General features: G+C 39.4%; 7 protein-coding genes across 18 annotated transcripts; 5 read left to right on the top strand and 2 right to left on the bottom strand.

Annotated features, from left to right (window-relative positions):
• The first annotated feature begins 7,044 nt into the window (after positions 1-7,044).
• LOC118215111 (glyoxylate/hydroxypyruvate reductase B-like) lies at positions 7,045-11,659 on the top strand. Its single transcript, XM_035395559.1, has 6 exons — positions 7,045-7,177; positions 8,188-8,557; positions 9,028-9,199; positions 10,068-10,246; positions 10,788-10,884; positions 11,318-11,659. The coding sequence occupies exons 1-6, from the start codon at positions 7,175-7,177 to the stop codon at positions 11,469-11,471; spliced, it is 975 nt and encodes a 324-aa protein (XP_035251450.1). The 5' UTR covers positions 7,045-7,174; the 3' UTR covers positions 11,472-11,659.
• Positions 7,049-25,524, top strand: zgc:136493 (uncharacterized protein LOC692276 homolog). 4 transcript variants are annotated; one of them, XM_035395533.1, is made up of 7 exons: positions 7,049-7,073; positions 19,563-19,666; positions 20,698-21,073; positions 21,544-21,715; positions 24,140-24,318; positions 24,860-24,956; positions 25,183-25,524. In XM_035395533.1, the coding sequence occupies exons 2-7, from the start codon at positions 19,664-19,666 to the stop codon at positions 25,334-25,336; spliced, it is 981 nt and encodes a 326-aa protein (XP_035251424.1). In that variant the 5' UTR covers positions 7,049-7,073; positions 19,563-19,663; the 3' UTR covers positions 25,337-25,524. The 4 variants fall into 4 exon arrangements, with proteins under 4 accessions (XP_035251424.1, XP_035251440.1, XP_035251431.1 ...); XM_035395549.1 differs by lacking the exon at positions 7,049-7,073 and adding an exon at positions 17,586-17,687; XM_035395540.1 differs by lacking the exon at positions 7,049-7,073 and adding an exon at positions 18,470-18,569.
• A 3,296-nt stretch (positions 25,525-28,820) lies between these two features.
• On the top strand, positions 28,821-50,745 carry LOC118220104 (partitioning defective 6 homolog gamma-like). Of its 2 annotated transcripts, none has more exons than XM_035403734.1 (3): positions 28,821-29,108; positions 34,406-34,628; positions 47,313-50,745. In XM_035403734.1, exons 1-3 carry the CDS (start codon positions 29,037-29,039, stop codon positions 48,263-48,265), a joined length of 1,248 nt encoding a protein of 415 aa, XP_035259625.1. In that variant the 5' UTR covers positions 28,821-29,036; the 3' UTR covers positions 48,266-50,745. The 2 variants fall into 2 exon arrangements, with proteins under 2 accessions (XP_035259625.1, XP_035259615.1); XM_035403724.1 differs by having other exon boundaries at positions 47,310-50,745.
• A 4,505-nt stretch (positions 50,746-55,250) lies between these two features.
• Positions 55,251-64,451, top strand: LOC118212670 (activity-dependent neuroprotector homeobox protein 2-like). 2 transcript variants are annotated; one of them, XM_035390826.1, is made up of 4 exons: positions 55,251-55,525; positions 59,319-59,436; positions 60,616-60,708; positions 61,020-64,451. In XM_035390826.1, exons 2-4 carry the CDS (start codon positions 59,329-59,331, stop codon positions 63,765-63,767), a joined length of 2,949 nt encoding a protein of 982 aa, XP_035246717.1. In that variant the 5' UTR covers positions 55,251-55,525; positions 59,319-59,328; the 3' UTR covers positions 63,768-64,451. The 2 variants fall into 2 exon arrangements, with proteins under 2 accessions (XP_035246717.1, XP_035246725.1); XM_035390834.1 differs by lacking the exon at positions 55,251-55,525 and having other exon boundaries at positions 59,421-59,436; positions 60,616-60,707; positions 61,018-64,451.
• A 1,075-nt stretch (positions 64,452-65,526) lies between these two features.
• Positions 65,527-70,493, top strand: rbfa (ribosome binding factor A). Its single transcript, XM_035425658.1, has 7 exons — positions 65,527-65,883; positions 66,221-66,263; positions 66,367-66,543; positions 67,373-67,485; positions 69,002-69,086; positions 69,257-69,336; positions 70,012-70,493. Exons 1-7 carry the CDS (start codon positions 65,630-65,632, stop codon positions 70,385-70,387), a joined length of 1,128 nt encoding a protein of 375 aa, XP_035281549.1. The 5' UTR covers positions 65,527-65,629; the 3' UTR covers positions 70,388-70,493.
• A 243-nt stretch (positions 70,494-70,736) lies between these two features.
• On the bottom strand, positions 70,737-88,969 carry LOC118231611 (zinc finger protein ZFAT-like). 7 transcript variants are annotated; one of them, XM_035425652.1, is made up of 16 exons: positions 88,607-88,969; positions 81,278-81,445; positions 80,303-80,569; positions 79,758-79,937; positions 79,176-79,329; positions 77,613-79,015; positions 76,338-76,570; positions 75,898-75,985; positions 75,269-75,418; positions 74,557-74,730; positions 74,133-74,221; positions 73,398-73,536; positions 72,944-73,068; positions 72,447-72,567; positions 72,161-72,312; positions 70,737-71,959 (listed from the first exon to the last, which is right to left on the bottom strand). In XM_035425652.1, the coding sequence occupies exons 2-16, from the start codon at positions 81,426-81,428 to the stop codon at positions 71,735-71,737; spliced, it is 3,651 nt and encodes a 1,216-aa protein (XP_035281543.1). In that variant the 5' UTR covers positions 81,429-81,445; positions 88,607-88,969; the 3' UTR covers positions 70,737-71,734. The 7 variants fall into 7 exon arrangements, with proteins under 7 accessions (XP_035281543.1, XP_035281506.1, XP_035281487.1 ...); XM_035425615.1 differs by lacking the exon at positions 88,607-88,969 and adding an exon at positions 83,039-83,567 and having other exon boundaries at positions 73,398-73,482; positions 79,758-79,940; XM_035425596.1 differs by lacking the exon at positions 88,607-88,969 and adding an exon at positions 83,039-83,063 and having other exon boundaries at positions 79,758-79,940.
• Positions 88,970-90,521: 1,552 nt separating this feature from the next.
• Positions 90,522-102,168, bottom strand: LOC118216015 (serum paraoxonase/arylesterase 2-like). The gene is made up of 9 exons (XM_035397049.1): positions 102,013-102,168; positions 101,168-101,238; positions 96,720-96,775; positions 95,087-95,252; positions 93,582-93,708; positions 92,549-92,749; positions 92,314-92,395; positions 91,752-91,880; positions 90,522-91,138 (listed from the first exon to the last, which is right to left on the bottom strand). The coding sequence occupies exons 1-9, from the start codon at positions 102,087-102,089 to the stop codon at positions 90,977-90,979; spliced, it is 1,071 nt and encodes a 356-aa protein (XP_035252940.1). The 5' UTR covers positions 102,090-102,168; the 3' UTR covers positions 90,522-90,976.
• Between the last annotated feature and the right edge of the window lie 2,684 nt (positions 102,169-104,852).

The raw sequence follows: 104,852 nt of genomic DNA, 5'->3' as shown, positions 1-104,852 counted from the left end.
AGTCTTTCTGAGGTTAGAATCACTATTTCCACACTTCCCCACACATAAACACCTAAACCCAGGTTTTCTGTGAAACAAGTTTGTTATATTTGTGTATAACTGCACATTCTAACTCATATTAACCAGAAACCTAAATCCAGCTTGGAATTATAACAACACACTGCATTTTAGTTGCACTGTTTAAAAGCACATAGGTGCAAAGTAGATACATTTAGGCATGGCAAATTGCTGCTGCCTTGAAATAATAATATGAAATAATTGCATATAAAAACTTTTTCCCCAAAGATGAAAACATCACAATCACATATAATGACACGTGAAACATGACATGCAGGTGTCCTGGAACAAATGGGAATTGATTAATCTCATCCACATTTCCGAGGACCCATACTTAATAATGGGCTACAATGATTGGTTTAGTTGGAGATTGCCTTGTGGGTACATTTTCTAAGCTTTCATGCCAAATCTTAAATGAATTAAATGCTAATGTGGATTAATGTGGCTATATACAAAGAACTAAATGGATTGCTGGATAATAAATGAATCAACTATAGACAACTGCTTATAAATAAAAAAATATAATATGTATATTTTAGCAATAAAAGTAGATCTTACAGTGCACATGTAGTTAACTCTGATGATTTTACAGTTTTTTAACTTTTTACAACTGGGTACTTGTTGTACATCCATCCTTATGACAAATTGCCCAGGGTATGTCTTTTGTTAATGCATCTGTGAGTTGCGGTTCAGTGTTTGGCCATAGGTCATTGTTTCTGTACTGGATTTCAATGTCAATCCTCAAGGTGCTTTTTACCTACCACAGCTCATTCACTCTGTTAATTCATGCCAAATCCAGGCAGTGCAACTACGCCTGTTTGGAATCATGTGTGATTACAGCAAGGAAATAAATATCAAAATAAATAGCTTGGGAATTCTGTTGATGAAACTATGTTTGAACTTACAGTTGAACTTAGTGGGTGAAATGTGGATTATGGTTCATTCTTCATAACAAATGTGCCCTCCAGAAAACTGAACTTTGTTAACTTCATGCTTCTGAGAATGATTTAGTAGCTTTTTTCTGATTTGTCTAATCAAAGGAAAGTGCAGACAACAATGTCAATGACATAAAATGCATTTTATGATCAGTAATTGATCATAAAATGTAAGAGCTTTAGAGACATGTTTAAACGTGTTTCCATGTTGGTAGTAAGTACTGTAGCATGTACTCATAATAAAGTTATAAAGAATTTATAGTTGAACTGCTTTAATAAGGGCTCATTTTATATTACATTCCAAATGATTACAATTGGGTTGGGTGAGCTGTGGCTGGCCACTGTTTGAGACTGAATAAAGGTGGAACAGGAGAGGGGGAACAGCAAAGGTGAGTGCTTTTCAGTCTGCTTGGTGCAGGATTCTGAGGCTGTCAAAGTCTCTGGCTGGGGAAAGGGAAACATGACTTACAGTGCAGTCCGATTCCTCCAAGGATCACAGGATAGGGACCCAAAAACATGTGACAGTCAGTACTTTAACCCCATATTCTTTATTTCATTTCAAATCCAATGTGCTGGAGTACAGAGCCAGAACAATAAAAAATAGTGCCACTGTCCAAATGCTTACAGACTGCACTGCATCTCTGCAGTTTGGGGAAAAGTAGGATCTCTCATCCCTGTAGAACAGGCTGGATGTGCTATAGGGGAAGTGGGAAGACAGGCAGTCAACTCCCTCTTCAAGGGAAAAGTCAAGGTGTCTTGAATTATTGTCAAGAAAATAGGAAGTGATGAAATTTCAACAGACAGCACACGATCAGTGTTTCATACAAACACACCCTTGCACGATTAGGAATTCTAAAAGTAAATCCGAACAACACTTTCATGCCATGATGTAATTTGATTCTGTGATGCCTTATCTTGACTGTAATATGTTTATATACTTTAGTATGTCTCATAAATTAAAAGGGATAAATCAAAAGAAATAAATAAATATTACGGATATGAAAATGTTAACAAGGAATATTGCACACTAAAGGGTCAGGTCCAATTGTGTGCATGGTTTCTGGATATAATGGAACCATGTTGTATCCTTTTGTGGTAACAACCTTTTCAATAGCAAAGAGGCCCGGCCTGATTCCAGAGGCTCCTGCACAAATAAATCCCTCTCTGAAGAAAGTCTGCACAACCTACATCTGGAGCCCATTTGACCCAATCACCCTTCTTAAACCTCCTGCAATGTCCATTCAGACCCCATATCACTAAGCCCCTGAAAGCAGAGCTATTTCACCACTACTGCAAAGAGCCACTGCCTATTGGCTTAAATTGGAGCAGGGAGGAGGGGCTTGTGGTGGCTAATGACAAGTTATAAAAAAAAACTGTTCCTGGACTATTGAATTAGTTAGGGGCCTGGTGCAGGGGAGGCTGAGATGCAATCACTGATGGCCGGAGGGCAGGCGCAGAGCGAGCTGCTGAGGGGCGGGGCCTGCTGACAGCTATTGAACTTGGTGACCACTAAGCAGGGTGACAAGCCTGAGCTAGGGGGGATGGGAGGCTGGAGAACGGGAGTGGGGAACCATGTAATACTGAGGGCCCAAGATTAAGCACCAAGCCCCACCTGCAGGTTAATAATAATAATAATAATAATAATAATAATAATAATAATAATAATAATAATAATAACAATAATAGCCGTAAGCAGCAATTATAGGGTTCCAAGCACACATTGCAAAAATTGAAAGATTTACTTAGACACACATAATCCTTTTGTTACTGTCAGATGGAAAGAACCGGCTTGAAAATGTATGGAATCTGGGAAACCCCTGGTCCTTGTGATAACTGGCACGAGATTTTTAAACACAAAATAAATAATTTTTTTAAACTTTAATCTGGATGCCCCGTGCTGCTCGCTCAGTTAACAAACAAGATTACTGTATACAATGAAACTCATGGAGCCACATCATTATAAATAAATAAATAAATAAATAAATAAAATTAAAATAAATAAAATTAAAATAAATAAATAAATAAATAAATAAATAAATAAATAAATAAATAAATAAAGTTTAAAACATATACCATTCATATTGCCAGGAGATTGTTTGGATTGGTTTCTCAGGGTCACTAATATGTAGTGACAAAATGAAAGTTTCAGACCAAGCAACGTTATACAATGAATCCAAAATTCCACATGGAATCATGCCCCCTGTCTGTGATAAATGGCATTATATGTATGGCAGAGTCAGCCCAAGATTCAGTGCTTGCTAATCATTGATTTTTTATTAACAGGCATGACAGTTATAATTTACCAATTTACATTTCCCTGATTGCATCTAATGCAGCAGTCCTTGCTTTGTATGTTCTACATGAAATCATTTTAGCTTTGAGAAATAGTTGAAAACTAATGTGTAATTGCTTTGGTTGTAATACAAATGACTGATTGTGATGAAGGATGAGGACAGAGCTGCTTTTTGTAACAAGATCTCTTTGTGGTAATGTGCTTCATGCGAAGTACAAAAATAGCAATGCTACCACATTAGTCACAATATCATAATAATTATTTGAGTAGTATAAAAATAATTATGTTAGTAGACCACGCTGCTGCCTTGTCTATTTGTGGCTATAAGGTGACCAATATAGTTACAAGCATGTAATAGCCTTGCAAAGTGTGTGCTATCTCAAGGCTGTGGAAAATGTTTGATCCATATTAATTCATTAAATCATTTAATTATTTCAGTTTTATGCATGCAATAAACAAGTGATATGTTCTGATTTATACAGACAGGGAAAAAAGGATGCTTATTGTTAGGATGCTAGTTTAATGGCAGTTTCTGCTACTGAGCGAGGCACAGACTGTTATCACCTTCACTCCCTTTTCATATCATCAGAAAGACTGAGGGAGACGTCAAGAGGAAGGTAGGATTTTCACTAGTGCACACATTTGAAAGCTACAAATTTGAACAGAATGTTATAGCGGCATCTTAGCAAAGTAAACAGCCCTACATCTAGAGCCGTTTCTTTATGTAAAGTTCTGTTTTCTATAAAGAAATGCCCACATAACTGTACATTCAAACCCTCAGAACTTCCTCATAGTCTATAAGTCCAGACTCAACTGAACAAAAGCATTGAAAATATCAAGCTGCATTTCCATGATTAGCAGTAAGCAAGCACAGAACGCTACAACAGCGCACCTGACAAGACTAGCCAGTCACAGCTCGAAAATGTGGAAACACACAACCACTGCCCTTGCTGGCCAACTGGGTGTCAGCTGTAACTCATTCAGTCAGACCTGACACGGCTGGTAAGCGAAGCTCTACAGCCAATGGCACACACTCCACACAAATGTGGTATTAATCAGACATCTGAGTACAGACCCATTTGTGTTGTGGAATCCCTGTTCATTCAACCTAAGAACAAACTTACATTTCTTCACTAACACTTCCAAATCAGTACCCCGTCTAAAGTTTACTGACATATCAACTTGACCACAAATTAGTTGTATTGTTTGGCATACCACAAAACCAGCCCTATAGGCTTGAAAGAAAGAAAAGAAAGCAGATTAGTGCTGCAAGACAATCCGATGACAGAAAAATACCACAGGTTGGATCATACTGTCCCAAACCCTCATATCCAATTAACCATCCACCATGTGACATTTTTAATGCATCAGGTAATTAATTATATTTCAGTTGTCCCATTATTTTTTATTTTATGTACTGAAAATGGCAAGATAATCCACAATACAATTTATAAGCAAAAACACTCCTCCTCAGTAGTAACTACGAATTCATTTTTCACTGGAAGCCTTCATAACACATTTGAAAACTACAGTATTGCTTATGGGTTATGCTCTGTATGGTGTGAAGTACCTGCCCTCTGCTGGCAATAATGTGGTAATTAAAAAATTGACTCAAAAAATCAACGAATACTACAGACCCGGTTTATCAACATTCACTGTCCGAGTCTGGATACAGAGGATATGTATAACCAGGATTGAGTTGGCCAGCTCATTAGAATATTTAACTTGAAATCCAACACTGACCTTTTGAGGTAATATTTTGTGTACTGCAGCTATTTTACATGCCTTTCTATTAATAGTACTGCCCATTCTATACTTGTGCTGCAAGCCTTTATGAGCATATTTCTCCTTAAGTTTGGCATCAGTTATTAAACTCACTATGCTTTCATGAATAAATGCTGCATTGATTTAATATTATTTATTATTTGCTTGTATTAACAAAATGTATATGTGTACTTAAAATACTGAATATTTGTATATGTTAGTCTTACTATTGTCATTCCTTGATATATTGTTCCTATTTCACTTTGCAATTATGTTTTGTTTTAAACATATTGTATCTGCTTAGGCCTGCTGTTTCTGCATTTGGTTGGCTAGCAACAATTTTTGAAACGGTTGATAGCCATTATAACTAACTAGATTTATAGTTTCAGAAGAAACTCTGAGTTTGCATAATTGCACTCTGAGTTTGCACTGTATAATGTTGTTTATATTTATTCGTTATCACGTGTGGTACTGCATGAATGGTACAGAACAGGTCTTCTCTACAAAAAGACAAATAATACACTATGATGACCGTGGTGACCGGCGTGTAGGTCTAAGTAGCCTACTGCAAGGGTTAGCTGGCAAGCAATAACATGAGTATGTAGGATAAATCAGGTAGGTTTACTATCATTATTGTTGATGTTGTTATATTTATTATTGCTGTTAGTAGCGGTACGTAGCCTATTGCATCATTAATGTACTGTTACATCATTATTGTTCTAGTCTCACTGCCAGATTGCATTGGCTGCGTTTAGAAGTAACCATAGCAAGAGGTTATAACGGTTGATTCGCAAAACCAATAGCTAAGATTAATTGTTGATAACTCATAATCGATCATTAGTATCGAACAGCAACCATATGCACAGGAAGAAAAATATTTTTCTTACCATTAGACAAAGATATGATTTATTTACATATTTATTTCGGCTGCGTCATATTTTTGGGCCCAAGTTGGAAAGTACGCATGTCTGAGTTGACCGACGACATAATGCGATTCTGAAGGTATGACTTAATCAATTACACGATTAGGGCAGAGAGAAGACGAAAGTTTGTGCGTTTCTCATGTGCGTTTATGGCATAAAGTTGAGAGAACATGTATAGATTACTATGGCCTTTAAAGGAAAAATCTAAAAATAAAATGAAATGAAATGTCGTTGCATTATTGACGACCGTTTATGTATATCCATGTTTTGATTTGCATTATGTAAATTGCATGAATAACACAATCGAATGATTCCTCAGTTTTAAATCAGTTAGGCTACATAAGCATCCCATTGAAGACAGATTAATTCTGCGTCCAAAAATATGAAAACAGTTATTAGGCAGATGATGGAATATATCGGTCAGTTATTGTATTTTATTTGTCTATCTGCGTCAGCTACGTGCGATAGGCTATTATTAATTATGGCGTTCGTTATTATCCTTGGAATGAAGCAGCAAGAAAAACTGCATTCGACCATTTGCCTTAGTTGCACGAGGTCGCGATTGTCAGGTTTTGTATGATTAGGCTACAGTTTTCATCTGCGAATATAAGATGTAGTCGGCTGTGTAAGTCGGCCTCTGTCTTATTTTAGTTGTCAGATGGTGTTGAAAAGTTTAGCAGATCGCTAATCTTAGTTTTAAAGAGACAAATCATTTGATGCGGTCCAAAATGCTTTTGTCGATATCTTTTGTAGTCTGTGAATGCAGGTGTTTTTTTGCTTATGTCAATCGTTGTCACTCTCGCCAATATGAAAACTTTATCACCCGTGGAGAAGGGAAAAGTTATGTAAATTGCTCTGGATAAGAGCATCTGCCAAATGTCTGTAACGTAATGGTCAATGAACTACATAAGAACTGTGCATTCTTATACAGTTCATTGGTAATGGCTCACTTGCCTTTGGCGTCACTGCTCTGCGCAGTCGTCATTGTACACGTGATTGAGAATGTGACCAAGGCTATAAATCAGCATGTCTGGTGAGTGCACTTCTTATGTAGGCTAGTTAATTGGTTGAGTGAAAAGCGAGTCTTGGTGGCCCCCGTAGGTTTCTATTCGCGTCACTGTCTCCGCGTACTACATACTCTACGGGGTAAAGGAGTCCCAGTTCTGTTACGAAGAGGAGTGAAGCACATCACGAACATAAAAATGGTAAGTGGAGTGGTAGGCTACTGATGCTGTCCAAATTATTGCACATCTTGAAATTTGACCACTTTGTTCGTCATATGTAGCATTATCCGTAATCGGACATCCTTTACTGAATGAGGCTGGTAGAACTATAACTTTATCGATATACACCGATCAGCCACAACATTAAAACCAACTGCACAGCTTTTTTTTCTGATTTCATATATATATTTTTAAATATAATATTTTACATTTGTTGGCTAAATGGCTTCAAGTCATCAATGGTCCAAGTATCAAATGAGCCTCAAACCACCGTGCTGCTGCCAGATATGCAGTAGATACTGCATTGTTTCTACTGATTAATTTTCCTGTTGAACTCAATGAACAAAAATATTCAGAAGAAACAATGCTTGTAGTATCTACTGCATATCTGGCAGCACGGTGGTTTGAGGCTCATTTGATACCTTGGACCCTTGATGACTTAAAGCAATTTAGCCAACAAATGTGTAACATACTATATCAGCATAATTTACAGCTGAATCTAGTACCACCCCCCAGTTCCCATAGAGATCCATTAAAATGCAAAGAGTTTTTGTATCGCTTGTAGGACAACCTGACAATAAGATATCCAGACTGATGATGTTGACAGGTCACAGGCATCAGGAAGTCATGGCATGCACAGGATATGTGAAATGGGGGACTACGTATAAAAAGTTCTGTAATTACTACACGGCGAAACCAAAATGTATAAGAATACTCTTTAATAAAAGCTCTGAGTCTGCGCTTTGACCACATGTGAATTGTTTGATTACAAACAGAGAAAATAAAATATTAAATCAGAAAAATGCAGATGGTTTTAATATTGTGGCTGATCGGTGTATGCCCATATCGAGCTAGGCTAATGTACCGATATTTATACGAATTGAAGTTGACTATACATTTATGGTCAGGGACTGCTTCGTATGTAAATCGTTCGTAATGAACAGGACAGTATTGTGAATAAAATTATCATGTGTACTTTCATTCCTCTTCAGACTACGGAAAAGCCGTGCATATTAACCCCTGCATCTGTATCAGGTGGAATATACCGGCTTTTAGGCCCTACCATTGAGAAGTACTTCACCGTTATTTCTACTGAGGAATTCTTAAGCAACAGCGAGCGCTTTGTTGACCAAATTCGAGCCGTGTTCGTATGGGAAGGCCCCGAGATAGACTGCGGTTTGCTGCAGCTTTTGCCTAACCTGAAGGTGGTCGTCAGTGGCGGTGTGGGAGTGGACCACCTGGATATACCCATGATCAACAACTTCGGCGTGAAAGTGTGCAACACGCCGCACGTTGTGGACAACGCCACTGCAGATATTGGAATGGCTCTGATGTTGGCATCAGCGCGGAAACTCATCTATGGTTAGAGAAATCGGCATGTTGTATTTTAAACAATTTTTATTTCACAAAATTAAGAAAGAAAGAAAATTGTATTTAAACGAAAAATGCTAGTACTAGTAGCTATCTATATACTGCAGAAATGTCAGAAATGGCCCTGCAACAAGTTCAGGGGATTCTTCTGCACTATTACAAATGTAGCTACGTTGCAGTAGGCTACGTGAACCATGAGTAGTCCAATTAGAGAATACCTAGCCATTATTCATCTGTCATTTCATTCATAGGAAGAAGTGAAAATGCTGATTCATTCTAACAATATTAGACCTTTTGTATAAATGCATGGTAAATGCATAGTAAATAGACTAGTTTATTTATGCTGAGTCTAGCCCCAATGAGACATCAGCTAGCCATCCACCATCTCATTGGAACCATACTGAGTCAGTCAATGTGTCACCAATGTGATAGTCCTTCTACTTTTCCCCCATCTTTTTCAGGTCACAATTTTTCCCTTTTTCATGAAGATGAGGATTTGCCTGAGAGTTGTTTGGGCACTGATGTCAGTGGTGCCACGCTGGGCATCATTGGGATGGGCCGGATAGGGTACAAGATTGCCAAACGGGCCCAGGCATTTGAAATGAAGATCCTATACCATAATAGAAACCGTAGGTATGGTATTATGATTTTCATTTTTTATCATTTATTGCAGATATTACTATGTAGTGACTTTAATGGGTATCATGTCAAGATGGGGTAGTGGTTGCCAAACTATCGGTTGTGGGAATGGCTGAATGGGTATCATGATGATACATGAAATATAATTTACACTTCCAGTCAAACTTAACACCAGTCAGATTGACTGCTGCTCTTGTTATGTGAACAAAGCTAGTCACCAGTGTACCTTACAGCTGTTAAATTTATATTTGATTGTGGAAGTGATATATTTTGAATTAGAAAAAAATGAAACGTCTAAAGTAAAATGTTTCAAAACATTATGTTACCCCATTCTTCAGAATGTCCCCATTTTTCCACTCATGTATATCTGCTTTAACTGGCGGAATCACAGAAGAGCTTGCTCACACTCAGGTACTAGGTAGCAATGTGGCTGAAAGCTTGGAAGAACCAAATGCCTCATAGAAAGAAAGAGTAAATCACTCCAGTCACTTGGCTCATAAAGTGGGTTATTGGCTCAGAATGTATGGTCTTCGTATCTCCCACTCTGCAAAGAGCTGCAAAAAGAGGTTATAGGTACTGTATAGAATAGAGAGTAAATATGCCAGTGACAATGCTTCAGGAAAAATAAGCAGTACTAAGATGTTTTCTTTGGCTGAAGTAGAGGTTTTGGTTTAAAAAAACCTCCCGCAGACTAAAACGTATGCCAAAAAATGCTGAAACCAAGATATAGTCGTTGCATTAGAATAGGGGGGCAGAACCACCTTCATGGGGCTTGCACTTTAAGTTGGTATCATTTTGAGGGTACTGACATACTTGGGAGAGCTGAATTGTGGTACTCATCTGGCTGTCTTCATGTGCAAAGGCAGGAGGAAGATGAAAGAGCAGTAGGTGCACGGTATTGTGAAAAGTTGGAAGAGCTGCTGCAACAGTCAGACTTTGTCATGGTGGTGGTAAACCTGTCACCTCAAACGCACAAGCTGATTGGTGCCAAGGAGCTGGCGATGATGAAGCCTACAGGCACGCTCATCAACATCAGCAGAGGTACCATGGTGAAATCGCTTGAACAAAACATCAGAGAGTATAAGTGCCATAGCAAATGTTGACAATTAACTTTTAGTGATGTGAGGCTAAGAGTTCATGACCTCCAAAATTGGTGGAATGTTTTATAACTGACTGATTTGAACCAATTGAAGTGTTTTGCTGATGAGAGCGAAGTCTTTTGATTCCAAAAAATAATTAATAACACATGAGTGCTTTATGCAAAATAGTCTTGTTCTACTGTTGAAACTAAGGTTAACTGCCTCCTATATATTCTTCTCCTGTACATTCAGTGCTATTTCATGTTACTACTAATTGTGGTAGTTACCTTACATAACAGGATTAAATTGCTTAGCTTTTAAATAAGAAAACTACTTTGGTTCCTCAGACTGTAACTAAGGTCAACAGAACAAAGATCAGGGGAAGTTAAACATTTCAAATACCTTTCAAAGTCCAACAAGAGATTGTAAATGATCATTCTACAGTAGATTTGGTATTGAGGCAAAGTTTGTGGGAAAATGACAAACAACTGTTCTCATTAAAGGTCTGGTGGTAGACCAAGATGCTCTCGTTGACTCCCTTCAGAGGGGGGTGATCCGAGCTGCAGCCCTGGATGTGACATACCCTGAACCCTTGCCAAGGTCAGTTCTGTAGAAATGTGCTGTGCTTGACAGTATTCCCCTGTCAATTCATTTGGTTTCATAAACTTGGTCCTGTGCTGTGATAGGAGAGTAAACCTTCATGAACTACAAAAAGCATGGACCTCTCATGTAAATGGTAAATGGTAAATGGACTGCATTTATATAGCGCTTTTATCCAAAGCGCTTTACAATTGATGCCTCTCATTCGCCAGAGCAGTTAGGGGTTAGGTGTCTTGCTCAAGGACACTTCGACATGCCCAGGGCGGGGTTTGAACCGGCAACCCTCCGACTGCCAGACAATCGGTCTTACCTCCTGAGCTATGTCGCCCCACTCATGTGATGTCAGGGTGATTTTTTTTACACTCTAGATGAGGCCATTATGTCAGCCTGTCTCTCTGTTTGATGATGTGTGCTGTTACTTTTTCCTGGACAGGGGACACTCCCTGCTTTCCCTTCCAAATGTCATTGTTCTGCCCCACATGGGCACTCACACTGTGGAGACCATTCAGCTGATGGTGGACAGGATGATGACCAACGCCTTGGCAGCTCTCAGTGGAGCACAGCCTCCCGATGAGGTGAAGGTGTAGGACACAGCAGCACTAATATGGTCCTCTGAGGCCACCATCCAGGTGGTTTTAACATTGACTGCATTTTTAGCATTTGTTTTTGTAGAATCTAGATGGGGTTTTTTTCTTTGTAATTTGCATTATTTGCAGACCTGCCAACCTGCACGCATTTTGTGTACCAACCACGCAATTCTTGGTCAAAATACGCAGGTACGAAATGCTAGCTGAAACTACGCAAAAAACTAAAAAAAAAATATGTATATATATTATTGTAATTTAATTACGTAAAACAATCATTTAATACAAAACAATACCGTGCATTTATTCGGTATTTAAACTACACCCCTCGGATTGAACCAGATGCTACGACCTTGTGCTTGTGGTTCTGTAACCCCTCCCCTGAGAGTATAAGCTTTCTAATGATGTATAACATGGCTAATTCTGCTTTTGTAATAGCGTTTTATAGGTCAGCGTAACCGAAAATGTTCTTATCATCGCATTCAATTACGCATTCTCTGTTGTAGCAGTAAAACAAAGACGCTGCTAACAAAACGTTGTCAACGATTTTTCGTAAATTCCTGGAAAATACTGTTATTATTGAAGACTTCTGAGCATAGCTAAGCCATATGTTTGCTGATAGACCTAGCTGACATCGTTTTCTGGAGCAAAACAGAAGCGAATAGAACAGTATCATTTATTTACTGTCTCTGTCTCCATCTACTGAACATGGATAAGATTTAATTCATTGCTATGTAAGTATTACTTCTCAAAATACTTCGGTTATATACGTTATTTTTGAAATTGAGAGTCTTTAAATAGGTGGTATTATATAATGTGGATATTTCACACTGTAGTGTAAGCGTTAGTTAGGGCTGTAATGTTTGTGAAGCATGCAACAGTGATGACGTAAGAGTTGGAACATTGCCAAAACGTGGTGGACGGTTGAAAATTGTTTTCATGTTGTCCCATCCCCATACAAGAGAACATACGAGAGCACAGAGTATAGAAATACATACAATAGTTAATTATTGCACATTTAGGTACTGTACCGCATTGTGTGACAATTATTTTTTAATCTGATAGCAATGTTTCATCTTACACCTTCATAAGGGGCTCATGTATATGCTTTATAATGAACAAAAAGCATTTTATTCAATTTTGGAGAGATTTTGGATATGTTTCTGGACCCCTAGATATTTTAGACAACTGTACTGACTGAAAGCTTGTAATTCCCACTTGAAAATTATGCAACAGTGATTTTTCTTGAGTCAAAACAATTGATTTGTAGTGAAATACGTGAATATGTTGTGATTTACAACAATGCATAATTTAGACATTTTGGATAGATTTGGAGACGCTGGGTACACTGCTTAGTTTTTGCTTCATACATCTATAGTCTATAGTTCTACATATCCACCCTTAGATTTTATGAACTTGTGGTCAAGAAGTTTTTGATCTAGCACATGTATAGTTTAACCTCCTGTATATATGCAATCTCTCAGTATTTCATTGCAAACTTAAAAAGTGAAAATTTATTTTAGATTTTTTGTTAAAACAATTGCATTTGTGGCACTTTATTTCTTACAAAATTATGACTATAAACTAATCTGCGTTAGTATTGTAAATTGAACAAATGTCCTGCTTCATTTAAGCCAATTTTTCAAGTCTCTGTGGTGTTCACATCTGGAGTTATAAGGCTTTAAATAGGGTACCCCCTAAATGGGCAAGGATTGGCAAGATTTGGCTTGTGCTCTAAGGGGTTAACCCCATATTCTTTATTTCATTTCAAATCCAATGTGCTGGAGTACAGAGCCAGAACAATAAAAAATAGTGCCACTGTCCAAATGCTTACAGACTGCACTGCATCTCTGCAGTTTGGGGAAAAGTAGGATCTCTCATCCCTGTAGAACAGGCTGGATGTGCTATAGGGGAGTGGGAAGACAGGCAGTCAACTCCCTCTTCAAGGGAAAAGTCATAGCTCAGGAGGTAAGACCGATTGTCTGGCAGTCGGAGGGTTGCCGGTTCAAACCCCACCCTGGGCATGTCGAAGTGTCCTTGAGCAAGACACCTAATCCCTAACTGCTCTGGCGAATGAGAGGCATCAATTGTAAAGCGCTTTGGATAAAAGCGCTATATAAATGCAGTCCATTTACCAAGTCAAGGTGTCTTGAATTATTGTCAAGAAAATAGGAAGTGATGAAATTTCAACAGACAGCACATGATCAGTGTTTCATACAAACACACCCTTGCATGATTAGGAATTCTAAAAGTAAATCTGAACAACACTTTCATGCCATGATGTAATTAGATTCTGTGATGCCTTATCTTGACTGTAATATGTTTATATACTTTAGTATGTCTCATAAATTAAAAGGGATAAATCAAAAGAAATAAATAAATATTACGGACATGAAAATGTTAACAAGGAATATTGCACACTAAAGGGTCAGGTCCAATTGTGTGCATGGTTTCTGGATATAATGGAACCATGTTGTATCCTTTTGTGGTAACAACCTTTTCAATAGCAAAGAGGCCCGGTCTGATTCCAGAGGCTTTTTTCCTGCACAAATAAATCCATCTCTGAAGAAAGTCTACACAACCTACATCTGGAGCCCATTTGACCCAATCACCCTTCTTAAACCTCCTGCAATGTCCATTCAGACCCCATATCACTAAGCCCCTTAAAGCAGAGCTATTTCACCACTACTGCAAAGAGCCACTGCCTATTGGCTTAAATTGGAGCAGGGAGGAGGGGCTTGTGGTGGCTAATGACAAGTTATAAAAAAAAACTGTTCCTGGACTATTGAATTAGTTAGGGGCCTGGTGCAGGGGAGGCTGAGATGCAATCACTGATGGCCGGAGGGCAGGCGCAGAGCGAGCTGCTGAGGGGCGGGGCCTGCTGACAGCTATTGAACTTGGTGACCACTAAGCAGGGTGACAAGCCTGAGCTAGGGGGGATGGGAGGCTGGAGAACGGGAGTGGGGAACCATGTAATACTGAGGGCCCAAGATTAAGCACCAAGCCCCACCTGCAGATTATTATTATTATTATTATTAATAATAATAATAATAATAATAATAATAATAATAATAATAATAATAATAACAATAATAACAATAATAGCCGTAAGCAGCAATTATAGGGTTCCAAGCACACATTGCAAAAATTGAAAGATTTACTTAGACACACATAATCCTTTTGTTACTGTCAGATGGAAAGAACCGGCTTGAAAATGTATGGAATCTGGGAAACCCCTGGTCCTTGTGATAACTGGCACGAGATTTTTAAATACAAAATAAATAATTTTTTTAAACTTTAATCTGGATGCCCCGTGCTGCTCGCTCAGTTAACAAACAAGATTACTGTATACAATGAAACTCATGGAGCCACATCATTATAAATAAATAAATAAATAAATAAATAAAATTAAAATAAATAAATAGTTTAAAACATATACCATTTATATTGCCAGGAGATTGTTTGGATTGGTTTCTCAGGGTCACTAATATGTAGTGACAAAATGAAAGTTTCAGACCAAGCAACGTTATACAATGAATCCAAAATTCCACATGGAATCATGCCCCCTGTCTGTGATAAATGGCATTATATGTATGGCAGAGTCAGCCCAAGATTCAGTGCTTGCTAATCATTGATTTTTTATTAACAGGCATGACAGTTATAATTTACCAATTTACATTTCCCTGATTGCATCTAATGCAGCAGTCCTTGCTTTGTATGTTCTACATGAAATCATTTTAGCTTTGAGAAATAGTTGAAAACTAATGTGTAATTGCTTTGGTTGTAATACAAATGACTGATTGTGATGAAGGATGAGGACAGAGCTGCTTTTTGTAACAAGATCTCTTTGTGGTAATGTGCTTCATGCGAAGTACAAAAATAGCAATGCTACCACATTAGTCACAATATCATAATAATTATTTGAGTAGTATAAAAATAATTATGTTAGTAGACCACGCTGCTGCCTTGTCTATTTGTGGCTATAAGGTGACCAATATAGTTACAAGCATGTAATAGCCTTGCAAAGTGTGTGCTATCTCAAGGCTGTGGAAAATGTTTGATCCATATTAATTCATTAAATCATTTAATTATTTCAGTTTTATGCATGCAATAAACAAGTGATATGTTCTGATTTATACAGACAGGGAAAAAAGGATGCTTATTGTTAGGATGCTAGTTTAATGGCAGTTTCTGCTACTGAGCGAGGCACAGACTGTTATCACCTTCACTCCCTTTTCATATCATCAGAAAGACTGAGGGAGACGTCAAGAGGAAGGTAGGATTTTCACTAGTGCACACATTTGAAAGCTACAAATTTGAACAGAATGTTATAGCGGCATCTTAGCAAAGTAAACAGCCCTACATCTAGAGCCGTTTCTTTATGTAAAGTTCTGTTTTCTATAAAGAAATGCCCACATAACTGTACATTCAAACCCTCAGAACTTCCTCATAGTCTATAAGTCCAGACTCAACTGAACAAAAGCATTGAAAATATCAAGCTGCATTTCCATGATTAGCAGTAAGCAAGCACAGAACGCTACAACAGCGCACCTGACAAGACTAGCCAGTCACAGCTCGAAAATGTGGAAACACACAACCACTGCCCTTGCTGGCCAACTGGGTGTCAGCTGTAACTCATTCAGTCAGACCTGACACGGCTGGTAAGCGAAGCTCTACAGCCAATGGCACACACTCCACACAAATGTGGTATTAATCAGACATCTGAGTACAGACCCATTTGTGTTGTGGAATCCCTGTTCATTCAACCTAAGAACAAACTTACATTTCTTCACTAACACTTCCAAATCAGTACCCCGTCTAAAGTTTACTGACCTATCAACTTGACCACAAATTAGTTGTATTGTTTGGCATACCACAAAACCAGCCCTATAGGCTTGAAAGAAAGAAAAAAAAAGCAGATTAGTGCTGAAAGACAATCCGATGACAGAAAAATACCACAAACCCTCATATCCAATTAACCATCCACCATGTGACATTTTTAATGCATCAGGTAATTAATTATATTTCAGTTGTCCCATTATTTTTTATTTTATGTACTGAAAATGGCAAGATAATCCACAATACAATTTATAAGCAAAAACACTCCTCCTCAGTAGTAACTACGAATTCATTTTTCACTGGAAGCCTTCATAACACATTTGAAAACTACAGTATTGCTTATGGGTTATGCTCTGTATGGTGTGAAGTACCTGCCCTCTGCTGGCAATAATGTGGTAATTAAAAAATTGACTCAAGAAATCAACAACGAATATTACAGACCCGGGTTATCAACATTCACTGTCCAAGTCTGGATACAGAGGATATGTATAACCAGGGTTGAGTTGGCCAGTTCATTAGAATATTTAACTTGAAATCCAACACTTACCTTTTGAGGTAATATTTTGTGTACTGCAGCTATTTTACATGCCTTTCTATTAATAGTACTGCCCATTCTATACTTGTGCTGCAAGCCTTTATGAGCATATTTCTCCTTAAGTTTGGCATCAGTTATTAAACTGATGGGGCGACATAGCTCAGGAGGTAAGACCGATTGTCTGGCAGTCGGAGGGTTGCCGGTTCAAACCCCACCCTGGGTGTGTCGAAGTGTCCCTGAGCAAGACACCTTACCCCTAACCCCTAACTGCTCTGGCGAATGAGAGGCATCAATTGTAAAGCGCTTTGGATAAAAGCGCTATATAAATGCAGTCCATTTAAACTCACTATGCTTTCATGAATAAATGCTGCATTGATTTAATATTTATTATTTGCTTGTATTAACAAAATGTATATGTGTACTTAAAATACTGAATATTTGTATATGTTAGTCTTACTATTGTCATTCCTTGATATATTGTTCCTATTTCACTTTGCAATTATGTTTTGTTTTAAACATATTGTATCTGCTTAGGCCTGCTGTTTCTGCATTTGGTTGGCTAGCAACAATTTTTGAAACGGTTGATAGCCATTATAACTAACTAGATTTATAGTTTCAGAAGAAACTCTGAGTTTGCATAATTGCACTCTGAGTTTGCACTGTATAATGTTGTTTATATTTATTCGTTATCACGTGTGGTACTGCATGAATGGTACAGAACAGGTCTTCTCTACAAAAAGACAAATAATACACTATGATGACCGTGGTGACCGGCGTGTAGGTCTAAGTAGCCTACTGCAAGGGTTAGCTGGCAAGCAATAACATGAGTATGTAGGATAAATCAGGTAGGTTTACTATCATTATTGTTGATGTTGTTATATTTATTATTGCTGTTAGTAGCGGTACGTAGCCTATTGCATCATTAATGTACTGTTACATCATTATTGTTCTAGTCTCACTGCCAGATTGCATTGGCTGCGTTTAGAAGTAACCATAGCAAGAGGTTACAACGGTTGATTCGCAAAACCAATAGCTAAGATTAATTGTTGATAACTCATAATCTATCATTAGTATCGAACAGCAACCATATGCACAGGAAGAATAATAGGCCATATGTAGCTATTTTGTGTGGATAGTATACAATCTGTATGACTAGAAGCGTTTACAATAATGTAAAGAAAGAAAAGAAAAAAAAATGGTTCACATCCAAAAGAATAAGAAAGATTTTGAAGAAGAACAGTACTTTGCACGTTCCACATGCAAACTGGACATGGGCACCATTCGTCTCGGGGACGCCAAACGAACGGGATCGAAAATAAAAATAATCGAAAATAAAAATCTGCCCGTAGCTGGTCTATGATCTCGCCCTGTATTCACTTACCTAGATTTAATTTTAATCCTATGACAGTTTTCTCGTTCACAAATTCACCTATAGCATGATGTGTTATCTAGTACTCTCGCCTTCAAGTACTGATTTCCATAACAGCCCTGCGGAATGAATATACGTAGCTACTTTCGCAATACTTCCACACAAATATCGCCGTTAACTCCATGCATGATCTTAGAAAGAAAAATCACTAACTATTTTCCATTGCAAAATATTTTTCTTACCATTAAGACAAAGATATGATTTATTTACATATTTATTTCGGCTGCGTCATATTTTTGCGCCCAAGTTGGAAAGTACGCATGTCTGAGTTGGTCGACGACATAATGCGATTCTGAAGGTATGACTTAATCAATTATATGATTAGGGCAGAGAGAAGACGAAAGTTTGTGCGTTTCTCAGGTGCGTTTATGGCATAAAGTTGAGCGAACATAGATTACTATGGCCTTTAAAGGAAAAATCTAAAAATGAAATGAAATGTCGTTGCATTATTGACGACCGTTTATGTAGCCTATATCCATGTTTTGATTTGCATTATGTAAATTGCATGAATAACACAATTGAATGATTCCTCAGTTTTAAATCAGCTATAGGCTACATAAGCATCCCAAAACAGTTATTAGGCAGATGATGGAATATATCGGTCGGTAATTGTATTTTATTTGTCTATCTGCGTCAGCTACGTGCGATAGGCTATTAATAATTATTGGGTTCGTTATTATCCTTGGAATGAAGCAGCAAGAAAAACTGCATTCGACCATTTGCCTTAGTTGCACGAGGTCGCGATTGTCAGGTTTTGTATGATTAGGCTACAGTTTTCATCTGTGAATATAAGATGTAGTCGGCTGTGTAAGTCGGCCTCTGTCTTATTTTAGTTGTCAGATGGTGCTGAAAAGTTTAGCAGAGCGCTAATCTTAGTTTTAAAGAGACAAATCATTTGATGCGGTCCAAAATGCTTTTGTCGATATCTTTTGTAGTCTGTGAATGCAGGTGTTTTTTTGCTTATGTCAATCGTTGTCACTCTCGCCAATATGAAAACTTTATCACCCGTGGAGAAGGGAAAAGTTATGTAAATTGCTCTGGATAAGAGCATCTGCCAAATGTCTGTAACGTAATGGTCAATGAACTACATAAGAACTGTGCATTCTTATACAGTTCATTGGTAATGGCTCACTAGCCTTTGGCGTCACTGCTCTGCGCAGTCGTCATTGTACACGTGATTAGGAATGTGACCAAGGATATAAATCAGCATGTCTGCTGAGTGCACTTCTTATGTAAGCTAGTTCATTGGTTGAGTGAAAAGCCAGTCTTGGTTCTAATATGCTCCCCGTAGGTTTCTATTCGCGTCGCTGTCTCCGCGTACTACATACTCTACGGGGTAAAGGAGTCCCAGTTCTGTTACGAAGAGGAGTGAAGCACATCACGAACATAAAAATGGTAAGTGGAGTGGTAGGCTACTGATGCTGTCCAAATTATTGCACAACTTGAAATTTGACCACCTTGCTCGTCATATGTAGCATTATCCGTAAGCTATTTTTAAATCGGACATACTTTACTGAATGAGGCTGGTAGAACTATAACATTAGCGATATACACCGATCAGCCACAACATTAAAACCAACTGCTCTTTTCAGATTATTGTCTGATTTCATATTTTATTTTTTTTAAATATAATATTTTACATTGGTTGGCTAAATGGCTTCAAGTCATCAAGGGTCCAAGTATCAAATGAGCCTCAAACCACCGTGCTGCTGCCAGATATGCAGTAGATACTGCATTGTTTCTCCTGATTAATTTTCCTGTTGAACTCAATGAACAAAAATATTCAGAAGAAACAATGCTTGTAGTATCTACTGCATATCTGGCAGCACGGTGGTTTGAGGCTCATTTGATACCTTGGACCCTTGATGACTTACAGCCATTTAGCCAACAAATGTGTAACATACTATATCAGCATAATTTACAGCTGAATCCCAGTTCCCATAGAGATCCATTAAAATGCAAAGAGTTTTTGTATCGCTTGTAGGACAACCTGACAATAAGATATCCAGACTCTGATGATGTTGACAGGTCACAGGCATCAGGAAGTCATGGCATGCAAGGGATATGTGAAATGGGGGACTACGTATAAAAAGTTCTGTAATTACTACACGGTGAAACCAAAATGTATAAGAATACTCTTTAATAAAAGCTCTGAGTCTGCGCTTTGACCACGTGTGAATGGTTTGATTACAAATAGAGAAAATAAAATATTAAATCAGAAAAAAAGCAGAAAAATTCAGATGGTTTTAATATTGTGGCTGATCGGTGTATGCCCATATCGAGCTAGGCTAATGTACCGATATTTATACGAATTGAAGTTGACTATATACATTTATGGTCAGGGACTGCTTCGTATGTGAATCGTTCGTAATGAACAGGACAGTATTGTGAATAAAATTATCATGTGTACTTTCATTCCTCTTCAGACTACGGAGAAGCCGTGCATATTAACCCCTGCATCTGCGGTACCAAGTGGAATATACCGTCTTTTAGGCCCTATCATTGAGAAGTACTTCACCGTTATTTCTACTGAGGAATTCTTAAGCAACAGACAGCGCTTCGTTGACCAAATTCGAGCCGTGTTCGTATGGGCAGGTATCCCCGAGATAGACTGCGGTTTGCTGCAGCTTTTGCCGAACCTGAAGGTGGTCGTCAATGGCGGTGTGGGAGTGGACCACCTGGATATACCCATGATCAACAACTTCGGCGTGAAAGTGTGCAACACGCCGCACGTTGTGGACAACGCCACTGCAGATATTGGAATGGCTCTGATGTTGGCATCAGCGCGGAAACTCATCTATGGTTAGAGAAATCGGCAAGTTGTATTTTAAACAATTTTTATTTCACAAAATTAAGAAAGAAAGAAAATTGTATTTAAACGAAAAATGCTAGTACTAGTAGCTATCTATATACTGCAGAAATTTCAGAAATGGCCCTGCAACAAGTTCAGGGGATTCTTCTGCACTATTACAAATGTAGCTACGTTGCAGTAGGCTACGTGAACCATGAGTAGTCCAATTAGAGAATACCTAGCCATTATTCATCTGTCATTTCATTCATAGGAAAAAGTGAAAATGCTGATTCATTCTAACAATATTAGACCTTTTGTATAAATGCATGGTAAATGCATAGTAAATAGACTAGTTTATTTATGCTGAGTCTAGCCCCAATGAGACATCAGCTAGCCATCCACCATCTCATTGGAACCATACTGAGTCAGTCAATGTGTCACCAATGTGATAGTCCTTCTACTTTTCCCCCATCTTTTTCAGGTCACAATTTTTCCCTTTTTCATGAAGATGAGGATTTGCCTGAGAGTTGTTTGGGCACTGATGTCAGTGGTGCCACGCTGGGCATCATTGGGATGGGCCGGATAGGGTACAAGATTGCCAAACGGGCCCAGGCATTTGAAATGAAGATCCTATACCATAATAGAAACCGTAGGTATGGTATTATGATTTTCATTTTTTATCATTTATTGCAGATATTACTATGTAGTGACTTTAATGGGTATCATGTCAAGATGGGGTAGTGGTTGCCAAACTATCGGTTGTGGGAATGGCTGAATGGGTATCATGATGATACATGAAATATAATTTACACTTCCAGTCAAACTTAACACCAGTCAGATTGACTGCTGCTCTTGTTATGTGAACAAAGCTAGTCACCAGTGTACCTTACAGCTGTTAAATTTATATTTGATTGTGGAAGTAATATATTTTGAATTAGAAAAAATGAAACGTCTAAAGTAAAATGTTTCAAAACATTGTTACCCCATTCTTCAGAATGTCCCCATTTTCCCACTCATGTAGGCTATATCTGCTTTAACTGGCCAACCACAGAAGAGCTTGCTCACACTCAGGTACTAGGTAGCAATGTGGCTGAAAGCTTGGAAGAACCAAATGCCTCAAAGAAAGAAAGAGTAAATCACTCCAGTCACTTGGCTCATAAAGTGGGTTATTGGCTCAATGTATGGTCTTTGTATCTCCCACTCTGCAAAGAGCTGCAAAAAGAGGTTATAGGTACTGTATAGAATAGAGAGTAAATATGCCAGTGACAATGCTTCAGGAAAAATAAGCAGTACTAAAGCCGCGTTTCCACCAAAAGTACCCAGAACTTTTAGTCCCAGGAACTACTTTTCAAGGAACTAAAATTTTCCTTCAGCCCATGGTTGTCTGCGTTTCCACCATGGTCTAAAGTCCCGCGAAGATTAGGCAAATTAGCCCACTGACGTATGAAAAAGCGACGTTGTCGTCGGTCCATCTGTCCTATGATTTCTTCTGTAACCCCATACTACCACCGAAGTAGCCTACATTATTTTCTAATAACCGGGACAGTCCGGAGGGGTTTATTCCACTTATATACAACGGGCTACCAACAATGACTGTATATGGTTACTTTTGTATTTATTTTTATCGATTTAATCACCTGGAATTGAAATATTCTTCTGCAGCCGTTTGGGCATATTTTACCGTTGTCAAGCAAAACTGTCGTTGGTAGTTGAACTTGGACCGTTGTTATGCAACAAATAGGATATAACAGGCCAATAGTCAGATTGTAACTGTTTTATATCCTCTCAAACACATTCATTATGTTTTTATGCAAACATTCACCTTGATGTCTTGACATCCGAGGCGACAGAATGCATTCACATTTCCAATATAACTGGCAACAACAGCAGAAAACATGCACACGTTGTAAACAATTTGCTGTTTGATTACTTTCTCATCGTCAATTCCATATAGGCTAATCGCAAAATGACAAGAATAGAACGAAAACTCGGACTTGCGTGAAAATTTTAATTAGCAGTGGTACAACCACCGTTTGCTTTCCTTCGAAGTTACTGCTAGCCGAGCAGCGAAGTGTGCCCTCCAGATGCGAACCATGCATGAATTAGTCCATAGTCTTCCTGGTTTTTTGTGGAATTGAAGAATGGCAGAGTAAAATTACGGCAGTCTGAAAAAGCTAAAGGGACGATTACTAGAATTAACCTGTTATTTTACCCTGACAAAAAGTGTGGAAGGTGATTTCCAATTTGCTTTTACTGTAGGCTATCACCAATGTGAATTACGCAGAACTACCGCATACCTCACGTAACTGTATCAAACGTTTTGAGTCAATTACAACGGGCTAACAAAGAAAATCCGGAAGAAAATATTCAGCAACCGAATTAATCCGTTTGAATGTTTTGGTACGTAATATGCTGTCCCAGCACGAATGCTTAGCATTTTATAAAACAAATACTAAAGCAAGAAAAGAACAGAAGAGCACACGTTATAATTCCAAGACGTTGGCAGGCTATAACCAAAACTAGGCTACTGCGCCGCATAACATACAAGTTTGATTTGAAGTTATTATGAAAATAAATCAGTTTGCGGCTGGAGATTTTTAAACATGGCGGCTGAAAGTAAAAAAAATAACACTGCAAGTAGTCGACCAATCAGAAATTTTCAGTGCTTGTGCCCCACCCCAAAGGTTCCTGTACTTTTGGAAAGTACTACCCCCCGAGCAGGAACCTTTTTGGGGGTAAAATAAAGCCCCCGGAACTAAATTTAGACCCTAGTTCCTGCGGTGGAAACGCACTGAGTTCCTCAAAAGGTTCCTAGTTCCGGGGTAAAGTTCCTGCGGTGGAAACGCGGCTTAAGATGTTTTCTTTGGCTGAAGTAGAGGTTTTGGTTTATAAAAACCTCCAGCAGACTAAAACGTATGCCAAAAAATGCTGAAACCAAGATATAGTCGTTGCATTAGAATAGGGGGGCAGAACCACCTTCGTGGGGCTTGCACTTTAAGTTGGTATCATTTTGAGGGTACTGACATACTTGGGAGAGCTGAATTGTGGTACTCATCTGGCTGTCTTCATGTGCAAAGGCAGGAGGAAGATGAAAGGGCAGTAGGTGCACGGTATTGTGAAAAGTTGGAAGAGCTGCTGCAACAGTCAGACTTTGTCATGGTGGTGGTAAACCTGTCACCTCAAACGCACAAGCTGATTGGTGCCAAGGAGCTGGCGATGATGAAGCCTACAGGCACGCTCATCAACATCAGCAGAGGTACCATGGTGAAATCGCTTGAACAAAACATCAGAGAGTATAAGTGCCATAGCAAATGTTGACAATTAACTTTTAGTGATGTGAGGCTAAGAGTTCATGACCTCCAAAATTGGTGGAATGTTTTATAACTGACTGATTTGAACCAATTGAAGTGTTTTGCTGATGAGAGCGAAGTCTTTTGATTCCAAAAAATAATTAATAACACATGAGTGCTTTATGCAAAATAGTCTTGTTCTACTGTTGAAACTAAGGTTAACTGCCTCCTATATATTCTTCTCCTGTACATTCAGCGCTATTTCATGTTACTACTAATTGTGGTAGTTACCTTACATAACAGGATTAAATTGCTTAGCTTTTAAATAAGAAAACTACTTTGGTTCCTCAGACTGTAACTAAGGTCAACAGAGCAAAGATCGGGGGAAGTTAAACATTTCAAATACCTTTCAAAGTCCAAAAAGAGATTGTAAATGATCATTCTACAGTAGATTTGGTATTGAGGCAAAGTTTTTGGGAAAATGACAAACAACTGTTCTCATTAAAGGTCTGGTGGTAGACCAAGATGCTCTCGTTGACTCCCTTCAGAGGGGGGTGATCCGAGCTGCAGCCCTGGATGTGACCTACCCTGAACCCTTGCCAAGGTCAGTTCTGTAGAAATGTGCTGTGCTTGACAGTATTCCCCTGTCAATTAATTTGATTTCATAAACTTGGTCCTGTGCTGTGATAGGAGAGTAAACCTTCATGAACTACAAGAAGCATGGACCTCTCATGTGATGTCAGGGTGATTTTTTTTACACTCTAGATGAGGCCATTATGTCAGCCTGTCTCTCTGTTTGATGATGTGTGCTGTTACTTTTTCCTGGACAGGGGACACTCCCTGCTTTCCCTTCCAAATGTCATTGTTCTGCCCCACATGGGCACTCACACTGTGGAGACCATTCAGCTGATGGTGGACAGGATGATGACCAACGCCTTGGCAGCTCTCAGTGGAGCACAGCCTCCCGATGAGGTGAAGGTGTAGGACACAGCAGCACTAATATGGTCCTCTGAGGCCACCATCCAGGTGGTTTTAACATTGACTGCATTTTTAGCATTTGTTTTTGTAGAATCTAGATGGGGTTTTTTTCTTTGTAATTTGCATTATTTGCAGACCTGCCAACCTGCACGCATTTTGTGTACCAACCACGCAATTCTTGGTCAAAATACGCAGGTACGAAATGCTAGCTGAAACTACGCAAAAAACTAAAAAAAAAATATGTATATATATTATTGTAATTTAATTACGTAAAACAATCATTTAATACAAAACAATACCGTGCATTTATTCGGTATTTAAACTACACCCCTCGGATTGAACCAGATGCTACGACCTTGTGCTTGTGGTTCTGTAACCCCTCCCCGACCCACTCAACATCCACTGATACGCAGCGGTACTTTATTATCCACCGAGGCGTAACGCTGCATTGCTGAGGTAAAATGGGAAGTGGGGAGTAATAATCAAGCACAAAAATGTGACCGTAATGTTAACATATAAAACGTTAAAACATGTTCGGTAACTTTACGAGATGATGCATTTCAAGGGGTATATCCTAATGAGATAAATTTGTGTATATATTTAGCCGTAGTAGTAGCTCGCATACGATATACGATATAGCCTCGTTAGGAGACGTGCGAATAACTGATGGAGTAATTTAGCTGCAGTGACTCCCTGTTCGAACTTTGAATCGCGCACGCTCTGTTGGAGCAAAGTGACCATCGCAAAGGTGTTTGACTATAGACTGCTAACGTAGCAAATAATTCCCATTATTGCAGCCAGTCACCCGACCAGCCTTGCAGTTAGAAAATAATCATGACGTCAGATGACGAGGATACTAACAAGAAGAGAGAGAGAGAGCAGCAGACCTACTAAAAAGAAGCAAGTCCATGCCCCCCAGAAGTTCCTCGCAAAATATCAGGAACAATGGCCGTGCCTCCGCCCCTCAAAACGTCCGTTTTGCACATTCTGCAATTATGATTTTGACATTAGCCACCAAGGAGCTTCAGGTAATAATTTAGCTAAACCTCTAGTTACAAAGGCCTAGATTCATAGATAATTTTTCAATTGAATACTTTTTTTTCATTAGGCCTATATGCTGATTCAATTATTTAATTATTAAATAAAAATGGAAATCATGAACAGAAACTTGGTTTTATTCATAATTGACAGTGTTTTACATCGCAACATAAGTTTGTTTTTTGTTTTTTACATTACAACATAAGTTTCTGTAAATACTTGAAAATTAAAACATGTTACAATATACAAAATAAATTATTTCCATTTTATTAAATAATTGAATGCAATTCACTTAACTGATGGTTATCAGTTTGTATAAGCACACATATCATATAATGAAATATTAATCATGAAAAAATTGTTTTAAGCAGGCGTACTCAGACTTTTGACTTGCAATTGTATCATAATATAGCCCAGTGCAGTGCAAGTGATATTTTAGAATCAGGTCAAATTATACAATTTTTCCTGATCACTTCAACAGTCAAAACTAGAATTATGAAGAAAGGCTTGTGTGTGCGTGCAAAGCAAAGTGGTGCGAAAGCATGTGAACTAAGCGTTACACTGACTATTGTGGTACTCAAAATATTTTCCTAAGGTTGGCAGGTCTGATTATTTGATTTGCCTGAACACTGAAATCACTAAATATCACATTATAAAAAAATATGAGGAGTAAATCATGCAACGCTTTCTATTTAAAGGCATACTATGCAGGCATACTTTCCGTATAAGTTAGTTATTTTTTCTGGATATGTCTGCAGTTCGACTACTACAGGCCAATGTCCTTGGTCAGAGAGGCACATTGCATTTTTCACTGAATTAATATCTTGTGGGAATGTGAGGTTGTGTGCCGTTGTTAGAGCTCTTCTAGGCCACTTCCCCGGTCTACTGGGGTGGGAAGGTGGTCTCCCATTGAGCTATGCAGGGGGAGAGACATACCACTCTGCTGCAATCGATATGCAAAGCTATCGTAAAGATGTGAAAACATAAAAATAAAAGTGACAGTGAGTTGATGTGTTTGTGCATATGCGTGCCATTGTTACATGCTTCCAGGCAGCCTAGAGCACACTGAAACCTGCTGGAGCTGTGCTGACAGTGGCTAGTGTAGGTCTATTCCATCACCACTAAGCTAAAGCTAGCTATCCTGTTACTTTGCTGCATATGACGGCGATGTGGGAGTTTTTGCTGTCGCATTTATTGGTTGAGAATTTTGGCATACTTGTGACTGCCTGACCGTATGAATGCAGCTATTTCTGTATTTTTGAAAGAGACGTGATTCTAGCAGTCTACAATACGATGTTACAAAGCTACTGACTAATCTTCTACAGTGGCTGAGTCAGAGTCCTGATCTCAGTACCATTGAGAATGTGTGGCACTGTTTGAAAATTGTGGCCCACAAGTGTGATCCAAACAACCTGAGCAACCTGGACAAATCTTTCAAGAATGAGCAAAAAACACTCCCAAACAGTGCACAAAGCTAGTAGATGCTAAGCCCAGAACAATTGAAGCTGTCATTGCTGCAAATGGTGGCTCCGCTACCAAGTATGAACCTAACGAGTTTGATTATTTACGCAAACAGCACAGTTCAGTTTTTTCCTTAAAATATCTGTTGACATAAGTTATTTTGGCTTTTAAAATTTACTATTGGCATTTGAGTTTCCTGTAAAAAACCTGATAGTAGAAACAGGTTTTCTTCCCCCCTGCTATTGTCTGCACCCTCTACATTTAAGAGCACTTCATTCCTCATTATTTAGTTATGTTTGTATCAATGTATCAGAGCAGGCATTTATAACTGTCATAAGATGTTTAACCTGTTGTTTGTTTAAGGATGCCTTTAATAAAAAATAAAAAAATGATTTTAATAAAACATTTACATTTTCTCTCTGTGAATCTTTGTATAACTTTTTTTTTTTTTTTTACCAACTTGTTAAAATACTGTTTAATGAGTAAGAAGTTTGCATATTGTTATCTTTAGTTCCTGTTTTGTATTTGCGTGTGGAATGACCAGTTGGAGCCAACCAAATTTGTAGGCTGATCTTCCCTTTTCCCGAAAGTTGGTGTTAACACTACTTCTGTAACACAAAAGATTGATTATTATAATAGCCCTATCACATCTTATACATTGATCGTATATTAGGATGTTTCAAATTAATTTGATCTTCAGTATCAATGGCACTATTTCCAGGATGTTTTTTTAACTGTAGGCATAGGCTACTGTAAAGATTGTTACAAAAATGTAATAAGATATTATCTATGAACGCAACATTGTAAGGTTATTTTGAAGAAAACGACTGTATGAATAGCTATTTTTAGCCAGCTGACAAAAAATACAACATTGACTTCCGCGCAATTAATGAAAGTTCTTTGATAATGCGTCCTCTGGTGTAGCGGAGGACTGCGGAGAGAGTGGATCTCAGTTACGGTTACGGTGATGTCATCGTAAAATTAAATTTCAGTCCTCCATTCAGAGGCGAGGGGTAGGCTAGGAGACAGCGCTTCAGTTTTCAGGCAAAGTGGAGCGCAGCGCACTGCAACAGACTGGAGCGCATTCATCCAAGGAATACCGTTAGCTAACTCCGTAGAAACGGAGAAATATTTTGGAATCGTGCAGGACAAAGGAATTTACGAGACGAATTATAAAGTCCCTGTCTTTCTGGAGAGTGAGAAGAAAATGAATCGGAGTTTTAGTAAAACACGGTCCTTGCGGTACTTGACTTGTACTGCTGTCGAAGTTAAGAGCAAGGTAAGCGTGTCAGTCATTGTTTGGATATATGGGTTATTTTCGAAGTGGCAACGTGAATAAGTTTTTTTAAAAACTTTCTGTCGAAAGCAGGATACATACTTCTTCCAAAGTTTCTGCTACACAGCTGTGGACGGGCTATTTGAAAAAGTTTAAAAAGTACTTCTGTTCTCATAACCAGTGCTTTCAATACGACACCTCGGTTTGGCTAGTTTCAGATTGTACCAAATGTTTTTTTTTCAGTGACTACGGGTATGCCAAGCAGAGCATACGGTGAAAATGGTGTGAACGTGCACACAAATTCGAGACTGGTGGGCAGCTACTTCAGTTTGGGCTCTCGACAAATTTCAGTTAACTATATTTAAAGTTTAAAGTGTTTAAAAACGGAAGCCTTGCTATGCCCATTCATATGTCTAGAGCACAGAATGCATTTCCAATAACTGGCAGATGTTTTGATTTGATAAGTTGTTTCATTCAGTGATAACGCACAACAGTAATTCACCACCTTTGACTAGCATGTTTTTTTTTTTGGAAAGGTTTTCCTAAATTCTGCAGCACAAGTCCGTGTTCTAGAACTCCATTGCCTTCAGATTACAAGTAATTGTTAGTAGAATGTTCAGTTAAGAACATTCTAATCACGTAGCCTATTTGTGACATTATATCTTGAGGGTTGGTAATGTTCTCGAATTCCCTCTAATTATGAAATACACGATTGTAAGTAGAATTTGATTGGTTAGAGCTCATGTTTCTAATCTGTAATTAAATGGCCTCATTATTGATAACAAAGTTGTGCAAATATTCTCACCTCGTCCATTACGGACAGTTTCTGTTTTTGTAGTGGGCCGTTGTATGCATGTGACTGAAATTCACATTGTTGCTGGGCTGTACAGAGATTTTTTGAAAACTCTTCAGGCTTTTTCTGTTCTGCAATCAGCCTAATGTCGGAAAGCTGTTTGTTTTTTGGGACTTGACCATGCGGTGGTTGTGGTTGTTCCAGCATCTCAGTAACAGCTGCCCTCCTGGAATTCTCACACATTACATTCTCTAGAGTTTACTGGGAATGGTGCAGTAAACAAACAAAAAAAAAAACTTCCAGTGTGTGCCAGTTCTCTGGGTGGAAACACCTTCTCACCTTCTTAATGAGACAGGTCAGAGGAGAATGGGTAGACTTATTCAAGCTAACAGAAAGGCCACAAATGCTTAAATAGCAGCTGTTTACCACAGTGGTGTGCAGAAGTGCATCTCTGAGCACACAACACTTTGAAGCAAATGTGCTACAACAGTGGAACACCACACTGGGTTCTACTTCTGTCAGCTAAGAACAGTAAGATGAGGCTACACTGGGCCCAGTCAGCTAAACTGGATAACTGAATATGTTGCCTAGTCTGACATATCTCAATTTCTGCTGTGACATGCAGATGGTACAGTCAGAATTTGGCATAAACCCCCCTGAATCCAAGGGTCCATCCTACCTTGTGTCAATGGTGCAGGCTGGTGGTAGTGTTTGTGTAATGTTGTGGGGAATGTTTTCTTGGCAGACATTACACCGCTTAATAACAAGGGAAAATTGTTTGGAAGCCACAGCATGCCTAAGCCTCATGACTGACAATGTGCATCCCTTTATGGCTGCAGTGAGTCTACCCTTTTTTTCAAATGGAGACTTCCAGCAGGAAGATGTCATGTTGCTAAGCACGCATCATCTCAAGCTGGTTCCACAAACATGACAGTGACTCCGATGGCCTGCAGTCAGCAGATCTCAATTCACTAGAGCACCTTTGGGATGAAGTGGAATGGGTTCGCAGCATGTGTGGCCAGAAAATCTGTTGGGACTATGTGATGCCATCTGATCAGCATGGACCAAAATCCCTAAGGAATGTTTCTAGGACCTTGCCACAAAGAATTCAGGCTGTTCTGGACACAAAAGGAGTCTAGATTAGGTGTATTTAATATATATACGTATCTAATATATATTCCTATGCGTGTGTGTGTGTGTGTGTGTGTGTGTGTATGTATGTACACTGAAATCTGGAAGTACAGAATCTAGGAGTATATTCGGAGGGCACACTGATTTTTAAAATGGGTCAAGTGCTTGCCAATCAGGATCAGGTTACAGAGCTGCATCGTTGCACAAGATCTAAATTATCTATTCTAAAATGGCATGTAGGCTATGTCTAATTGCAGAATATAGAAATATATTACTAATAATTTAAGCCAAAGTCTCTCATAGCTGATATAGTGTAAGATATGGTTTGTTCATAGTTTATTTGTATTTAGAAACAGGTCTTTCTTACTGTTTAGAAAGCTTAGTCAATCTAAGTTATAATGTCAAAGGTTTTGTATCCACTGTATCCACCAAACTGTCCAAGTAGTTTAATGGGACGCACACTGACAGGAAGCATTGCTCTAAAGACATGTCTAACTGCGGTTTACTGTTCCATCCCTGACTAATGCTTGCCTCAGCTTGCAGGCTACTTTGGCTGAAGAAACACACGTGTGAGCACGTGAACGAATACTCACACGTACTCTTGCTGTCATTGTTAGGTGATATGTATTTTCACAAATGAAGATGGAGAAAGAGCTCTGACACAATCTTGTTCACACTTGTTTGAAAATTTGTGAAGTGGGACTGGAAATTCCTGTTACTGGCAGCTGCGAGGAGGGACAGAATATTGATGTATCTTGGAGATATTAAATGATATCCGCATAAGAACAAAACTAATGGCAGCATGTGAAAAAGTTTTGCTTATTCACTTACGTTTATTTTTCTTCTTTTGGAAAAGCAAAGCATTTTTATTATTTTTAAAAATACTTTGTTAATTTATGCTGTTCTGTTTAAAATGCTGCAATCCAAGGCAGTGTTTTTTGTATAGAAAATTATTTACACAAATAGGAAGGTGTGAGCTTAAATTGAAGTGGTAAAATGCTAGCATATCAGTGTTCATCCATAGAGGGATACCCATAGTCTTGTAGACTTGTTCAGCACAAGCCAGGTGTACGTAAGATATAAATCATGAAGGTATAATTACTATATAACCACAAGCAAACCTAGATTGAGTTAATATGACAAGGTATGATATGATCACATTCGATGAAAATGTAGGCTATGTGGAGCTTTAGCAGAAAACAGGGTATATTAAATTTAAAATAAAATGTTAGGTCTTATATCCACCAAAAATGCATTTTCAGACCTGATAAGATGATTAATTGTGGGTTTGCTGAAGATATATAATTTATAATAAAGTTAACTTAAATAATTTCTAGTCACAGATTCTTGAAAAATGTTGCTTGTAAATTGTGCAGAAATCTGTACAGATAGCATACAGAATAAGGCTGATCAACAATTTGTTGATATATTTGTAGCTGAGAAAATCTTGGCCACATTTTGTGAAACATGGTAGATAATTTGTGTTTTGGGGCTTTCAACTATTGCCAAAGTGTGCATTAGAAGGCAATATAGGGAATGGTGGGTGAGGTAATGTGTTCACTTAAGTAGAGGAATTATTATTGTGTACTGATATTACTTAATATAGTCATAATTACTGCAATTTTTAGATTTAATTTTTTAGCACGGGAAACACATTATCTCTTGTCTTCGAGGTCCCTGTACAATTTTAGTTGGAAGTAGTCTTTTATGCGTGATAAACAGACTTTGCAATGGAAGATTTTTAAGTGAGTTCAGTTTGTAATTTGCTGAATCACCAAACTTGTGTCTAGGTAGCACTTTTAAAATCTAGTAGGAAAAGATATTTTGCCCTGGGGTGAAAATGGAGTGCTATGTTCTTCTATAGTGGAATCATGTGTGTGTACACAAACACATGTCTGGGTGCAGGTTGTATATCGCATCTGCCAACCTGTTTTCTGAGCTTTGGAATTCGCTACTGGTGTTCAATATTTGATATTTGAAGTCCCTTTGCTATGAAATGGGGCACATTTTGAAGCATGAAACAGCTGAACACAGCTAACTCAATCAAGGCCTCAAAGCACATTTTTAAATGGTAAATGGTATAATCAGAAAATATACCTGCAAAGCAGTGATTCTGGAGTCCAAGCAGCTAGTTCAACATGACACTGCAATCAGCCATGTCCACGCTTGTTGAACAAATAATTTGTGTTCCACATGTCATGTGATCAGACTTATGGAACAATGGCCGAAAATGCTGAATATTCAATTTTTATATCGCCCATGATTTTCAACCAATCAACACCATTCAGGTTTTGACTTGTTGCAAGACAACCATGTCCATCTAACAACACCATACAATGTCATAGATTTAGGCTATACTTTAAAGCCCGGCAAGCCACAAACCCGAACACCCCACAGCATCAATGAATGTCGAAAATGAAAACCCTACTGGCGACCATGTTGTTCATGCTATTGACACCATTCAGATTTGGCCTTGTTCAGAAGAGAACATGTTTCAAGACCAACGACCAAGCCTCAGATTGCACCACTACTGTTCTTTCAATTGCTGCCGTGTTCTAAGAGATTTCAATTTCACACATCCCTAACATGCCTACCAAGTTTCAAGAGTTTTCACAGTACCATCTGGGCGATATAGCCTAAGCGTTTTCCTTGGAGAAGAAATAAAAATAAAAAACTGAACAAATGCAATAGAGTTTCAGCAGCTTTACTGCTTGGGCCCCTAATAAGACCACATTCACTCAGGCTGTTCATGAGCTGTGCATGTTCAAGGAGCAGCAATCGCTACTTTGTTGCTGTGAACATTATTTGTGTGTATGCATTTGTGTCTGCCTCTGCACGTTTCTCTGCTTCTGTCTGTATATGCATGACAAAAAAACCTTCAGAACAAGGGCTGCCTGTCTGGCTGTATTTGACTTGGATCAAAGGTTTGCAGCACGGATGCCATCTCTTAATTACTTTCAGTTGTGTCTGTGGTTCCTTCTGTTGTCTCGTTTTTTCACAGTGAAGCACACGTTTCCTCATTTAAATGACCAAAAGTAAGACCAGGATTTGTTGCTACTGTTTTACCTACAGTAGCACTGTTTCTGGAGGTACAGTTTACTGATGATAAAATATAGGGCTGCTCTAAAATATCACGTAATAAAAATGAGCTGTAAGAGCTGTTCAAAATATTAAGTCAATAATAAGTTAATATATGAGGAATGGTACCCAATGCTGTACCCTTGTGCTAAGGTACTTTGAAGTAAATATCCTGCTTTTTAAATGCTTACTTTGTAACCCTCTATGTGGCAAGAGGCTTATGGTAAGCAGGTACATATAATTTATTTGTTAGTTTTTTTTTGTATTGTATTTTTTACCTTCTCCCCCTCTATTTTAGTATGGGGCGGAATTCCGGCGGTTTTCTGTGGACCGATCAAGACCTGGGAAATTTGAGGAGTTTTACACTCTTGTCCTGACCTTGCACCAGCTGACCAACATGGAAATGATGATTGGCTATGCGGATGTCCATGGTGACCTACTTCCCATTAATAATGATGATAATTTCTGCAAGGCTGTGACCAGTGCCCATCCTCTGCTCAGAGTGTTCATACAGAGACAAGGTAAGTCTGTGGTCAGACCTAATGGTGGCTGTGTGTTTGCATGTCTCTTTCAGTGTTGTTTCTATCTGATAACAATCATGTGCTTAAGTAACGTAAGTATGGACAGAAAGCAGAGAGTGACACCCACCTATCCCTCATATAATGAGGATCACAGAAACCATGTGTACTAAGTGAGTGCATTAATGAGTCACTATGCTGGAGTCTTCGCACTGGGATGTTTTTTTCTTCCCACTGTGTTTAAAGTAAAAAATAAAAAATTTACCTCACTTGCTGGATTTTTGGGAGTTCAGTCTCAGGCTTGGCTCATGGTATAAGTGCTATTTATAGGCATTTAAGCCTCCTGATGGGTAATGTTAGCTTGCTAGTTTGCATTCTTAGTTGAATTTTGGTGCACTGTGATTAGTAGCTTGACTTGCGAGTTTAATTTAACTGTAAGGTCATGATACATTGGACAAGTTTTCTGCAATATTGTCAGGCAACATTGCGAAAATACAAAATGTCATATTGGGTTGCATTAAAAGAGCAGACATACTGTAGACTGGTCTGTGGAAACAGACTTTTGTCTCACCACATTTAGCAAGGCATTGGGCGGCAGTGTAGTATAATGGTAAGGAACTGGTCTTGTAACCTGAAGGTCACAAGTTTGATTCCTGGGTAGGACACTGCCGTTGTACCCTTGAGCAAGGTACTTAACATGCATTGCTTCAGTATATATCCAGCTGTATAAATGTATACAATGTAAATGCAATGTAGAATGTTGTGTAAGTTCCTCTGGATAAGAGCGTCTGCTAAATGCCTGTAACGTAGTGTTATTTTTCACATGCTGCCAGTTGAACTTGACCACTGCTGTGCTGTCAGAGCATATTTGTAACTGATTGTTGCATGAATGTACGGATGAGCCGTTTTGTGTAATACTGTGCTTGTCTTTTTCCCCCAAATACAACTACAGAAAACATACCTTTGCTCTGTACACTATGGTGATATTTTTGCATTGTTTTGAATAGTTAAATTGTGTCTGTATTTTTCAATGAATTAAAAGCCTTTTTCAAATTTCATCTTGACAAAAGCAGCAATGAAAATAAATTGAGGACATTATGTTAACATTAAAAAGTGTCTTCAAGCCAATTGCGTGACTTACATTCTACAAGGATCCAGGGCACTCCAAGTGAAAAAGGCCTGCATTTACATGCCCTTTTCCTATTATAAAACGGACGCATTTCAAAAAGCATGAACTCTGCCTACATCTGACTATTGTTCTGCACTAGTTCATCTGGAAGTGGCGGAGTCGGGTTCACCGCAGGTCTGAGCTGTCTGCTACACATCCTGTTTTTGGTATAGGTAAATTGTTTTTTAAAAAATATATAATTTATTGCTGTGAAGGAATAATGCTAATATTTTCCAAGACAACACCATAACCAGATACAGGCAGATATCTTAAACAGATAGGAAGAAAGGTGCTTCCCAGAAAATTAAGTTAAATAAATACGGACAACAGGGTGAGATTTGGGGCACCTCTAGAAACAGGAGCAAAGGGCATACTGTCCTGGAACTCTCACAGGGAAACGTGCCTTCAACTACACGTACATTTGTAGAAAACTTTTCTCTTTCAGCAGTGGTAATGGAATAAATACTGAATATTTTGTGAGACAAAAATAATGCAAAGTACACAGTGGGGAACTAAATTCCTGAAAGAAACTTCAGTGCTTGGCACTTGAATAATAAAAGAAAACTCATTCTAGTTAACTGAATTGTTGGAGGCGTTTTTAATAGACGGTCTGGCCTGCTCTGAGTTCTAGAGGAAGATGTCTTTGCAATTTGCGCTGTAGCCACTGTCTTGTGGATGCTTGCAGCCTCATATTTATTACCCACTGAACTCCTTGGAATGTGATTGCATGTTATCTGACCTTTGTCAGCTTTACATCCAAGGTCATGACCTGCTATCCTGACTATGCAAAACTACACTATATATTTTTATAAATTAAAATTTAGAGGTTGCATTTGGCAAATAATGTTTTGTTGCTCTGTATATTTTATTTATTTTTTTGTTTTGTATTTTTGTTTGTTCTTTTTGTGACCTATTTATTTCAAATTTTATAATTTTTTATTTCAACTTAGCAGACACAACTATCCAAATATTTAAATATTATGCATCCCACATCCAGTACAAACTCTTAAAAGATATTACACTGATACTTAAGTAAGCTGAATATTTGGAACCACAGCGTTTTCCAGTTACCTGCAATGTATTATGATCACTGCAGCAGGCATTTAAGTGCTTTGGATGGACAGTCTTTTTCATATTTTTTTGCTTCATTGAGACTTTTATTAGAGATGGTAACGGATAGAGAAGGAATCACAGCCCGAAGATGTCAGTGGCTGGCATCAAACTCCCTCCCACAGAGGGAGACTCCTGCATGGCTACAGAGTCAGCTGCCCTATGTCCCGTGTCTGGTAATCTGCATCTGTTAAACAAAAGAAAATCAAAGAAAAATGACAGAATAATAACAGCTGTGGACCAGAAAGCAGGGACATACCAATGTCTTCATTTCTGTAAGTCCCACATCTCTGTGTTGCACAGCAACATATTCAGAAATTCCAGTTTTGGCAGGTGGTTAATTTCTTGCATCAATACTGTGTTTGAAGGAGCTAGATGGCCATTGCACTGAGCAAAGGCCTTTGCTAAAATTACTGAAAGAGAAATGATCTAGCTGATAGAATCTTCCCCCTGGTTATGGGAAAGGGGAGAATTGAATGTTGCATAGCATTGGTGTTGAGAGAAGAGTGAATCGATAAAGAGGAAAGTTTAGAGGTTAATTGCTGTTACTCTCTTTTTTATCTACATGGCAAACTACTCCAGGACATTTCCTGCTTTGCGTGGTGCATAGAGAAATATGTTTCAGGAATTTTAGAGGAAAGTGGTGACTGGCAGATTTTTGCAGTCTGAGAAATTCAAAAATTTCCTGGCTTGCTAATTTACTAAATTATACTATTGGGAAAAACCACATCTCCACATGTCCTGACTGAGTTTACCCATTGAGCTGGAATTCTCCCATCCTACAATTCCCATGCATATTCAGGGATAAGTACAAATAAGACTGTGGTCAAAGCATTCTTTCCATTTTACTGACCATTTTGTCATGTTATCATGAGTGAAGGTCTGTCCTATTTCAAGTAATGAGTCCAATTCTCATTTTGCCTTGAAGGCCCCAGCAGCTGGAATGATTGCTGTACAGGAGGTTTATTAATGTGGAAAGTTGGTGGAACACCAGAGGATCTCTTCATTCAGAGAAGGACAACCTCTTCATTTTACTCCCTCAGAGAAGACTCCCAGTTTCTCCAGTAAGAAAGGCATACTCAAATAGCAAAGGAGTGGAGGAGACTTTAATGGAATTTTAGTTTGTTTTTGAGGTTGTATGGGAATAAAAGTTCTTTGAAGGGGACTTATCAGGGTGTGCTTCAGTGAAATAGTTTGTACAATTACGCGTCCCCTGAGAGTGTGTTGTGCAATTCCGGAATAGGAAGCAATTTGACTGTTGTTTAGGATTTGCTCATTTTCATGTAGTTGCTCTGTGGAGATATTTTCTATTCTTGTGAGCATGACATGATACCTACATTTTCAGCTCTGCCCAAAATCATTTTTTTGCCTTTAAATCCCGTTTGACATGGAACAATCGCCAGAAAGGCACATTTACCCTGGGATTGTCAAAGGCTCAGTATGTACTTATGAAAGGGCAAATATGCAAAGCACATTTTTCTTTGGAAAGTGCTTGGTTGGATATACAGTGATATGCAAAAGATTGGGAAAATTGCACGTGCAATTGAATCTCAAAGTGAAACTCTCTGCCGGGTCAGACTTAAACATGAAACATTTCTGAAAATCCTAGAGGGAAATTGCTTTTTTTGCTTTAACTGTTAAAAAAAGGTAACTGTATATTTCCCCTTGTTAAAGCAAATGTAAACGGAAAAATAAAACTCCGTAATGGGGCAGACTTCAAGTGAATATGCTCAGAATACCAAATTCCATAAATGTAACTTGAGGCATAAGCTGTGGTCAGAATTCTAATCTCTTAAACAGCGCAACAAGAACTACTCTTATTTTGGTAGAAAAAGTTTATAACTACAAAATGGCGACCTAAAACTGGAAGCCCTATTGTGGCTTATTGAGACTGGCTTCACAGAGCTTTAAGTAGAAGGCCTGTAAGTTCAGGCTCCGATTGTCCATGGTTAAATGGTTATCCATTGTTGTTAAAAAGTTGCCCCCACAAAATCTCTTGACTGCCCCCCCCCAATCAGAGAAGTCGAGATCTGGGACTGGTGCCATGTAGAATTATATGTCATTACTGCAAGCCACAAAGTCAGGAAGGAGGCACTGTAAACCAAGCAATCGATCTCAGGCCTCCTTCTGTCAAGGTCATAATGCTAAACCCAGTGTTAACTGACACCCAACATAGAGCAGAGGGACAGAAGAAACGATGAGAGCTAGGACGGAACAGAAAGTGAATGCAGTGAGTTGGCAAGGTCATTTCCTCTGTGGAAATGCGTGAACATTCCAGGGTTTGGGAGCAGAGTCTGAAAACCCAATTTTTATTGGCTGGGAATGTTTATAGGAGGAAGTCATCTACAACTAACTGGATAAAGAAATAAAAATATATGTACAGTATTTCAAAAGTATTTACCCTCCTCCTGATTTTCTCTATTATTATTTTAGCTCAGTTTAGTATTCATAACTCCACAATAAGAAAGAGACTGGGCAAAAATGTGATTCATGGGAGAGTAGCAAGGCAGAAACCACTGCTAATCAAGATACATTTTAATGTTCATCTCACATGTGGAAAAAAGCACCAGGACTCGTTTTGGACGCACTGGTTTCACACATTACATCTGGTGTAAAAAAAAAAAAGTAAGAACTTTACAGAATTTTACAGTAAGAACATCATGCCAACAGTCACACCTGGTGGTGGTGGTGTGGGGATGCTTTGCTGCCTCTGGACCTGGATTATTTGTCATTACTGAAGGAACCATGAATTCTTAACAATTTTCTGCTCTGTCTGAAGCTTAATTGGGTTATGCAGCAAGACAATGATTTGAAACACAGAAGTCCACATCTGAATGGCTGAAAAGAAACTAAATTAAAGTTTTGAACTAGCCCAGACAAAGTCCTGACTTGAGCCAAATGGAGATGCTGTGGCAGGACCTGAAACAAGCGGTTTATGCTCAAAATCCTGCAGTCCTGCAAAGAAGAGTGGGCTGAAATTCCTCCACAGTCACGTGAAAGACTGATATCAAACTATAGGAAGCATTTGGTTATGATTATTGCTATTAAAGGTGGTGCAACCAGTTAAGTTTAAGGGGGCAATTACTTTTTCATATGTGAGTTTGAACTTTTTTCGTTGAATAAATGAAATCATTTTTAAAATGTGTTTACCCAGATTTTCTTTGTCTAATATTACTATAGCAGTCGGTCCGCCGGAGAGGCGGATTAGTCTCGGCTGCACCGGCTGGTGGAGAGAGCACATGCACCTGGGCTGCGTTAGCTAATCAGCCCAGGTGTTTAAAGGTGTGCTGCTCTCCACAGTTTGGGGCCGAGACCGGGAGCTAACAGCGAGAGCGAGTTCTTTATTTGAATTAAGTTTCATTTCAGTTTTGTTTCTTTTAAAAAGACAGATAAAAGTAATCCACTACTGAAAAGTTGGAGGAGCTGGTCTGCTGGAAAGCAGTCCAGCTACAGAGCGGCGAACTGAAATAGTTGTCGCTCTGTTTTACTTTCTTTTGTCTTTGTTATTTTAGCTTGCTTTAGTTTATTGTTTTTGCCCAGAACCCGTGAGGGGGAAGGGTGAAGTAGTCCGTTTATTTTATTTCATGTTTGTGTGTGTGTGCACTATCTCTCCATGCGACAGAAACGGTGTTCCCCGGTACTGCCGCATCTCTCCCCCCAGGGGTGTCAGTCTAGTGTGTGTGACAGTTACATTTTGTCTAAAGATCTGAAACCACTCATTGTGACAAATATGCAGTAATAAAGAAAATTACATTTTTCACAGCACTGTAACAGTGTAGTTCTGGCTCAAAATAATATGGCCAGACTTCACCGAATGCTTACTTTTACAGTACACATATGGAACAATGGACTGTGAACACACTGACTGAAGAATTTGGCCTTAGGCCTGGAATAGATTTCTGATGATGACCTAGATGGGAAATTAATTAATTAATTAATTTTTGTCATGCATTTTCACGTATCACACACATTTGCTTTTGAAAGACTTTACACATTGAAGTGACTGTTGTGTTTCTGTTTAGTTGCTTTGTGGTTTTGCTTATGTATTTAGAGGCACTCTGCTTTTCAGTCCCACGCTGTTATTATTGAAACTTTGTGTATTTTAGAAAAGAGCTGAAGTGCCAGTTGTTAATGTACTGTGTATCTCATGACCAATGAAATGATTGTGGTAGTAAGAAAATTGGCCATTCCATGCAAAATCACACCGTTCAAAGCCCACATGGAGACAAAAGCATTACTCAAATTTTAGGCTTGTATCTAAGGTTCTGGCACCAATAACAGTATTTTTGCTCTCAGGGTCTAGAGATGGGCTTCACTTTGGGGGACAACAGGGTAGCTTGCCAAGAATGATCTGAAGGTTTTAAGCATTTTTCCTTCAAAGTCTTTTCATTAAGAGCCAAGCAAGGTGCTATATTGATTGAAGTCTCTAAGCTGAGCCCAGGGTGATTCTCCTGGATAAGGTCCCTTTCTCGCCTGCAGACTGTCCTTTGCCAGATCACCAGTCCAATAGGGAGTTTTAAAATGAACAAACAGAATTTCTTAACTCTGCAAACCTAAAGATGCGAGAATTTTTCATTTTAAAAGCACATGTTCAGTTGAGCAGCGATGGAAAGACCCACATGCAACTGCACAGAGATGCTTTACATCAGCAAATAAACATTATCATGCAGTGGTAATAAATAATCCTTACCCTAGATGGTCATTTACAAAATGTATGTTAATCATATTTGTTACTAGTAAATATGGCCTTGAGTTACTCTGTGGTGTGAAATCTTCCCTGCAGTTTTTATGGAAAATGTAGTCAGAACCTGGGAGGTGCTCCAGATTCCCATGGAAGGCTCCCATCTCTTTTCTGCTTGTCATTAACTCCAGGTGTGTGAATTTAAAGACTGGATCTGGTTTTTGAGCTCACTGACAGCCTGTAGAGTGGGTGGGACTTTGGGTGCCATTCAGCATAATCACCATCCTTTGCGTTTATAATACTGGTCATCTGAGCTTGGAATTGAATAATAACAGGACCTGTTTCAGACAGGTTTTTTAAAAATAACTTTGTATCCCCATCTTAATATGCTTCCAATTTGGAATGCCCATCATAGCTGTGGGCTGTTCCATTCATGCAGTGTCCTGTCAGTTTTTAAAGGGTGCGTTCTAGCAGACAAATTCTCAGGAATCATGCAGCCAGGTACTGCTTCTTTTCACTCTGCATTTCACCCGCTGAACTGCAGTTTTCATCCCAGAGGGCTGCATAACTGCTTTGTTTCCTGGCACAGCTGTGTTGAGTCTTATTCAAAAATCATAACCCACGTCTGGACCAGTCGCTCAGTAGCCATGTTGGATTAAACTAAATTTGACTAAAGGTCCTTTTCCACATAAGCTATCTCTGAAATGATTTAGCTACCTACCACTTCAGTCCCTACTACTCTGGGAATTGCACAATTTTATTTTTGGTTTCTGCTGTCTACTGTGAGAAGTTCAATGCTATGTTGCTGCTAGTTTTATGAAGAATATAAAAAAATCACAATATATTTTAAATGAATTTTCGCCTATTCCAAAATCTTGGGGGGAGGGGTCCAAGGGGGGCCCTGCAGAAATTGTGCCGTTATTTTACAGGGATTGGGTGGCCTGCAGTGGTGGGACCCAATGTGAGATGTTTTCATGGGGTGGTATCTTTTCATCCAAAAATCTCTGGCAGTGCCCCTGTGAATGCATAACTAAGTTTAAATTCAAATCATAGAATATGCTATCAAAACAGAAGGTAAAAAATGCCCAACAGATTGAGTGGGAAATTATAGAGCACATTTATACACAGAATTCAGTTTTATGAAATCTATTCAGACTGTAGTGCTATTCAGAAATTTGACTTCTGGTTTTTGTTTCATAATTGTTTTGAAGGAGCAATTTCCGACCAGACTGTGACCTGCTGACTTGTTCGCAGTGCCTAAGGCCTGAAATGGAATATTAAACCAAGGCTACACTACATCAACCACCACAAAAACTACTGTTCACCCTAGCACTTGAGTCACAAAGAGAACTATGGCAGAAAGTGAATGGGGATGGGTCTTAATTCTTTATCGAGATCACTATCCAGCCCGTAACGTGCCATATGTGCAGCGTAGTAAATTGCAGTAATTACTCTGGGGTTGGAACAGGGGGACGGGGGATGTGGTTGAGGAGACATGCTGAGTGTACAGAGTCAGGGATATATGAGCAGTTGGAGTCTTGGACTGCTTCCTTTTTTAATTTTCCCTTACAGTTAGAAAGCAGAGGAGGATCAATTGAGGGGTTTTAAATGAGGTACTTTCACCTTTCTTTTTCAGATTCTGCAGAACTGACTATTCCTTATTTGTGCATTGTTTCTGAGGGTAAAGTAGGCAACTCCTTGGTTTCCTCAAGCTTATTGCATATCATTCAAAAATGGCTCTCCTGCCAGTCATTTGTCTGCAGATCATTAGTAATCACCTGGCTGCCTGTTTTGCTGTTGCCCCTGAGGCATTTCAGGAGCTGTTTAACACTTGAAAATTTACACATTTTATACTTTGTGTGTGCATGCATACATGTATGAATGTATGCATGGCCTAGTCTTTCACTTTTTCTGTGCAAACCGAATGCCCAGTATTTGCGTGCCTATAGCATTGCACGCTCAGTAAATTGAGGAGGGCGCAGTAATTGTTGAGCACACTCGAAGCAGCCAGCCTCTGACCTGTACAGTCATTGTCCTGGAGAACTGCACTTCATGCACAGCTAGTGCAGGTAGATAATCTCTACTGGGCAAAGAGGCAGAGGAAATGATCATTTCCTGGATGACACCATAACACCACGGTGCATTTGGCAGTGATGCATTCGGGATTTCATTATGGCTGTTGGGTACATCACTACTCCAAAGTGGATTAGCTGAACAGCCAGGCTTTGTGGAGCGTTTTGAACGAATGAATAAAAGGCTTGACTGTCACACAGTTTGCATATATTCACACTCTAAGATCTGGACTTTGTCCATTGAAGGTTTACTCTTCACTCTGTGCCTCTGATTGTTTGCTGTGATCAGTTATGGTGGCATGGTCCTTTTTCTCCTCTTGTATTTTATGTATGTCCTTTTAGTTTGGTTTTAGTACCAGCACTTGTAGTCGTTCAGTTGTTTAACCCAACCACATCTCATCTGTAAGCTAGCACCAATAATGCTCATGGGCTCAGCTGACCTGCATCAACACAACAAGGAAGATTAGGGGAAACCACTGAGAACTATTTGGTATTACTGTCAGGGTTTGGTAATGTGAGCTGTGACATCTGGTTGTATCCGAGGCTGAAAATGAAGACATTAATGATCACTGATATACTTGCACAAAAAAACTTTACAGCTGACCGGGCCCCTCACATGGTTATCAGTAAGACTACATACAATTCACAAATAACACATTTGTCTATAGATTATGCACAAAGTTAATGGCCTGTAGAAGGCTGGTGTGTAAATTTTACATCTACCCAACACAGTTTTATTTTCTCATAGTGCAACCCTAGGGCCATTCATCAAATGAAATGTGGCAGTGTTTGAAATCACAGTTGAGTTGAAGAAAACTAGGTTTTTATTGTTGGTGTTCTTCAATGTGAGTTGTGTTGTTTAATTAGTCAAGAGATTCATGTTTATAATCCATTTGTGAGTGAAATTAATATGGGCTTTTCATCAAGGATCTGTACCTTTTCCAAAATTCCAAAATAAAGGTCTCTGCCATGGCATGAACATTTTGGCATTTTCTTTTATATATTGGTTTTAAACATTTGAATTGGAGTCATTTCTTTGACAGCCTACTTTAGGCTATGAACAAAATTTCCATAATTTGCTTCATGTAAATTTAAACAGTGGCTATGGGTTCATCCATATGAAAAACGCCTAGAGTGCATTAACTTGAAAATGCTGTGTCTTGTGAGTAGTATTATTAGTGTTGTAGGCTGATATTTGTTGGGAAATCAGCTTGTCATTTAAAAAAGATTCTTTGTGTATTTATGATTTTATTCCCCAAAAAACATCAAAGTAAATAGGCTAATCCTGTTAATTATCATGCTGACCAAACACAGCATGGGAATGTACAGCATGGGAAGTGAAATGTTTATTTTATCTTTGTTTTGTGAAGTTAGATACATAAACAAGTTGATGTTACATGCATTTGACTTGGTTGTGCAAATCTACCATAATACCAAGGATTTGCCAACATAGTCCAAGGTTAGTCCATAGTCCATAGTCAGTTTTCTTTTGAAATACCTCCTGTTTGAGGTATAGCTGGTCTTCAGTTAAGGTAGGGCAGGGGAAATTTGACTGTTGAGTCACTGCATTCAAGACTTCCTCTGCTGCATACTTTTGGCAGCATAACAGAGTGTTTGACAAAAACATGAGAATCAATGCAAGGCACATTTAAACAAGATTCTGTGGCCAGCTGTTAAATAATAATAAACTTTTGCATTTTGAATTCAGTTTCATTTGAAAGAACAATACATATAGAGAGGTTCCAGGAAACCTTTTAAGCCTTTGAACATTGCAGGGACTCTAGCACTGTTATTATGGGGTTTTTTTGTCTCATAGCTGACCGAAGGTCTGTTAAATCCAGGTGTTGTGGTGGGTGATGGTCATCAGTGGCTGTTGGCGAGCTGCAAATTGGTGGGGTGGAAAATTTTCCTTTAAACTGATCATTGGTCTCAACAGTATTTGCTCTACTGATATGGAAAAGGACAGATAACAGGTCAAGAAGTTTTCCACCTGACCAATGTTCAGCTCACCAACCGACTCTGGTCATCATGGCACTTTGCATCCACCTGTTATACAGAATTTTTGCTTTATAGGAGTGAGAAGACGTATAGTAGTGTGTTGTTCATGGCTGTGTGCACTATGCTCTTTTAGAAACTTTATAAGTGTAGGTTTACCATAATTTTGAGTGTGTGGTTTGGCCCTGTGGCTCAGTATGAAATCTGGAGTGTGCCAGTGCCTACTGGGGCTGGCTGCCTTATAAGATGAGACAACTGGCATTGCCCAAAGACTGGAGGGTTTCGTTTGGCAAGGAGGTTGCAGCAACGAGTGCTGATATTCACACGTTTGTGCCCTGAGAAGGGCAGTTCCTCTAATGGATTTACATTCAGACTCAAGTTATCATCCTGAAAATGTCTGCAAAGCAAAAGCGTATAGGAACTGGCAGGTGCAGTAATACATTTGGTCCTGAAATGACAGGAAGGAAGGACATGGGTTTTTCGTGTAAGGAAATGTGAGCCAAATTATTATTCAAAAAGGTTTATTTAAAGTCAGGAGTTAAAGCCCATCATTACAATATTTTGAATTGGAAAATATATTCTGTGGCTGAAGCAATGTTTGCAGTAATGGTCACAGTTATGGACAAACCTTTATGCTATCAGAATGATTTGGAGGATAATATAATCACATACAAATTCTAACTGTAAGTTAAGGGCTTTAAAGTCATTGGTGCCTGATATCCAAAATGCGCTCATTTCTAAACACAAAGATTTGCATCAGTTTTAATTAAAGTAAGTAGGCCTAACTGTTAACCACAGTAAACAGTGTTAACAGTAATGTTATGGCAATCTATCTGTGGTGCAGTTTCTCCCTCCTCCTCTTTTTTTAAAGAAGAAATTCAAATTAAAGAATCTTTCTATACTCATCTCTGTCAAAAGTGAAAAGTTAATGTTTTCATTAGCTATCTAAGCTAATGTTAGCTGAGTGAATGCCAATGCTTGCTAAATGCTCGCTAACATTATTTCAAGTAATGTTGATAACTTTGCAGTCTTGGTTAGAGCAGAGGACGTGCTTTTGAATGAATGTTGAATAACAACAGCTAAACTGCAGATTTTAGAAAACTTAAAATATTTAGCTACCTGGTACTGATACGGTGGCACAACTGTCCTCATAATTATGTTCGCGTTCAGGCACTCTCCTCCCTGCTCTGCTTTGCTTACTCCGGCTACGAGAGGGAGGGGGGAGGGGCCAGCTCACACAGCAAAACGAGAGTCGGCTGTATATCACTTTGACATTTAAAAGAAAAAATAATGAAAAATAATAGTGTGATGCTTATAGAAATAAGCAACTAAATACAGAAAAACCTTTTTGGGTGGGGGAAATCTCGCCCAAATAAATTCACTGTCTTGAATGACAATAAAAGACTGTTCTTGTGTCCCTATATGAAACATTTTACTGTGATCTAATGTACAAGTGAACTAGTATTGAAGTATACAGCCAATTAGTCTTGGTAATTGGTGGAAAGGAAAACAACGGCATGCACACCGCCTCTCGAGAACCGGAATTTCCCACCCCAATGTTGATTTGTTGGCATTGATATCTTAAGCCTTGAAAATGATTGTATTTTAATATTCGGGGAGTAAAAAAGCAAAGTAATTTTCTGTGTCCTGTCTTGCAGAAGAAGTGGACTACAGTGACTTTGGTGGGAACACCCTGGCGCGGCGGAAGAAGGCGGCGGGGATGCTGCGCAGCGATGTGGCCCGCAAGCAGCCGCAGCTCCGCATCGGCGTGCCCCAGGACTTCCGGCCCGTGTCGTCCATCATCGACGTGGACATCCTGCCCAAGTCCCACCGCCGGGTGCGGCTGTACCGCCACGGCTCGGACAAGCCCCTGGGCTTCTACATCCGGGACGGGACTAGCGTGCGGGTCACGCCCCACGGCCTGGAGAAGGTTCCGGGCATCTTCATCTCGCGCATGGTGCCCGGCGGGCTGGCGGAGAGCACGGGCCTTCTGGCCGTCAACGACGAGGTGCTGGAGGTCAATGGCATCGAGGTGATGGGCAAGTCACTGGACCAGGTGACGGACATGATGATCGCCAACAGCCACAACCTGATCATCACGGTTAAGCCGGTCAACCAGCGGAACAACATCATGCGAGGCAGCCGCATGTCGGGCAGTTCAGGCCGGTCCACGGACAGCAGCGGCTCCGCTGGTCACCCGGGCCTGGGGGCGGGATCTGGCAGGCTAGCGGTGGACGAGCTGGAGAGCGAGGAGGAGTCTGACATCGTTATCGAAAGAAGCCTCAAACAATCGGCCCGGCGCTCTAGTGCATCTACAGCCTCCAGCGTCTCCCGTGGCCAGAACCAAGCCCAGCGCAGCTCCCTCCACCGCCCGGCCTCAGCCGTCATCAGCCGCAGCGCTTCCATCCACTCCCAGTCTAGCCTCAACGGGACAGCCGATGGCAGCCTGAGCTTTAAATCGCACAGAGACCCTGCTTACAAAAGCAGCCCTGCCCTCAGAGAGAGCAACAATAGCCTGCACCAGATCCTCCACACGCTGCGGACAGACCCGCGACATAGCCTGGCACTGCCTAGCGGGGGGGTGGAGGAGGATGGCACTGTCATCACGCTCTAGAACCCCCCCTCCCCAACCCCCAACCCCCAACACTCATGACTGACTTTCCACAGACTGCTGTGTGAATCTGGGGGAAAACATCTGCACTTTTCTAAATAACAGAAACACTTTTACAAACTTTGGCTAATACAGGCTTTTTGTATGTGTAAATATTTTGGTGTTCTATGAATTATCTTTTTTAAACAAGTGGATATATTTTTAACAGCGTTATATGCATCTAGTATGCATCATTTTAGTGCATTGTAATGTGAAAGGTATTTTCACTCATGTAAAATGGGACCAACAATCAGGGCCTGTTAAAGCATTTACTTTTATTCATATTTCTCAAAAGTTCTGTCATTACTCTTGGTGGGTTCCTTTATTAGGGCATTTAAACATAACATTGGAAGTTATGTATGAACATTTCATATCATAAGTGTATTTTAGTATAATGAGTAGTAGTCAGTGTTCCAGTGCTGTCAAATACACTGGGCTGAAAAATTTAGTCTTGTGGTGTGCGGCCCATTACTGAAATAAGGTTTCATTCTCTGTTCCAGACTTAAAAGATTCATCTTTTTAAATGATAAAACATACAGGAATTCTGCTTTTGGATCATGCTTGTTTTTAAATCAGACAGAAAAGCAAACTGTTTTCTCAGTATTATGGGGAAAGGGGGCCTCTTAACTCCTGACAGTTACCTGCAGTGTGTACCTTTGGGCTTCCTTAGCTGTGAATTTACCAGGAGCCTAATGAGATTCAGGAGAAATATGTTTCTGTTGTAAGTTTCTGACTACAAGTGAAACTGAAACAATCTCATACAAGCTGTATGGTGTAGGTACAAATCCAGTCCTACATATTTGCATGGCTTATTGAGATAATGTCACTTTTTATTGCTGTAGTTTTTAATGAGCACAATTTGACTCAGATTGGTGGCCTGTCCAGGGTATATTTCTGTCTTTTGCCCAATGCATGCTGGGATATGCTCCAGCACCCCCAGCAACCCTGCCCTGGATAAGCGGGTATAGATAATGGATGGATGGATAATTTGACTCAAACAAAGGGATAAACTTCCAGTTTGAGGCAAATATTGTGTCCTTTTAAAAACTCATTAATTCACAGCAAGATGGCAATGTTCAATTTAATTAACCACAGACCAGAGTTGTATTCAGTAATGTGGATAGTGGTCTTAAATGATATTCAAAAAGCCATACAGTGTTTGGAGGTATTGTCTGTGTTTTAAAGGAGCAATTTCCAGATATGCAGAAATGCAGAAAGTTCCTTTAAATGTCTTTTTTAAAAGCAAATAAAAATGTTCCAGTTCCAGCACTCAATATTATTGTATTGATAACCACTGTTTTATTTGTAAATGCCCCAAATTGATTGTATGTCAGTCCATGATCTTTTCAGGTATCGATTCCATGGGTTAACGAAACTCAAGATGTTCAAAGGTCAAGAGCAAATGTTAATTTCAAACTAAACAATGTCACGTCCTCGTGGACAGAAGTGTCAGAGACTACCACCTGCTGGTAGGAGGGATATCAACTCTGCTTCAGCTCCACACAACCTTCCCATGGCAAAATATTACATATTTTTATTTATAACAAAAGTATCTGAGAATTTAGCTGGAAAAATTATTTTTATATGTATGTCTAAATTCTCCAGTGTCGTTTCATTATCCATTGTGTCTGTTTTTATTCACAATGTTTAATGTCTTGCGGAAAAGTTATAGTGATCCTGAAATTACATAAATTTAATTATGCATTGTTGGTACGACAAGGTTTTTTTGTCTTGGTTAAATAAGGCCTTCTTCTGATTCAGTTTAATCGACTTCACATTACGTTTAAAAATGATTAGGTCTTTCATTTGGACATTTGACTTGAATTACGGATGCATTGTTATTCTACTACATGTAAAGGAGAAAGAATATGTCAATATTCATATAATCCACATGGTCATAGATGGAATTCCTGACACATTAAGTACGTGTGATGCAACTATGAACCTTATACAATGAACCATATAACACAATAATACATTTTTCACACACATCTGAACCACTCATATTTGTTCAAGTAACTTTTCTTTTGAATCTCTTTTTCATTACAAGTTTTGATTGACTTTTTTAAATACAGATGTGGGCACACAAATAGAAAAAAGGGTATAGCCACATACATAATTAAGGATTACCCCATGCCCCCCTTTCCCCCTCAGATGACTACCCCCTTTCCCGTTTGAATCTCTGAAAACGGTTTTCTCTGTTTTAATTCTTTATAAATGTCACTTTCTTGCTTAGCATTGACATTATTTTGTTTCACTAGTTAAAAAAACCATGATTTTTTCCAATTTGTTTCCATAGACAACATTGGATAGAGTAATCAGTCACTATTGGAGATGAGCTAAACCTTTCGTCAATTTTAATTGTTTACTGAAAGCGATGTACATAAGTCCATACCACTTTTTATTGAATGTATTTTGAATATTTTGTAAAGAGGAGTTTTAATAAAGACATTTAAACATGAATCTGCTTAAATGTTTTAACTTTCAAGTCATAATTTCCTGTCTTATTCTACTGTGAATTGAGACGATTCTGTATGGTGATACTCTTAAACATAGGCAGTTAAATATTAAAACATGAATCACAAAGCATTCTGTGGAAAAGTGTGGTGACTATGAACATCTGAACAACTCTAGCCATGGTTGAGAACAGTGTTTCTCTTATTCGGAACCACTGATTTAGGCTATTAGTGAGGTCACAGGTCTCCTATGAAGCTTGCAATACCAAACGCCACTTCTCACAGCATGCAAGTTGGGCTTGCAGAGATGAGTCGGAGGAAGACACTAACGTGTGACCTTTCAGATCCCCAGTTGTACAAGAGTCACTGGAAAACAACAAGATGCAGATCTCTGTCGACTGAGAACTCCCTAACCTTTGCAACCACAATGCAATCATGTATCATTCTGCAAGGGCTTCTGGTACAGTAGCCCTTGCAGAACACACACTGCCATGCACCAGAATGGAAATCGCGCCACCAAGCAGTCCCGCAAACCCTGAAAAAGTTTGCAAGAGTTCTCAGCTTTAATTTGAGGGTGTTTACATCCATAAGGAGAGAGTATCATATCAGCGTAGGAATTGCAGTCTTTTCGTACATAGCCCCCACCCCAGCCAGCTGGGGTTTTTTTTCTTCATCATTCTTTCATGCACAACACAACTAGCAAAAGGTCTAGAGTTGATTCTAGGTGTGGCATTTAGAATCTGTTGCTGTTGTATCTCAACATAAAGACCAAAGAAGTCCAGTAAAACAGGCTATCGTGAGGCTGAAAAAATCTGAATAAATTGATCAGAAATGTAGCCAAATCATCAGTTGTGTCAAAATAAACTGTTTGGGTCAGATAATAATTAAGAATTTACCTGTACCAAAGTGATGGAAAGAGGAAAGTGTGTAGAAAGGAAATGCCTATGATCCAGACCATACCTCATTTGTGAAAAATGGTAGAGGTAGTGTTATGGCCTGAGCATGTATGGCTGCCACTGGAACTGGCTCACTTGTCCTTATTGATGATGTGATCGCTGACACCAGCATCGCCATGGAACGCTGAAGTGTACAGACACTTCTTACCTCATATTCATTGTTTCATTTAAAATCTAATGTGCTGGAGAATATAGCCAAAAAAACAAAAATTGTATAACTTTTCAAATACTAACAGACTGGACTATACATTATTTTATGAAAACATGTAAGTTCTGATAGTAGTGGAATTTAGAAAATTTGCATTATTCATTAGTGTTTATTCACTGTTTAAAACTCAAATTTGTTTTTGATCGTGCCCTTCTTTCCGTGAGCTCATCAGTCTTTGTTGTCTGTGCCATAGGAAACAGTTAAAATTGAAAATAATATTAAACATATAATTTTAAAAATGCAACTAATAAATAATATAAATAATCAGGTAAAATATACACATACACCTTCTGAGACATAACACTACTGTACAAGATGCTTTGGTGTTAACCTGAAGTGTGTTTTCTTGTTTTAAATCACAAATGTCAGAATGCCCCATGTACCAGCCATTATAAAGCTGACATCCAAAACATCTGAAAGTATCTAAAATATCATCATTACAAACAAAAAGCTGAAAGTATGCGCAGAAACAGATATGATATATTTAAAAAACTCCAGAAAGTAAGCATTTTCTAAAAGGCATCTCTTCAGAGTTGTCTTTCATGGTGACATTGCCCCCAGCCCCAAAGCATGAGTAGCTTCCCAGTGGTTTGAGGACCATGACACTGATGTTAATCATGTGTCATGGTCATCTCAGTGATCCGATCTGAACTAAGCCAAGCACTAATGGGACATCCTGGAACAAAGCATGAAACAGCATTTCTATCAAGCATGTGCAAGTTGATTGATGTAGAAGAGTGGTGTTGTATTGTTCCTGTAGAATTCCAGACACTATTAGACAATATTCCACAACATATACAAGCTGTAAGGCCACACATGGTCGCCCAACAACTTATAACTTACATTGATGCGTTTATGTTGTTGTTTTTTTTACAATATAAATATATTTTGTTTTTATCATAAAACAACACGTAAGACAAACTATTATTAACACATTGGCAACCATTGGTATACATTTCACAATACACAATATATTATTCCATTTTTATATATACAATTTTCATTTTGCCATTTCAATCTACCTGTATACATTTTACATCTATTACTTATAAATAGGAATTCCAGAGGGCCGTTATCCACCACTTTACAAAGTCATTAGTACGTAAACCTTAAGGTTTTCTCTTACCATGTTGACATACCAAAATAAGAAATTACAGGAGACCATCGGGATAGAAAAATATCATTTTAAAAATGTAACTTTGCTGCTATTTTCAAATACAAGTGTTTGACCTTCTCCTGCCATTGATAAATAGCTGGCATTTGTGGTTTGAGCTAGGATAAAGTAATAGTCTTTCTTGCCACCAATAAGAGAATGTTTAGGATATAGGCTACTTTTTTGTCCAGAACCCCTTCAATAATTACTCCCATTATATACACCAGTGGACCTAGTGGTAGCTCAATATTTAAGATGGCAGGTAGTTCTTCAAGAACGCCTTCCCAGTATGGTCTCAATTTAGGACAATCCCAGAAAATATGAGTGTGGCCCCCAACATGTCCACAGTCCCTTCAACACAAATCTAAAGCATTTTTATCATATCTAGATAGAACTGAAGGCGTTATAAAATATCTCTCATTTTTATTTTCCAACCAAACCCCTTCCATATTGGGCATATTCCATTTTTTAGTTCATCACCGTACATTCAAGTGAAGTGTATATTGTAAAAGCATCATCATGCTACACTAACAGCATTTTCCACTTGAAAGTGTTTTTAGCTTGTACACAAGGATACTCCACTTTTCAAGAGGGAAAAAGATATTTGGTCAGTAATAATTAGCCATAAATTGTTGAAAAGAAATACTTTAAAACTTATAAATATGTCCAAGCATTAAAATTATGCTCACTGGATTTAAATGAAATTGTACGAAAGTACAATTGAAGTAAAAAAATATATAAAATTCAAATATCTGGTGAAATATGGAGTGGCACAGTTGTGCAGCGGGGAGCATTGTCACCTCACAGCAAGAAGGTCCAAATCCTGGCCTGGGCCTTTCTTTGTGGAGTTTGCATGTTCGCCCCATGTCCGCGTGGGTTTCCTCCAGGTACTGCAGCTTTCTCCCACAGCCCAGGGTGTATTCCTGCCTCTCACCCAATGCATACTGGGATATGCTCCAGTACCCCTCGTGGAGATGGTGGTGACGGATGGTGAAATATGTGAAGTTCTAAATGAATGAGAATTATATATGATATATTTATATATCATAAAAACATGCAATACACATTAATAGCTTTATCTATCTCTGAGTTTTGTTGTATTTTATTGATCATGAAAATTATGTCAATTGACCATTTGGATTAATGTCCGAGTTGTAGTTAAAAATGGGAAAAGGACACAACATTTTCTCAAAACTCATACTGCATAGATACCAGGGTCTCTCTAACTCAGGTCATCCCTTGGCTCAGGTGTGTACCATAGTTCAACAGCACTTCTGTAAACAAACCACTGTTTGACTTTCTATTTGCACAAAGTCTATGATATTAAAATTATTTGACAAACATGGCTATTGTGAAATGCTAATAGTTGTGATTGGCATTAGTAATGCTGTACATGTGCATTGTATATGAAGCCGACAGTAACTCAGCCCTCTATGAATTCCCTATGACATACAAAATACTTGTGAAATGAAAATGTGAAACAAGACAAGGATGTCGGATGCGGCAGTTGATGTAATTAAACCCCATCAACACATTGCAAGGCCTATGTAAACCACTTGTTAATATAACCAATTAATATAAATTCATCTTAGGTTTTGTTGTATGCGCTCCCGTTCAGTTAAATGACAGCATGCAAATCAATGTGGTCCTGTTATATGGCCGTGGCAACCTTATGTTATAGAGTTTTCCATTCAGATGAACATCATCAATTACATGATCTTTGAATTTGGATATGGTAAACTCAGAGTTGAAATGGCAAATTTCCCATCATCATGTTTCCCCATATTTTAATCAACTTGTCCATGCTATCATTTCCTTGTGTATTATTGGCTGTCAATGGATGGTAAGGTATGATGTCATGCCAAAGTCTATTAGACCCTCCCACTTAGTCTAGTCATTCAATACCACGTGACTTTTCTTGAATAAGATTTATTGGACACGCCCACGAATTCTAACACAGGAAATGACGTTAAATTTCACCCAACCTTTCACCTATATCAATTAACAGCACAAACAATAAAGAATGGCAGTTGGGGGACTAATCAAATTCACGATAAACATAATTGTAAACATAATTCTAACTTAGTTGTGAACGTTCAATACTCTGGCTGCTCCTGTTTTATTGGTGAACCTGAACCATGCAATATGCTAATTAGGGAAGTCTACGTCATTTCCTGGTTTCTCGGGCGCCATGTTTCCTTTCAAGAGTAGGGTGAGGATGATGATGTAGTACAAACAAAAGAAGTTGCCGCCGAATAAGATACATAATTCAGTAACACTTTGTCATTTCTTAGAACTGAATATTTGTTCAGAAGAGTCCGTAGGTTTCACGTTCGGTCCAAGTGCATCGAATTGCGCGTGTGCTGCAGTGACAGTGAACAGCGCGCGCCTCTGGATTGGTGAAAGTAGACAGACACCGAAGCGCGAGCTCCCTCCTCCAGTACGCGAAAGGTAGCTATACGTAAACCTATCACAGAGGACAACTAGACCTCATCTTAGATAATTACGACATGATTGTTAGCTAGCTATCTCGCTGACATTTGTTTTATGGTCAGTAACTTCCACTTGAGTGGAACATTGTGCATGCGTACATACAATATTTTGTTAGAGCTGAGGCAACTTTCCGTGTAGTTAGCTTGCTTAATGAACATAATTCTATACAGCATTAACAGTTCGCATAGATTTCGCCTAGTTTACGAGCGAAATCGTTCGGTGCATACTTCGTACATGATTGACTAGATAGCCAGCAAGCTATTTTAATGCACACCCACTACTGAAATTAAAGTATTGGTGATTTCCTCAAGTGGGTTAATTCTGGCTGCAACTGTGTACTTAGCTTGCTAGCTATCAAGCTTAACGTCCAGCTTGCTACCAATTTATACTGGGCGAATTTATTCAGCTAGGTTTATGTACCTGATGACCTACCAGGCAATTAAGGTATACTTTACTTGCTTTAAAACCACCTGCCCAATATTGTGTAGGTCCCCCTCGTGCCGCCAAAACAGCTCTGACCCGTCGAGAGTTTTTAAAATCATGTGAAAATAATTCACCTTCTAATAATATCTTAGCTTTTTATAGCCCTGTAGCAACTAATAATGTAATAAACTACCAATAGTGTAATAACTCCCAATAATGTAATCCATTTCAATTTTTTTATGTAATAAAAACCAATAATGTAATATGTAGTAGTAGTAATAGTAATAGCGGTGTACTTTATTGATCCCCAGGGGAATATGCACTGTTGCAGCATCAAAGACAATAAAGTAACACAATCAGATACAAATGTACAGTATATACAAAAGATAAGATACAAATATACAGTAGATACAAATATATACAGAAATACAAATATACCAGAGGACACCTTCAGAGGTGGAGTCCATGCCTCGACAGGTCAGAGCTGTTTTGGCGGCACGAGGACTGTGGTAAGACTATCCATACACTAAGTTGATTGACAGTGATTTTTAGACTAGATATCTGAACATGCTGCCTGATTCAGAGATTTTCAAATTGGTGCCTACTGATCACATGCGTTGTGCGTTCATGTGCTTGTTACTAGCTGTAACAAGCAATTGTAATGATGTTGTTGCGAAAACATCCACCTGTCACATAGGGTTGATCCAGGATTGTTAAACAATGTACGTGAAACAGGAAGCAGTATTAGTGAACTAGCTGGATAACTTCACTGAGTAAAACCTGGAACCCTCCCAAATCTGGAACATGGACTGTGGTAAAGAAAAGAGCCGTTCCATGTTTTACTCAACACAGTTATCCAGCTAACTCAATAATCCTGCTTTGTGAAATACCCCCCTGCTTTGTTACACAAGCCCCAGTTCATTCTCTATCACTTGTTTAACTTGTTTCATTGCAAAGTAGCTTGTAGTTAAGGGGTAAAGCTCTGCAGCACTGGAATTTGGAAATAAATGAGTAAATAAAAAGTTTAAGTCAAAATACCAGGTTTTTTTTCTGGCAAGAAAATGGTATTTGGTGCTTTGGAGCCACATTGACCCAGAAACACATTTTGGGTTTTATATATGGCCGTGGTATTAATAATATCTTTCTACTCAAAATCTTCTGTGAGAGATGCTCATTTAAATCAAAACTGTCACCAAGCTGTCTTTTTGAGAAGAAAGTTCCAACTGTCAAACAAGCCGTTGCGACCTCTGAAACTCGAAATGATAGAACACGTTTCCTAAGTATAAGGATTAAAATATAAATGCTGGCGTAATTGCTTAAAGCCTAACTAGGGACAGGAGTTGGAAACTAGCAATAGCTATAATCTCTGTATGCGGAACATCAGTTACATCAACTTGTGATACTATGTTAACTTGCATTGTCCCTACTAAATAAACTATATGAATGAATGAACACAATGGGATTGAATCTGCCTTTGCATTCTCTTGGTACATACTTTCAGAGCTCTGAGAGGCGGGTGGCAATACTCACAAGCCAAGCATCTCTGCATGTGATAGCCCGGCCCACAGAGCCCATGAGTGCACTGTCTTGCTTCCCTCTTTCTCAGTTTACGTTTTTCAGATTATCTGCATTGTGCCACAGAATAATATTCTAATTAGATTTCATTCTTTTGTTTTCTTCTTTTTTTCCCGCTTTGGTGCTTGCAACTTTTACTTTGGCACATGCCAAAGATTTTCCTGTACCAGAAAAACCCTGAATACACCCTTGTGAATTTAAATAATTTATTGTAATCATTAGCCTACTTCATTACTAGCTTTATTTTTTAACCAGTCTCTCATTTTGTAGCTATAGGTAGTGGTCAAAAAGGTGGAAAAGTTGGAAACGGCAATACGATATATTCTACCTGCATAGGGTATTCTGCTTGAGGGATGTGGCCCCATTCTTCCAATAGAAAGATGGTGAACTTCCAATTTTCCCATTTTCAAAAGATACATTTATCATGGTCTTTGAAGGCTGCTAAATTTTCTCCCTGTGTATTACAATGTGAGCAATGTCTGAGGATGCAACAAAATGGTATAAAACTTTAAAACATTTTAAACAATGAGCAAAATATTGGTCTCCACATCACATTTATTCAAGATTATCTGAAAACAGGGCCTGCGTTCAAAAATACCAAACCTATCCTTTAACAGCAGTGAAAACTCCTTAAAATGACATTTTTCAGCATGAAATTCGATGACTTTTCCTGGTGTGACCCTACCATTAGAAAAAGTTAAACAGCGCCTTTTAAAAATATTTTAGGAAAGCAGTACACCACCAGAGTATAATGATTACCTTATAAGTCTTTTTCAACCGCGCAGTTATGAAATTGTAGCTAGTTTTGATTAAAAATGGTGTTTAAAGCTTGTGATTTTGTTCAAAATCAGCTTTAAATGAGAATATTTTGATTTGAATTAGATTTGGATTAAAAATGGCAAGTCATAGCTTGTTAGTGTTAGGGTCGGTGTATTGCGATCTGTCTCTTTAGGGATCACTAAAGTAATTAGTATTACACTGTAATCCAAGATCCTCATATATAGTGCACAAAAAGTCCCAAATTTTCATGTGGAGTATCCCAAGCTTTTCTTGAGTTGTCAGGGGTTTGAAAAGTTTACTTTTGGCCAATCCCTGTTGACTGCAGAAATAGTCAAGTAGTATTTTATTGGATGGTGCTAATAATCAGCTGATGTGGAGTGCGTGTATGTTTTGTGCACGTGTAGTGCAATTCACCAAATGACCTCAGACTTTTCATGGTAAACTGACAATAGGTTGTGTCAGCAAAGGTATGCTCTCTTTATTGTGTATACTGCAAATGATGATTGTTTTGGATATGTATTCATTCAGTGGGTACATTTCAAATTGAAGTTGATTGCACTGTTATCTCAGGCCTTTAAGTCAAAAACAACTGTGGATAGGTCTCAGGAATTCAGTGACTACATTCAGGAGGGCTCCATATTTAATGTTTATAGTTAAGATAGACTAAAAGATTAAACCATTTTAGCATTTACATGATATATACCTGACTCAAAATCATCAGTAAAAACATCAGTAAAATGGTGTTATGTGCATCTGCTTTGATCAGTGCACCTCTGCATTATATTTTTGTTTAAAATGTTTACATTATTTTATGGATTTTCTGTTATAAGTACTGGAATATGGAGGGTCCGGTTGGTACTTCCTTTCTGATTTGCTTGCATATCTGTTGACACTTGTTGAGTACAAATGTTTGAAGGTATCATTTTGGATTACTATTCTGTTCTTGATATTGACACCTGTTTTCCTCTTGCAGGCAAGGAAAAATGTTGCAACTTCCTGTGGGCAATTTGGAAAAAATCAGAAAATCAAGAAAACGAGTAAAAGATGTTCTCTGTGATGTTGGACTTGAGAATTGCAAAGACTTGTTGAATGTAAGTTATTTTGTGATGTAGTGTAAGCTGAAAATGCCCCTTTTCTCTTAGTAACAATGGCACTAGCCCCAGTTGACGAGCATTGGGGCTGGTAAATTGATGAACATGATTTAAGAAGTTTTAAACTGAATCCAGAATTGAGCAGATTAAGAGACGAATGAAATGTATCTTACCAAAATGGTATATTCATATATTCATATTCTTACAGCAGCTGGATTATATTATGGGAGGGACTAAATTTGGATGTGCATAGTGTGAAAGACATTGATATATGTATTTGTGATATGATGGTGATATGAGTTGTTGGTGAGTATTGTATTATAATGCCAGATCGGAAACCCAGTTTTGCAGAGCATAATATAATGATTAAAAGTTGTGATCAATAACTTGTAAATAATTTTAGTTATTTAATTATGTTAAGTTATAATGAATCTGCCCATATTTGTATAGATTACTAGAACAATATGCATACGTCACATACAGCTTGAACCAAATGCAGTGAAATATGTCCTTTAAAAATAATGAAGACACAAGACACACAATCTCTTCAGGCATAGTGAAAGGGATTTGATTGAGGTTTTTAACAATTTGAAAATTGTTAAAGTACATTCATTATTTTACGTTTTTCAGGTTTAGTAGCAGTTTAGTAGCAGTCATAAGTGACAGTAGTCAAAGGTAAATTCTGCACTGATTATAGTAATGAGTCCCACAGCAGCCTCATAGTAATGTTCTTTCAAAAAAAGTTGGTAATGCATAAAATGCCAGGAATTGTAGTAGAAGTCGCTCATAAAACGTATGTTCTTGTCATTTTTCTAAATTAAAAACAGGATGTGTGCTGTTGAAATGGCCTACTAGTCCAGTACAAATTCTTGATTCTTAAAAAGTTTACCATCCTATGTCTGTTTAACCCTTGTGTTGTCTATATATTATGTATGCACCCAATGTCCACAGGGTCAAAATGACTTGCCCTCACGGGAGCCCCTGTGACAAAGCCTTTTTAAAATTTTTAAACCCTAAATCAGTATTTTTCATGCAGAAACAAACCCTCCTCAATAAATCATGTCAACTACGGACTTATATGAACAAATCAAAAAGTTTGCTGTCCATACGGAAAACCTCATTGGTACTTGGGTTCTTGGGTGTTCCTGTAGTTTAACTTGGTCCCCTTTTCTCCATCAGGAGCTCCAGAGGTTTGATGTGGGAGATGAAGCCTTTGATAACACAGACTGGTTTGACTTCACTGAAGGGTACCATGGAAAAAGGAGAAAAAAGGTATGCTGACTTAGTTGAATTTTGATGATAAAATACGCTATGGAAGGTTTTTGACAGGGCGGTACACATGATCTGTGGCCACAGTATTTTATATTTTTTATGTATTGAAGCTAGCACATGGTCTTTTTGGCACATGATCATTTAAAGAAATACTTACACTGTACAATATATTTTTAATTGATATTGTTACTTGCTTCTGCTTTCTTAGGTATCCATTGACCTGTGGACCATGTTATAGGAAGCGGAGTACATGGATAGAATGCACCTGTGTTTATTTGTGAGGGTTGATTGCCTCTGTTTTGTCTCTTTAGTGGCGGTACCGTACCCGGGGACTCTGCTGCACCCTGTGTAGGTTTTCAGCACGCTCCTGGAATGGCTACAGGTCCCACATGCGACGTTATCATGAAGAAGAGCAGGACATTGGAGCGCTGTCGATTTGCTCTTGCTGCTCATTTGTCGCCCATCCCAAGGTGGTCATCGAGCACTTTAGGATCTTCCATCCTGATTCAATGAAGAGCCCAAGCGCTCCCGTTCCTCCCACAGGGGTGACAACCACAAAAGGACTCCCGGTCATGGTCGACACCACTGTGACTGGAGACAGGTACTCATGTCGAAGGTGTGGGTACCAGGATTCATTGATTTACTGCATAAAGAAACATGTCTTTGTGAATCACTACTCCAATCTTATGAATCGCTATTTTGGGCAGCGGACAGATACCGAGATGAAAATTACTAATGGTGCTCGCACCTCCAAATTTTACTGCAAGGTGTGCAGCGTGCCGGCTGAAAGCTCGGACCATTTGATCTACCACATCTTGACCTCAGAAAAACACAAAGAATTGGAGGTGCATATCAAAGCCTTGATATATGAACACAGTAAATTTGGCAAGAAGTACTTGCAGCAGAAGCTCCCAAGCCTCGCTCCCAAGGTCACCCAGCAAAATGTTTACAATGTTCCGCTGGTCCATGGGGCCAGTGCCACGCAGCTCGGAGGCACGGTGGCTAGACCCCCCTTTTCAGGCACTGTGCTGCGGGGCACCCCTAGCAACACAACCACTGTGGTGTGTACCCCAGCGACTGGTCAGGCATTCCTCCCAGGACAGACTTCTACTGTAGTACGACTGGCTAATGTAGAAGCCCAGAGTTTGCTAAGAACCGGTCAGGCAGTAGCTGCCCTGAAAAATGCCCCACTCCCTAAGGGAATTCCTGCCGGAGGTGTGGCTACTACCCTTGTTCGGGCACCGGTTGGCACATTGCTGCCAACTGTATCTCAAAATGGTCCAAAACCAATGCCAATCACTGTGGGGGTACCCACACAGACACAGCAGCCACGACAGGTCCTGCTTCCCCCTGGTGTTCAGGTCAGTGTCCAAGGTAAGCTGGCCCTGCGAGGCCCTGGACCACAGCCCCTGCTGGTGACACAGAGGCTCCCAGTGACTCAGTCCACCTCACGCGGCACTGTGCTCACCACCCAGTCGCTTTTCAGCCATCTGATCCCCACTGGAAACAAAGTCAATGGCCTTCCCACCTACACTCTTGCACCTGTCCAGGTCACAGTACCGGTCCAGTCCAGCAGTGCCCAAGGGACTGGTAAAGGACCTGTGACAGTAGTTCAAGGCAGTACTACAACCATTACACCCCAACAAAACAAGCCACCGACAGGAGCTGCTCCTAGCACCACTGTTCTTTCTAGTACCACTGTGTCCAAACAGATGCAGAAGTGGGTATCCTGTCCTGTTTGTAAGGAGCTCTTCCCTGCTGATGTACACAAAGTCCATATGGAGACTGCTCATGGGCAGGTTCCAGTGATGAAAAAGGCTAAAGTGCATGGACTAGCTGCTCGGGCTCCCTTTTTGAAAAAAGTGAACAGTAAAATTTTAAGGTGTTTGACTTGTAACATTTCTCTGTCTGGAAAAGGACTCTTTGAACACCTGTTGCATGGTCTGAAGTGCTTGCATTGCCCTGGAATGTTCTATTCGATTAAGCAGCTCCTGGATCACACAGCCAAGGAGCACAGCACTTCGCAGTTGGCCAATCGGAATTTCATGAAACAGGAGTATCAGCTTCACATTAACGATCACGGCGACCTTCTGGTTCCACACTTTGACATAAACACAACTGCTCCCAAAGAGCTGCTGGGAGACAAGGAATTGAACCTAGCGCTGGTCACTGTCTCTCTTGACCTCATATATGTGAAGTTGCTACCTGGTTCTGCTCAACCTGTGTGTCGAACACCCATAAAAAGTGTCCGTGCTGATTGCCCCTTCTGCCCTGAGAAGCCACAGACTGTGGAAGATTATGAACTCCACCTGAAGACAAAACACCACATTGTGCCCACCATTCACGCCATCTTGAAATCCCCTGCTTTTAAGTGCGCATACTGCTCTGGGGTGTATACTGGGAAGACCACACCCCAGGCCATCTCTACTCATGTGCAGCGTTGCCGCTGTGCACCCAAGACTGCCAAGGATGTGGAGAGATTGATTAACCCTGACTCCAAAAGACAAGTAGTTGCTGTGAATGGAGGCGTCTCACATCCTGCTACCTCAAAAGTTGTCACTCTGGTGCCTGCCTCCAAAACCTCTGACACAGAGGCCCAGATTCAGAGCAGGTTTGAGGCAGCAATGAAGGCAGCATTGGAGGCTAACAAGCAGGAGAGGGATGCCAGAGCAGCCAAGCGCAGCCAGTTCAGAAATTTTCAAGACAGCGTGGTAGGAAGTGAGGGGACTTCTGAAACATCAGTCACCCTGCTCCTTGATACCACTGGGAAGGAAATGCTGTCCTTTGATGAACGAAAGAAATTTCTCACTGACTACTTTAACAAGAAGCCCTACCTGACCAAGATGGAGATGGAAACATTAGCAGCCCGCCTGTGGTTTAACAAGACCGATGTGGCCTGTCACTTTGGCACTAGGCGCTCCAAATGCATGCGGGCGATCCAGAAGCGCAGAACTGTGGTTCTGCTAGGGTTCAACATGACAGAGCTGAAGAAGGTGAAGCATAACATTCAGATCCCTGTTAAAGAAAAGGAAAAGCCTGCTGAAAGGCCATGTGTGTAGAGGGTCAATCACGGAAAGTCAGTGCGCTTGGGTCATGCCATTTTGTTGAAGCACTTTTGACTAGATCTCAAGAACTTTTACCGAGGAGAGACTATATTTGATTTTAAATTATATTTTGTAGAATTTAAGGCAATACTTCCTTGCCACTAAAATGTATAACATGAGCATCTTATTCAGTTCCCTAAGTAATGTAGACCAATAGGAATGCATTTATTAACAGAAATATATATATATATATATATATACTGTTGAAAATTGTTATTGAACTTGTGTAAATTTGGATATGCATAATTGCTCTGGCTGTGGGCTTTATTTCCTTTTCACATTGAACTTTAAAGGAACGAATAGCTGAAAAGTTACATAATAGACGGTTTTAAAGAATGAAGGGTCCTTGACCATCACATTTGGTTGGCTTATTTTGTCATTCAGTTAAATTTTGTGTATATATCCAGTTTTATACATGGATTTGTGTTCCTTTTGTGTTATTTTCATAAATGCAAACTACTTCAATATGTTTCAGATGTGTACATTTATTCTTTGTTTCAAGTGTCTGTTCAGTTTGAATGTCCTTAAAGTACTTGTTCTGTCATTTTTATTTCAGATGATACTGTATTCTAAACTGAGGCATCATTGATCGTATAATTGAGTTTATAAAGTAAATGAATTAAAAAGTTTTGAAATATGGCCTGATTTTCTGCCAGTCTGTAAACATCCTGTGTCTACTATTCACTTTGTATGCATAGTTATTCTTGAAATCTTTCAAGTCAAACATATTCAATGGTAATACTCACAAACATGTTCAATGGTAATACACAAACATTTTCATAAAAATGTCCCGGTGAAACTGGTTTATCTGTAAACACAAATGGACACAGACCTTGCAATGCCCAGGTCAGGCATCTCAAATGCCTGTAGGATCAGCATTCACATGTTCTTCATCAATACTGCTTATTTGTGCTGTAATTACATGTACTAGTGTGATGCAATGCAAAGATTTTACGTGTAAATGATTTAATAGTTTTTGACGTCTGAATTAAACTCATGGCATTGATCAAATTTAAATATACAATTGTTAAATTGATAAGGTCTAGAAATAGTTTGATACATTTTTAGTCTGCATTTATATAATGCACTGCACCACACTGAAAAAATATGCATAGCATTGTAGTATAATGACCCCAAAGCTTGCCATTTATATTTAAGGTTACACAAAACAAGTGGCCCAGGGTCAGAACTGAGATGGGTGAATTGCCACACAAAGCAGCAATGGCAGCTAGACTATAGACAGACTTGGGTTAAATACATATTTGGTTAGGATTCAAATAATTTTCTGTGCTCTACTGATCTTGCCTCATGTAATTGAGCCTGCCAATATGACCAGAAGGTTGGGTCTGCAATTTTTCAGAGTATTTCATTGGTTCCAATACACCGGACAAGATCAATAAAGCATAGAAAAATATTTGAATCCAAAACAAATACATATTTGACCCAGGTCTGACTATAGATACAGTAGGCCACACTGCAACACTGGAAGGGACATGTTCTGATGGGTACATGCTCAAAGAACATTAATTTTATCATAATTATGATAAATTCAACATTTTCCATTGATGAAACTCCTTATATACTTTTCATAATAATGAAAGTGATTGCATGAAATACACGGAAAAAAAACAAGGCAGCTGTCTTGGTAAAAATATGGGGGTGGGGCTCCAGCAGGTCGAATACATCTGGTATCATTTGCTTCTCCCTTTGTAGAAGACTCAATGTGTCGAGCACAGATGTGTCGATCATTTCCCGTGATTGGCGTCAGGTTATGGGGTACTGAGACTTCAGTACATACCACACATTAACAGACAGTCATGTTCACTTCAATAAAATCGAGCTATTTCAGAAAATGCCTTGCTCACCATCAGCGCAGTATGCATTTTGGAAACAAATTTATCGGAGAATCCGCGAAAACGCAGTACCACCAGATTCTACATAGAAGGCGAGAGCACCCCTCGACAGAAAACGGAAAGCTTGTTTTAGGTTGCTGGAGCAGAGTGGACATCCACACGTCTTGCCTTCAGTATGGCAGCAAAAATTTATTCAAGAAGTTCGCAAATAAATCGAAGTAAGTTGGCTTTATGGCTGGTGGCACCCGTACACGGATCTCGCTGGTTTTACCTTCGTGGTTGATTGCTAGCGAGGTGTGGCTAGCTAGAGCTATATACGTTTCGCTCCGTTTTTAAACTGCTATGTTGTTAAATTGATAGTAATGTAATCTGAAAAAGGAAGCGACAACTTGCCACAAATCAAATGGTTGCATTCCAAACGTCCTTCCAGCAGTTGAACTTCTGATTTTGAATGTATAGTCTGTGACCAATTCCTACGTAGACTAATTCAACTTGAAATTCAGTTGGATGTGTCCTTTTGAACACTGTACTAAATGAATAATATGTACATTACAGAAAGAAACTGTGGTATGAATCCCCTATCCTCGGTCCTAAACAAGTAAGTTGATGGCTGGTAGTTTGAGCGATCTGGCTAATACAACCCTTCCTGTTGTTGCTTTTCATGCTGTAAGCATCCCTTAATATCAGTTGATGTGTGATAGATTTCGCCGTCCAGTCAGACTGGTCCCTTGCAGCTCACCAAATCGAAGAAACAAAAGCAAGAAAGCAGCTTGCGAGCGAGAATCCTCAACACGATTTTGTTCAAGGCTATCAACGATTTTCTCAGTTCACATGAAGTCAGTGCGGAAGTCTACAACCTAAATGTAGAGATTTCTAAGGTAAGATTATATCTCTCTTTTATTTTACGCGCCATTAAACGTACAAAATTTTATTTTAAACCATCCATTTTATGCGCACGTTATTAAATGATGGCCACAAATATCGCATTTTTTAATATTGATAGATTTGAGGACAAGGCACGATAATTACAAAATACAAATGTCTTGAAATAGCACTGCCTTTGTGTTCACACAACAATTCCAATGATATTGTCACTGAAGTGAGCTAGTTTGTTTGTCCAGCCATATTGAACATTCAGTTGTAGTAGTGTGAAAAAGAAAACATTCCCCTGATTAGATTTGCATTGCATTTCGGCGTAAGACGTGCTTATCCAGAGCAACTAGCAAATTACTTCTCACATGCAATACATTTGTACAGCGGGATATTTTATTGAAACAATTCGGTTTAAGTACCATATTCAGTCGTATCAACTGAACCCCTGCTGGGACGCTTACAACCTTGATATGTATATATTGTCTGCCCTTTGATTGCAACAGAATTGGAATAGAGAATGTTTTTTGGGTTTTATTTATTTTTTATCAGTGTTAAGACATGCACACATTTCCATTTGTGAGTTTGTGTGAATGGATTTTGTGCCCCTTGTGTACCCTAAAAATGTAACAAACCAGGCATTGTTTTTGTTGGTTTATTTGTTGATCCTGAATACCTGCTAAAAAGTAATTTAAAATAAACCTTTTCCAAGAAATAAAACATTCTTAAAATTTTGAATTTTGGTTGTACTATGATTTTTATAAAATATTATTCTTTACTTTATGCAGTTTTCTCTGAATCGTCATTTAAAATAGTGTTTCCTTGTATTCCTGCAAGGTCTCATTGCCGGCTGATTTTTCCAACTGCCGTGTTTATTGGAAGACAAGTGGGACATCTGAAAGGGACAGTCTGATTCAGCAAGTATTGGACAAAAGTGCCCCTCGTCTACGGTAATGCCTGTTTGAGCAAGTAACATATGGAAAATATATTATGTAATTACTGTTAGTTCAAGTAATTCACATGGATGGTTAAGCAGAGTAAGTGAATAATTATGCTTGTTTATGTAGTACATAGGTTAGATAACATGAAAAGATGGCTCCATCTTGTGATTTATGGAGTGTGATTTAATGAAGCTAATGCATTTCAGCATTATCTAAGCCAATATGACCCATTTTGAGCTCTTGTTACATTCCTATTCATTATATAAGCATTCACAGGAAGTACACCCACTAAGACATGTTTGTGTATCATAGGACATTGGCAAATATACACTCCTGGGCAAAAAAATGGGCCAAGCCCAAAATGGCAAAATATTAAGCTTTTAATGGTCTTAACAACAAATCATTGGTCAGAAAATTAGCAAGAATCAACAAGCATTGTTTCTCCTTAATATTTTTTCCATTGAGTTCAACAGGAAAATTAATCAGGAGAAACAACGCTTGTAGGATCTACTGCATATCTGGCAGCAGCACGGTGGTTTGAGGCTCATTTGATACCTTGGACCCTTGATGGCTTAAAGCCATTTAGCCAACAAATGTGTTCCATACTGTATCAGCATAATTTACAGCTGAATCTAGTCCCACCCCCCAATTCCCATAGAGATCCATTCAAACGCTAAGAGTTTTTGTATCGCTTGTAGGACAACCTGAAAATAAGATATCCAGACTCCGATGATGTTGATAGGTCACAGACATCAGGAAGTCATGGCATGCAAATGATATGCAACCAAATACAAAACATGACTCTTTTATTTGACGTTATGTTAATTTGTCTACTGTATAAGTGAATTTCCCTGTTTCTAGCTTTTCCCCAAACAGTTCACTGTAGCAAAAGTAAACGAGCAAATGGTGACCCAGGAGGTCTCAGGAGTCCATTTGTTTAATTCTTGCTAATTTTATGACCAATTATTTGTTGTTAAGACCATTAAAAGCTTAATATTTTGCCATTTTGGGCTTGGCCCATTTTTTTGCCTGGGAGTGTACAACTTTAAAAAGGCCAACAATTTTTGGAAACAAACTTGATTTTTTACTTAGGGCATCTCTAGTGACAAACATTAACAACCTATTAACGTCATTAGTACTGATATAGTAACATTGCCAGAGTGGGAATTAAAAATGTATCACATGCACAGGAAAAAAATATTTTAAAAATAAAATCTATCTAGCGTGTGACATCGTTATAGACTTCATTTAAATTAAGAACTTTCTCTTTGAATCTTGCAATGCTACAATGGCTTTGTACACATTATAATCTATAAACAACACAAATGTTGTTCACCAAAAATTATTGGCTCAAAGAAACGAGTAAATGTTTTGTTGTGCTTCAAGTCTGGGTCATCCTCTGTTGCAGTCTAAAAAAAAAAAGGCCTTGTAATGTCTGTGTTTATAGAACGCAGTATATATCAATCATACCAGATCTGTGTCATGCACTGAAATTCTAACATTCAGGCGTATAACTGTGTTGTAGGCACCTTCTCATTTCACACCAGGTTCTGGGAAGTGTTCCTCCCGTGGTATTCCTGAGAGACAAACAGTATGCTGCCCTTACTGAGGTGCAGTATAGCTTTTCTCATCTTTTATCCTTTATTTTATGCCTGAATTAAATTCTTTCTATAATTTCTTTGTGTGGTCCCTCAGCCTGTTTAGAGACTTTTTGAAGTAAGCTTTGTTTAGTTCAGGACTAAAACTAAAAGCATTTCATTATAATTCACCCCATTACCAGGTAGAACATCTTCTCAAGATAGCTGACTTTGGTGAGAAAGAAAATACTGACGAGATCAAGAATAATGTGAAAGATGGAGGGTGAGCATCTTTTGTATTTTTTCCCCATGGAGCATTTAAAAATAATGTTTGTTCTTTTTAAGTTTATTGATGAGGTTAATGGTTGAAATTGAGCTGCAAGTATAACTGGCATTGGAAGGGTACCATCTCCCATCCTATAGTGGGGCATAAGTCAAAAATATACAGCATATATTGCATGCTTTATGCCATTTAAAAATAGACATCAATAATAGTTCCTTCTCTTCACATGCATACTGTGAAGAACAATAGCAGGTAGACCAATCTTAAGACCAGTGCGAAGGTTAAGTGATCAAACAGGTCTCTTACTCAAATGCTCGCACACCTTTTCTTTTTGGCGTGTTACAACACCATGCCATAACACACAGGCACTTTCCTACCAAAATGAAGTGATAATTTGGATGCATCGTTTTGATAAACCTTTTCTGGATGCTGGAATCGGACTTCACTTGCCATACCCACCTGTAAAAGTGACGGTCAAGCGACCTCCTGTTTTCCTTTTTTCGGCAGAAAGTCCCTTCAAAGTGCCACAAAGACATGAGATTTTTATATATTAAAAAAAAAAACACCTACTCATACTTTGTGCAAATTTGAAAGTTGTTGAGATACAAAGATTACTGGGATTTCTTCAGCCTCACACCTGTTAAGCTCTGACGTCGCCTGTTAACATTTCTTCAGGGAATCTGCCCAGCTGTCCGATACTTCAGAACAGCCTGTCACTACAAAAAGAGCTCTTCCGTTTGGCATTGATCATGAGGCCCTGAACAAACAGATCCTGGAGTACAAGAGGGGGTCACAAGAGTCCTTATGCAAGAACCCTGCACCCTCAATCACTCAGCAGCAGCTAGACGTGCTGCTGGAACGGAGGAAGCAGAAACTGATTGAGAAGAAGAAAAAATCCAGACGGCCTGTGGATAAGGACGTCACCCCCCAGGCCTACCTGCAGGCCAGGTACGACCAGGAGACGGACGCTGAGGAGGTAGAGCATCCAGAATACGACAACGAAGAATCGGAGGTGCCGGAAGTCACAGCAAGAGATGATCATCGATCATGACTTCAAAGGATTGCACAGGCGATGGTAACTTAAAGGCTTTTTTATTTAGTAAATGCCCATCCTTTGTAATGTATAAATATCATTAAAAGGAGTCATTTAAGTGTAACTGCCTTTGAAGCTGTAATTTTTCTCTATAGATGATGCAGTAGTGAATGCTGGCCAGCCTACACACAAAATAACAACTAATTAAACACCGTGAGGTCTGAAAATAGAGGTAAAAGCACCACAAGATAGTGGCACATTTCTCAGGCAGACCCCTCTGCTGCTTGTGATGATGGACAGTATTTCAGAAAGAAGAAATGATACAACAAATTCATTTGAATAACAGCAGACTGGACAAAAAAAAAACTATGATATGTATAAATATTTATACAGATAAAAGTATATAGATGTTTTTTCTAACCCTGTACAAATAAATACAATTACTTCTTGGGGCCATGGTAAAATATTCTGGTGTTTGTTATCTAAAAATCATAAGATAGTTGTGGCATCCGATCCAGCGAGAGAGTTGGAGTAGTCTCTGCCATGTATACTGGTGCAGAGAGCACATGCACCTGGATTGTGTTCATAAATCAGCCCAGGTGTTTAAAACGTGTGCTCCGGCCTGCACCACCACACACGCTCGGGACAGTCAAAGTGGACGTAACAGCTGAGGTAGCTGAAAAGTTGGCCAGCTGAGACAACTGAAAGCTGAAAAGCTTTCACTGTGTTGTACATTGCCCAGAACCCGTGAGGCGGACAGGTGAAGATTTTCATTTATTTGATTTCATGTCTATGTGGGTGTGGAATGGACTCTATTTGACAAATTGTTGTGAAAACCTGGAATTGCCTTCCCTTCCAGGGGTGTCACACTGTGTGTGACGATAATTATCTCAGGATTTCAACAATATCAAGGTTGTTACTTGAAAGGTAACAAATTCCAAAAATACTTTATCATGGCTTACAGTGTAACAAAAAAATCTCACTGTGATCACGTTTATTAAAAAGTATAAAATACATTGTGATTTTTTCAAGAATTAAGCCCTTTATAAAAGCCAAACAAGGAAATGACACATTTCAAATCAAGTCCTTTTAATTTGTGTGTGAATATCTACAACCTGACATGGATGTCAGTTTCAGTCATATTGGCGCGATGTAGATGCAGAAATTGTAAAACTGGCAACCTTCATTTGACAGAGGACCTACCTACCATTGTTTCAATATGAACACATGATAATAACACAAACTGTGCTCTTATTTTGACCACGTACCACAGCTGCAGTATGTGATTGGGAAGAGCGGAGGTTGTGATGCCAGCCCAATTCAAGTCAATCTGGTTCTTCCGTTTCGTGTTAGCGGTTGGACAGTTTAGACGGTCTCCACTGTCTGCTCTTCCGCTTGCACTGCTTCCTGGACGTAGACAATGAACTGCGAGGCGTCCTCACCCTGAGTGTACACTGTGACCGTCTCGATGCCTTCCACATCGTCAGAGGACACGACGAGGTGGTGCTCCTCCCCCAGCCCCATGGAGGCCTGCTGAAAGGCGTCCTGGATCATCACTGTGTGGTTGGCCTGCTGCTCCTCTTCTGCCACCTGTGTGATGGTACAGGGTACTCAGATTGCTTTTATTGCTCAAGGGAACACACAACAACAGTTATTATTATTACTACTTGCTTTACTTAGTCAGTTAGTTAGAGCAGCCATGTGCTAAAGGCCTGAGTTCTCCAGTTCAAGAAAAGATCAAGTATCAGAAGTACTGAAGTTTCTGTTACAAATAAGAGTGACAGTTCTCACCTGTTCCACTACGGTCACTGTGCCAGGAGCCATGGCAACCACTGAGGCAACGGTGGCATCACGATTCTCTGATCCAAGTTCAATGATCTGCTGGAGAATATTGACCGCTGCGGCAGGATCCAGTCTTTCCCCTGAGGCGGTGGACACCACACCTGAACAAATCCCAATGAAAACCGAGGGAAAGGGATCAGGCATTGCACTAACATGCCGTATCCAAAAATAAGAGATGCACTGAGGACTGGGATATAACCACAGTGACGTTTGTGTGTCTGGCCCGTTTGCGCACCATTTTCTGTGTTGTATCGTAAGTCCTGGAGGGCAGATACTGCAGCCTCAGTGCCCTGCAGGTCCTTCGTCTCTGTGATGTGGAGGTACTGGGTTGAGGGCTCCTCTAACGATTCCATCATCTGGGAGAGAACAGACATGCACAGAAAAAACAGATGTAGCCAGATTTATTCGACAACCAATATCCTTGTAGGGTCCCAATGGCACAGGATCACCCGTCTAATCATACAATTAGTGGCTAATTGTGACTCATTAAGGCAATTCATTTTCTTAACACATGGAGAAGAAAAAGTAAGCATGGATGGAATGTCACAAAATACACACAAAAAAAGACACAAGGATGGATAAAATAAGCAATTGGAATGAACCCACGGTTCCACTGACCTCATTCTGACAGATGAAATACAGGTGAGAAAACTACATTGGAAAACATGGTGACCCCTATTACAAGAAAAACCTTAAAACAATGACCATGTAAGACAATCTTAGTTCTTATACCTCCCACTGGTTGATCCCGATGCTATCGTTTTCCACCAGTTTGAGGCCATGCTTGTTCTTGAGGTGTCTGTTCATCTCCCACTTGGTGCCATACACATTGTTGCACACTGGACATTTTACACCACCTGGAAACAGAGTTTTTCCTTTTCATTGTTTTCCTACTCCAGTTCTTAAGTGAAACAAATGCGTTATACTAACACTGTCTGCATTCTTAAGACAAGTCTTCTTTCTGCTATTAAACTGATAGCTTGAAAGTTACAACCAGATTGTGGGAACCCTAGAACAAACACCCTAGAATCCACTTTGCTGCTATTAAAAAATAAGGATCAGCAAGGTCATTTGCTTTCTCAGTAATCAATGGTGTTCCAATACCAAGACAGCCATAAACCAGGCACATTAGTACCATAATCATGACCCATGAAAACAGACTAAGCTCGGAAGGTGAGAGACCCACCTTGCTGTTGGACGGCCACTGCAGCAGGTGGCCCGGGCCCAGCGTTACACAACTGTTCATTGGGGTGCTTCCTGTTGTAGTGCCTCTTCAGAGAGCAGGTCATGTTGCAGGAGTAGAGACAGTGTCCACAACGGATAGGCTAATTTGGCATACAGATCAAGACAATGAGACCTATCCCAATTCCTTTCCATTAAGATGGGCTTGTCACAACAGAGGATATTATCAGCAGGCTATAAAACCAAAGTAGCACATTTTTGCAAGGATCCTCAACTTTAAGCCAGGCCACGTGCATTTCGTTTTCTAGGATGTCCTTGCTTTTACTATTGTAATATATTAGGGCTTTCACATTTCACAATATCACATTTCATAAAAAATGTCATGATAATGATATCATGTCTATGCTAATATATTGCAATCATTAAAAAAAGTTATTACTCAAAATTCATCATTTACTTTTTTATTGTGTTCAAACACATAACTATCAACAGCTACATAATTTGAACTTAATTTATGTATTCAGCTGAGTGTCTGCAGTTGTTCGATGAAGTATAATTCAGGCTTTAGGCAAACATACGAGTAATACCTTGTACAACCTGCAACTGACCCTAACCGCTAATGCAAAGTGGAGACAGAACCCCCACATCCAAAACCACAATCTTAAATTCCTAAATCCAATTAAGAAAATTCAAGAAAGATGAATTCTTTCAACCGATGGACCACTTCTACTGCCTCTACCTTGAAGGAGGCATGTTGTTCCATGTGCCGCACCAGCTGGGGTTTCTGAGCTGCTGTGAAGTCACACTTAGTGCATTTAAACTGCCTGCCTGAGAGACAAAAACAAAGGCATGGCTATCATGAGCAGTTCCACATGCCACCGTCATGTTATTACATGCATTTCCCCTTTTGCACTTTCAGTGTAATGGAAAGGTGAACACGTGCATGCAAGTAAAAGACAGTCAGAATTGAGAGAATTGATTTCCTATATGCTTTGAAATATCCTAAAACATTCAACCATTATGAGCTCAAGCTCAAAGCTCCAACTACAAGCATCAGCTAAATTTAAAAATCCCCAACTATATCTGATATTTTTTTTTACAATAAAATGTATTTTTAAATAATGATAATAATGAAAAAAGTAGAAGACCATCGGCCATCTTACCATCGGCCGTGTGTATCAGTTTGTGGCTCTTCAGACTGCACTTGGACTTTAACTTCTTGCCGCAGAGATCACAGAGGTGGGTCTTCTCAGAGTTGTGCCGGTTCATGTGGACCTTTAGGTTGCTCTTACTGCGAGTAGCATACTCACACAGTGAACACTTGTAGGGCTTCACTCCTGAGATGACAGATAGGAAATTTAATACGTTAACAATGAAAACCAAAGGGAAATGGAAAAATGCATACCTACGTAATTACACGACTGTTAGGAATATCATGATAGGTAACTCCACAAAACAAATCTGAGACTTGTAGCGTAAGATCTCATTTTCCTATCCCTTCACTCACACATACCCCTAATCCTAACCCTAAATCTGGTGACCATAACACCAACTGTGCAGCAATAATGTGAAGCATTTAACACTGCCATTCTTCATTACTAACCCCAAACTCGACATACAAACTAAAAAAAATTCGACTCAGAAGACGTCTACACAACATATTTACTTTAGTTTACACACCATTTATTTCCATGTTTGAAGCTTTACTGAAGCAAAACTGCCTTGGCTCACATGCATGATGCCAGCATCTCGCCTGATTTTTCACATGGCAACATTTCATTTTGCAGTGGAGTCCCCGAAACACTGCTGATAAAATGGCACCTGGGCCTGGATTTCTTATAGAAGGGCTGCCTGTGATGCAGCATTAAGGCCTACCCTCATGAGCCCATACATGCTGCTTCAGCTCTGTGCTGTTCCTCAGGAAGTAGCAGTCACAGTAAGGGCACTTTGTCGCTCGCTTCCCGATCAGTCCCTTCAGCTGCGCCCGTCTCCCCAGGACCTCTGAGATGGTGTCCATGGACAAATCTGCAGAGGGGATTGCCACATGGATCAGTTAAATAAAGGCCTTACAGTATATCTTTCATTCCACATTCATGCATGCATGTAGATTAAATTTCATATCCTTGGTCCACACATGCATCTTTATGACATCACTATTGTTTGTTGGCCCGTCCAGTGAGAATATCAGTTTGGGATTTTGTTAGCAAATCCACATCCTTAACACATTCCCTCACTGCAGGCAATACATACATAATGTGGAAATTAAATATTTGTAGTTCAACCAATTATATCACTTTATAAACACATTCAACAGCCAACATTTTCCTAAAAGACTAAGGATTAAACATAAGCAAGTTGAAAAATCACTGATTAGTTCAAATTAGTCTCAAAGGGTTTTCTACCCTCAACTGCAATTTTCAATTTATAAATACTTTCCACGAATCCAGAGTGCCTCTGCATTGACAGATACATAGACTTTGTCTGTTTTTTTTCCTGTTTCTCACCTGGATGGAAGATCTTGATATGGAATTTAATGAGTTTGTCCTCAGAAAATGACTCGTCGCACACAGGACAGTCATACATTCTCTTGTCCTGGAAAAAGCAGGCATTTGAACACACATGCAGGCACACTCACAAGGATTAGAAACAGGCAATACATAAAAAATACATGCCCTGATAAAGATCTACCAACACTTCGAGATTTAAAGTTAACTACAGCTGTGGGGATGGCCAATGACTTGTAACATTTTCATAGAAAAGTAAGAAATAAAAACAGGCTACTCAAGTTAGTTTGGTAATTTTGCCAAATGGATATCAACAAGGACTTTCCTTTCATGGCCCTAATGACTGTACTGTAAAACAGAAATATGACAGTGTATTGCTAATCTTTCATACTATATATTTGCAAGATGACGCATGTGTAGAGGAGGGTCTTGTGACTCACTACTTCAGAGTGGATCCTGAGGTGGGTCTTCAGCTTGTACTTATCAGGCGTGCAGTACTCACATCCCTCACAGGGACACTTCAGCAGGATGTCACTGTGTTTCTGGATCACGTGCCGCTTCAGGCAGTTCTTTGTGATGGACGAATAGCTGCACTGGGAGCAGTAGTGTAGGTGCTCTCGTGTATGCGTGCGCACGTGCATGTCGTAGTGCACCTGATACCAGAAAAGTTTACCTGCCAAGGGTAAAATAAGGTGGGGACTTCAGCTGAAGTGCTAACGCTGATTTCTGTCGCAAAGCCTCTGAAATCAAACTCAAGACAGAATGGTCGTGGATTGTCTGTGCTTTACAGCAGTTAGATCACAATGACACAAAATGGTAAAGCAGCATCTCTGAACTGAACTTTATTCTCCTTGCTCTCTCTGCTGCACTTGTTACAACTGACCATCAGGTCCTTGAATCAGGTCTTACAGAAACTGTTCTTTCCCTATCTTTCAGACTGCTCCGTTCAGGCAGCCCGGCACTTCATGCATTCAAGTCGTGTCTGATTCTCATAAAAAGCAGTTTCTGAAAAAACGCTTTAACAACCCTCCTAGGCAAATAAGCTCATGATTTAACACATCGTGTAATGTTTCTCCTTCTCTGTGGTAAATGGCTGACCATGATGACAGAAAATAAATATGATATTGATAAATAAATAGCATTTTCACAATTTCTGCAGTTTTAACATGGTCAATTGTTGATAATCACATACGTCCCACAGCCTTGCCATAGGAGTCCCTCACGGATTTGTTTTTGGCCCCCTCCTATCTGGTCCCTGCCTATGGTGCAGTAAGTGCAACTGCACCCTCTCATCTTCAATCTATTATCAAACCCTACCCTCCTGCTGGACCACTTCTCACCCTCTGTTCACCTTTTTGACCCCTCCCTAAAGAGTCCCTCTCTCTGTTACATTTATTTTCTATTCCCATTCCACGGTGCTGGAATGAGCTCCTCACCACAGTCAGGACAGCCAGGTCACTGTCTTCTACCGCAAACTGAAAACACACCTGTTTACACTGCATCAGAGCTCAACTAACCGAGCTCTGAGCATTTATTATCGGGTTAACAGCCCTACATCTAGCACTATGCAGCAACAAATCCATTTGCTATTCAATAATAGTATTAACAAAAAATAGCAGCACAGACCAGTGTACATTTTTATCAGCCTGAATGTTTTCAGTACATCTGGATCAATTCAGAATATTGCCTAATAAATGTGGGTTCCATATCATTACCGCAGTATTCACACTCGAGATCTCCGTAGACTTTCCTTATCCTTTCGAAGACTTCCATGTTGAGCTGCCGTTTCTGCATGCTGTCTATGATCTGCCTGAACGCTGTCCTTCCCTCTGAGGGAACTAAGGCCGTGCCGCCATTCTCTCCAGGATCACCACTGGGCTGCGGCTCGGCTGTCATCACCAGCCTCATGTTCTCGCTCAGGTGGGAGGGGGATGAGGAGCTGGTGTCTTTCTCAGTCTCTAGGAGCTGATTGCATGACGATTCCTCTGGGTTAGTCAGGGGACTCTTCTCCAGAGGCACCTCAGGAGGTTCTTCAATGGGCTGCAAGACCATGGCAGGGTCACTCTCAGTCTGAGGGTCTCCTCCATCCTGTGACAGCCTCTCATTGTTGGCCTCAGGGGTTTTGTCCTGGATCAGAGTCTCCTCAGTTGTGTGGGCTTCGCCGGCTGGAGGGACGCACACTTCTTGAGGGAGCCCTTCAATCGTGTCAGTGAACATGGCGTCCTGTTCCAGCAGCTGTGCCTCCACTGCCAAGCTGCTGGAGCCCTGGTCTAAGGCCACTTCCCCAGATGAGCCCAAGTCGTCCTCGCACTCCGCCTTCATGTTCAGGAGGGACAGCTCTTCTGTCATCTGTAACTCCTCCTGCTTCAGCGTGTCCCGCTGGAGGTCCCCACCCGGCTCCAGCAGACAGAAACTGTGGTTGATGGATTTGGCGAATGCAGCCGCCTCCTCCACCTCTGGATGGGCTGCCCGGAGGTGTGCCTTCAGCCGGATGGAGCTGACCACTTCCTGCAGGCAGAAGGCGCAGACGTACACAAAGGGGTGCTTGCGTATGTGCACCTGCAGAGCCTGGAACTTTGCGGAGCCGTGATCGCAGAGCTCGCAGCCAAACGGCCGCTCGCCGCCATGCACCACCATGTGGCGGTCGCGCTCCAGCTCGTTCTTGAACTTGCGGTCGCAGACAGGGCAGTCGAAGAGCAGCTGCCTCTTGCCCTCCCGGGTCTGGAGGTTGAGCTCTTCGTAGGTGTCCCTGACCTTCTTGTCCTCCATTTCGTGGCTCTCCCGCATGTGCTTCAGCAGGCTCTTGACGTCGGAGTACTTCTTCTTGCAGAAGCGGCAGTGCTGCTTGATCTTCTTGTGGACGCGCTCCACGTGCACCCTCAGGTGCCCTCTGCTGAGAGAGTTGAAGGAGCAGTGCTCGCAGCTGAACTTCTCGCCCGTGTGCTTGCGCATGTGCACGATGAGGTTGGCCTTGATTGCGCTGGCATATTCACACTGGTGGCACTTGTAGGGCTTCTCGTTGGTGTGGATCCTTAGGTGGGCGTGCAGGGAGTGCTTGAACTTGAAGAGTTTGTTGCAGTACTCGCAGGTGAAGATCTTCAGCTGCGTCTGGCCCAACCTGTTTTGATGGTGGACAGAAATGTGTATTTGACACAGAGACTAAAATGGAAGACAATGTGTTTTGCCACTATTTCTGTTCAGAGACAAAAAAGATGCTATTATTTTAAGACTGTAAAATGCCATTCTGGTGTATGAGACATACTGCTGTACAGAATTACCTGTTTGACTTCAGTGGCATTTCATAAGCAGCTTGTTGGATGGCATATTCCTGGTAGCCCCTTTTGATCCCTGCAGCTGGGTCACTGGAGTCAGGTTCTGTGGAGGGAGTGGGGTCTGCAGGGAAGGCCTCAATAGGAACAATCTTCGTGGCACCTGAATATTTGGACAAAAATATACACCTTTTCTGTAGCAGTTGTCACGTTATTTCCCAAATTCCATATCTCCCCTCTGAAGACCACAATCAGTAGTGCAAATAAAACATTACTGAATGAGCTCTATGTTGTAGTAACAAAGTAACATACCATAGAACCAATTAAATGTGCTTACAATCAGTTAAATGTTTTTGCTGATCTGCTTATATACACTTTCAGGGACATGAAGGCCTACACAAGGCACTCTGCTTCATCCACAAGGCAAAACAGTGTTAGCAAAACAGCCTTCAACTGATGTCAGGTTCTTTCTTTTGGGCTGTGTGGTGACTAAAAACAGAAAAGTAAACAGAAAACTAAGCATTTTATTTTAAAGACAGCAACCCCATACCCTGAATGGCCTCGTGCTGTGAGAAGTCTGATCTTCCTTACCTGGAATGGCCTCATGGGCTGTCAATACCACGCTGATTATGGGATTTTTAGCGCCGCCCCCGTGTTCCATGTCTTTAATGCCAGAGATCTTTTCAGAGCGCAGGGCTCGTGCTCTCTTCGCATTCCTCTCCCTGCCCTCCTCCCTGCCATGTGCTGCCAGTTTACCATCACGCGCAGGGTCTCCAGCACACAGAAACAAGAGCAATTAGATGACCACCTTTAAGACTCAGACATCATGGTAACAAAGCTTTCACTCTTCAATGTCACAGAGACCAGAGATCACATAACTCATTACATTACAGGCATTTAGCAGAGCGACGTACACAACTTTTTCCATGGTATTTACATTGCATGTATACAGCTGGACATATACTGAAGCAATGCAGGTTAAGTTGCACAACGGCAGTGTCCTACCCGGGAATCAAACCTGTAACCTTCAGGTTACAAGAGTAGCTCCTTACCATTATACTACACTGCTGCCCTAACTCCTAAGTACACAGCAATTCACACAATCAGCAATGAGTAGACAGGCCACCCCATAATACCATTGTCTTCCTCTTCGTCGCCCTCTTCTCCGAGCGTGATGAAGCAGATATGCTTCATAATCTGGCGTCTATTGCAGAACTTGCGCTTGCATTTCTTGCAGTCCAGTGAGTCACTGCTTTCATCCTGCGGCTCCTCTGTGGCCTGAGCCTGGTCCTCAGGCCCCTCACTAGGCTTTTCATTGGGGGGCGTGTCCGGCACAGCATCCTCAGTGCGAACCTTTTTGGTAGAGCCCTTAGGCCTGCCCCGTTTCCTCTTGACTGTAAAGTCTATTAAAATAAAGTTACCAAGTGCAATTTTATTGTTACGTATATAATCAATGAATTCTCGGCAGGCTCTCGCTTACTTACAAGGCTAATACTGTCCTGTGCGATACAGTAAGCGCATATCATGGGAGAAAATTTTTAAAAAGTACTGTTGGTATCAGAATAAATAAATATCAAGCTGACAAACAGATCTGCAATGGAAAAAAATGTAATAGCAAATACATAAAGAGCGATTGATAAATGTGATGTTTCACAGGGAAATGTTACCACATGGAATTTACCCTCCGTCCGACAGATAATTTGATTAATTAAAGAGCAGAGTCATACAACAAACTAGTATGAATGTCACCCTTCACTGGATACATCAATTGATCCATCATTCACTTCATTAATTTGAGCATTATCCCTAGTTTCACCGTAGTGGTCTTAAATAAAGCTCTTGCAGTTTAATAATCACAGGACAGTAGGGTTCTGATGTGATGTTTCGAGTATATAATTCAGAATGTTTAATTGCATGTAAAGTCCCTGATGCACATTTTAAATACATATCAACTCTGGATGTTTGACTGGAGCTCTCCTTCACACCAGAGCTGGGCATGTTCTGTAGCTGCTGATAGAACATCACAGCGCTCCTCTACCCTGGCTGTGGACAGCCCACAGGAGTACAAACACAGTTAGATTGGTCAATCTAAGGCAAAGCAACTTCCTTACCTCCGCCATTCTCTGGTTGGACTGTGGTTGATAAAGGTCTGAGTGGGATGATGATGTTGTCAGGAGTGACACCCTCAATGGTGTGGTTCTCGGAGACATGCGTGAGCAGCCTTTCTTGACTGGGAGAGAACAGGTTGCAGATTTTGCACATAAATAGTGAAGCGCCATCTGTGGGTTAGAGCAAAAGCATTCTACCATGACGACTTTTCCAGCGTACTCCATGAACACCATGTGACGTTAAGAGAAATGTGGGGATAATACAACATGCTATGCTGTCGTTTTTTCGTATACTGTAGTGATGACATACCATATCCATTAAATATAGATAAATCATGTATTTTGTTTTTGCAAACGGCCAACTTAAGACAATACAGAAAAGTCGCAAGGTGTTTTTCGTTGTCACGTCAGTTGATACTTACTGAATCTGTAATAAATATGGATTGATTATAACTCGAACAGGCTAAGATTAACTCATTACAACGTCACGGAAGCAACGTTAATTTGCTAGAGCTGACACATTCGTCAACTTGACAGAAGGATAAAATGAAAACTGAGCCAGATATATTCATAACAAATGTAGTTTGCAACGCATCTTGCTGAGTGCAGTCAACTACCCATCCCAAACGACAGTACAAATCAGCTTGCGAGCTAACAGCTAGCTACTTTTTTTCAAAAGCAGTTTCGCGACGAAAACTTGACTCGAACGCGAATGAAATACACGAATTTCATCATCTCAACCTATGACTCGCTAAGGTAATTACCACGAACCCAGATCGGCTATAGAAAATAATATCTATTAAAAGAAAAACTACAAACAATATATATTAATATATATATTTTTAAACAAATGCAATGTTGCATCTCTTCTCGCTGCACTTTCCGAACTGCCTACTACTTTTACCTAACAGCTCAACATCTAGCCAGCTAACTAGCAGACTAGTTATCTGCAACGGCGAAACACATTAAAGTTTTAGATGATGCCTACCTGCGTGCGAAGTGTCCATGCTTATCAGAATAAAATAAAAAATATTAAAACTGAACAATTACATTTATTTCAATCTAATAATTGAAATGACTCGTTTTATTTATATTGTTTTGAAGAGGCATTCTGTCGAATCTGCGATATCAGACATGGCGGATGAAGTCTCCTACACTTGGTTCTGTGGTGGATGCACCAGGACCGCCCACGTTATTATTTTTACAGGGCGCCCTCTCTTTGTGGGATGTATATGTGTTACAAAAAATGATGGCAACCTCGACAGCCGGCAGCCCTGAAAACCGAATCTGGGCTTTGCTATGATACGTACGTTTAAGGTTCAGGCCGAAAAGGAGCTAATAATCGCGAATTGTTTAAATTAAATATGCGTTACATCTGGATGGAGATCTATAGAGCACGATCTCCAGAAATGCCAGAAATATATTTTCATTTTAAAGTTAAGAACTAGAGAGAATTTTTTTTATTTGCATGTAAGCTAAAGAGTACTGTAAGCATAGATCTTTGAAAACTCATTTGTTCAATTTTGATGATCACAGTTATCATCCATTTAATTTATATAGCACTTTTCTCAGAACGTAAAGATGTTTTATGCAGTGAAAGAAACATCACTGTGTAAAACATCTTTACACAGTGCATGCACAAGATTTTGAAAAACAGTAACAATGTGCCACATTTAAATGTTAATTTTGAACGCACTGGGTTTGAATCTGATGGGGTTGTTGGATAGTCTGATGGGATTGGGCATTCCAAAGGTTTTGAGTTACCATAGAGAAGGCTCTGACTCCCAAGTTGCAATGTTGGGATGACTGGGCTGTTAGGTGAACCTTTGAGGAGGAGATCTGCTTCCTGAACGGTTGGTAGGAGAGGCTGTGGGTGAGTAACTTGGCTGCAGAATTCATTTGGAGTTCTGTTGCCATCAGGCACCGAGCCCACAGTACCATGCATTACAGTGACTCCCCTATACAAGTGATGATGAATGCATGGAAGAGTTTCTCAGCATCTGGGGGGGCTGAGAGAGCCTGACATGAGCTGTTTCTGAGGTGGAAAAAGGATACTTTCAGTCTGTCTTTTGCTCTTGATGTGGTGTTCAAAGGAAAGGGGAGAATCAAAACCAACTCAGAGATTACAGACCAGAGGAATTGGAGAGACAGAGGTGCTATTGACAGTGAGGGTGAAATTGCCCAGTATACCAGCGTTTTCCAACCGGTGTGCCACGGCACGCTCTGGCGTGCCATGAGGTGAGGTCAGGTGTGCCATGTGAAAAATCCTTTTAATAAAAAAATGGCAAAGTTCAAGTGAATTTTTAAAAACTTAAATGACCCAATCATTAAAAAAATGCCTAAATAAATATCATTAAAATGCCTATCACTTAAAACCCCCAAAATAACATTCAGGCCTACACTTGACATAAGATCAACACCAGTACGTTGCTTGCTTTTCAGAGTGGTGAACCATGAAATTCTGTAAATTTCTGGAAGTGTGCCACGGAAGAAAGAATGTTGGAAAATGCTGCAGTATACAATTAGAGCCAGGATAACTAGGGTTTTATCCCATTTGAGCATGTTGTTGTAGAGCATTCATGATTTGATTGTCTTTGTATCATCTGTATAGCAGTGAAAACTGAGACCTGGGGGTTGACTGTCAATACCTTCACTTCAGTGTTACAGAATGAGGATACTGAAGGAATCAGCACCACAGGATGTTAATAAACCATTTACTACCTTGACAAGGGCAGTTTCTGTGCTACACATTGGCCAAAAGTCAGAACTGCGTACAGGTCATAGCTGAAAATGATTTTTTGTAATTAGGATGCGAGTGCACACTCCAATACTGTGGCTGTGGGGTTGGAGATAGGACAGTAAACACAGAATTTATCTGGATCAAGGTTGAGTGTTTTTTGATACCAGCCTTTAACAATAGGGCACATTTAATAGGGCTATCAAACCTATTTCTTAAGGTGTCTACTACTGTGATGTCACACACAACATTGTCATAATGTCATTGAAGCCTGATTAATGATCATTGAAGAGTGCTAGTGAGTATTGATCTTAAAACAAATGCATGAATATAATGTACCATAATTAATTTTCATAGGCAAATAGAACTTTTCCTTTTCCAAAACAAAGATATGCTTGTTTAATATCTGAAAATATGCATGTTTAAGAGACCAGACTGTACCTTAGCCATTTCTATTATTTTATGCAAAAGTATATGAAAAGCAGTTGTTAAAATGACTAAATTAGTTTCACTTTATAGTTAGCCAGCCGGCAGCTATATTTACTGCAAATGGATTCCAAGTCCTTATAACTAATATAAGGTTTAAAGAAAGCCACAATTTATTTTTACAGTTGCTTTACTTTCTAAGAACCAAGACTGGTATGAAAATGAGTTTTTTCATGCCTCCTGCATTGGCATGTCTGAAAAGCTGCTTACTATGACCCCTGTGCATAAAACAGTGATGTCCCCAGATCATATATACCACACTGCAGTAAACAGATTATTGAATACAAGTCACATTGTTTAGGCCCATTCATTTTTATTGTGAAAACATAAGATCTTGGAAGCTAAACGCTGAAAAACATCTATAAAAAACTTTAAATGCACCGATTACACTTCAGAGCCACATACAAATGTATGGCTTTAGAATCAATCATTGAACATTCTCATTCAGCTTCAGTGAACCAAATGAGCAACATCACCTATACCCATAAACGCATACTATGGAGGGCTAAACTGTGGCAATGATGCATTGGGGAAATGTGCCAGCAAGGGTAATATACAAATGCATCCAAAATGTAACAATATATGCCAAAATACTTAAGGGTCAAGGAACAGCATATCATGAAGATGTATGAGTAGATTGTCCATTGAAACAACTGTAGTGATGCACTAAATAGTTTTTTTACCCTCCATTTTTATTGATTTTTGCAGTCCTTGTTGGACAATCTTGCTTGTCTTTATGAAGCAATCTGGAAAGACAGAAGCAAGCATAGCAGATAAAAAAGAGGAAGGGTCAGAATTTAAAAGTGATGTCCCATTAAAAATAATTTTTAAAAAGATTTTGGTCTATAGACAGGTAGCACTCGCGCGTCTCCACAGAGCTAGAGGAAGCCTACAGCAGCAAACATCCGACTGAAAGCTCCACCATTTCCAAACAGCTTCCAGTCGGGGATGTTTACAGCAGCAGACAACCAAGAGGGGGCAGGTTTGGGCGCTGCGGTACCCTTCAGGAAAAACAAACCTTAGCGTGAATTACTTCAGCAATTAATCAGGTGTATAAATAGATTGTGTGTAATGTGCAAGCTATGCAAATTTGTTTATTTTATTTTATATTCAAGTACTGAAATGGAAATGGGACTGCTGAGGAGAGATCTGTAAACACAGGACCACAGCAAGGCGAGAAAATCCTGCATTGTATGACTACGTCTTCAGCCCAAAAATATTTATATTATAAAACAATATACTAGGCTGGCTAGATATCTCAATGCTCAATCCACAAATCAAAACAGAACCATTTCTAGTGTCAGCAAAAAATGCATTCAATATATATTGGATACGTGCATGGAACACACTGGTGACCTTGAACAGTTCAATGATTAGACAGCCATGTGAAATTGTCATTTGTGAAAGGGGTCAGAGTAGAAAGTCTTTGCTTCGACAAGAGTCAAAGCAACACCCAACAGCTTACAGCTCATCAGAGAAACAACACAGCTGGTTAGCTGGTGAAAATTCAAGAAAGTGAATCCAATGAGCATCAACTCATTCAGCAGAATAGGCTGTAACATTAGTAAAGCAGAACATTTTTGGAATGCAGTCCTACAAGTTCTGAATATTGTGTAGTGGAATACTGGATCATTAGGCCTATTCAATAGGTCTTCACTTCTGAGGGATGCAGGAGGTAGAAAACTACTTTGCACTCTGAGATTAAATTATGTTTAGATCTGGTGATCGTGGAGGCCATGAAGTGTTCATGAAACCACTCTTGAATTTGTTAATCTGGGTATATGGGGGAGTTATCCTGCAGCATGGGGACATCACAGGGAAGCGTATAAAAATAAGTGGTTCACAAATATCTTTTTGCACTCGCAAAACAAATCTCTCCTGGAAAATGACTCAATGCATATGTATGTATCACCTGGCATGTGTGAAATTGCGTGCATTCATTTGTGGATTTGAGATAATCTTCACAGCACGATTTGCACATAAATCTACAACTAGTTTTCTTTTTTTCTCCACTGAGCTTGTTGATGCTGCTGCTGCCCCAAACCCAGTCAGGAATGAGTCAAGAGCGATAGGTTTCCCCCGCCTGAAATTTAGTTGAGCAGTGCTCCAGAGAGCCATGAGATTTTTGCCTGCAGACCTGAATTGCCCAGTAAAGGTTCCTGGTCCAACTGACATTTTGAAGTTAGCTTCAAAAATCCAAATGTTCTTGAAAGACTCAGGAACCTGCATTGAGAGGGGAAAGATAAGAGTCCCCTAAGGAACTTTGTAGTTGAGCGCCTGTCCAACAGGATCCAAAGTGGTGACTGTATAGTTTTATACTGAGGCTGTACAGGATCACGGCATTGTCCTACCCAGGAATCAAACCTATGACCTTTCGGTCACAAGCCCAGTTCCTTACCCACTGTGCTACACTTCCAGTCTCCGAGGTGAAACCAACCTCACCAGGACAGAACCTGCCAGGCAGTCAGTAGGGGAGAACTGTGAGTAGATAAGGTCAGGGGGTGAGTAGGCACCACCATAACCAGGAAATAGTACTAGAACACCTCAATAAAATTTCCAGAGACATTTCCAACAATAACCCATGGAAAAAATGACAGAAACTAACAATAACCTCACCATCATGACTTTCTTTCTCACAATTACACCACTTAATACAAGAAGCATCAAAGAATCCAACAAGACAGCACAGTTTATTCCATTCTACCGCAGCACCCAGCAGACATCGTCTCCCACCAAAAGTGCAGAATTCCATAATTCTACTATGGACGATGTGCGGAGAGAGAAATGGAGAAGGGGTGACTCTTTCTGGTCAGGCTCCAATGTAGCCTGAGCCGATGGGGTCGGCATATTGACCAAAAATCCTTTTGTTAAGATTACTGGCAACAACATTGAAAGTAGGCGAATCCTTGTCACTGACATAAGTGTCGGGGTTCCCCAGATTAGTCAACGTGTACGGCCCAACTAGAGTCGCTGAGAGAGTCACCCTGTTCCTTAAACTCAGACCCATATTACAATGCACAATGCCAGTTGTCATGGCGTTAGGCAGGGGTGCTCTCTCCCATCCCTCCTGTACATAATTTACCTTGAACCATTTCTCCAGGCCATCAGGGTCACCCAGGCATTATCGACTGCCGAGCGCCATGGGAGGTCGGCACAGATAGTCACTATCTCTACTGTTGAAAGTGTTAGATGACATCTGTGCATTTAAAGATGCATTTGTGGATTTATTTGCAAATCATGCTGCAAGGATAGTCTCAAAAATTCAGACGAATGCATGTGATTCCACACGTGCCAGGCACAGAAAAAATACACATCATTTTTCTAGGAGGGATTTGTTTGCGAGTGCAAAAACATATTTGTGAACCAATAATTTTTATTTGTGAACCGGCTACATTTACGGGCCGATCAGCTACATTTGTGTGGAAGGGTAACATTTAATTGTGAACCAATTATTTTATTCTTAAGTCATGAAAAATATTTATGGATCTTAATTTATTTGTGGAATGTTCATGCTATTTATTTATTTGTGAGACAGTAATACCCCCATATGTAGCAGCGGGCAGCACACGTTGCTGAAGCCATCCATTGGCTTTCACCAAACGGAAATACGACCAGGTATAGGAAGAAAGAAAAGCTACGACTCAGGACACATCACCTTGTCCAATGCTCAGGGGTTGAACATTTGTGCATCTTAACAGGTCTGTGCCTTTATGCATAGTCTAAGCTAGCCTATAGGGTATAAACAGTTTCCGAATGGTGACCGAGCCATACATTCCAGCTTTGTTAAATTCAAGATTCAGATTTTGTTCAGATTGGGTTACAGAGGTGTCGGTTCAATTTTGTGGCAGTCTGTAGCCTAGTTCTGGGGTGTTCAATTTACACTTCCACTGTCTCTTTGTCGATAGTCTATTCGTATGTGGCATGCTGTCATACTTTTATAACGGTTCTCCTTACCACATTAAATATTTTGCACTTTTTGTGACCGATACGTCGCAATTCGGACACCGACTTTGGAACTCCGTTAATTCTCTCACGTAGCTTTCGAGACTTGTAAGACCCATCATAGCTGACACACGCTGCTGAGTGATATTTAACTAAATACAACTCACCTGTGTTGCTGCCTTTGCAAGTGTGACTCAGTTACTTCAAAGTTAAAGTCGTTTTTCAAGAAGTGTTTTCGTTTTGTCCAGCCCCTGCAGGCTATGTGACGTTTTGCCCCGCTGCAGAGTAGGCTAAGCGACTTCTAGTTACCTATATATTCGGCCTGACAGACGGAATCCTTACCACGACCTCCACGTCCAAACCACAATCCCGTTTACTTACTGTAAACCAGTTCAAGTCTCATAAAACAGCATCAGTCACAATCATAACGATTACATAGGACTGCTTTAGCCCATTTGAGATTCCTCAACTCCGCCATTCTGTTTCCTTCCGTCCCTTTCGTCTTCGGTTTGACCTTTAGTTACCCGACACTGATATTGACGTAATTGTCATGGAAACACAACCCCGCCTCTCCGCCTGCCGTACGCATTCATACGTAAGTCCGAGAAAGTGACCACTGATGAGCTAAAAAAATGTTAACACGCCCCTTTTATGTTGATCGACAGATGCAATAACCAATCGACTAAGCGATGATTTAATGATCATTTTTACGATTACATTTAATTTAATTTTCAATTGGAAAAAAATCACGTGGCGCATGGACAAGAAAAGTAGAACTGCCACTATACAAAACAGCTATTTATGTCTATAACTATGAACAAATGCTAGAAATGAATCCGTTAATCTGTTAATACGTACAGCCCCTGGCAATTTAACATTGGTGTAAAAACTGCTTTGGAGTTACCTGAAGTAACTCCACAGTAACTTGCTTTAGACCACAGACCTCCAAATGCTCATGCCAGCAATCGTAAAGCCAACTGGTCGTTGCAATCTGTATCTGAAGTATTCTTCATTGCACAAAAATTGTATGGGCCAACAAAAAAAAAAAAAACACTCAACTCCATAAAAACCGAAAAAATACATTAACCCCCCCCCCCCCCCAAAAAAAACCATAATATGAAATACTAAATCTTTATGCAATTCAACAAATAGGCCTATCTTACCATTGTGCTTCTGAACTGACATCTGTAATACTTGCTCAGTTATGCCTATGCTGTCCTCCCACATAGCTCTCATTGTTCCTAGAACTTTGAGGCAAAAACACGTTTTGCCAAGTTTGTAAAAAAAAAAAAAAAAACCTATGCTACTATTTTCCATAGGTTTTGTTGTCTCAAAACTTACACAAATGTTGACAAAACAGAAGTGCCTGATAACTTAATTAAATACATCAAGTAAATAATTTTAAAAGTGTGTTTTCTGTTTATTTAGTTTGCCTTTGTCTACTATTGCATTTTGTCTAAAGATCTGAAACAATTCAGGGTGACAAATAAGCAATAACAGGACATCAGGAAGGGAGCAAACACTTTTTCATGGCACTGTATTTTATTTTTGATGCTGTACTTTTTATTTTAGATTTTTTTTAAAAGCACCTTGTGCTTTTTGCTTGAAAGGTGCAATATAATTAAGTAAAAAGATGTGGATGTAGCTAACAGTGACCAGATGATGTTATTTGAAGGACTTACGGTGTTGTTACTTGAAGGACTTCATAGTGACCTTATGGTTGCCCAATGTTTGCTGTTGTTTTTTAATCCGTGCATACCTTTGTCTGCGTCACTTGCAATGAGTATTGAGCTGAAGGAAAGTTTCCAATTTTTAAATATTTAATGGACAATAAAGTTTTCTATTCTATTCTATAAACAAATAAGCAAATAAACAAATTAATAAACGTTAATATGTTAATATGTTAATATGTCTTAAATGTTTCATTAGGAGTTTTCTCCCATAAAAGTAATCATTTAGGGCACTGAAACAGCCTATTTGGCCTGTCATTTCCCACTCTCTCAATGCAATCAACCCCACCATTCCACTAAAACAGTTAATTATTTTGGTGTATGGATGTTTTGCAAGCTCTGTCAGTCAGTCAATCAATCAATCAATCAAATTTTATTTCTTTAGCATATTTTACAAAAAAATTGTCAAAAATGGTTATACAGGAAAAATCTGCATGCCCGGCTTACTGCTGCGATGTTCTTGGAGAGGGACAGTCTGTTGTCTACAAAGACATGACTACTCATCAAGTGGTAGCCTCATTAAAATTCAAACTGATGCTAATAGACTTTAAAGATGCACAATAAGCTATTTCTTAAATTCAGTGAATAAGAAAGGATGTCTGATAGCGAGGGCTGTACATCAACCTGCAGGTAATATGTTAACACAGGTCAGATCTTCCAGTTAGTAGTCTGCAGATTGTTGTCAGCGCAGGCCAAGAGGAAAGGGTGTTTCGCAGAAGTACTAATTTAAAAGTTCAATGTTAATTCATCCATTTCCATCCGTTTTTGTATTTAAATCTAAGTAAATTGTGTTTCCAATTTACACATTTACTTCAAGTCACAAAACAGAGCTTTGTGAAACACTGAGCCAATGAGGAGCTTTCCATTATAAGGTGTGGCCACAGAGGATGCTGATATCAAACTGCCATTATCAGCAAACACCTGAGACACGATGGGCTTCTCTGAGTGGATGTTCTGGATCCTGATTACCTGTGGAATATAGATTCAAATTAATCTATATAATCTGCTGTTCACCGTTAATGGGGCAACATTTACAAATTTCTAAAGAAATATCTGAGGATTTACATCAAATTGTGGATTTGACATCAGAAACATTTTTAAGAACATTCATACCAGGAAAATACATAACATTTGTATTTGTCAAATCTGGTATTATGTTTGGGCATATCTGGAAATGTAATGATCAAGGACATACCAAAAATACTACTTTCCACTTAATACTACTTTGTCTTACTAACTACATTCATTTTTAAGTGAGTACAATACAATTGCTTCTTAGGATTGCAGAAAGTAGAATAGGTAGGTGTCAATATATTAAAATGAAAGTACACCAGGCACTGAAATGAGCACAGTCAGAAACTAAAACATTAGTTCTGTAAGACATCTGCAGTAGTTGTAGGCTTATAGGCTGTACGGAATATATTTTGAAACATATAAACAGATGATATAAACATATCCAAAAACTACTTTTGCAAGTACAAAGCTAAAACATACAAAGAGATATGTACAAATTTGTTTTTGTTCACACATGCACCCACATTGAAGAATGGTCATATTCACAGACTAAGTGGCTGTCACTAACCTCAGATCCAGGTGGGTCCTCAGGATTATACATTATAAATTTTGCACCATTTGGGTGACATCCCATCCACAAGTCACCTGTGTCACCATCCACCTCTATGTTGTCACACAGTGACCCCACAGGCACTGACTAAATATATATGATATGAAGAATATATTCAATTAACAAAATTGCAACATGCAATGGTTTACACAATGGTGTATGCATCACACAAGGATGGAAACCGGAATATTATAATAATATACAATATTAGACAATATTAGATAATGTTCACCAACACATCAAATATTAATATCAATAAGAAATCACAGATTGCAAGCACACATTATATCCAGGCTTAAATAGCTATCTCATAAGGCTTCACCCTCACAGCACAGTGGCATCAGTACTTGTATGAAATTTGTGTATTACATCCACATTTAGTTTACTCAGCTCATAACTTAAGGCTATTGTGCTGGTTTGTATGATCCTCACAATTTTCATACTGTTAATTTTGGTTCTTTGTACCACAAAAAACAGTAAGGGGAAAAACCTTTACAATGAATGTTTTTTAAAATTTTACCTTTACAAGGTGTAAGGCCTTGTTTTCTTGTATCTCCATGACTTTAATGGCGTGGTCTAAAACATCGGACAGATATACATATCTGAAACAAAGGGAAAGAAAAGAGTATCCTCTTTCTCCTTTAATGGCGCTTTTCTCATTTCACTTACAGCTTGTAGAATTTAAAGCAGTATTTCAACTGGATGTACAATAAACACAAATGACAGAAAAGACAACAATCTAAATTCAAACTGACTTGTTATCAGGGGAGATGTTTATGCCGTTGGCTAAGTAGAAAATATCTGCCACCACCTTGACTTCCTTGGGGCTGTAATAAATCACAGTACACCAGGGCTGTAGCAAAAGAATCTCCAGCTGTCTCAGCAGCGGGTTGGCAAAGAAATGGTCGTTTGTGGCATAGAAGGTCTCTAGGCCGACAGCCACAATGTCGTTCACACTGTGAGAGACCAAACAGGGGACACCATTATCGGGAGAAGCCAAAAACAGATAAAGAAAACCAAATTATTAACAGGCAGCAACACAAGTAATTTCACCAGTTCTGCGAATCTATATGGCAGTTGCATTTATTCTTCAAACTGTGGGTAAGTACCATCGTAAAACTGACTGCGGAAAGAAGCATGTGTGCATCAAATTTAGGGACTATTCAGTCTTGTTCCAGTCATGTGAATGCACCAATATTTTGCTTATTTTTGCAGCAATGTAGCAAATGGAGAATACAGTATACCTAAAATGCATTATACAGTTCCAAAACATATAGTGATATCCTCCTTTGAGCAGACAGTTCATTTTTGTCCCCTGTAGGAGACACAAGTCTCTGGTCATAATCACAAGAATGATATGTTTTACTATGCTAAAACCTACACTACAAGGGGCATACAATAAAAATAAACAATATTGTTGAAAATATTTTCTATGATCCAAGACACCTGCACTACCTCAAAAATGTAAATACTTAAAATGTTTTGCATATAACTATTTGCTATACAAATAAATGAACACAAGTGTCACACCAGATCTGTCTCATCTTAATCTCCAATCAATCGCAACAGTATTTAAGGGCGTGTTGCCGGATCATATTTCTACTTCGTGAAATTTAAGCATATCGGTTTTTAAATAGCAGAGTGGTGACCTGCCATTTGTGTGGGGTGATCACCCGCACATGACGTCCATTTTTGATTATTGCCCTGGGTGGCAGTCCTAGACAGGTTTAACTCTTTTATTTATAGTGGTTTATTTATCATCTGTCCCCATTGGTCAATCAGATGTACCTGTGCAGAAGTTCATGACGGATTGTTTTCAGGTGCATAATGGAATTTTCCTCTTGAACAAATTGGAATATCTCAACCTGGCTTTTTCCCTCAGGGTGATTGACAACGAACAAGTACACGGATTGATCTGGAAATGGATCAGAGGGTGTTGCGGGGGGCACACAGACCCCCCACCAACAAACACATATAGGTTATTTTCTTTGAATGCCTTACGTTCAATGCAAGTAAATATCAAAGCTTGTCATCGTGTTGAAATGGTTACCTATTAAAGCATGCAATGCCATGCGACCTTTGATTTGTGCAATGAGAGAATGTCAACAAGGGTTTGTTCTGAAAATATTTTGTAAGCCCGGTTTGAAATCTTATATGTAGGACAAAAAAAAAACTTTGCTTGAGATTACAAGATTTTATGGTTGAGTGATATCTAGGTTTTTAAACTGATATACCCTTCTTGAAAAGTACTGGGACACAGTACATTGGGTTCATAATATACATTCATAAATAACTAATCAGTGGCTGTGTGTACTTACAATTAATTGTATAGTGTTTTGGCAACAAGATTGCATTAACTGCGCTCTATATTAGCCATATGTAATCCCAATACTCAGTTTATTATTACTTACACTGTATAAAATTAATTTGACACAGACCATCAGGCCAGGGATCTCAAACTCAAACTCAAGGTCTGTGGTGTCTGCTGGTTTTTAATGTGTCCCAGCACTTCCTGTGTGCTTAATTTAAGATATTGTTTGACGAAAGAGTCTGCACATCTTGTTTTCAAGACCTTAATTGGCTGCTGATTGAAAGGAAATCATAAAAAACCAGCAGACTCAGCCCTCCAGAACTGGAGTTTGGTACCCCTGTATTAGGCCACGGCTGCCTTCATCATCATCATCATCATACCCTTTATTTAATTCTCTGAGGTACAATTAAATAAAGGTTATGATGATGATGATGATGATGATGATGAAGGCAGCCGTGGCCTTAAGACAGTGTTTCTCAAACTCGGTCCTGGGGGACCTTTGTGTATGCTGGTTTTTGTTCCAACCACAAGTGCAATCCCTGAATTTTAACAAGAATCAAATTTTTTAATTATACTTTTCATGTTTTAAAGGGGCAATTCATCCAAAAATGAAATTGAGGTATGTTTCCACTTACTGAGATTTCTATCTATCATTCCAAATACGTAGTTTTGCTGAGATTTAACAAGTTTTCTAGATAGTGATGTGATACAACCAACCTTAATTTACATTTGAAAAACTCACGTCTCTTTCCAAATGTACTCACAAACATCCGGAGCTTGTGCCTGGTTTCATAGAAAAACTACTGTCTACAAAGTATTTAAAATGTATATTCATGCAAAGTCTGAGCCATAGCACACCAATATTCTGGGGCTCAGTGTCAGTATTGTTTGAAAACATCTGGATGGATAGATTGGTACTCTGGGTAAGTGGAATCTCTCTCTCTCTCTCTCTCTCTCCTCTCTCTCTCTCTCCTGAAGTTACCCTTCTCATCAGTGTAAATGCTGATTCCATGTGGATTAAAGGAGCCAATATCAAAGCCCCTTCCAATGCGCAGCTCCACGGGTTTCAGCTTCTCGGCCTCCAGGTCCAGCATAAAGATCTTCCCAGGACCATCAGAAAAGGACGGCATGCCTGGGTACACCAAGCCCTAACACATAAAGCGGTCAATTTAAATGTAGCATTTAAAAGCAGGAAATGTATAATATACAAACTCCACTGACTGATTGGGTACCTGTGCCTCTACCAGCTGAATAAGCTGTGCATATAGCATAAACCGGCTCCCTAACCACAGTAGGTAAAGATGTGATGGCTGGCTGTGCACAGTTAAGAGGAGGGTGGAAAAAGCGTGGTAAAAGCGCCGTTTACAGCGCATGAGTGAGCATGCCGGTCCCGTGCCGTCCACAGGGATATGGGACAGATACAGTCGGTAGGGATACAGCAGTGTTCCCTACGTATGAATGGGTCTCCTCTGCTCCTGGTATGTGTGTGCGCAGCTTGTATTCGCGGTGTGAAAAGATGCCAAAAAAATAAATAAAGGTGAAGGGTGCATCCTCTTGATTTGAGGAAGGATGTTGCAGTAATGGGATAGGTCACTGTGGTGCAGCATTACAAATTAGTGGAGAAAGGTGGGGGATAAAATGTACAGAATGGTAAAACGGGGGTTGGGAGACACCCCCTGTTGTTTAAATATGTTCAAGACATATTCCTTTGTTTGCATCCTTTGTTCCTTCATGGTCCCCTCTCTCAGAAGGGGCCGAATGACTGACATGACAAGAAAAGCTTTAATTGTGCTGAATGCTTTCTTTGCAGAAACAATTTAGCCAATACATGACTGAATGCACCACACAAGGCTTTGCTTGCAGCAAGCTATCAAAAATGTGACAAAAATGTTGGTTCAAAGCTTAATGATAATATTGAAATAATCACAAAGGCTTGATTTCTTATAGCATATTTAAAATATCACTCATACGGTAGATTTGCTACAATGTCCTATATTAAAGCCATGTTTAATGAAGCAAAATTTGAGTGTGTATGTTCTGTTGGTTTCAACATCACTCCAGAATGATGCTGCCTCAAAATGATACTGGAATGCATGAGGATGTCTTTCTCTGTTGGTGATTCAACTCTCCTCCCCTTTAATGTTTCCTTATCGTGTGTTCAAATTATGTAAATTAAGCAAAGTAATGAAACAAGAAAAACTTCTAAATCTTCGATTTTAATGCATCCTGGTTGCACTTGTGTACTGGGTTTCTACTTAGTCTTAAGGAAACAATGCCTCCTCCTGTTACACTACTTGATCACTTCCAACAGCAATCTTATTTTCCCAAGTGTACCATCTAGGTACCAGAAAGGACCTATCTCATTTAGCTTTAGCCGTAACGCAGAAGTTTGAGTAGCTACAGGGTTGTATGGTTTCCCTAGCATAGACCAACAATGATTCAGATTTTCATTTTTTACATTGATTTTTAACTTTTAAATTGGCATTAAAAACAAAATACATTTGTACTTTTTCAAAATATACCCAATGAATATTGGGGTTTTTAAAAAGATGAACCAAAAGCAATGAGGCTACACACTGTAAGCCTGCCAAATAACACTTAAACCATAAACTTACTGTGCTAATAATGGCCAGCCCATTTGGAAGTATGGTGATATCTTCTGATCCATATTCTGTTTGAACAATAAAAGGAAATGTTGTGATTATCTGCAAAGTGGATCTCCAGACAAGGATGATAGCTCTGATGGAATTACAAGCAAGCAAGAGAGAGAGTTTGTTAGATATAATTTCTAGCTAGCCAGTGTGACAGAGAAATAGATCGCTAGCTACCTAGCAAGTGAGAGATACACAATATGACTACAAATATCTGGATACCCCTCGGTCTGTGGCTGTTTTTCATGGTTTGGGCTAGGCTCCTTATTCCAGTGAAGGCAAAAACAATCACATTCTAGATTATTTTGTGCTTCCCTGACTGTTTGGGGAAGGCCCTTTCCTGTTTCAATATGACAATGCCCCTGGGCACACAGCGAGGTCCACATAGAAATGGTTTTGTCGAGAATGGTGTGGAATAACTTGACTGGCCTGCATAGAGACCTGACCTCAACCCCATCCAACACCTTTGGGACCATTTGGAAAACCAACTACGAACCTGACTTCACCAATGCTCTTCTGGGTGAATGGAAGCAAATCCCTGCAGAAATGCTGCAACATCTAATATAAAGCCTTCCCAGAAGAGTTGAGGTTTTTATAGCAGCAAAGGGTGGGCCAACTCCATATTAATGCCCATAATTTTGAATGAGATGTTGGACGTCAGGTGTCCACATACTTTCGGCGATGTAGTGTATATAGAGAAATGAATAGATCAGAAAATAAATAAATACATTAAATAAATGCAGAAATACCCATTTATGTCAGATTGTATTTATTATTTATTTCTGTGTATATTCATTTATTTTTTTACATTTTTCATGCATTTATATATGTATTTATGTATTTGTTCATTTTTTCAGTAATTTACTTGTTTATTTTTATACCAGTATAAGTGCTTCAGCCACCCATTTCAATGCAAGTCAATGGTAACAATAGTCACAATACGAAGTCAATAATTTTTCCCCACAAGAAAACATAGACGCAATGGCTGTTTTCTTCTTCGTCTGATGTCCCACTTGTGCCTATTTGTTAAGGTATTGTGTACCTTGGACAAGATTGTAATATTTTGTGGATTATCGTTAGTTATTACAGCTCAGAAATAGATATTCTGCTATTCTTCTCAGTTCAATACTTTGTCTTTAAATATTCATGCTTTTTCAGCTGGAGAAGTATCTATAATAAGTGAAATGCAAGGGTCCTCATTTCACACATGGCAAGCTTGTCAATGACTTCTAGAATTGTCATGTGCTGGCATGCATATTCTGATTATGAAAGTTATGAGGATAGGATCCTATAATGTAGTTACATTTTCATGAGAAGTAAAATCAAAATGAGAGAAAACACAACCATTTAAATGCCCATAAGTTAATACGCCAATGCACGATTTATAATGGTCTCTTCACATTTACATAAGATAAAAAATACGCTCACATACAAATAGCTGATTCCATCTTTAACCTTCCCTTTGCATTGCGTTGAGATCAACCATGTGACCTTATATATATATATATATATATATAGCTATATATATACACACACACAGTACTGTGCAAAAGTCTTAGGCACCTGTAAAAAAAATGCTGTACAGCTAAGATGCTTTCAAAAATAATTAAATGAAAGGTTATAAATATCGAAAAAATAATATAAAGAGCAGTTAATAGTTAAAAACTAAATAAAATCAATGTTTGGTGTGACCACCCTTCGCCTTTAAAGGAGTACCATGGTGATTTTCACACTTTCTCGGTTTTATGTGCTATTTGCACAAGAGGCAGTTAAGAAACACAATGAGCAAAGTATTAAATATGTCCGTTCTGTATTTTTGGAGAAATACGCGTTTTAAATTCATCGTCCTATTTTCAACCGGTTGAGAAAGTTGTCATTTTGCCACGTCACGAATACAGTAACCACTCCCATTTCCACGCCCCGTAAAGAAATCTGACAGGACCAGAGACTGTAAAAAATACGCCGTCCTGCTGTTCAGACAATGCAAATATTTGACTAAGAGCCGGGCACCCACCGCACGCGTATCGGCCGCGAGCGCACTACGCGCGTATTACGCGCGTAACTGAAGCGTAGTTGAAGTACTGTTATTACAACGGCAGCGGGCGACGTCGTCTCCACCAGATGCGAACGCGTCGCGTACCGGCTGCGAAGCTCGCGCGACACAAGCGAACTGAAGCGTAGTTTTTCGCTTCAGTTCTATTTTTTCGGCTTGTCGCGCGTCACGATGGCCTGTTTATACACAGAAATATGCTCTAAAATGCTAGGTATACATGCTCTGATTTATATTTCATCCTTATATTACTGGGGGTGTGTCCCTAGTTACCTCCCAGATATTTTATAAGCACCAAAAAAAATACAAGCCTTTTCGTTTTGTAAAAATAAATAAATAAATAACTGGAACCTGGGGAAAAGGCAAACTTAGTTTCGCTGTCTTATTTTGCGGAGGGGGTGGGGTAAATTTGAAAATACACCACAGAAAGACGTAGCCTATCGCACTTGTACTTCAAAGCTTCCGGTGTTCATGGCGTTGTGGTGTTCATATCTCTTCAAGATTAAACTGTTACTGTCTTTTTCATGATTAGCTGATTTTACTAAATATTATCCTATAAATGTTTTGACGTGAATGACAAGACAACACGGGAATTCCCAATGGTTGATTACGGATTATTTATTATGATTATGATCATTACATATTCTTCATGAAATTGGCACGCTTGTTAACCAAGCAAATAAATTAATACAGTTTGAGATTGATTGTTATGCAGGCTACGTTGCGATTTAAGTTTATGGTAATTCTTGAAAGCGTTTACTTTCTCACGTATTTACGAGTTAACGAAATATTACCAAATTAACAAACTGAAAAAGGTCTCTCACCAAAGTATTCACTTAACCCATAATCAACAGTCCTGAACAAACATGAAATACACGATGTAATCCCACTGTAGACTGCGAGAGCTACTAGGAATATATAGCTTTTACGCAAGCCTTTGCGCGACACAAACGGAACCAGTGGAGACACCCTACGCGCCGCGTCGTGCTGCTTCGCCGTGCTGCTTGCGACGCTTACGCGACGCGTGCGGTGGGTGCCCGGCGTAACGTTAGGTTCACTTAAATTAGAGTGCCTTTAGATTATTTCTGGTTATATTCATTTAGCTAGCTAGCTAACGTTAGCTAGCTAGGAGGTTTGCTTTCATAAGGCAATGTTATCGATAACGTTAGCTTGCTAGTTTGCTTTTATGAGGACGTTATAGTTGTGCATTTATCTTAACTTGGCTAGCTAGATAGCAAAAATTATAATTGGATATAAGTCAACGTCCTTACCTTAGCTATCTATCGATACTTGATATACTACTAAGCTAGCTAGCTTGTGAAAATTCAGTCTCCCAAAGAGAGCGCGTATAATGGGGGTAGCTATGGTAACGGGGCACGGTCTGTCAATCATAGCTAACTGACAGTTCTCATTACCACGCCCAGACGGTTCGGGTGAATTTTTATAGTGGGAAATTTAGGCTTAGAAAAATACATTTTAAAGTACATTGAAATGACTGAAGAATAAAAAAATTATGCACATTTTTTTTGTTGTTGCCTGAAGACAACTGGGAAGTGTCACGTTCAACTACCATGGTACTCCTTTAAAACTACATCAATTCTCTTAGGTACACTGTCCCGCAGTTTTATAAGAAAATCGGCTGGTAGGTTGTTCCAAGCATTTTGGAGAACTTGCCACAGTTCTTCTGCAGATTTTGGCTGTTTCGCTTGCTTCTGGCTCTCCAGGTAATCCCAGAGACCCTTGGTCAAGTTTTTATCTGAAAAGTAGTCTATTACTTAAAATATGACTTTATTTAACAAAATACAAAAATGTATCTGTAAAATTTCATTTTTTGGAAAATTCATGTTTGGAAATCTCAAATATAAAACCTGTGCGTGCAAAAACAACGTTGAGTGAGTCTACTTGCATGACCGAACTAGAGCACGTTGATTGGCCTAGCCAACAAACTGACGGGGTATACAGACTTAATAGAGTCCAACAGAAAGCGAAAATTCTCCTCTTCTGACGAACCTCCTGTGTATTGTTTTATTTAAAGGGATATGATTTAGGCCATATTTGAATTTGCACATGGCTATTTTATATTTTGTTTATTTCTATTGGACAAGCATTTACAATTTTATATTTTGGACATTTAGATTTTTACGTTCATCTTGCTCTTCTTATTTCAACATCAAATCAGATTATATGAAGTAACTCAGTACTTGAGTAGTCTTTTCACCAGATACTTTCTTACTCTTACTCAAGTAATTATTTGGATAACTACTTTTACTTCTACTTGAGTCATTATTATTTTAAAGTAACAATACTTTTACTTGAGTACAGGTTTTGGCTCCTCTACCCACCTCTGCTTAGGCCTACTTACCAAGACCTTTAAGAAGTTCACAGTTCGGCAGGTGATTTTGTCTAATTTCACGGTTGAATAACGCTCTTCTCCTGTAGAAGGAAAATGGACATTGGACAATGGCAAGTCCTTTCAACATGTCCGGATTGACATTTCAGATATCTGTAATTCATTTATGACTAGTCAAGACGCTAATTTAAGATTTCAGTAGCCGCTATAGCAACTTGTTAGCAACTTACTTTTTAAAAGCACATAACAGCTTCGCAATTCACGGTTGATATATGAATGGGTGTCATTTATCTAGTACTAGAACAAATTGTGAAGGTCCTTATGGGAAAAATGCATTGGAAAACTGACGAGGGAACCCACGGCTCGAAAATGCCAATTCACTTCCCGGTTTTAGGACTACAAACTGCAACTCTCAATGCCTTGTCACAGAAAAATAAAACGTAAAAGCGTAACGTTAAGGCATGACAGAGTAGATCTACATCGACTTAATTACTGCACTTCAATTCTGACCTGTAGCGTTTAATACATTAGTATGACCTAATGTACAACCAGCGAAACAAATATGAAAATAGTCAAAGGCAACGAAATCAACTGCTCAATCAATCCAACCTTCAATCTGATCGATGAACCAACATCATAGTTCTTCCTAGCTAACTGAAACACTGTTTGCTTTATCATTTGAATATATTCGCTACGACATGAAACAGATAACAAAATCTAACTATATTTATATATAAATTGATAGCATACAGGCTATAGTCTCGTCTAGCTGAGTAGCCTACCCAGTTATATAATTTACTGTTTATAAATTTGGCAACGTGGGGAAGAGCGCATTTGTACCAAAAAATTAAACTCACTGCAATTCGATGATCCTATATCCAATGAATGCAGAGAGAACTGCCACAATAACACCGAACGCTATTAATCGACCCATTGCTCATACAACTTCCCACCCGTGAAAAGAGTATCTCAGTAACAATATCTAACATTCCTGGGCGGTGACTAGGGTTGCCAGGTCTACATAAAATTGCAGACTTAAGGGAATTGAAAACCCCAAATCAGGTAGCACAGTGGTTTTCGTTCCAACCACAAATGCAATTCCAGAATTATAACAAGTTGTATTTTTTTCTTAATTATGTGCTCTTCTTGCTCAGAAATAGCTAAGCATTCCATGAAGAATAAAATATTTCGCTACATGTTCAGCGGTCTATTGATTAATCTCAGTCTTTCAATTGGTCCAAAAATTTTGTTACCTCTTCTATGTAATTGTTTGCAATAAAGCACAAAAAGCACAACATGGTAACTTTATTGTTTATGGCTATTTTTGACATGATGTGGCTTAAGTGGGTTAATAATCTCTAAACATGAAAAGCACCTAATTAAAAACAATGAACATCTTGTTAAAATGCTGGTATTGCAATTGTGGTTGGAACGAAAACCAGCATACACAGGGGTACTCCAGGACTCCAGGAGGTTGGGAACCACTGAGGTAGCAGAATCAAATCCATACCACTGCTCTTCGTAGTCTAGGAAAACTGTCTTCTCCGCAAATCCATATTTAAATAGTCCAAAAAATAAATAAAGAAAAAACCGGGACAGGCGGCCTAATTTTATACCCGTGATTATTATTATTATAGTCCAAAAATTATCCCAATTCGGCGTGACACCCGCTGACCTGGCAAGCCTGATTTGGGGGAAAAAAAACGTTGGGTGCATCCCAATAGTCTAAAAATGTATGCTCCTTTCAAGGGCGATTCCTGGCATGGGCTTTCGGTGCTAAAGTTTGGTATCTTTTTTTATAGCCCCATTATGAGCCCTTTCCCCTAGCGTGCTACCACTGCCTCAGCCCCTCTGGTTACTTGCAAATAACTCGTCCCTTCCCTGCCTCCTGAGGAGTGAGTGAGTGACAAGAGTCGGCAAGTTAGAGAGACAGACACATGGCTGGATTATGGACCGGGCCAGTGGGGCCAGTGCCCCTGGGCCCCTCAGCGCTTACAGTGTGAGGGCCACTGAGCCCCTCAGCGCTTGAAGTGCTGGCTGCACTAGTTACCTGTTAGGGGCTGGTGACATCAGAGGGTGAAGTGAATAGTCAAATAACCTACTTTTATGATAAGATAATAGTCTTTGGTACATGTAAATGACATTTTTTGGTGATTGGTCTCCTTACTTTAATAATGACAGACATACACTCACCAGCCACTTAATTAGGTACAACTGTTCAACTACAAACTGCACCCATTAACGTAAATATCTAATCAGCCAATCACGCGACGGCAACTCAATGCATTTAGGCAAATAGACATGGTCAAGATGATCTGCTGAAGTTCAAACCAGGCATCAGAACGGGGAAGAAAGGTGATTTAAGTGACTTTGAACATGGCATGGTTGTTGGTGCCAGACGGGCTGGTTTGAGTATTTCAGAAACTGCTGATCTACTGGGATTTTCACGCACAACCATCTCTAGGGTTTACAGAGAATGGTCCGAAAAAGAGAAAATATCCAGTGAGTGGAAGTTCTCTGGGCGAAAATGCCTTGTTGATGGCAGAGGTCAGAGGAGAATGGCCAGACTGATTCGAGCTGATAGAAAGGCAACAGTAACTCAAATAACCACTCGTTACAACCGAGGTATGCAGAAGAGCATCTCTGAATGCACACCACGTCAAACCTTGAAGCAGATGGGCTACAGCAGCAGAAGACCACACCGGGTGCCACTCCTGTCACCTAATGAAGTGACCGGTGAGTGTATATATACATACTTTTGGAAATTTCCCATTCAATTTCCGCCTATAATTCATGTGTGTTTAAGTGTATAAATTTTCAAATCTTTGCTTTACTGTATGCAATAACTGTCTGTGAACATCCAGTCCAAATTTGGTGACATTCTGACCATTATTTCCAGAGATACATGTGATAAGGCGGACGCTGTCCCTTTTGAAGAAGCCTAAATTTTCACTATTTTTTTTGGAGAGGATCCAAACATCAACCAAAAAAACTAATTTTGTAGTAAGATATTTTTATACAACCATTCATTTCGAAAACTAGACATATTAAAGTTATGAAAAAACATGGTTGTGCTTTCTACCTCGAGTAGGGGTATCTCAGCTTTTAGGGGCCTTAGTTACTCTCCTTTCCCTCAGCTCTCTCACAGTGGCGACAGGAGGTACTGGCACGGGGGCAGCGTGAGAGGTTACCATGTTTGTCACACGGTAGTTGTGCTCTAGTTTGCTGAGCGCATTGCTGAGGTAGACAACGACATTTTCAAAGGATGATCCGATGGATTGGCTGCCGATACATATAGGCTGATATCGATGCTGAAGTGTGGGAACGGTGATCTCTGATTTGGCTGATTCAAACAGCCGATACCATGACGCAAAAAAGGGACCAATTTCTCAGCATAAAAAATGAGAATTGCATAGATGCCGGAAGCACGGTGCTCAGGAGGCTTATAATGAGTTAAATTCCGGTCTTAATATTTAAAATAGTAAATAAAATGAGGCTACAGTTATGAACCAAATAAATAGATGCACAAGCAGCGGTATGGTGCACACACTGTGGGTCGCGAACCAAAGACAGTTATTGGGTCGTGAAATCGAGTAACCTCGTATTTACACCAAACATGGCATTCCTGTGGTGTAACGATGTGTGAGGTACCAAATCGAGTGGGATTATTTAAACAATTATTTAAATCTATTGATTT

The sequence above is a fragment of the Anguilla anguilla genome, chromosome 1, assembly GCF_013347855.1.
Source record: "Anguilla anguilla isolate fAngAng1 chromosome 1, fAngAng1.pri, whole genome shotgun sequence".
Taxonomy (NCBI): Eukaryota; Metazoa; Chordata; class Actinopteri; order Anguilliformes; family Anguillidae; genus Anguilla; species Anguilla anguilla.
Note: the sequence above shows the minus strand (reverse complement) of the source record. Positions and strands in the feature narration are given on the sequence as shown.

What these genes read in the sequence shown, in the direction of transcription:
- LOC118215111 (XM_035395559.1), top strand. An exon ending in AGCGCGGAAACTCATCTATG is followed by an intron (nt 8,558 to 9,027) that starts GTTAGAGAAATC and finishes CATCTTTTTCAG; the next exon opens with GTCACAATTTTTCCCTTTTT. An exon ending in TACCCTGAACCCTTGCCAAG is followed by an intron (nt 10,885 to 11,317) that starts GTCAGTTCTGTA and finishes TTTCCTGGACAG; the next exon opens with GGGACACTCCCTGCTTTCCC.
- LOC118216015 (XM_035397049.1), bottom strand. Translation starts at nt 102,089, where the DNA reads ATGGGTCGATTAATAGCGTTCGGTGTTATTGTGGCAGTTCTCTCTGCA. An exon ending in TGAACTTCTTAAAGGTCTTG is followed by an intron (nt 96,776 to 101,167) that starts GTAAGTAGGCCT and finishes TTGTTCAAACAG; the next exon opens with AATATGGATCAGAAGATATC. An exon ending in CGTCATGAACTTCTGCACAG is followed by an intron (nt 92,750 to 93,581) that starts GTACATCTGATT and finishes GGTCTCTCACAG; the next exon opens with TGTGAACGACATTGTGGCTG.
- LOC118231611 (XM_035425615.1), bottom strand. Translation starts at nt 83,219, where the DNA reads ATGCATGGTACTGTGGGCTCGGTGCCTGATGGCAACAGAACTCCAAAT. An exon ending in TCTCGAGTGTGAATACTGCG is followed by an intron (nt 76,571 to 77,612) that starts GTAATGATATGG and finishes TACCCTTGGCAG; the next exon opens with GTAAACTTTTCTGGTATCAG. An exon ending in TATCAAGATCTTCCATCCAG is followed by an intron (nt 75,419 to 75,897) that starts GTGAGAAACAGG and finishes TCCCCTCTGCAG; the next exon opens with ATTTGTCCATGGACACCATC.
- LOC118220104 (XM_035403724.1), top strand. Translation starts at nt 29,037, where the DNA reads ATGAATCGGAGTTTTAGTAAAACACGGTCCTTGCGGTACTTGACTTGT. An exon ending in CTGTCGAAGTTAAGAGCAAG is followed by an intron (nt 29,109 to 34,405) that starts GTAAGCGTGTCA and finishes CCTCTATTTTAG; the next exon opens with TATGGGGCGGAATTCCGGCG. An exon ending in AGTGTTCATACAGAGACAAG is followed by an intron (nt 34,629 to 47,309) that starts GTAAGTCTGTGG and finishes CCTGTCTTGCAG; the next exon opens with AAGAAGTGGACTACAGTGAC.
- rbfa (XM_035425658.1), top strand. Translation starts at nt 65,630, where the DNA reads ATGTTCACTTCAATAAAATCGAGCTATTTCAGAAAATGCCTTGCTCAC. An exon ending in TAAATGTAGAGATTTCTAAG is followed by an intron (nt 66,544 to 67,372) that starts GTAAGATTATAT and finishes TATTCCTGCAAG; the next exon opens with GTCTCATTGCCGGCTGATTT. An exon ending in AGTATGCTGCCCTTACTGAG is followed by an intron (nt 69,087 to 69,256) that starts GTGCAGTATAGC and finishes CCCCATTACCAG; the next exon opens with GTAGAACATCTTCTCAAGAT.
- zgc:136493 (XM_035395525.1), top strand. Translation starts at nt 18,589, where the DNA reads ATGATTAGGGCAGAGAGAAGACGAAAGTTTGTGCGTTTCTCAG. An exon ending in AAAGTTTGTGCGTTTCTCAG is followed by an intron (nt 18,632 to 19,562) that starts GTGCGTTTATGG and finishes TGCTCCCCGTAG; the next exon opens with GTTTCTATTCGCGTCGCTGT. An exon ending in GCTCATCAACATCAGCAGAG is followed by an intron (nt 24,319 to 24,859) that starts GTACCATGGTGA and finishes TTCTCATTAAAG; the next exon opens with GTCTGGTGGTAGACCAAGAT.
- LOC118212670 (XM_035390826.1), top strand. Translation starts at nt 59,329, where the DNA reads ATGTTGCAACTTCCTGTGGGCAATTTGGAAAAAATCAGAAAATCAAGA. An exon ending in ATTGCAAAGACTTGTTGAAT is followed by an intron (nt 59,437 to 60,615) that starts GTAAGTTATTTT and finishes TTTCTCCATCAG; the next exon opens with GAGCTCCAGAGGTTTGATGT. An exon ending in ATGGAAAAAGGAGAAAAAAG is followed by an intron (nt 60,709 to 61,019) that starts GTATGCTGACTT and finishes TTGTCTCTTTAG; the next exon opens with TGGCGGTACCGTACCCGGGG.